The 144,179-nt window shown below is 37.1% G+C and overlaps 10 protein-coding genes across 17 annotated transcripts; 6 read left to right on the plus strand and 4 right to left on the minus strand.

Annotated features, from left to right (window-relative positions):
- The first annotated feature begins 17,074 nt into the window (after window positions 1–17,074).
- Window positions 17,075–18,590, plus strand: LOC149954538 (uncharacterized). The gene is made up of 3 exons (XM_090169949.1): window positions 17,075–17,471; window positions 17,544–17,717; window positions 17,776–18,590. The coding sequence occupies exons 1-3, from the start codon at window positions 17,075–17,077 to the stop codon at window positions 18,588–18,590; spliced, it is 1,386 nt and encodes a 461-aa protein (XP_090026075.1).
- A 102-nt stretch (window positions 18,591–18,692) lies between these two features.
- LOC149954539 (uncharacterized) lies at window positions 18,693–19,472 on the plus strand. The gene has a single exon (XM_090169951.1). The coding sequence runs from the start codon at window positions 18,693–18,695 to the stop codon at window positions 19,470–19,472; it is 780 nt and encodes a 259-aa protein (XP_090026077.1).
- Window positions 19,473–22,035: 2,563 nt separating this feature from the next.
- Window positions 22,036–25,610, minus strand: LOC149954540 (uncharacterized). Of its 2 annotated transcripts, XM_090169124.1 has the most exons (4): window positions 23,670–25,610; window positions 23,497–23,603; window positions 23,224–23,431; window positions 22,036–22,193 (listed from the first exon to the last, which is right to left on the minus strand). In XM_090169124.1, the coding sequence occupies exons 1-3, from the start codon at window positions 23,866–23,868 to the stop codon at window positions 23,375–23,377; spliced, it is 363 nt and encodes a 120-aa protein (XP_090025250.1). In that variant the 5' UTR covers window positions 23,869–25,610; the 3' UTR covers window positions 22,036–22,193; window positions 23,224–23,374. The 2 variants fall into 2 exon arrangements, with proteins under 2 accessions (XP_090025250.1, XP_090025249.1); XM_090169123.1 differs by having other exon boundaries at window positions 23,224–23,603.
- On the plus strand, window positions 24,340–25,245 carry LOC149954541 (uncharacterized). The gene has a single exon (XM_090169952.1). The coding sequence runs from the start codon at window positions 24,340–24,342 to the stop codon at window positions 25,243–25,245; it is 906 nt and encodes a 301-aa protein (XP_090026078.1).
- A 4-nt stretch (window positions 25,611–25,614) lies between the features above and the next one.
- LOC149954542 (uncharacterized) lies at window positions 25,615–29,398 on the minus strand. The gene is made up of 3 exons (XM_090169953.1): window positions 29,316–29,398; window positions 28,593–28,685; window positions 25,615–26,566 (listed from the first exon to the last, which is right to left on the minus strand). The coding sequence occupies exons 1-3, from the start codon at window positions 29,396–29,398 to the stop codon at window positions 25,999–26,001; spliced, it is 744 nt and encodes a 247-aa protein (XP_090026079.1). The 3' UTR covers window positions 25,615–25,998.
- Window positions 28,680–42,306, minus strand: LOC149954543 (steryl-sulfatase-like). Of its 3 annotated transcripts, none has more exons than XR_016479912.1 (3): window positions 42,236–42,306; window positions 28,842–31,654; window positions 28,680–28,743 (listed from the first exon to the last, which is right to left on the minus strand). XR_016479912.1 is itself a non-coding variant. In XM_090169122.1 (2 exons), exon 2 carries the CDS (start codon window positions 31,558–31,560, stop codon window positions 29,824–29,826), a length of 1,737 nt encoding a protein of 578 aa, XP_090025248.1. In that variant the 5' UTR covers window positions 31,561–31,654; window positions 42,236–42,306; the 3' UTR covers window positions 28,823–29,823. The 3 variants fall into 3 exon arrangements, 1 of the variants encoding a protein (XP_090025248.1); XR_016479913.1 differs by lacking the exon at window positions 42,236–42,306 and adding an exon at window positions 35,275–35,360; XM_090169122.1 differs by lacking the exon at window positions 28,680–28,743 and having other exon boundaries at window positions 28,823–31,654.
- Window positions 42,307–42,616: 310 nt separating this feature from the next.
- Window positions 42,617–55,295, plus strand: Cul4 (cullin 4). The gene is made up of 14 exons (XM_090169126.1): window positions 42,617–43,086; window positions 44,672–44,891; window positions 46,348–46,417; window positions 46,974–47,047; window positions 47,119–47,454; window positions 48,083–48,269; window positions 48,416–48,608; window positions 49,429–49,533; window positions 52,222–52,418; window positions 52,777–52,998; window positions 53,491–53,596; window positions 53,856–54,028; window positions 54,090–54,242; window positions 54,640–55,295. Exons 1-14 carry the CDS (start codon window positions 42,765–42,767, stop codon window positions 54,733–54,735), a joined length of 2,454 nt encoding a protein of 817 aa, XP_090025252.1. The 5' UTR covers window positions 42,617–42,764; the 3' UTR covers window positions 54,736–55,295.
- Window positions 55,296–57,159: 1,864 nt separating this feature from the next.
- On the minus strand, window positions 57,160–83,725 carry mus201 (rad2 superfamily protein mus201). The gene is made up of 11 exons (XM_090169127.1): window positions 83,690–83,725; window positions 80,019–80,257; window positions 78,883–79,093; window positions 76,173–76,382; window positions 66,376–67,437; window positions 66,147–66,272; window positions 65,554–65,767; window positions 64,598–64,742; window positions 63,555–63,745; window positions 58,003–58,085; window positions 57,160–57,608 (listed from the first exon to the last, which is right to left on the minus strand). The coding sequence occupies exons 2-11, from the start codon at window positions 80,228–80,230 to the stop codon at window positions 57,270–57,272; spliced, it is 2,793 nt and encodes a 930-aa protein (XP_090025253.1). The 5' UTR covers window positions 80,231–80,257; window positions 83,690–83,725; the 3' UTR covers window positions 57,160–57,269.
- A 5,209-nt stretch (window positions 83,726–88,934) lies between these two features.
- Window positions 88,935–100,235, plus strand: LOC149954546 (uncharacterized). Of its 5 annotated transcripts, XM_090167627.1 has the most exons (5): window positions 89,082–89,100; window positions 89,159–89,233; window positions 89,684–89,848; window positions 97,726–97,898; window positions 99,451–100,235. In XM_090167627.1, exons 3-5 carry the CDS (start codon window positions 89,715–89,717, stop codon window positions 99,696–99,698), a joined length of 555 nt encoding a protein of 184 aa, XP_090023753.1. In that variant the 5' UTR covers window positions 89,082–89,100; window positions 89,159–89,233; window positions 89,684–89,714; the 3' UTR covers window positions 99,699–100,235. The 5 variants fall into 5 exon arrangements, with proteins under 5 accessions (XP_090023754.1, XP_090023755.1, XP_090023752.1 ...); XM_090167628.1 differs by lacking the exons at window positions 89,082–89,100; window positions 89,159–89,233 and adding an exon at window positions 88,935–89,022; XM_090167629.1 differs by lacking the exon at window positions 89,159–89,233 and having other exon boundaries at window positions 89,006–89,100.
- A 39,886-nt stretch (window positions 100,236–140,121) lies between these two features.
- On the plus strand, window positions 140,122–142,224 carry LOC149954547 (uncharacterized). Its single transcript, XM_090167631.1, has 3 exons — window positions 140,122–140,137; window positions 141,043–141,329; window positions 141,953–142,224. The coding sequence occupies exons 2-3, from the start codon at window positions 141,214–141,216 to the stop codon at window positions 142,209–142,211; spliced, it is 375 nt and encodes a 124-aa protein (XP_090023757.1). The 5' UTR covers window positions 140,122–140,137; window positions 141,043–141,213; the 3' UTR covers window positions 142,212–142,224.
- Window positions 142,225–144,179: the final 1,955 nt, after the last annotated feature.

A 144,179-nucleotide genomic window follows, 5' to 3' on the forward strand; every position in this document is an offset into this window, starting at 1 on the left:
CCTTTCAATATCATCAAGCTTGTTTACTTTAACCAAAATGGTACTTATCTGCTTTGCAATTAGGCTTAATGTTGGCTCTTCTTCGGTTGCTGTGCTGTCTAACTGGTGTCCTTCTTCCGTGGTTTGTTTCTTACAGTTTTTACATCTCCAAGTGTTTTTCTTAGCACCCAGTTTCCTTAAATTTTCTTCCGAGTTCAACGCAGTGCATCTCGCATGGAAGTATGACGAGCATTCTCCTTTACAGTGTACAATCTCCTTAGGATTCGTTAATGATTGGCGGCATTCAGCGCACTTATCACCCATTTTTTAGTTTTCCCGTTTAAAGTTTAAATTTAATTTTTAGATGAGAGACCACACGGAGCTAATTTTCTTGCGACCGTTCACCTAGGACTCGCGCCGCTACTGTGATTTCCAAGCAGGCGCTTATAATTCGTTGATGAAGTTCTTCTTGCGTTTCAACGGCAATGGCGTAGACCTTATCCTTAATGTAGCCCCAAAAAAAGAAATCCAACGGCGTAAGGTCTGGTTACCTTGGTGGCCAAAGAATCGGTCCGTTTCTCCCTATCCACCGTTACTGAAATTCGCTGTCGAGAAACATGCTCACGTCTCTGTGGTAATGAGGCGGGGCTCCGTCTTGTTGAAACCACAACCTGGCTCGTTGGGCTAGTGTTAGTTCGTCGAGCTGCTCTGCTAGTTCGTTTTGTAGGAAATGTAAATAATTCTGCCCATTTAGATTTTGTGGCAGAAATAAGACGGTTTCCTACTAAACCAAACCAAACGTTCAAGCATCGAAACTGAAATTGTTGACGGTGTTCAAACCCCCAGTGTCAATTTTCGTCTTGCCAAAAGTGATGATACTGGTGATTGTAAGGCCCATCACTCGAAAATGAAGCTTCATCAGAGAACAAAATGTTGCGGATAAATTGAGGGCCGTTATCCACAGAATTCAGCAGCCAGTTGCAGAAGTCCAGCCGTACTAAACCTTGGTTGAGCGTAACTCTGTAAGGATGGTACTTATGTGCACGTAATATTTTCCATACACGTGTTTTACTACACCGCAAATCAGCACTTGCACACCCAATTCAACTTTTCCCGAGCAAGCTTTAATACTATCAATAAAATTTTGATGGTTTATTGGTGCTCAGCCAGATAGAATATTTGCACAGTATCAATCGAACATCTCATCTACTGAAGAGACGGTCAAAAATAACATGGGATACCGAAGTGATAGCGCAGTGTCCACGAAGTTTTTTTTTCTTTTTTTTTAGAAGCTCGTTATGAGCGATTGTAACGGGTGGGACAATTCAGTCCGCTCGTCCATTTGATTAATCAAGGGCGAGATATGTGTTACGGCCACTGGCCAACGGGGGGATACTTGGGGATAGGGTTGGGACACCCGTGGCGGAAGTATGACAACCACCCGTTGGGGGATTAGTGGTCGTCCTCACACGGCCATCCACAAACTCTGCCTCCCGGACGCCTGGGATTACAGGAGTGAGCCACTACTCCCGGCCCACGAAGTTTTCCCCAGAGAGTTGATTATTTCTTCATAAAAAAAAGTTAAAAAAAATACAGTTTTATTGGATTATCTGAAAGGGAATATTGCAAACATCGCCATGTCAAAGAATTGTAAAAAATCAACATTGGTCGACCTCCGTAGCGCGGCTCTCTCGATTCCATTTGATCAAAAACGAAATTTGAGACTAGTTATTCAAAACGTTATTTTTGTCAGTGTTTTTAATATAAGAGCTCACCTCAGCGGTTGAATTAATAAAAATTATCAAAGGCGAAAATTTTAGTTTGTTTACAATATCAATGACTACGTTTTCATGGAGGTAGTAAATTCGTGTGTGGTGTAAAACGAATTTTGAAATTCGTACTACATTGCATGTAAACGCTTGTGTTAGAGTTAACACGTGTTTTCTCGGAAGATCCGACTTTTCTATAAGCTTGAAAACGCACGGATACGGGTTTCATATGCATCGGTTTTTTTAGTTGGAAATGTGGGGCTGTTTATTGAACGGGGCGAAATGTAAACGTCTCTTTATGATTCATTCCTTCACGGAATACTCTAGAAAGGGTTTTGCAGCTACATTATTCATTTAGACCTTTCGACTAAATTGCACTAGAAATAGAGCCCGGGCTGTTTTAAACAGGTACTTGTATTCATTTTCGGTCTTTCTGCACAAGCAGACCCGAACGTCAGAGCCCAATAGATTTTTCAGAGATCGAAGCTAGTATTAAAATTCTTAAAAGTAGTTTTTGGTAGGGCTAAGCCCGTGTCAAGGTTGCACAAACGTGTCCCCGCAAAGGCTCCCCATGGAGAGCGAAAACGGGATTTTCCAAATTCCGTGCTTTCTACCTCTATTAAAACGTACTGCAGGAAATTTATAATTTTTATAATTAATAATAGATTCTTAAATACGAATAAACTGTATGTATAAATTGACTTTAATTAAAGTATACTATAAACAAATTAGAAAGTTTAATAGTGGAATAAAAATTCAACTTTTTTACTTATTCTTTGGTATTAATCGACGGCCTCAGGCTTCGAATATAAGACTGTTTGTTAACACGCTACGAAAAGCGCTCATTTTCAATTTAAATCTAATTTTGTTCTAAGTAGAATTTGGGGTTAACAAACCAGAATGCACGTATTCGTTGCTTTTCCCCGCTATGACCTTTATTAATAGGACGCGCTAGTACGAAAAAGAAATTAACCTACTTCAATGAACTACTCGATAGCTGGTTCTAGACCATAGGGCATGTGATAAAATATATCAGGCTTAAATGACATTCTTTAACGTAATGCTGCATAAATAGTATCCCACTTTTCAAACTTAACTTTGAAGGCGATGTTCATATTAGTGGGTAATCGAATAGTGGGGTAGGGTTTTTGAATCTCCGTGGTGAGTTTTATTTTTCGATATATTAAAACTGAATCCATAATAACATGGTATAGATTTTAGTATTTGTAAACTTATAAATAATTATTGTTTCAATAGTAGGGAGGAAACGGATAACCGGAACCGGAACAAGAACCGAGAAGAACCGAGTAAATTCTAGGAACCGGAACCGATAATATAAAAATTTGATAACCGTATCCGGAACCGGAACGGAAAATTGTTAAAAAATGATAACCGAAACCCGAACCGGAACCGAGTTTTTCATTGTTTTAAACGTTTTTTAAACGGTTCTATAACTTTATTAACCTATCGCGCATGTTGAAATTTAGTAATGAAACTTCCTAATTTACTATTAGTTTTTCATATAAACTCATCTTTATCCTATCTCAGATAACTCTATGTGGGATTCTACGTAACTGTCAACTGACACACCCTTACGTATCCTCAATTGAAAATGGGCTCGTCCTCCAAATGTTTGCGTTAAAAACGGGCATAATCCGGAAATCCGCGATAGTTTAAGTTTTATTTTCTTCAGTCGGAAAACTCGACACAATTTCACAAATGTAGCAAAGGCCACAAAAATATTTGTCGTCTACTGCTACTAGTGTGCCTTCCGAGCAATTATTTAGTGGGGCAATGGGCAAGGATAATTTTTGATCCCGTTCGCAACCGACTTATAGGAGAAAGAGCAGAAAAACCAGTGGCGTAAATAACGCCCCGGCAGACTCCGCAATGCGGGGGGGGGGGGATTCCATTGAGGGGCCCCCAAATTGCCTATGGGACTGTGTACAGTCCAACCGCACGAGGCCTCGTCTAGTTTTTCTCTTGTCAGCTCAAGTTAATGTTTTACTTGCTTTAAATATTTCCTTATGTTTCAACAGGCGCGCCCAAATCTTTATAAGATACAACGACAATAATCATCGCATAAATATCCAATGAAAGTAACATACTGAAGTTTGAAGTTAAACCTGGTAAATTAATAACTAAGTTGTGTTTCTGAATTTAAAGTTTTTAAGGTAAGGCTAATTCGTTTGCATAATATAATTGCTGGCCTGGGTAGTTTTTGTCTAGAAAATCTAAAATTTCAACTTATGCATTTGCTTACATTTCACAAATGACAATGCTTATTTAGAACGATATACTCAACTGAAATCAAAACGAGTCATAGAAATCCCGTCTTTATATTATTCAATGAAATGAGGCAGGGGCGTAGGAACCGGGGGGGGGCAATGCCCCTCCCTAAAATTTTGCTGGGAGGGGCAACTAATGTTGTTGCCACGGGTCATTCATATTCCTAGGTTGCCCCTTCAACTTTTTGGTCAGTAAAAATCTTCAAAAGCTCAAATTCTCAATTTAAAAGCATATAAAGCTTATAGAAACTCAACTTGGTCTTTTCCCGCCAAGTTACATAGGAGTCAAACAGTAACACATGCATTCGGTGAAGCTACACTCCTTTAAAAATTCAAAACCATTCTCATTTTATTATTGTGGATTTGTGTATCTTAAATTCATAAACGACTCTAAAGACTAAAATACATTTCGTATGATAACTGTTGACATTCGCGACCGATTACTCACTCTACACCGGGGGCTAAGCTAATAGACCCCCGTTTCGGAGCTCTTTGCCCCCTCCAACTTCTAAAACGTCCCTACGCCCCTGAAATGAGGAGCGGAAGGGAAGGCAATGCATCGACAAATAACATTGGGACTCATCAGGTAAGCCAAAATCCCGGCAGGGAAATTTCCCAAGAACGGTCACGCTAAACGACTGGATCGCCACCTCGCGAATTTTTAAGGAAACAAAAATATAGGACAATATGGCTGCCTCCTAGCTCTCTGTTTATTTACGAAAAATTTAATTTTTTTACGTATAATGACGGTAAAAAAGTGTTTTTATGGCCACTGCAAGAATGATTCCAGGCGCGAAGTTGAGGGAATTAAATACTATAAGTTTCCATACACTAAAAAACTATTTATAAAATTTGAAACGTGGTCATTGAACAGCGGTTGGGACTTGGCCTATATTGATAAATAAATTCGACTACAAGGAGAGTGCCAAATATGTTTGCTAACTACATTTCATAGGACAATCTGGACCAACTATTTTAAATCCACATCCAGTTCCACTAATTGGAAAGGTAATTAATCAGTCTGTTGATATTTACATGCTTATTTAAGCTTGGTTTTTCAAGGTTATAATTTGGAATGAACGGCGAAATTTAAACCCGTAGAACTTCCACAATAGTGTCTCGCAATATATCTTTTAAATTATTATATTCTTTAGTAAATCCAATAGAAGTAATTAAATTTATGACTTCACAAGTTTCTTCATTCGAAGGGCTACTTAAAACATCACTAATTTTTTTAATAGTATCACATATTAGGTTTTCAAAATCGTTAAGAATATCTGAAAACAAAAACCTATTAGCCAAGGCCTAGAAGTCATAAGCAATTATCAAAAACAAATATTCTAAACACAAGGCTAGAAAGATTCATTTCATTTTCTAACTATTCCAAATTTATTATTACTAACACAAAATTAATTAATCCTGTATCAAAAACTATGAGTCCCTATGTTATTTGTTATGGGCAATGTCTCCCCAAAACTTGAAAGTATATAATCCCCCCCTCCATCTTGAAACGATGAAACCGTGGGAATTTTAAAACAGAAGATTTCATTTTTACCCTACTTTATTGAATAAACAAATATCGCGCTTACATGAGTTCCCTACGAGAGAATAGTAGCAATAATTTTTTTAAATTATTTTACATTAAGTCATCTAGATCGTGATTCTTGTCGGACTTGGGAGTCTGAACTCCAGATATCCACGTTCTGCCAGAACCTTTGTTTTTAATGCTCCAGACGCTGATTGCCGTGATTTATCTTAATCGTTACACTGGGCTTAAAGCCATTTTTAAGCGTTTGCTATATTTAACATCTAATTGTAGAAGGCGATACATGTTAGCCCTAACTCTAGATGGCGAAAATCGCGACTCGGCCTTAATGATTATAAGGAACCCAAAAACAGTTTCGCGGGAGGACCCCGAACCCATATAGCTACGTCACTGAGAAAGCTACTATTTTTAAAATATAATTTATCAAAAACAAATTTTATATTCTAAATAAATAAATGTGGTGGATTTTATTTCTCTTTAACTTCATTTTAATTGCTTGTGTATTTAACTTTAATTAATACTGAAGATTCTAAATAATTCAAATAAATTTTGATAAATTGCAACCCAAGTTTTACTAGGTTTATATTAATCTGCTAAACAACCAAATTTAAAATATCTGTAGATTTTTTCGTCAAAAGAGTTAGAACAGCCTTAACACAAGAATTTTTGTTTCAAAATTTAAAAAAAAATTATAATACACAATGCCGGTTTTTGGTTGGTTGAAATTATTCCTAACTTCCCGTTTCGATTAGGGTTAAATTTAAAATAAGTTAAACCAAATGGATCAACAGCCAAATCAAAATTTCTTCATTAGATCTATTTCGAAAGTCAGTTGCTTAAAATAACGTTCCCCTTTTCATGTGAAGACTCATTTCCGCTTTACGGTATTACATGGTCTTCTCATTTATTATTTGACAGTCTTCGTCTTCTACCACTTGCCTCCAGGCTGCGCTTGCTTTGAAGGCCATCTACATTTCTCGGCTTCACGAAAGCCTCATCTAAAAGGATATCGAGACCTACATCACAGGTCTCGGTATCACGCCCTATGGACTGCGGCTCTTAGCTCTTCGCAAGCAAGGCTTCATAACGGGCTTTTTTGACGTCATAGCACTGGACGTCCAAGCTGCACTTGATCCTCTTAACTGGCTCGAGGGTATAGTCATCTCCCGGAGTGAACGTTCACCGACTAAGCGGGAGCCAGCTCTCGGGTGACAAAAATCCGACCCCTCTCACGCCCACCTTGTCTCCAAAGTAGAAAGGAGTCTCCTTGTGTCTCACGCACACCTGCATCAACTCGATCTTCACCAACTCGCCGTTAAGTTGGTGCCGGGCTCTGGGCGGCCTAGTCACGCATCCTTCAATATAACCCTTCCTGCCCAGGAAGTGAAACTAGCCTACAGACCAGAAAATTGGGCCAAGGGCATCACGATAGGCCCATTTCGTCCTTCTATAACCCTACAGCACGCCGACAATCCTCCTGAGGCGCCAACGCCCAGTTGTTGACGCGACATGAGGAACCAATCAATCCACTATACTAACTTAAATTCCATATGTAAAAAGTTCTACGGTCCAAGAGCCTATATTGACGCCCACCAACCCTTCGTCGTTGCAGCTACTGAGACCAAAGCGGATGACTTCGTCTCATCCCTTGAAATGTTTGGTCCTTCCTTTACGGTTTACCGGAAGGACAGGAACAGACATGGTGGTGGTGTCTGCTTAGCCATCGGCACAGCCTACAAATCCTATCCCCTTGATCTCAAGACTACAGTAGAAGCTGTGGCCGCGAGAATTAACATTGGCCCGTCGTGTCTCTGCATTTGCTGCGTTTATCATCCACCATCTGCTAAACCTACATACACAAAGCGCCTCAACGACCTGTTAACTCGGTTGGCTACCATCTCCTCAGACCTCCTTGTTATCGGCGATTATTAACTTCCCATCAATCAACTTGAGCACCCTCTGGAGCTCTTCCTCTGAAGCTACTAGCTTCATTCACACCACCCTCGCAGCTTATCTTTCGCAGAGTGTTAAGGAGCCCACCAGAGACAATGATTCGGGGGGTAACCTTCTAGACCTGGTACTGGTATCGGATCCCGATCTCATCGACCAGGTCGACCATCTCCCCGGTATCGCAGATCACGACTTCCTTTCGTTTAATGTCCGGAAATTGAGCCCACCTCCCCGCAAGCCACCACGTAGCGTTCCCAACTTCAACAAGGCCGACTACCCTGCCATTTCGGCCACCTTATCACAAGTGACTTTAGCTCAAGCCACCTCGGTTCATAACGCTTCGGCCACTATCAAGGCGGCCCTTCACTCTGCTGTACTCCCTCACGTCCCTTTGAAGAAACTATCCTCACGGCATAACCTGCCGTGGGTAGGTCAGTCTCTCCACCGACTCATTCGCATTACAAAGCGTCGCTATAATAGGGCTCAAAAATACCCTTCCGCTTGTAACCAGCAGAAATTATCCCATCACTGCTCCATTTTCAAATTCGCTCTTCGTGCTGCACGTACCCATCACATGGACCGAGTGGCATCAGATCTCACTAACAACAGGCGACAATTTTTAGCAGCTTGTTTCCCAAAAAGCCAAGCACTCAGGTATCCCTGATCTTAATGGCCCGGAGGGTGCTATCACCTGCGCAGAGTCTAAAGCGAACCTGCTGGCCGAAACCTTTCAACGCACTTTCCCTGTTCACACATTTGAAAGGTCTCCCTTCTGCCGCCGTGATGTCCTGTAATGCCTCCGATTATCTTCACGGAGCAAGGCGTACAACGTCTGCTGTAGAGAGGCAGGTCTTTTAAGGCTGCGGGCCCTGACGGAATTCCCGCTGCTGTCTTGAAGAACTGTGCCGTGGCCCTGGCTGCTCCCCTAACGCAGCTTTTCCAACTCTCGTACGATTCTGGGAGTATTCCGGCTGATTGGAGTACAGCTAATGTGACTCCCGTTTCAAAGGGCGGTGACAAATCAAATCCGTCTGAATATCACCCGATTGCACTACTTTCCCTGGTGCTCAAGGCTGATGAACATATAGTGGCTTCGGATATAACCTTCAAGCCCATGATGTTCTGCAGCCTTACCAACATGGTTTTCGCAGCGGCTTTAGTACGGAAACCCAACTACTTTGCCGCGTTGAAGATTGGTTCGACGGGCTGGAACGCACTGGCCGTGTTGACATTATCTTCCTCGATTTCCGTAAAGCAATTGACTCTGTCTCTCACGAACTCTTAAAAGCCAAGCTCCACTCCTATGGCATTAGGGGCCAGACCTTGCTTAGGCTGGCTGCCTACCTTCAAAACCGACGTTTCCGTGTTGTAATTCCAGGGGCTGCGTCCAACTGGCTTCCTGCGACCTCAGTCCTTGGCCCCCTTTTATTCGTCATTTTCATAAACGACATTGGGGACCATGTTATCTACCGACTGCATATCTTCGCCCACGATGTTGCGCTCTCAAGAACCATTTTCGCCCCCTCCGATGTTTTTACCTTGCAAGAGGATCTCAATCGTAATCTGTCTTGGAGTGACTCTAATAGGCTACCTCTAAATGCCTCCAAATGTTCAGTCCTCTCCCTTCACCGCTCAGGGCAGCCAGCTCACTCTCCCCACTACACCTTGGGGGATGTCGAACTTAAGTCCGTCACCTCCCAAAAATACCTCGAGGTAACGCTATCCTGTACCCTTGATTGGAATCCCCATATCTCGACCGTCACTTCCAAAGCCGCACATGGCCTAGGTTTTGTGCGCCGACACCTCTCACATTGCTCCTTCCAGATAAAAACCCTTGCTATTAAAAAATATGTTCTCCCCATTCTGGAGTATGTTTATAAAAAAGGTGATTTTGGTCGTGTAATATTCAAATTTAGGGATTTCTTTTACATAAATAACAAAGCACATTTGATATGAGAGTGTTGATTCGCTGGTGGGGTATAAAATTAAAATTTTATAATTATCCTCTTCGTAGCAGTTACAAATCATGTTGCTGCTTTGGCAGTACTTGTTCGTAGGGCTTCGATAGTTTAGTAGACCCAAAGAAGGAGATTAATTGTTGACTCGTTTTGAGAAAACATTTCGAGAAAATCTCTAGGTCTGGAGAGTCGTCAATGTTTCTGATATGCTCAATTATTTAATATCACATATCTATCATTACATAATTGTGAACTCAGGAAATTTTTGAAGATATCTTTTGAATAAACCAGACATTGAATGTGTCAATTAAAGGTAATTTATGTCATTTTAAAACCTTCTTGAATGTTTTATGTTTTGAGATATTCATTTTCCTTCAGTTTCATTTATTAGTTAGAAATTCCTTTAAAGATAACAATATTTAGTTTTTTAAACTTAATATGACTAAGTTGAAACGATTTTGTGCCTTAATTGCTACGAATAATTTTGGCCTCGAATAATAACTTCCATCTCCTAAATAACATAATATCAGTTTCTTTCAACTGACGCCATCCGACGTGATTGTAACACACGCTTTTGAATAATTTCCTTCACGCCTTTCATATCATGATAATTTCTCAGAATAAATATAAACATTTTATATTCAAAGAATAAATTTATTATATTATAAGAAACTGTGGTGAACCTGACAATGAACAAAACTTTAAGAAGGTTCCCACAGTGCAATTTTCTTAGGATTGACTGCGAATTCCAAACATAAGTGTGACGAACTTTATAGTTAACGCCATTAGTTGTTTACATGGATAAAATTAATTTTTTAAGAATCTAGAAGTTGATCATCTTTTCTTTAAAAAAAAATCATACGGGTCGTCTTCATCTTCATTACGGCTCGCGGCAAATTCAGTTTTCCCTGACGCCGAAGGGTCTAAACTTTCATCTAGACTAACGGTTTCCAAATTTGTAAAAACATTAAACATTTGATCTATTGAAATGGGAAAAGTTTAATTTAATAAAGTTTGGGATTTTCATTCCTACTCTAGATTTTACGTAGTTCTTCTATATCAAGTTGAAGCTATTTTTCACTTAAGTTTGAAACAGAATTTGAAGTACGTTGTGTCGTTTGAAACAGAAGATTTTTTGGATTTTTAAATTGATTTAACACTTCATCAATCTTTGATGAAGCGATTAATAGAATACCTACAAAGGCAACTTCAGAAAAATTACCTTTACTTAATATTTTTCGCGAAAGTTTCTATTGAAAAAAGAGAAGACTACATCAAGCATATTCTGAAATACTTTTTACCATTAAAGGTTTATGAACAGGTACGTGTTGCGATAGCCACGGAATCAAGAAATAGTTAAGGAATCAGTTAAAAATTGATGAAAAGGTTTTAAAAATTTCTTAAATGTATAAAAGTTCGCGTGAAAAGTTTCCAAAATCCATCTTACGAAGAATTTTTTAAGCAAATAGTTAAGACGATATTCCTCATAGCAAGGTCCAGGAAGGTGGCTAGCTTTCCGTGACTGAGATAGTATTAACCGGAAGCAACTAAGGGACGATTTCACCCCATTGTAATTCCTTAATCACTCATATTAGCGAGATGATTTAGGTGAAATTGGAAAGGCCACATTTATTTATTAAAATTATAACTCTGGAATCGTTATGCCAAAATGGGAAGTAGTCAAAGATAGCCAAAATATCAAAAATCACTTTAGTCTTCATGATCTTCTTCTTTTTCTTGCAGACCGCTCTAGAGCACAAACTACTTATCCAATGTGAATGGAAAATGGTGCCGGCCTTAATCTTGGTTTCCCATTGTGGCAACCCAAACGATAAGCCTAAGTATCTAGCCGTCCTTGAGAACATGAAGAAATTCATTAGCCCCACCACGAAAGTTTATCAAAACTTTGAAACATAATATTAAAAAAGCAAATAGTTTAAATAACTGAAAAAGGCACAGATCTACCTAAATTAATTTATTTATATAATTATTATTATACTTGTTTATATCATTATTATTATACTTATTTATATCATTATTATTATACTTATTTATATCATTATTATTATACTTATTTATATCATTATTATTATACTTATTTATATCATTATTATTATACTTAAATTACTTATTTATATCATTATTATTATACTTAAATTACTTATTTATATCATTATTAGTATATTAATATATATATATACTTGTGTCTGACTAACTGCTACAATGTTGTTATAAACCCTCACACTCCAGTCGAATTTTACACGAAAAATATTATAGATTCTATGGACCAAGTTATACCAAAGAGGTCGTCGGTTATTAATAAAACCGCGTATAAGAAAAGAAAACGTACCTTTCCGGACTGGTTCTCGTCCGAGCTCATTAAAGCGAGGAATCGTAAAAAGAACCTTCATAGGAAGTATAAAAGACTTCCTTCTGACACTAATTATGACAACTATAATTTCCAGCGCGCATTGGCTAAGAATCTTCTTAAACGTGAAAAATCTGATTATACACAATCCATAGCCTCGTCAATTCGTACCAACAACAAAAAGGTTTGGTCATTCATGAACAAAAATAAAATTGATAAACCTAGCCCAATCACGATTGTAGAAAATAACAAATTCATCACACTTAATTACGAATTAGCTACGGTGTTCTCCACTTACTTTGCCAATGTCGCTAATGGCACTTCCGATCCGAATGTTGACTTAAAAGGAGATCTTGGCGAAGCTGACAATTTTTCTAAATTATTTATAACAGAAGGTGACATTGATCAAGCTATAAGGAAACTAAAACCTACTACTGCCTCTGGAACTGACGGTATTCCTAATTTGATACTTAAAGGTTGTAAAGAACTGCTCAGGAAACCACTCACCTACATTTGTAACTTGTCATTATCATAAGGAGTATTTCCTAACGCTTGTAAATCGGCGGTCATCTCGCCAATATTTAAAAAAGGGTTTAGAGGCGATCTTGCTAATTATAGACCCATATCCGTCCTAAATGGTTCTGGCATGGTCTTTGACTTCGTAATTCAAAAATATTCTTATAATTGGTTCAAAAAGCCAATCCCAGAAACACAGCACGGCTTCGTGAAAGGTCGCGCAGTTGATACCAACCTTGTTTCCTTCGTTAACTTTATTGACCCTATAGTTAACAATCGTGGTCAAGTGGACACAGTTTATGTTGACCTTTCAAAATCATTCGATAGGGTTTCTCACCCTCGTTTGATACAAAAATTACCTCATTATGGTCTTTCGGGTTTGCTACTTGACTGGTTTTATGATTACTTAAGTAACAGGGTTAAACATATCAAGTTAAACGGAGAGACCACGAGTGTTACCTATACAGTTAAATGCGGAGTGCCTCAAGGCTCTTCCTTGGGTCCACTCTTGTTCAACATATATATATTCGACATCCCATCCTTTATACAAGATTCAAAGATCTATCAACTGGCAGACGATCACAAATTGGCTTTAGAAATTAAATATTCCTCTGATTGTGTTGCGCTACAAAATGACATTCTAAACTTAAATAATTGGTGTTGTGAAAACGAGGATAAAACCATTGTGGTATCATACACACGGAAATCGAACTCAGTATTTTATCCCTATACACTATATGGTTTTACCTTAATTATATCCCATAACGTTAAAGATCTCGGAATGAATTTTGATAGCAAATTACATTTTACTAATCACATACAACAGTCTAAAATCAAAGCCAATAAAATGCTGGGCGCTGCCTATAGAATTTCGCGACAACATAGTTCTCCCTTGTGTCTTTTAACTTCATATAAAGCGTTAGTCATCCCAACCATTTTATATGGTTCCCTTTTGTATTGTAGTAGTAGTCTATCAAACTTATTAACTTAAATAATTTGTTTTTTTGCGTGGATTCTTATCTCTTTAGGGTTTAAGCGTTAGTTTTCAGTATTTAAACTACGTAAAAATTAAAAATTAAACTTAGATAATATCTTATCATATTTAATAAAAAATGACAACATTTCTTCACCGCGTCATTAACAAATATATAGATTCCTCCGAGCTGTTAAAAAACATAAATTTCCATTGTAACCCCAAAGCAACTAGAACCCACAACATGTTTTATTTTGTCAATTACAGTAGTTTAAATTTTACCGATTGATTTGGCAAAGTTTTCTGGCTAAATATATCGTTATCCGAACCATATTTGTCAAAATTGGACATCATTCTTTCCATTGACAATGGGGTATTAGGACAAAGATAGAATAGCTTCCGATTTACGGACGCTACAGTTAAAAGTTACAAAATTTAAAATCTCCGTATAGTCGACTTTTTTTTAATTATTCTGTGTAATAATTTAACATCTGATTTGATTAAACTTGTCTTAACAGGATGTTTTTTTTTGCTCGAAAAAGTAATTTTTTTTTAAAAACTATGTTTTCTAGAAAGTTTAAATTTGTACTGTACATTCTACGTGCCGGGTGACACTTTCTACCAAAATTGCATCTAAATCGAAAGATATTTTAACGTTTTTTGAAAATTTAAATTTTAACCGCTAGGTGCTATACGAAAATGCTCAATGAGAAAATTGTAGAGCGTCACCGAAAACGTACAAATAGCGTTGACGCGAAAAAAATAGACGTTTTTTTCATTGACAAAATACGACTCGAAAAAGTGACAAGTTGGGCAAGCTAAAATAACTTTTTTGAATTGCATTGGGAGAGTAGTGTAACTTTATGAAAGTCAGAAATGTGTTAATCTGGTTTTTAATGCAATAAACACCGCTGAAAAATCGAGGAGACAATGGCGAAGAATTTATTAAACGATTTAATTTCGTAGGATGAAAAATGCGAATTTTTTGAAAAAACAAAGAGACATTTTATTTATCTACTTACAAACAAAATTTATAAGTACGTTTCGAAAATACCACCTTCGGCTGCGATGCGGGCTTGGGCGCGAACAATCATATTTTCGAAGGCGGATTGAATCTTTTCCGGGGTTACTTCCCGGCAAGCGCTTAAAATTCGTTGACGCAGCTCTTCAAGGGTCTCAACCGGAGTGGAGTACACCTTGTCCTTGACGAAGCCCCAAAGAAAGAAATCCAACGGAGTCAGATAGGGCGACGTTGCTGGCCAGTGTACGGGACCGTTTCTCCCTATCCATCGTCGTGGAAATTCGTCTTGCAGAAACCACAGTCTTGCTCGTTGCGGCAACGGCAGTTCGTCCAGTTGTTGTTCTAACTCATTTCTCAAGAAATGTAAATTACTCTGGCCATTTAGAATACTGGACCAATTAATCGGTTTCCAACAAGACCAATCCAAACATTCAAGCGCCCAAATTGAAATTGGGACGGTGTTCATATCCCCAGTGTTAATTTGTGTCTGTTGCGAAAAGTTGGGAAACCAACGTATTTTGGGGGATTTTAAAAAGACTGTCAATCAGGGCACGGTTAAGAAGAGAAAACAAGGTTTGGGGAAAAACCCGGGATGGACATGGAAAATTTTTAAAGTGTGTGAAGACTCTGGGATTTCCATCCCCCCCAACTTGTTTGACCAAAGAAAAAGACGGACAAAATTCAGTTGTTGGTGTGTAGTCGAAAGGATAGTGAGCTCATACGGAAAGAGCGGACGGGTCCCACAGTAATTTTTTTAACCTAACTCGTAATACATTTGTAACTTTGGTTTTTTCATGTAAATATTAAACTTAGTTTTTTCATAATTATACCAATTTGTTTCCTCAACATAAATGGTGCCGAAACCCGGGAACACAGGACTTTAGATACCTTTAAAGAAAATTAGACGTGTTGAGAGCATTTAGATAGTTAGTTGAGTGAACGAGGAGAAGCTAAAAAATGACGTCACTGGAACGAGCAATGGTGGAACGCAAAGCGAATCAACTGCAAGCGGAAAAATATATAGTTGATATTGAAAGGGAACTCAAAGAAGAAGATGATCGTAAACCGGACACGGCCGTACTTTCTCAACTTTACGATCCATTAGTACGGCTGGAATCAAACCTCGTTAAGGTCAACGACGTGATCGAGATGGAAATGCCGTTGGATCAGTTACAGGGAGACTTAACGAACTCTCTAAAACTGGCCGAGGAAATTGTCAAGGCGAAGGTGAGCGTAACCAATTATTTGAAGAAGAAAAACAACGCGACGGAACGGCGTACAAGATCGGAACGAGACATCACGCCGAGAGTAATCACGATGAAATTACCGGAACTCGGCCTGAAAATATTCGACGGATCAATCGAAAAATGGCAAGATTTTTGGTGCAACTACGAAAACAGCATACATCGCAAGGATATGCCACCGTCAGATAAGTTTAATTATTTATATTCGCTGATGGAGGGTCAAGCGCTCGCGTGTATATCGAACTTAGCGCGTACAGACAACAATTACGATCACGCCGTCAAAATGCTGAAAGACAGATTCAGAAGAAAAGAGCTTTTGGTTAATCAGCATTATACCAGTAAGGAGAGCCTCAGATATAGTTGGGCTTAGATGTCTGTATGACACGATTGAAATTCAGATGAGGGGATTAGAATCATTGGGGGTGGTAGCGGATAGCTACGGAGATTTATTAGTTAGTATAGTTACGCGGCAAACACCGAAAGAGATAGCCCTAGACGTTAGTCGTAGAAAAAGGGATGGAATAGAACCCTGGAAAATTAGAGATTTGGTTGACGCGCTCGGGGAGGAAATAATAAGTAGAGAAACGGTTCACGCTCTTTGTCTGGACGACAAGGAAGACGGGAAGCCTAGGGAAAGGCACAGGGAAAGAGAGCAGACTTGGGGTAGCGATCACCAGCCCTACATTCCTTCTTCAGTGGCGTTAGCGATAGTGGAGGGGCGGAAATTCTGCGTATTTTGCGGGAGGTCAAATCATAATTCCGAGAATTGTAAAAGGGTCGGCGAGGTAAAGGATAGGAGCGTACTCCTAAGAAAAAAAGGTCGCTGTTTTATTTGCTTAGGACAGTATCACCTAGCTAGGGAATGTAAAAATAAGGATGGGGTTAAAGTTTGCAAAGATTGCGGAGCCCCACATCATATCGCCGTTTGCGAGAAACCCGCTTCTGGAAACGACTCACGGGGAAAAGAATCGGATGCCCCACAGTGGGAAGGGAAGGACGATAAAACGCAGAACGAGTCAAACAATGGAGGCACAGTCGCATGCACGGTAGCCACGGGGGGAGCGAGGGACCAGCAACGAGTTATATTCCTACAAACAGCTGACATTCACGTGTCAAGAACGGAAGACAGCGCGGTAACTGTCAGGGTAAGGTGCCTATTGGATAATGCTAGTCATAGATCCTACATAAGAGATGATATAGCGAAACGATTAAAATTAACTGTAGTGGGAAAGGATCAACTTACACTTTTCAAATATAATGAACCTGGGAAGGTCATCGGAGTGGATAAGGTTAGGCTAACCGTTAAGAATTTGAGAGATCCTAAGAAATTCGCCATAATCGAAGCGTTGGTAACGCCAGAAATATGTGGGACAACCATTTCCGTACCATAGAAAGGGGCGGAATTTGAACTGAAAAAACGCGGATTGGAACTAGCTCTATCATTGGGTCGGGTAACGATCAGATGGGAATTTTAATAGGCAGCGACTACTATTGGGATGTAGTTAGTATGAGGAAGGTTGAACAGCTAGGGCCAACCCTAGCGGCGGTTAAAACCTTATTTGGATGGACAGTCCAGGGGAGGGCGTTAGTAGACAAACAGACTAAAAACAAACCTATAGTTTCGATGGCAATATTAGCCGAATCCACCGAAGATAGTCTAGATAAGGATATCAGATCATACTTCGAGTTAGAATCACTTGGGATTAAGGAACAAGAAACAAAGGTAGACTCGGGGGACTCTGAAACCCTCGAAGAGTTTAATAGGTCAGTTAAGTTTGTTAAAGGGAGGTATCAGGTGGCTCTTCCCTGGAAGGCAAATACAGAAAAGCTGGGAAACAGTTTGAAGGCTGCCACAAAACGTACGGAACAATAATTTCTTCGCCTAAATAAAAACCGTGATTTTTACGAGAACTATAAAACGGTCATTCAAGAGCAAATTGATTTAGGGATTGTGGAAAAGATTCCTAATGAAGAACTAGAAAAGGGAAATCCTATTTACCATCTCCCGCATCGGGAAGTTATACGGAAAAATGTTGAAACCACGAAGACCAGAGTGGTCTACGATGCATCCTCCCACGAATATGGAATGCAATCACTTAACGACTGTTCGAAAACGGGACCGAATTTGAACCCGGAGATACTGGATTTGATTATAAAATTCAGATGTTTACAAAGAAAAAGCTTTTTTACAAATGGCGCTTGACCCAAAGGATCGCGACGCGGTTAGGTTTTTATTTAACGCGACTACGATTAACGGAAAACTTGAACATTTTCGAATAACGCGGGTGACCTTCGGACTGGGACCAAGCCCATTTTTGTTGAACGTAACTGTCAAATACCACGTGGAGTCGCTCGCGGAACAATATCCGGAAGCCTGTAAAATGATATTGGATAGAAAATACGTGGATGACGTGTTAAGAAACGAGAAGGACGTTAACGAAGCTACGAAACTATCGCAAGATTCGAGGGAAATATTTTCTAAAGCCAACATGAACCTACGAAAGTTTAGAACTAATTCCAAGGAATTAAGGAAGGTTTGGGCAGAAGATAATTTCAATCTTGGAGAAAACAAAACCACGGTAAAGGTATTAGGACTAGCCTGGGGCACTGAAAACGATTTTCTTTTTATTGACACGGAGTCAATAATAGACGAACCGACGGATAAACCAATCACAAAAAGGATCGTACTACACACGGTAGCGAAGATTTTCGACCCCCCGGGTTTTCTCACGCCATTCACCGTTCGAGGAAAACTTCTCATGCAAGAGCTCTGGGAAAAGGGACTTAACTGGGATGATCATCTGCCGGAAGAATTAGCTTCAAAATACAGAAAATGGCGAGATGATATTAAAAATGCAACCGAAATCAAAATGCCGAGGTATTATCTGCACGAGATGGGTGTAGATGACACGATGGTCGCCGCAGAATTGGTCTTCTTTACAGACGCCAGCGAAAAGGCATTCGCCACCGTGGTGTAGCTGCGTTACACCTGCAAGAGTGGAAACATTGGAACCACGATTGTCACTTCGAAGTCGAGAGTCGCACCAGTGAAAAGGCTCAGTTTACCTCGATTAGAGCTCATGGGAGCGTTGATTGGTGCCAGATTGGCTAACCACATTTGGAAGAAGGTTTTAGCAGGAGAAAACTATTCAGTGCGCCTCTTCTCGGATTCGGCGATTGCCCTTGGATGGATTCAACAATCGGCTAAGAACTTCAAACCTTTCGTGAGCAATCGAGTCGCGGAGATACACTCATTAACAGAACCAAGAAGTTGGAGTCACGTGTCTGGAGATGGAAACCCCGCAGATTTCGCTACAAGGGGAAAAACGATTCAAGACCTCTTAAAATTGAGGATGTGGCGGGAGGAACCACACTGGCTACGTCAACCAGAACAGGAGTGGGCTAAACCGAAGGTAACATACCAAAAATCCGTAGCAGGCGACCCAGAGCTAAGGCCGGAGAAGAAACAAGTCAATGACCCGCAGTCAAGTCGCGGAACGAAACATACGGCCGGAATTTTGGATTGGGCCAGATATGGAAACTTTAAAAGGTTACTGAGAATAATGGCTTGGATATCAAGGTTAGCCGTCAATAAAAGGGGCAGCGAAGTCCAAAAAGGAATCATTCTGACAACGGAAGATTTGAACAAGGCGGAAATACTTCTGATTCACCTGGTTCAAACTGAACAGTTTCCGGAGGAACTAGCCAAGCTACAGAAAAAAGAAGCAATTAGTAAGGAATCCAAGCTACACAACCTCGATCCGGTTCTTGATAGCTACGGGCTGATAAGAGTAGGCGGGCGCCTACAACAAGCAAGTTTTTCTTACTCGGATCCTACCGGCCAAGCACCATCTGACTAACCTCATCGTGGACCATTACCACGATAAAATCCTGGACGCCGGGGTTAATGGAACTCTAACCGAACTTAAGGCGCGTTTATAAGCGAGCGAGAAATCGCACGACGGCTCGGGTATGAAGCCGAAAGCTGATCTTCACGATAGGAAAAAGCTTCCGACGTCAGCATCTACTCGGTACGTTCGTGTTTACAAACGCGTAGGCGGTGGCTAAGCCGATCTCTAAAATTTCTGTCACGTGATCATAATTTCACTTGTAAAATGGCGCCGACGAAAGGGAAACGTACAATGCTACTGAATACAATTACCATTTTATTATTGCGTAAAAAAAAATTGCTACTCAAAAAGAAAAAGAAAATTTTAGAGAAGAAAAAGGGAAGAGCCCAACGAAGATGGGGAACGCATCCAATCTGGGAAAACCGTGAAAGTGAAGGCTACTTTCATACCTTGGTAAGCTTCCTGTTCATAAGCCTTGGATTTTATTTTAAAAATTGTGTACTAAATGTTTATTTTGCCTTAAGTTATCCAAGATGAGAGAAATTGATCATGATTATTTCAGCAGTTTTACTAGGATGTCACCGGAAAATTTTGATGAATTAGTTAGTTTAATTTATGATGACTTGAAAAAATATCCTCCATCAAGAGAACCCCTTTCTCCAGCTCATCGCTTAGCAATAACATTGAGGTAAATTTCTTCTGTAAGTTTTATATTTTCTTCATCCTGATTTTTTTCGCAGATTTATGGCCAGTGGTGACTCTGTAACAAGTACGGCTTTCGGGTTCAGGGTTCACAAATCAACAGTTCATGTTGTCCTGAAAGAAACTTGCGATGCTTTGTGGAAACGCCTTCAGCCACTCTATTTAAAGGTAAAAATTTTCTAATTATTTCAATCGCTCCTTAGTAATTTATTTGTACATAAGGCACCATCAAAAAATATGTGGAAAACTGCAGCTTATGAATTTGGCCGTCAATGGCTGTATCGAAACTGTTGTGGTGCAGTTGATGGAAAACACGTAGTCATCCAGCAACCAGCGAAGAGTGGTTCCATGTATTACAATTATAAAGTGAGTACTTATGGACAAAGTATCGAAATTCAGACTTAAATGTTTTTATCTAAATCATAATAGGGCACAAACTCGGTAGTTTTAATGGCTGTCGTAGATGCTGAGTACAAATTCTTGGCAGTTGATATTGGAGGATATGGATCCAATTCCGATGGCGGGATTTTTAAAGCTTCACCCATTGGCCAGGCGTTGGTAAATGAAAAACTAGGCTTGCCACCACCGTGTAATCTACCAAGAACTAGGAAAACTATGCCTCATGTTTTACTTGGAGATGAGGCTTTTCAGCTCCGCCCAGATTTTATGCGTCCATACTCCTCGAAAGATTTAAATTAAAAAACCAGAGTTTTTAATTACCGTCTAAGTAGAGCAAGGTACTATTTATATATTGTTTAAAAAATTGGTTTAATTAATGTGTACGCGGAGGGGGGGGGACTGATGTGTAGTAGGCCTTTTCCTTACAATTTGCCAAGGGTTTTCAGTCGTGTAGTCAAAAGGGTTTCTGGGTTCCAACCTCATTGAAAAGTTTCTAGCTACACCATAGGCAGTGGTTGGGGGGAGCAGTATTGAATATATACCCTGAAATAACATTTAATGGGGCAGGGCTGTGCACAGTGAATCTGGACCTGTGTCTAGCTGACCCTGCAATGTGCACCCTCCCCCTCAAGCCCAGAAAATGTTCCACTAGTTATCTTGAGTTGCACCCTCCCCCTTGAGTTTCACAACTTTTTCACTGTCTTCGATATGCCCCCCCTCCTCTCCTCATGCTTTCTCTATGGGCCCCTTTCAGCCCCCTCATTGGCCCTTTTCAATGGGGGTTAAGGGGATTTTTCCCATCACACAGTTCTGACTGGGAGCCCTTACTTGCATACTAGAAGGTATGAACTGTTGCTACGCTAATATACTATTTTGTTTAATAGACGGTGCAGTGAGAATGCCTTCGGTATTCTCGGAGCTAGATGGAGGATATTTCAAAAGCCAATTCCTTTGGCTCCTGAAAATATTGACAGAATTATAAAAACAGCAGTTGTTTTACACAACTTCTTATTATCTAAAGAGAAAAAGCAACGGAAGAAGATTTATTGCCCTCCAGGTTACGCAGATTTTACAGACAGCTTGGGAAATTATTACTATGGAGCATGCCATGAAGATGAAAATGCTTTTCGTCCCTTAAATTTATCAGCGTCAAGAAATTTTACAGAAGAAGCCAAATGTATTAGAAACAAATTTGCTGATTACTTTTGGAGTGATGAAGGAGAAGTTCCATGGCAGTGGGAAATGCCAGGTGTTGAACGTTAACAGACTTGCTTTTTTTTAAATTCAAATTAATTTAAATTTTTAATTTTTTCCTAATTGACTATTATTCATTCAATATTGAAAAAATGACGATTTAAAACCAACAATATGGCGTTAAACATTTTTATTTCAAGGTACAAACGTAAAAGGTAAAATAATTAAGAAACGTAATGAAATCATTCAAAAATTTCTGAATCGTCAATATAGCGGTTTACAACTTGTAAAAGTTCCATTTCACAAGTTCTCTTTCTTTTTGGAGCCACCTCTCTCAAAAGTTCAGCTAAATATTTGGAAAACTTTTCTTCTTTACCATCTTCTTTTGCTTCTTTAGACGATTTCATCAAAGCCGTAGCCACTAATCCCAGAGTCCTTTAGAAATTTATTAGATCAGTTTATAAATTTTAGGGTGGGCGAATAGCACTTTTCGCCTATTGAGACGAGTATCAAATACCCAAAAAACTTTTAATCAAATACCTAGACGAATAGTTTTTGAACCCAATACCGCATAGTTGAGCTTATATCAAATATTTGCTTATCGAATAATAGCCTCAAATATTAGTTAACCCTCCCTGACCCCATAGAAAGCTATGGGGTGGCACAGGCAGGAATAACCGACTATTTACTGAATATTTGCCAAATACACACCAAATATTTCCTGAATACTCGCCAAATATTTCCTGAATACTCGCCAAATATTTCCTGAATTATCGCCAAATATTTCCAGAATTCTCGCCAAATATTTACAATAATAGAGGGTGTGCAAAATATTTTGTACTAATAAATTATTTGGATCAAATCAAATAACCGTTTTGCCAAATCAAATAGTGCTTAAACTCTATTTGTCAAATATTTGATTCCTTGAACAAATAATTTGATTTTTGAAAATAGTTATAAAAAGTATTTGATAATACCAAATAATTTGGTATATGGTCAAATAGTTCCAAAATCTATATAATGTGGTGTCGTCAAATATTTGATTAATTGGTCAAATAATCAATTAACCCCTAGAAGTTGTCTGGGTTTTACCACTAAAAATTTTAAAGCTGGCGCTCTTTTGCCATATTCGAGAACCAAATAGTCAAATTAGTTTACGCTATTTATATTTGATATTTTAATACTATTTGTATTTGATAAAATATTTTTAATCAAATAATATTTGACCAAATTATTTGACTTTTCAAATATTTGATGATATTTGTTTATTTGGCATTTGATTTGATCCCCAAAAACATGGTATTTGCATATCTCTACCGAATAATATAATTGTTATTCGATATTCGCTAAAATACCAAAAGAGGCGTGAAGTGAATTTCGTCTCGATATTCGACCAAATTAATTCGGTTATTCGACTAGCCTTAAATTAGCTTTCCGGTCTTTAATTGATTCAAAGGTAAATTACTCATCAACATTCTCCAGCTCTTCATCAATCGACTCCTTTTCCTTTTGAACTTTTTGTTTTTTTGAAATTGACGTTTTTTTTGAGATAATTGAAGGACATGAATTTGTGTTTTCAGGTGGTATGCAGGAAGTAGATTTTGAAGTTGATGGTATTACTTCAATAGGTCCACTTCCATATAGATCATCCTCTTCATTTTCGAAATGACTCCCTTCTTGCAATAACGTCTTTTAGAAACATTAAATGTTTGAAAAAGGGCCATTTTAGTAAAAGTACGTCTTCTTCGGCCACATACTCTTGGCTAGATTTTTTTTGGCTCACAGCATGGAAATTTGTGGCAAACTGGTCCCTCAAATACTTCCACATCTTTTTGGATTGTGGTTCTATTTATTACGATATTAATTTAAATGTACTGAAATCATTCTAAATAAACATATGATTAAACTTACTTGGAAGTGAAGCCATAGAAGCCACCTTTTCCCAGGCGGCATCTGTTGCTTCCCGGTCTCTATGATTTGGGTCATTTTTACCACATATTTGTGGAAAATCACGAATAATGTTTATTAAATTCTCTTTAATTTCATAATCCCTTTTTCTTTCGTTTTCTTTAAGGGCTTTTTGTTGCTGTTTTAATTGTTTGAGAGACATGTTTTAAACACTATTACAAATTTAGCAGACTAAATATATTGCGTCACAATTTAATAATACATTTATTGGCTGAATGTAAACACGTGACTTATGGGGAGCGCGCAATCCTGCCAGATACGAGCGAGAATATCAATCGAACTTAGAAGCGGCAAGTTTCGGCTTTCAGCTACATCGGTCTGTCTCCGCATGTAGGAATTCGGCTCTCGCTCATTTATAAACTGTCGCGCGAGAGCCGACGCCGGCCAAAAATATTCAGTTTCAGCAATCATCTTCAGATTCTCGCTCGCTTTTAAACGCGCCTTAAGAGAACGCTATTGGATTCTCAACGCGCGACAGAACGTAAAATCCAGATTAAAGGATTGCATAATTTGCAAAAGGTTCCGAAGTCAACCAGGAAAAGCCATCACTGCTCCATTGCCTGCTGACCGCATCCAGCAAACTCCACCATTCCAGACAACGGGAATAGACTTTATGGGACCACTTTACGTCCAGGATGGAAAAAACGTAAATAAGGTTTATGTCGCACTCTTCACGTGCGCGGTCACGCGCGCTCTTCATCTAGAACTGGTTACAGACTTGTCAGCGGAGACTTTCTTACTCGCTTTCAAGAAATTCGTGGCCAGACGAGGGATACCTCGGATAATCTACTGCGACAACGCCCGCACATTTAAAAGGGTAGATCAAGATTTGGCTGAAACCTACGCAGCCATTAGGAGCCCAGAAGTGAAGAATTATCTCGATAACTGTAGAATAACCTGGAAATATATAGCGGAGAGAGCTGCCTGGTGGGGCGGATTTTGGGAGAAAATGGTCCGTACGACCAAAATGGCTTTAAAGAAGACCTTAGGCAAGGCTTCGTTGACCAAGGAACAAATGGATACGCTTATCACAGAAGTCGAGGCTACAATCAACACCAGGCCTTTGACATATGTCTACGGTGAAACCAATGAACCGTCACCGCTGACTCCTGGACACTTTTTGACTGGAAGCAGGCTTACGACCCTGCCATCGACAATCTTCCACGAGCTAAAAAAACACAGAAGTGACAGAGACGAGTTGACGAAAAGGTACAAGCACCATCAAATATTACTGGATAGATTTTGGAACCGAAGGCGCAAGGATTACATATTGGAGCTACGTTCAGCGCATGAGAGAAAGGGAGTCACTGGAGGACCAAAGTTCAAGGTCGGCGATATAGCCCAAATAAATGACAAGGTTCCGCGTATTTTGTGGAAAACGGGAATTATTGAAGAATTGTTTAACGGCCGGGATGGTGTCGTGCGGTCTTGCAACCTTAGATTACCGAATCTAAATGTAATCAAAAGACCGATTCAGTTGGTGTACCCGCTGGAAGTCATCAACGAAGAAGAACATTAATGAACTTTCAGTACATTGGGGGGAGTGTTGCGAAAAGTTGGGAAACCAACGTATTTTGGGGGATTTTAAAAAGACTGTCAATCAGGGCACGGTTAAGAAGAGAAAACAAGGTTCGGGGAAAAACGCGGGATGGACATGGAAAATTTCTAAACTGTGTGAAGACTCTGGGATTTCCATCCCCCCAACTTGTTTGACCAAAGAAAAAGACGGACAAAATTCAGTTGTTGGTGTGTAGTCGAAAGGATAGTGAGCTCATACGGAAAGAGCGGACGGGTCCCACAGTAATTTTTTTAACCTAACTCGAAATACATTTGTAACTTTGGTTTTTTCATGTAAATATTAAACTTAGTTTTTTCATAATTATACCAATTTGTTTCCTCAACATAAATGGTGCCGAAACCCGGGAACACAGGACTTTAGATACCTTTAAAGAAAATTAGACGTGTTGAGAGCATTTAGATAGTTAGTTCAGTGAACGAGGAGAAGCTAAAAAATGACGTCACTGGAACGAGCAATGGTGGGACACAAAGCGAATCAACTGCAAGCGGAAAAATATATAGTTGATTTTGAAAGGGAACTCAAAGAAGAAGATGATCGTAAACCGGACACGGCCGTACTTTCTCAACTTTACGATCCATTAGTACGGCTGGAATCAAACCTCGTTAAGGTCAACGACGTGATCGAGATGGAAATGCCGTTGGATCAGTTACAGGGAGACTTAACGAACTCTCTAAAACTGGCCGATGAAATTGTTTAATTGTAAATATTAAACTTAGTTTTTTCATAATTATACCAATTTGTTTCCTCAACAGTGTCTTCCCAAACATGATTATTTCTGTGATCGTAAGGGCCGTCTATTGCAAACGTGGATTCATCCGAGAAAAGCATGTTGCGGAGGAATGGTGAGTCGACGTGCATGGAATTTACCAGCCAGTTGCAAAAATCCAGCCGTTGTTGAGCGTCTCCATCTCGTAAACCGTGGTGAAGCGTTGCTCTGTAAGGATGGTCCATATGCCTATGTAAAATTTCCCAAATGCGAGTTTCACTACAAGCCAAATCCTTACTCGCCGCGGCACAACTACTACGTGGGTATGCGGCAAAATAGGCTAAAACGGTGTTTTCAAAGTCCAAATCCCGCTGACCAGGCCCACGAAATCGAGGTTGTACGTTACCATACTGGTGAAAGTCATTTACAGCTCTCCTTACAGTAGTTATGGATGGTCTTCTATCTGGATGTCGTTGCTCAAAGATCTCACTCACTCGTCGTAGATTTCTTCCATCTTCCGCGTAGTAAATAGCCACTAGTTCCGTACGATCAGCTCTGGAATATTGAGGCATTATTGTTAAGATTGATTACGACAATAATGTTACACAGTATGTATTACAGTTATTTAAATACTAAATAAATTTAAGGTTTTTACTGACCTTTAAACCTGTGGTCTATTTATCTTCTCGCCTATAAGGGTTAAAATAGGTTTCGAATACGACTAGATGCAAAGACAGGCCTATTAGATTAAAAAACTTATAGGAAAATTCAATAGCTAAATGAGCCAGATTGTGGTTTCAACAATAGTGCCACGCCTCATGACCCCCGAAATGTTAAATATTGTATTTCAAAACGATGAATAGGGTGAAACGGTTCGGCACATTGGCCAGCAAGGTCGCCAGATCTTACGTAATTTAAATCGCCAATAATAATTTAATTAATTTAATTTAATTTCTTCGCCATTGTCTCCTCGATTTTTCAGCGGTGTTTATTACATTAAACACCACATTAACAATTTTCTGACTTTCATAAAGTTACACTACTCTCCCAATGGAATTCAAAAAAAGTTATTTTAGCTTTCCCAACTTGTCACTTTTTCAAGTCGTATTTTGTCAATGAAAAAGACGTCTATTTTTCGCGCCAATGCTATTTGTACGTTTTCGGTGAAGCTCTACAATTTTCTCATTGAAAATTTTCATTATTATCACTGACGTAATCACTCGAGGAATGGAGAATTTGTTCCAAAACAAATTCCTGGACGGAACGTGACCTTCAAGAAAAATAAAGATCGTTTTCCCGATTGGTTTTCGCACGATTCAATTAAGGCTCTAAAGAAGAAGAAGTATCTTCATAAGAAATTTAAGAGAATACCTTCGGACAAAAATCGGAGGAGGTATAGTGAGCTGCGCTCCGTAACAAAATCACTAATCGTTACTAATCATGGTCAGGTAGACGTGATTTATATAGATCTGTCCAAAGGTTTTGACCGGGTATCGCACCCTGGACTAATTCAAAAACTGTCGGCTTACGGACTTTCTGGAAATTTACTGAACTGGTTCAGCGACTACCTAAATAATCGACTTTTTTTTTAGATACACAGACATCGTTGTCGACCCTAGGCCTTAGACACCAGCACACAGTGACACACACAATAACTGATTAATCAGGGTGAGATATGTGTAACGGCCACGCCAACGGGGGGATCGGTGGGGACAGGGGTGGGGACACCCGTGGCGGAAGTATCCCGACCACCCGTTAGGGGATTGGTGGTCGTCCTCACACGGCCTTCCACAAACTCTGCCTCCCAGACGCTTGGGATTACAGGAGTGAGCCACTACTCCCGGCCTAAATAATCGTCTTAATTTCATTAAATGTAACGGTGAAATCTCGGAAAATTCCTACCCAGTTGTTTGTGGCGTCCCCCAGGGGTCGTCCCTTGGACCCTTGCTGTTTAACATCTACACCTCGGACCTGTCATCTTCAATTGAACATAGTTAAATCTTGAATCTGGCTGACGATAACCAACTAATTAAAAATATACAAACTATTTCCGATTGTGCGAAACTCCAGTATGACCTTAAAAATATTAACTCCTGGTTTCTCAATAATAACTGGCCAATTAATGAAAATAAAACGGTCGTTATAACCTATACTAGGAAAATAAATAAAGTTTGGTATAACTACGAAGTTAATTCTGAAGTTTTACAACGTGATGACGTCACCCGAGATTTGCGTTGCTATTTTGATAGTTAACTAAAGTACAAAAACTACCCTGTTTGAACAAAATCATATAATTTATTTTCTCGCGCTCATCCGCTCCTCTCACTTATCAATTCTGACTAAACAGCGGTGACGGTTGTTACTTTAATATCAGGCCTATTTTGTTGGTGTTTATTTGATATTTTATTGATAAAAAATATGAAGTGAGACACTAAATGACCGAGTAAAGGTCATGATTGTAGCGTAGCTCTTACTGCAGTGTCTTGATAGCAAATTTGGCTGTTCGTGAGGGGGTGGGTTACGTGGGTGTTTGTGTCTGTCGGTCGGGGTGAGTGAGGGTTTGATTGAAACTTTTCCTTACTTGTATTTTCTGGTTTCATGGGCGCTATAATTGAACAATACGAAGCAAAGGAAAGCGAACCTAACAAGAACAGTGCAGACCTGAAACAATTTTCTAATTCAGAATCTTTCTTTTGTAAAGCCAGGCGTTCTTGAAGACTGAAGTTTTCCCTCTGCAGAAAAAAAGTACTTCTCTGAATATAAACCGTGACTCTTTTTCCAACATTATCACGTAAAACAGTCTGGGCCTAGATAAATTTGGTTTTATTACCTTTCATTTTTTAAGCATTGTCTTACAACACGATAACCACGTCAGCGTGGCCTAAGGGATAAGGCGTTTGACTTCGGATTAGAAAATTGCAGGTTCGAGTACTGCCCCGGACGAGCTTTGTTTCGCGTACCGAAGATTCATTTGCTTCCATTTTTTTACTATTGTTTTAAAAAACGATAACGCCGTTCAAGTGGCCTAAAGTATAACGCATCTGACTTCCAATCAAGAAGATAGGTGAGCCGTGATTCTAGCTACATTAATGATCCAAACAAGTTAATATTTTTTATAAATGTTTTGTTATTATTGTTCTTTTATTGCTGTAATACGAATCTTTGAAAGTTATGTTATATAAATAACAAGGAATCTGTCATCAATATTTTTGATTCAGGGACTCGAAAGTATCATCAAATAATGTTTATAAAAAATTATTCAAGTTTTCTGAGATAATTGGTATATTAAAAGCAGAAGCTTTACTTTAAAATAAATTTGGATTTGGTGTTGACTGTCAAAAGAATAGCTTGAAACTCGATCGGTATCTTTGCCGCTTTATCAGTCATAATGTCAATTAGGGGAGTTATCACTAATTAGTGGTTGAAAACATACTGATAATATTTATCTTATTCTCGACGGTAACTAGTAACTGAAAGGAAATATAACCGTTTCGTTGAAATGGAAATTAACGCCGCCGTTAACCACGATTTAAGAGCACTTTTTAGATAATATTAAAATAAAAATTACAAGTTTAAAGTTTATCCTTAGAATGGATTTAAACTACAGTATACTTTAAATTTCGCAATTTGTGGTTTATTACGCTGTTAAGCAATTAAATAAAAATGAATGTTTAATTTATTTGAACAGGCCGATCTTAAAAGGGTGGTCGAAAATTCGAATTCACGGCGATTCTATTTTCTCCGGTCTTGTAAATCTCCACCAACCTTTTGAGATCGCCATACATAGGTAGAAAAATAATCAGTCACAATTATTATTTCTTAGCTTCCTCGCGGCAATTGCAATAGGGAAAATTGCAGCAAGGCTGTAGCCATGGTCGCCACAATGCGGTCCAAAAATCGAACTGCGACGGCACGTTGGGAATAGACTGTTGGTGGTCCTCCAACAATTCGGAAATACGATTCACGACCTTGGAATATTTTTCGTCCTCGTAGCTCAAAAGGTTATCTTCGTAGGGGTCTTCACTCAAGTTGTACAGGAGAGGCGGACTGAACCGTTGTTCGTGGTCTCCGTAACACTGGCAAACGTAGTTGCAATGGTACGTTCCCGGGACATACTTTGGCGACGCGAAGTGAGCTTTCCAAACAGTTCCTATATCGTCGATGTATCTAACTGCGTGAATATTTGTACCGCAATAATGGACTAATAATTTGTGCGGCGATGTTTGGACCTTGCCACTTAACAATGGTAAAATACTTTTACCATCGATGCTATTTTTCGTATTGGCAGATAGACCAACGGCGTCCATAAGAGTCGGGTAAATGTCCATATGACTAGTGGGAACGGAGACATCGCCTCCTTTGGGAATGTTACCGGGCCAGGATATAACGGTAGGAACTCGAATTCCGCCTTCCATACCGCCGCTAGTTTTCCCTCCTTTAAATTTCCCATTATAACCTCCCTCGACGCGTCCATTAAGTCCTCTTTCGTTACTGTGTCCCCCGTTGTCCGAGGTGAAATACACCAAAGTATTCTCCTCTAAATTATTTTCTTTCAGAGTACGAAGAGTTTCGCCAACGGCCCAGTCCAATTCTTCGACATTGTCGCCGTACGCGCCGTGTTTGCTCTTGCCGGCGAACGACGGGTGACAGAAGAGAGCAGTGTGCACGTGGATGAAAGACAACATCAGGAGGAATGGCTTGCCTTCCCGCGTTTGTTCGTGGATAAAATTGTTCGATTCGCGGACAAGACGTTGTGTTAATCCCTCTAGCACAACAGGCTGTTCTACCACCTCACTATTTTTCATAAGTACCCCGTTAATTACGTTTATATTGGTAATGAAAACGTAAACCAAATACGGTACGATAGCCAATAACGTGAAAAACAAAAAACCTAATTTAACATATTTCATTTTTATCATCAAACCCGATAAGGAAATACCGATCACAATTACCGACATGATAATTTTAATAATCGGAGGATAGTACGTAGTAACCACGCTATTACCGTCCACCCCGAAGTCCTTAAGGTTCGTTAAGGGTATACCGTAATAGTAATCAAACCCGTGCTGTAAGGGATAGTGACAATGGTCGCCGTATTTTGCGCAGTTCATGCCAAGATGCCATTTACCAATGAGGGCCGTTGAATATCCTAACTTGGACGATTTCAGAGCTTTGGCGAAGGTGACCTCTCTGGGCGGAAGGCCTCCGGTGCTGGCCAAGAAGACGAGGACTTTGTTTTTGCCAGACGCCTCCATTCCTTGCTTGATGGGGTATCTGCCGGTCAGAAGAGCGGCCCTGCTCGGCGTGCACACGGCGGCTGCGGCCAAGTGATGACTCAGTTTGACGCCGTTTCGGGCAATGGCGTCAATGTTGGGTGTATTGATGGTGTCATTTCCGAAGCAGCCCACATCACCTATGCCCAGGTCATCGGCTACGAATATGACGATATTTGGCGGCTTTGGGATCACTTTTGCGCAGGTTGTACAGCCAAAATATAAATACAAAGTGATCAGAATGAAGCCCAGTGATTTTGAGTTTGATGAAAACATTTTAATATTTAATGGTATGAAATTGTATATTTTCAAGAAAAAATCTGTGCATTTGAGAGCATTTGTTTCAGCTGCATTAAAACATCTTCAAGACCTGCAAAAAATATTATTATTATTTATTTTTTTAACAAACAACTTGTAGTCAAAAACACAGCTACAATTGCGTTTTTACCATGCTTCATGCCCAAATTTCAGGGGACCCAAATCACATTTAATGAAACAAACGCTTTAAAAAATAAACCTTGTTCCCTCACCACATTCAACATTCTGCGAAATTAAAACTTATCTAAAATTTAAATTATTTTACGGCTGATTTCTTACAATTTCCACCATTGATATGAGCATGGGTTAACCGATTTGTTTCTTAAAATTTTGCACACCACTAGATATGTAACAATTGGGACATAAAAAGGATGATAAAATTAGCGAATAAGTAGATTAGTCCATTACGAAATGGGATATTAAAGCTAAACCCTAAACAAATTTGAAGAAATTTAAAAACTTACTAATAGATCTATTTTGTCCGAGTTTCGCGTCTTTTTGTTTGCTCGAAGACCTATCGGTACGAGCTATTAGTAAGTTTTTAAATTTCTTCAAATTTGTTTAGGGTTTAGCTTTATTATCCCTTTTCTTAATGGACTAATCTACTTATTCGCTAATTTTATCATCCTTTACAATGCAGTCCATAGCTGGTTCCTTTTAACTTAACAATTGGGACATATGACAACTTTCTGCGAGAAATTTCTAAGGGCATTATTTTCAAACGAGCGATTTAAAAAAAGCACTTACCAAAACCCGAAAATAATAAGCCTTATGATACTTCAAAGATTAGTCTTACACAATCACCAAGAGATCGCTATTCTAAAGGAATAGCAAGAGCTCTTGCTATTGTACTCTTATCGAAGAATGTTTCGCTTGGGTAGAATCTTATTCTAGATAGTTAATCGAGAATCGACCGTGATACAAAGTAAGATACTTTCATATCACTACTTTCGTTCGTTAAAGGTTAACCGTTATAAAGATAAACAAATATATTTCAAAATAATAGATTATTAAATATTTATTAATAATTTTTTATTAACTAATAAATCATAGGTCAAAAATTAGCGGGCAAAAATGTCCTTCCTCGCTTCATAACGTCCCACTGTCCTAGACATACAGGATGACCACAGATTAGACGACATTCTAACTATTCGAAATCAAGGGCGGAGGAAGTAATTTTCACCTGTCTTTCGAAATCAATGGCGGCGGAAGTAATTTTCACCTACTTCCTTTCAAAATCAATGGCGGCGGAAGTAATTTTCAACTACTGCCTTTCGAAATCATTGGCGGCGGAAGTAATTTTTTCACCTACTGCCTTTCGAAATCAATTTTTTGGTGGTACATACGCACGGCGAACTTTTTTAACATAGCGCAATCAAAGTTAGCAGTCGGTGAAACAGGATATTAATAAGAATAATCAGCTAGGCCAATACACAAGACACCACCAAAGGCCCACGCCATCTGGCGACTTTTAATGCCTTTTAAAACAGATGGCCGGGTTACAATGCGTAGAAGGGTGGTGGAAAGCCCTTCATGCCACGTGAGTCCACTATTACTGTTAACCTCAACACAAACCGAAGAACTCGGGGGAAAACCTCTTTAAACAGTGGCGAGATAACTTGTAACCTCTACCCAAAAGGAGTTGTCTCCAATATTCACCCAGTGCCACAAACAAGGATCGAACCCGGCTCCTCTTGCTGCGAGGCGAAAGGGCTAACCACTCTACTTGGTGATCCCTGTTTTTCAGAAACGTTTATTGGCCAAATAGCTAAAACTATATGTAGAGTTGGAAGTCGGAAAATTTTCCGTGGAGCATTTGCCGCTCAAAAAAAAATCCGAAAAAAGAAAAAAAAAAGGTTTTCATTCCATGATAAGCCTAATATTGTTCACAAATCTAAATTTCGCGTAATTTTCGCCTCATTTATTCGAATCCAAAAATAACACTTAGCAATTTTCCAGAAATTTATCCGCATTTAATTTTTTTGGATAATATGTTTACGAATATTCTTAACATAAAGCCAATAGGTACGTGTTTCTATAAAATACGCGAGGTCATGTGACAATGTTTTGTCTAAGTCACTTGGCTGTAGCTCTTCAAGGCAGAGCACGCGCTGCATTCACGAGACCCTTCGTGCAAAAGTGGCGTACAAGTAAGGCATTAAATTGCGCTGGTGACGCAGATAAAAACATTTTATACTTATAATTTTCATTTTATTATTTCCATTTGACCATTCTAGAACGGGTCTTTCCGTTTTAATATTTTGTAATCAGACACTCCCACTTTGTCCCACGCACTATGAACCACGCATGTCGACGACAATACATCTTTGAATAGGTTTCAATTATCGTCTGGTTTTATAATTTCAAGATAATAGCGACAAAGTTTATAGAAACACTTTTTAAACACTTGGTGTTCAGGGTAAAACGAACTATAAGCAATTAGAGGCCTTAGAGGAATTACATTTACCAATTTCAAAGGCTGTTTAAAGTTGTAAACGAAAGAATAGCCCGTTCGCGTCTGAACAAAATGATTTTGTAGTGAGCGCGTGAATATTTTATACATTCATCAGAAGTTACGTTCGCCGAGATTTTTATATAATATTCTGAATTTTTTATTCCAAAACGAAAATAAAACTTGACCTTCATATTTTGTTGTCTCACGAAGTAATGAGGACTAGATATAAGCAATTGGGGATCTTAAAATTCATTTTGCACGTGAAAATACGCCGCCGTGTTAGGGTATAAAAGCAGTTAAATAAGCCTGCTATACCTAACAATGTTAAGGTACTGTCACGCGCAAAAACGAAATTTTGAAATCGGTCAATTTTGGGCATTTTCGAAGAAATGAGGGCTAGATATAAGCAATTTGAACATTTTCTATTAGTGGTTTTAATCGGTTTATTCCATACTGGATTTTTTAATTAAAAAAAATCAGTTTTTTTTTGCCAACCCTGACATATGATGGTATTCTTGCGACTCTCTCCCATATTTTTATTGTGGATTTCAAATGTTTTAAGTACGCATCACGATAATCAACGCGTAATTCCGGTGAGTTGCCTACTGATTCATCACGAAATACGTCAGAGAATGATAATTTTCCAATAATTTTAAATGGACCATTTTTAGTAGTTAGCTTCAATAAAATTACAATGAACGTTAAAGCAAAATGATACTGAAGGCCTTAGAGATCTAGAAGAACCCTGTTCTTCCGATTTACAAGAATTGCATAGATTTCCGGAAGTCAAAATGGTGTTTCTGAAATATGCCTGTTTTCCAAAGCTTCACTCGTTCATACTCCAAGAACAAATATACTGACAGATAATCATTTCGAGCAATTATTGTTACTTAAAGCAAATGTTCCTAAATAGAGTATTTTGTATTTTAAAATACTAAAATAAAGTATTTTACTTCAAATACTTTTTCAATAGAGTATTTAGCATTTTATTTAATATACCTCTTCCAGCTAGTTTTTAGTATTTTATTTTAAATACCGAGAATGGAATATTTTACCCAACACTTGATTGAAACGTTTAAGCAGGTATAATCAAACATAGTCTGTGACTACAATCTTAAAAGAACCACACCTTAAACCACTCTAAAGTCTTGACTCTTCCACTTGTTTTTTACCACCCGTTCGTAATCGATCTATTATTAGAAATAAAATGTTATCACCAATTTTAAGCACGGCTGTAAGGTTTTCCTATTAGGCTTGTTGAGCGATCTCCGATTATATTCTGATTCAAAGTTATTAGGTTATTTCCAAAATATTATTCCGACCATCTTGTGAAAACATATAGAACTCGAGCTTAGGAAATATAGCGCCATCTGCCTTGATATCTGTCAACTAAATATGTTAAGAAATAGCAGATAAATTTGAATTTCAATTTAAAACTCGGTCGGTAGGCGGCGCTACTTATGACCAAAATTTGAACTACGAGCGAAACCTATTGCCTCTAAGACATTCCGTTGTCTACTCAAGGATTCTATATTTCTACTTAACGGAACGCTAGTTCTGGAAAATTGCTTTAATCGGAGTGTGCATAAACCAATGAACGATATCCACCCAGGAAAAGACTTATAGCGTAGCGGCAGCCAACGGCAATAACTAAAAAAAAAAAAAACTTGGGCAGATCGCTAACAGGGTTGCCACAATATTTTAAGATTTACATTTTATGTCCCAGGACAAAAAGTGTAAACTTTTTAGCTTAAAACGTTTTATTCGCCTGTTCTCGGGGTAAGATTTACCCTGTCCCGAATTTTGTTCGCTTGTTCCAGAGCTCAAACGTTACACTTTTTACTCCTCCTCGAAAGGAGGTGTGAAGGGAGTAATCTAGCTTATATAGTAAATTCGTCTGCTTAAATTTAATTTCACGAAAACATAACGGGTTTTGAACATCTTCACATGTGGCAAGCTTTTAATAACGAATATCCAATTGTTAAATGCTATTTAATGACTTTAAAAGTTGCTTGATGACTTAGACCTAAGGTGGTGTCTTCAGTATTAGCCTAGCTGATTATTATTATTATTAAATAAATAAGAAAAATGAGTCCTATATTGATGATCTCACCACCGGTGGCCATCTTAAAAACAAAATAAATATGTAACCTTTAACTACTCCCTTCTTACTCCAACTCATTTTTTTCGTCAAGATAGAATTGGACATGCGTCAGATTTATAGCCCGGTGTACCGGTAAGATTCAAACCACACCACCGGAAGTCTATCATCATAATGCCCTACGCCAGCGTCCACAACCCCGGACAGGTGACAAAACCAGCATGGGTAGCAGAACCCCACTACTAATGGCCGCACCCTTGACGCAAGCCGCTCAACCCAGCAGAAGGTGCAGCAATGGGCCGACCAGCGCACCACTTCGCACACAGCAGCTAGTGGGCATGAGAGCGGATGCTCTGGCAACTCCGGCCGACACCCTACCTACGAAGGTATAGAGCCAAACCCATTGGAAAGAGCTCCTAAAGGGGAACGGCGAGCACACAGCAGTCCAAGTAACCCGGCAGAGCTGGCACCGGATATCCCGGTGGGAGCCCAAAAGGCCGAGAAACAGGACCGCCGTGCCCTCATACGGAGACTCGCAACCCCACAGCAGGCTACCCAATCCGCCGAGGAGGCCAGGTTGCCTGGACCCTCTCCGTTAGCCTGGGCCGAAGCCCAGTTACCAGCCCACACCGGACCGAAGTCGGAGGTGGAGATAGGACCATTTCGACGGAAGACAGAATTGGACATTTATCAGATTTATAGCCCGGTGTACCGGTAAGATTGAAACCACACCACCGGAGGTCCATCATAAAATGCCCTACGCCAGCGTCCACACGCCCGGACAGGTGACAAAACCAGCATGCGTAGCAGAACCCTACTACTGATGGCCGCACCCTCGACGCAAGCCGCTCAACCCAGCAGAAGGTGCAGCAATGGGCCGACCAACGCACACAGCAGTGGGAATGAGAGCGAATGCTCTGGCAACGCCAGCCGACACCAGTGCCCCCGCCAGCAGTAGGCACAAGTAGGCACGTGCCTATGTTAAAAAAGTTTAGGCCTATTTTAGGGGCCTCTAAAAGTTTAATAAATTGCCTCTGGGGCCTCCAAATGTGATTTTTAAATTTTATTTATTTTTAAAAATTGGTCATCTAGCCCCCTAAAAAAAGAACTGTCATTGAATTCCAATTTCCAAGAGTCCTAAATGGCCCTAACAAAACGTTCTCTTTTGAACCACCTATACTCGAAATCAATATGAGTTGAGTACACAACCAAAGGCAGCGAACTCTGTGGTTTCTGCTTTTGGTAGTGTACTCTGTTAACATTGATATAGAGTAATGACAAAAGACTGGCCCGGGATGGGGAAGTCCGTCGTGCAAGGAAAGCAGCAAAAAAAAACCACCTGTTCGCCTCAGTGATAACTTAGCTCCAACCAACACAATAAACATAAGCTTAGTTTCTAGGAAATCTACAAAAGGGGCCATAAAGTGAGAAACTGGATTTCTTTAATACGACTTAAACCGTTGCAACGCTTAAACGAACGGAAATCCCCGCGGAGCTGAAGTCGAAGCGTAAAGCATCGTACCAGTCACTACTTTGAATAGAGAGCGTCCTGGGGATTAGGGTTTTTTCTTTTTTACACTTTGTCCCTTTTGCGAAATCACGTGATATCAGTGACGACTGATCGTAGAGAAAGGACCTAGACCTTCAGTGGTTGGACTTGTCCCAGATAACGCGCGTTTCTTGAACTTTCTTCATTTCGTTTTCTGCTCCTGAACAAACAGGTAGTTCTCAATTTCGATTCTCTCCCAGTCAAATTTTTTCAAAGTCTCTTCCGAAACTAACTTTCCCAAACAGCCTTTTTAAAGGCTATTTAGCTGTTTTAAGATAATTTTTAAACAGCCTTTTTCAAGGCTAATTAGCTATTCTAGCTAAATTATTCAAAAAGCCTTTTTCAAGGCTAATTAGCTATTCTAGCTAAATTATTCAAAAAGCCTTTTTCAAGGCTAATTAGCTATTCTAGAAAAATATTCAAACAGCTTTTTTCAGGGCTATGATATAGCTGGTATTATTAAAAAATCTGATTTAAGACTACATAGCTTTAACTAAGCTTTATTTTCTTAAACCTTTTTAAGGTTATTTCGCTATTAGTATATAATAGTAGCATTTTGAAATATGAGTACCAGAAAATTTTTATCTGGGTCCCAAAAACGAGAAAAACGGAAAAGGGAAGATAGTTTCGTTAGTAGTCAGAAAGGTGCAATGGCACGTTTTTTGAAATCATCGGCGCAAAGCCATAACTATAGTTCTGAGAAAAACCTAGTCAAAGAATTGGGAAAGGGTTGAGAATCCTTGGGGACTGATAACAGTCACTGTTTTAGTAATGCTGCAGAAGTTCTTCCAAACGTCAGTACTGATATGGAAATAGAACTAACTCATGAAGGAGAAATTGCAGAAGTAATTGCAACCCCCAACTCTAACCATGCACAAAATACATCTAACAACGTGTCCAATTCAAAAGAAATGGGCTTACACGCGTTGAATAACTTGGATATTAGTCTAGATAAAGATTGCCTTCCAGTTCAGCCTAAACTAAATCCTTTTCCTAAAAGATTAATTGGCGGTAAAAATCGAGGTTTCAATTCTTCTTGCTATGACAAATATCAAATGATTGAATATTCAGTTGCAAAGGATGCAGTGTATTGTTTTTGTTGCCGTCATTTTTTAGGCAGTAGAAACACTGCATTTCTAAAGGGATTTTCGGATTGGAAAAACATGGGGAGACAATTCGAAGAACTCTTCACTTCCAACAAATCTTCTCACCAACTACATGCAGCCTACAAAATCTACTTAGACTACATGGAATCCAAATCCCGTGGATCAATAGTTTGCCAGGTTGACGACCACCATAGACTAGACATTATTAGAAATAGAGAGGTCCTATCTACACACGTGGAAGTTATTATATTATGTGCCCAACAAGATTTAGCACTTCAGTGGAACACTTACACATCCGCCGACAATATTGGGAAAAGGGGAAACTTTATTGCAATATTAGATCTTTTAAAAAGAAAATGTCCTGATTTAAAAGCCAAGTGCGATAATATGCCGAATAATGCCAAATATATGCACAGCTACAAAAATAAATAATTGGCATTTGTGCAAGTTTAGTGAGGAACATTATTGTTCAAGAGGTCAACGAATCCGGTGGATTCTACTCTGTAATAGCTGACGAAACTCGAGACAATTCGGGAGTAGGTCAGTTGATTCTGAGAGTATCAGCTTGGCAATTATAAATCTTTTAAAAGTGGGTGGTTTCAAACTGGAGAATTGTGTTGCACAGACTTATGATGGGGCTAGTGTAATGAGTGGACATGTAAAAGGAGTAAGGGTGAAATTAGAAGAAGCAGTAGGTGGCCATTGTTCATTGCTACGCCCACCGCTTAAATTTAGTTTTGGTTGACTATTGCTCCAAAATATCGACAGTTAGGGAACTACTTGGTTTGGTTCAAGCCATTTACAACTTTCAAAGCAACTCGGTCATTAGAAGTGAATATTTTGAAAACTCCCAAAAAGATCTAGAGTACGACATACTGAAAATGCCACAAAGCTGCGACACTCGATGGTGGAGCAAAAAAAAAAGGGATTCACTATTTTAGAAATAGACTCGATTCCGTAGTTTTCACTTTAGAGAATCTGATTGAAAACGCAAAACCCGACGAGGCTGCGGAGTGTCGTGGGTATATATCCCAATTACATAACTTTAACTTAATATTAGTCGTTGCATTAGACGAAGTATTAGGCGTAACAAATTCCCTGTCGGAATATTTACAAAGTTCCAAAGTTATTTTTACGGAAGCCGTTGCCATTTGCCAAGCTACTGTCAAGACCTTAGAAGATTGTAGAAACTCTGAACCTCGACCTTGATTCCTTAAAAAGTCAAATTAAAATTGCGAGAAATCTAATTATCCCCAAAAAAATTAACAGCGTAAGCGACTGCTTCCACTATTTAATGCCCATAGAAGATGGCTTCCCTGACCTTGTTAAGTACTACAAGGTTGTTCAATGCATTCCTGTCGCAAACACCATCTCAGAAAGAAGTTTCAGTTCCCTGAAAAGAATAGAAACACGTCTTCGAACAACTATGGGATAATTTAGACTTTCAAATCTGGCTACGTTGTCCATTAATCGGGATTTGTCGAATTGTTTAAAAGAAAATCCTAATTTAGTGGTTGACGAATTTGGTAAAAGCTCTAATCGAAGAGTATCATTCTTTGATTAAATTGCGAGGGCAGAAAATTTTATCTTTCCTAAGAAAACGTTTAAATTAACATATTAGTGTCATAATTTTAAAATTTTAACTATAGTCAAGAAAATTCTTTAAAATCGGACATTTCAAAATTAAAATATATAGATAGGGGGGGGGTCTTTAAATCAGACCGGGCCTGTGTGTTAAAAATTCCTGGCGGGGGTACTGGCCTAGAAAGGTAGAGAGCCAAGCCCTTTGGAGAGAGCGCCTTAAGGGGAACGGCAGGCACACAGCATCCTGCATAACCCGGCACAGCTGGCACCGGACATCCCGGTGGAACCTCAAAAGGCCGGGAGATGGATACGCCGCGCCCTCATACGGAGGCCCGCAGCCCCACAGCAGGCAACTCAATCCGCCGAGACGGCCAGTTTGCCCGGCCCCTCTCCGTTAGCCTGGGCCGAAGCCCAGTTACCAGCCCACACCGGACCGAAGTCGGAGGTGGAGAGAGGACCATTTGGACGGAGCTAACATCTCCCAGTGCGCCACCGCCCGTGCTGGGTTACAAGAGCCGGACCCCGACTCCCCGGTAAAGCCACCAGTTATTGCACACTCCGACCCCTCGTGGGCCAGATAGAATTGGAGTAAAATGACGTCATAGGGCTACACTTTTGAACCTTCTCAAAAAACCCAGAACAGGCGAAAAAAAAAACACCTAATATTGGATTTAGCCAAACATAGAACACTTTGGAAAAGATCGCCGGGTGGGCTTGGCTGACGGAGCAACGCCACCAATCGGTCACGGAGGTAACTAAATAACGCGTCTGCGGAGACTTGGACGATCTTGAACTCGCTCTTTTAAGTGAATTAAAAAAACCCTTAAATTGCGTAAAGACCTTTTTGTTAAGTTAAGTTATTGGTAGTTCTGTAATATATTTTTGGCGGGTTATTGTCCGTTAAAAACTTATAAAATTAGAATGTTAACTGAGAAATATGTAAATCTGGGGAAAGAGAAATATTTACATACTTCATATTTCCTCCCAGCATTCCAAATTAAAAATATTTGCGTTACAAAAAAGTAAAAATATTACTGAAAACAAGGAGCAACAAACACAGCACCCAACACAAGGAGAACGCAACCCGTCAAAAGTCGTGCATTTTATTGTGTACATTTTCCATTGGTTAGACGCTTTAGCGCCTGCTGCCGTCGGAAGGGGAAAATTCGGAAATTGTTTGACGATTTTGCCTAGGGACCGGAAATCTGCTAACACGGCCCTGCTTAACAACGCCTGTTTTTAAAATAAAAAGAGGCGTCGTCTACTTAGAGGGTCGCTGGCTCGGTCACGCCACTAGCGGCTAAAGTTTTTTCTTAGATCTTAATTTATTATTTGTTTTTCAAATTTATATTGCTATGATACAAATGTATGCGATCGCATCGGTAATCAATTCATACCAAGCTTAAAGCCCTGCAAGTTTTTTTGAATTTTTCCGCTTAGTAACAGATAATGAAGTGCGTAATAGGTAATCGGTAATCAGCTTTTCACAGTTCAACCGACCCCCTCTTCTGCTAAAACCCCCTCCTACCACCACCCCCCTTCTGCTAAAATTCCCTCCGTGATTGAAAGGCACCATTTTCGAAAAGTTGAGGACTCTTACTTGATGTTTTTCAATTATAACCACTTCTTAATTTAATCGAAAATACCTTTGAAATGGATTATCCTACCGTTAGCGAAGTTAAGCCGGGAGTTTTGAAAATGTGCACGTAAATAGTGTGGCACTTAGTTCTATCTATTTTTCGACTATCGGGATAAGCATTACCCTAAAACCACTAGATTTTAACAAGTGACTATAATAAAAAAAATTACCTAATGAAAACCTGCAATTCAATATCTACCTTTTATAGGAAGTTTTACACTTCAGTCCGACATTCACTCCTGGTACCGCCGCAAAACGGTAACGTTTCAACTATGAAGATAACAGAAGAAGTAGCAGACTAAGAAAAATCAGACAGGGCTGCAAAATGAAATATTTTTAGCCTGATACAAATAACGTTAAAAACTGTATGTGCTGTTTATAACTTTATACTTGTTTTTTTTGTATTCTCATTTGATAAAATGAATTTCGAATAGAAATGACTAGATTATCTAGAGTTACATTTCCAATAAATATTATTATTTTCGTACATCGTTTGTGGTTTTTGTTCAATTTGGCTCTTGTTTCAAAACCATTCCGCTTGGAGTCAGCTCGATAGTTTTGTTTTTCGCTATTTGCTCTCATCTCTTCATTGTATTGAAGTAAGAACTTAGGCTTATAACTCAACCGATTATTCATTCTTTTGTGGCATGAATACGGTTTCACCTAAATCTTAATAATTATTAAGAACTTTTTTGTAGCGGCTCAGAAAGCCGCGATTATGTGCCCGTATGTCAAACGTAATCGGTATTGTGTTTTGTGACGAACAAACCGAAGAAGAAAATAACAGTGAATCGAACGCTTTAGGCCTAGGATCTCCTACTGTAGGAAGCAAACGAAGGACATTAGCAGAAACAAGTAACCATCAACACTCTAAAAAAGCAAAGTGTGACCAAACTGAGATTGTCAAGATGACAGACAGCACACATCAGCAAAAGAAAACCCCATTTTCACCTAATGTGATATCGGGCCCTAATGGGGTTAGCAAAAACACTTCACCACTATCAAATAGCAAACCAAGCTCTGCAAAGAAACTTATCATTAAGAATTTTGGTAAGAGCAATCAAAAATTAATTTTCCCTTAAAACTGAACATCTGTTTTGGTTTCCACTACATTACGTGTATTTGTTATTCCATCAAGTGACGAAAACTTTCCTTATGGTCAATAGATTTATCAATTTTAACCTCAATTCATTTGTCGTGCTTAGTTGCTACTGCAAATTTTTTGGGTTTTTAATTATTAATATTACATCTGAAGATGGTTTTAAGTTAGCTTTAAAAAATTAATTTGAATCAGGCTAGAGAAATGTAAAACTTCGCACTGTACCATACCATTAATTAGATGAGAATTTGGCTCCTTAGTAGTAAAAATAAATTTATTTAAGACCTGGGTTGTCTCTGAAATCATTGAGTCTAGTCAAATGATCTAAACTAATGGAAATCAACTTAAGCAACTACATAAATAGTGAGAAATAACAAAGTAAAATTGATTTAATAAATGATAAATTCTTTTTAATAACACTCAACATGGTTGGATTCTTAAATCTTGTACCTGCTTTGAAAGTTTGAAGGCACATATTAAACGAGTCAATCATAAGCATAAAGAATTACATTAAATTAGTTAATTAGAAACGGTCGCTGCTGTGTACGAAGGAAAACAACCATAGAAGATAGCAAGTTTCTCATGAGAGGAAAGGAAAAGGATAATGTAAAACAGATCCTCCCAGCTTGGGAAATTCAAAATGTCGTTTAAAATTAGAACCGATACAATAACTTTGGTTAACTATAATTTTAGTTTATATTGGCATATTGATTATTTTCAATAATAGAGTATTTCGAACCTATTGATCGTTTTATTGGTTTGTTTGTCTGACAAGGTTAGGAGACAGAACCTCTGACTTCTATTTACTTTTTAAAAAGCTTTGACACTTGTTTCCTTAAAATACTCCGTAATTGTCTTGTGGAAAGAATCATTAGATAAATTTTGTTGTGAAGAGTTGAAAAACGTTTAAAGTAACACAACTTAGGTTTAAAAGTAATTAAATTTTATACTAGCAATTTTTCATTGGAAGTCTAGCTATAGCGTTTTTATAAATAATAAAGTTTTTAAGTTAAGCTGACCTATATCTATACTAAGTTATTAATCACACAACTTAAGGATAATTACTTTAAGCATGAATTAATCCGAGCGGTCACACATAATTTTTGAATGGCATTGTGGATTTGTCATAAAAAGTATGGGATTTTTCCAAATGTCCGACCCCTTGAATTTATTCATATACACCCTTGAACCCCTTACTATGATGTGGCGGCTCTAAAGGCAGGAATTCAATTTATAAATAAAAATTGCCCTAAAGGCTGCTCTACAATTAACCTGAGAATTTTTTTAAATTCCAAAATCTCATTTAAAAAAGAGACAAGTGTCAGATGTTTCATGGTTGTATATGAATAAACTCATGCTTAGTTTTAATAGACTCTATAAGAAAAACTGTTTCCGACAACTTCTAAATATATTTTTAAATACAAATTTATGAAAAGTATGATTTTCAATAATAGTGCTATTTAAATATTATTATTAAGTTTACCTTCTTGGTATGTCACAAGATGTTTTCTGAGTTATATGTATTTTTCTTAATAGATAAACCAAAGCTACCAGATAATTACCAGCAACATACGTGGGATAAATTAAAAGAAGCAGTGATTGCCATCCAAACATCTCGTCCTATTAAAGCATCTCAGGAAGAGCTTTATCAAGCTGTAGAAAATCTTTGTTTTCACAAAATGGCTTCACAATTGTATGAAAACCTGGGAATACTTTGTGAAAAACATGTTAAATCAAATGTGGAGCAGTTCCTCAAATATCCTTTTGATATATTATTTTGTTAACAACTATGAAATCCTCCTGTTAAACTTAGTTTTTGCAAGCCATATGCTTCTGATAACTATTTTTTGAAACTATGCCCGAGTTAAAAAACCCTGTGGTCCTATAATTACTACAATTCACTATATTTAAAGAGAAATACTGTGATACTCGGTAATTTCTTGAAATGTCCTAGAAATTTGAGTTTGTATATCAGGGTTAAATTGCGATTTAAATTTAGTGATTTTTAAAATATATCATGGATTTAAATCGCCCATTATAATTGAATGTATTTATAAAAAGGTACAAAGTTGACTCATGAGCAGTATCAATTCTGAGAAAATTAAGTTATTTAGTTAGTAATTAGTAATTAAATTTAATGAAGATTAATTTTAACTTATTTTACATTCCCAGTACTATAAAATTATTAAACAATGTCCCAAGAAAAACAGGCATTAAACCTTCAAATCAATAAAAATACAATTTTGTTTTAAAAATCAAATGATTGACAGGCCCTGTAGTATGTTTTCAAAATACCGAGCTGCAAATTTTGCAACTGAAAACTATTGCTATGACCTTTCAGTTAGCGACTGCGATTAAGAATTGTATGTTTGTGCCTCAAGTGAGAAATAACAAATGAACAAAAATTTACTGTTAAATAATTTAACTTAAAAATAAAATGTTCATTTCTTAAATATTTGAAGGGTTATTGCATATATTAAGCTGAAATTTTCCCGTAAAATTTGTATTTGAAAAATGCTAGTCCTATATATTAAAATTTTGTGTCCCGTATAATCCTATATATTGACAAGAATAATCCTATTGTCCCTATAAGGAATTAAAATTTTTGCTGAGTTCCCTGCAAGTAAGAACATCTATAATACTTGAGAGGAAAGGCAACATATCTTTTCTCAATCGTGCGTTGTTGATAATATTTCCTGGTATCATGTGTTTACTGAGATTCTCACCTTTCTAATAATACATAATAGCAGATGTATTAATTTATCTCTTATCTTACTTTACAGGCTCGAGGCACTTTTCTAAAGGCATTATTTTCCCATACAGCACATCATAGCTCAAATTATATCGCCAGTATTTGACTAATAATGTAAAAATTACATTGCCTAGCATTTTATTTATCAGCAGTGTTTTTTAGGAAGTCATTATAACAACAAATGTTATTTCTTCTCCCAAAATGTATATGAAAAATCAGCGGGAGCCTACCAAAGTTTAATATTAGCAGTATAAAAATATGAACACCTCTTTAAAGGATATATACATACAGAAGTTTTAGCAGATATTTTTTTAGTAGATAAAAAAATCTTGTGGTTTTTACTACCTTCAAATTTTTATTTGATAATATCTTTTATATTGTTCATCTTTCTAATGAAATAAATATATTAGTTTTCATAGTTATTAATTAGTTCCAAAAAATATCCTTAACCAATAAACACAGAATCAATGGACGGCGTATATTTCTTAAAGCTCATGAATGAATGTTGGCAGTTCCATTGTAGACAAATGGTAAGATTGATGTTTTTCTTGTTCTTACAAATGATAATAATATTGTCGAGAATTTATTTTTTCTTACTGAAAATGAGCAACTGTAGCTTTGAGTTCTGATGAATTTGCTTGAAGCTTTCTACAAACAGCTCAGTTAAACTAGGCAACGAAATTTCCTTTTTGCTTTGCGTTAATCTGGGCTGCATATTTTCCCTCTATGCAGACACTTGTGTTTTTATAATAGGAAATCATCTGCTTAGTTTATAATTTCCTGTGTTGGCCTTTTGTGACTTTGTCATTTAAAATGGCTTTGAAATCAAATCAAGCATATACTATAAATCAAAATCATGCTTGTTCAGTAGATCAAAATCATTCATGCACCATAAATCAAAATAATTATAAAGTTGTAAAATATCCATTATTCTAATTAACAATTAAAAAGACTTGCTATTTAATTTTTAGGTTAATATGATTATATAATTTTCTATTAATGTCATTTTTCTTAATCTTTTGGTTTAAGTAATAGTTTTTTGTACCAGTATTATCATTTAATTTTTTTTAATATTCATTTTATTAGATTATGGTGAGAAGCATATTCCTTTTTCTAGACCGAACGTACGTCCTTCAAAATCCAAGTATATCATCTATCTGGTAATGTTATAATAATACTTCTCTAACAATGATTTTTATTTCGCATTATCTAATTTTTACATAACTTTTAGGGATATGGGTTTGGATATGTTTCGCATACATATTATTAGTAATAGTCTTGTTCAGACTAGAACAGTGGAGGGTCTTTTATTGTTGATTGAGAAAGAGAGAAATGGAGAAGCTGTGGATCGTGGGCTTCTGAAGAACTTACTTCGATTGCTTTCGGATTTGCAAATTTATCAGGAAGCCTTCGAGGTTAGGTTCTTACAGGCAACTGAACAACTTTACCAGGCAGAAGGACAAAGGTTGATGCAAGAGCAAGAGGTTTCTGCTTATTTAACACACACTGAAAAGAGGCTCACCGAAGAATGGGAACGACTTCTTCACTACCTAGATCATTCTACTAAGTAAATTTATTTGTTTTTGTCATCAATAAATCACGCTTGTGCTAGTGAAATTTCATAACCCTAGATAAAAAATTTTAATGTGTGGTTGTTATCATTGCATTGACAAGTTAAGATACAGTGCGTTCATTTGAAATATCGACACTTGTATATTCTCATACCATGTATGCCAATTCTCTAACAATTTGTCAAGTGGGCTTATGTAAAATTCTAGATTGGTGATAAATTTAGTACAGTCAAAACTATGCCCATGTGGATTAACCGGGACCCTCCCCCATACACAGTTGGGCTATGACACTGAATAGAGCATTGGGCCAATTTCAGCTTAGGAGAGTAATAGACCTTTACAATAAAAGCTGTTGAAATTTAGAGCACTTTATCCCTTTTTTGAGTCTGGCAATATGTTTTATAATGCTGCAGTTTATTGCATCTTCTTTCTATTGAGGTACTTATTATGTCAGTTTCTCATTTCATTAAATATTCTGTTTTTGGCTTAACTTGATCAAATGTTTAAAAATTCCAATGTGTTTTTAATGAACATTTTCCAAAGGGAAAGTTGGCTAAATTATTAAATAAAATTGTGTGCAAGTCCTTTTGTGTAAATATTAAAAATATATATATATTTTTGTAGGAAACCTTTAATTCATTGTGTAGAGAAGCAACTTCTAGGAGAACATCTGAAAAGTATATTGCAGAAAGGCCTAGATCAGTTGCTGGATGAAAATAGAATACAAGATTTAACTCTTCTGTATAGTTTATTCTCCAGAGTTAAAGATGGATTAATTGAACTCTGCATACATTTCAATCAGTATATTAAGGTAAGAATATCGTACTAATGTACTTTAGCCCCCATTACATCCCTTTTAAAACTACTTCACATAACTTCCTTTATCAATACTTAGCCATAACTCTAATAAGCTTATAATAAATTTAATTTTCTTAATTTTTTGGGTTTTTAATTTAGAAACGTGGCCGTGTTATTGTAACAAATCCCGAAAAAGACAAAACAATGGTGCAAGAACTTTTAGATTTTAAAGATCAGATGGATAAAGTCGTTTTTCTTTGTTTTCAAAGAAATAAAAAGTTTATCAACACCTTGAAAGAAGCATCAGAATATTTTATAAATCAAAGGCCTAATAAACCAGCTGAGCTAATAGGTAATTCTTTGTTTTTGTTCTTTATGCCTTAGAAAACTAAATAACTTGACATCCAGTGCAACATTATTTACCTTATTTATTTTTTATCAATATCTGGCTATTTTTTTATTTATTTTGTTAATCTGAGTTCTAAATTTGATTCTAAAAAAAGCAAAAGTAGTTTTCGAAAATATTTTATGAACCATTATTTATTATAATTCATTAACAATTTGGTTGTTAGTGCAGTAAATGAATGAGCCATTTCAGGCTAAAACTTATATTATTACATATTATTATTATTAATGAATATTGGGCTACACCCACTTTCATTAAATTTGCAAAGAATATTTTTAATTTCCTTGTCTAAAAATATATTGTAGCCACAGAGTTGCACCCTTTAAATGGTATAATTTCTAACACAGCTAGATGTAAGAATGTATTTGTTTAATAGAGATGATTGGCGGTCATCATGGTAATATTTTCCCCTGGCAGGAGAAGAGTGTATTTAAAACATCACCAACCTACGCTTCAATCGCAATTGTAAGCTTTTGGGAACCAATGAGATACTGGGCTGATTTGGTTTATTTGTGGGGGAAGGAGTTTTTGTCAAGCATGAGGGAGGATAGATAGCAACACTAAAAATTGATCCAACATAATCATTCTCTCTAAATTTTTATAAATACATTTTTGAGAATTACTGAGTTTCTCCCATTACATTACATATATAACATTTCTTGCTAGAAAAGTACTTCTAGGCCATAAAAAGTAAAATTTAGTTTTGATGAATGCTGTTATTTGTAGACTTACATAAGTAAATTAATCTTGTTTTTGTCTTTTTCAGCAAAATTTGTTGATTCAAAGCTGAGAGCTGGAAATAAGGAAGCTACTGAGGAGGAACTTGAACGACTTTTAGATAAAATAATGGTTCTATTTAGGTTTATTCATGGTAATTTATCATATTTTAAATTTTCCTTTGTTTTAATAGTTAACTTATTTTGAAACCCCTAATTAACTTGGATGAATAACATTTACCAATTTCTTTTGAAATTTAACTGTGAATTTTTTTCTAGTAGATCAAAGAAGTTTAGATTTTTTTAGTGAAAGTTACTAAGATAAAGTATTTTTAAACTATTGAATCTAGTTTATTGAACACGCTGGTAAACTATCTGCATACTCTTACTTGTTATGAAGAAAGTAAACCTATTTTAAAACTTTCGTTGAAAGGTGGCTATTTAATTTGGTACTGATCCCTGTAAAATCAATTTTTTCCAAAAATGGTTGTAGACTTTCTTGGTGATAAATGAATACCAGGTAAAATTAGTTCATAATGTAATTATTTTAAGAGTTAGATTTCTAACGAATAAGCTAAAACAGGTCTGTTGTAGGGCTTCAAAATTATTGTTAAGCCTTCAAAAATTCATAGTTCTCAAGGCTTAAGGTCACCGATAGTATTAAGGCACCAATATATCTCCAGAGTTATATCCATTCAGAGGAAAATAATTTTAGTTATCAGGGGATTGTTGTTTTTTAAATATTGTTTGTCATTTCTGCAGTCCATGCAGAAATTTAATCTTATATCGCATAATTGAAAACAATTTTACTATTAACATTAATATTATTGTTATGATTAACATAATTCATTTTATGACAGTTATGGGCCCACTCTGCTCATTTTAGAGAGGTTTGGAGCTATTTAAATCAAAATGAATGGTTACTTTAAAATAATTAAGAGTGGAGCTGTCTCTATATTTAGTTATTAATGAGCAAGAGTGATCAAGAACAAATTTTAGATTGATTAAATGAGCAGAGAGGAGTGTCTATTTTGGGGGACTTTAAAGATGAGCTAGCGCTCCACTTAGTGTTAGATTGAGCGAGAGTAGAGCTGAGCTGTCTATTTCAATCTTAAAATCTTGACAAACTGACGAGTGAATGAGAGTTGACGTTAAAAGCGTGTATTCTGGGCTAGTAAATCTACGCCCCAGTATTTATTTTGTTGATTATATAGGTAATGTGATGGAATTAGTTAAGGTTTTCAGTTTTTAAAGATTAACTCAGTATTCTACCTTTGTTGACCTGTTTGATGAGACAAGCAAAATTTATTTTTTCTTTGAGCTGAGTATTAATTTCACAAATGAGCAAGCTGCCTCACAGGTTTAAAAAATTAAAAGAAGAAACGAGATGAGCTCTCTGTTAATGTGTGTTGGTCATTCCACAAGAGATTTCTTTTAAAATTAGTTTTTGAGATGTTAGACATTGTAAAATGGCAAAAAATGACCTTGCCCCCTGAAATAGGCAAGTAAATATCTTAATGAAAATTATACGATTTTAATGAAACCAACCTAGATTGAAAGACATTTTCCAGCGCGTTCCATAAATAAAAGTTGAAAAAAATTACATTAGATCCTTAACCTCTTTAATGTAGGTTTTTGATCTTTGTTCTTAACCTTGGTTCTTTTTGTCTTATTTTAATTATTTCAAATTTCCTGGATGTTTTTCAGTAGATAATGCTAAAATCCCAGTAAAATATTTTTAGTTCTTGAGAAATATAATAATTTATATAACCCCATACCAATAACACACGTTTTTTTAAATCCTATTAAGTGTTAAGGAAAATTATTTTTTTTTAAATTTAATCTGAAAACACAAATAGATTTAAAATGAGCAATGTCTCAATAAAATCAATGTTAAGTTAAAAGGAACTACCTATGGACTGCATTGTAAAGGATGATAAAATAAGCGAATAAGTAGATTAGTCCATTGTGAAAAGGGATAATAAAGCTAAACCCTAAACAAATTTGAAGAAATTTAAAAACTTACTAATAGCTCGTACCGATAGGTTTTAGAGTGAAAAATTAATTTAAATTAAATAAAATAGCCAGAAATTCCAATGGTAGACCGGTTTTGTCCTATTTGGGACTCGTCAGTACCGTGCGGGAAATCTAGCTTGCGACTATAACACCAAATAGAGAAAGTAAGCTTAAATATTAAAAATTTCAATACAAATTGCATAGCAATGGAAAGCCGAATAGGGGGAGAGTGGTGGAGATTAGTATATACGCAATGTTAAGTTAAAGGATGATAAAATTAGCGATTAAGTAGATTAGTCCATTATGAAAAGGGATAATAAAGCTAAACCCTAAACAAATTTGATGAAATTTAAAAACTTACTAATAGCTCAATAAAATTAGACAATTTTGATCTTACATTTTTGGGGTCAAGTTCATTTTTGAAAAATAACGGAAAATGAAATATTGGAAGTTACCACACTTTTTAAAGAAACCAAAAATGTGGTTGACCACTTAAATATTAATAATAAAACTGGTTTGTAATAAAATTTAAAATAATCAATTCAAATTAATAGGTGTCTCTATAAATGAAAAAATTTCAAAGTATAAAATGTTTTTCTATGTATCACGACCATAAATAATTTATTGGCACACGAGTTTCGCACATGGACTTGAATTCCAGTCTCATTCGACTTTAGTGTGTACTCTATCTTCATTAACTATAACTAGAAGTGTGAAAAAACATTTAATGTGACCTCATTTATTGTATTATCTATAGGATAACATACTTTTTGTTATTGGTATTCCAACAAGGAAATTTTAAATTTGTGTTAAATATATTTTTTAAGGCAAAGATGTGTTTGAAGCTTTCTATAAAAAAGATTTGGCAAAAAGACTGTTAGTTGGTAAAAGTGCTTCTGTGGATGCAGAGAAATCAATGCTTTCAAAACTAAAACAAGAGTGTGGGGCAGCTTTTACGTCTAAACTTGAAGGAATGTTCAAAGACATGGAACTATCCAAAGAGCTTATGTTAGCCTTTAAACAGGTTTGTCCATTTTATGTTATATATATATGTTCTATAAATTTTAAAATTAATATAATTATCACAAGTTTTTCAATTAAAAGCTTAAAAACCCACTGATTTGCGCAATTATAACTAAAGTTGGTATAAAAAAACTGCTACTTAATTTTTTTAAGCCATGAAGTAACAGCTTTTTTAATAAAAGTAAATACAATTTTTAGATTGCATAATTTACCCTTTTGATTAATTTCAGTTATCAGTATCATGTAAAAATTAGCATAATGAAAATTTGAAATGTGGTTTAAAGGAAAATAAGCTTTAAACAAGACCAACAAAGGTTTAAGTATAATTAATTATACAAATATTTTTGTCTTTTTTACAGCATCTTCAAAATGTTCAAGTACCTGGCAGCATTGATATGAGTGTAAATATACTAACAATGGGATATTGGCCCACTTATCAGCCCATGGAAGTTCACCTACCTAGTGAGATGGTTCAGTACCAAGAAATATTTAAAAAATTTTATTTGGGAAAACATAGTGGAAGAAAATTACAATGGCAACCAAATCTTGGACATTGTGTTCTGAAAGCCGACTTTCCAGGCGTAAGTAAAATTACTTTTGTGATTATTTATTGTATCCTTAATAGCTTTCTTACGTGGTAAACCAGGGATGGATATCAGATAAAAAATGGTTAGGAACAGGGTAGGGGCCTCTTGAAGCAACAAATAAGGTAGAGTAAATTACTTCTACCAGATATAGACTAGCTTGATGACCATTTGATCTAATATATTGCTGTGACTGGCTCGTAATAAAACTGCGGGTGTAAAAATATTACAACCCTTGGCTATCTTACAATAAAATTTATTTAAATCTGCAAAATTTAAATGTAAGTTCATCTATGAGTTATTCAATATCAATATAGGTGGACTTATTTATTTAATGGTACTTTCAATTAAATGAAAATTGTAAAAACCTTGTCTATAACTGTCTAATTTTAGATCTACTAGTCAAAACAAACATCCTGCATATTCCTTTATTTAGATAATTATTTAAGAAATCATGTCAAGTGGATAACATTATTTCATTTTTTTTAGGGCCTCAAAGAACTTCAGGTGTCACTTTTCCAAGTTTTAGTTCTTTTATTATTTAACGATGCAGAGAACTGTCTATTTGAAGAAATTAAACAAGCAACAGCAATTGGTACGTTTAGTACCGTTTATTTTTCCCCTGACATGTTCAATTTAAATGGATTGAAATTAAATCCGTATAATTAGCTTTTAAATTTTTTTGCCTTGAAAACCAAGGTTAAGAATTAAATTTTCTCATAAAAGCCCAGTAAACTAATGACGTAGTTGATTATAAATAATAATGTAAAATATATATTAGATAAAATTATCAGCTAGATATACTCAAACTTTCATTAAATTTGACCAATATATTTTTCTATGTTAATTTTCAGAGGATGGAGAGCTAAGAAGAACATTACAGTCATTGGCTTGTGGAAAAGCAAGAGTTTTACATAAAACTCCCAAAGGTCGCGATGTTGAAGACGGTGACAAATTTAGTTATAATTCTGAATTTAAGAATAAGCTTTTTAGGATAAAAATTAATCAAATTCAAATGAAAGAAACAGTAAGAATATTTTTTTTGTGTAGATTCTTATCAGTTAGTACCATAGTATTTTTTATTACAGCAAGAAGAACAGAGCAGTACTCAAGAAAGAGTATTCCAGGACCGTCAGTATCAAATTGATGCTGCGATAGTTCGTATAATGAAAATGAGGAAAACTCTTACTCACAACCTTCTCATTACGGAACTCTATGATCAACTCAAATTCCCAGTGAAGGTACTTTTTTGTTAAATTTTTTTGATTCTGGTGGGTTGTAAATTAATTTTGCACCCTTTTAGCACTCTATATAGAGGGTTTCTGTGATAACCCCAATGAGTTGTAGAGTTAATTTCACCCTGTCTCCTTTTAATCCATTTTAGTAATAAAGTGAAAGTACTAATTTTTTTAATTTTTTTTGGAAAACACTTATGATTGAGGAGATCCACTTAATTAATTTCATGGCTTTTCTTTTAAGAATAATTATTGCTCGCAACACCCTTCTCATTCATTTATTTTTATTATGAAACAAACCCGCACTATTATAAATAGAAAATTAGTATACTTGCAAAAATATTTCAACTGGGAAATTTTTGTACTAATTATTAAGTTAATATTTAATCTTCTCTATTTTCAGCCTGCTGATTTGAAAAAGCGCATTGAAAGTTTAATTGACAGGGATTACCTGGAACGTGATAAGGACAATCCAAATCAATACCACTACGTGGCATAACAATTTTTAGGAATTCAAAAATTTTAGGATGAAAAACTTTTTTTTTTGAAACTTTAGTGCATTTGCTAAAAAAGTGCTCGAAGAAACTGAATACAGTTGATTAAAACGTATGTGCGGTGGAATATTTTATGGGAAATTGAAAAACCAAATCTCTACTTGTGTAAATAGCATAGCTTCAAAATCTTTATACTGTCTGTTAAATTAGACAAGCCCCGACTAAAGGCTTTGCTAAACTGACAATATGGATTCTTTTCACTATTTCAAAGCATATGTATTTATCTGTGTAAATACTTTTCTTTCAATTATGCCTCTCAAAAATTTCGAAATGAGTTGTAGTTGCATCCGAAAGATTTGTAGTTTCGTCTTTCATTACCCTTTCACTGAGAATATTTTAACCAGGGCCCTCCATCTAAAACATTTAACAGAATAAAATCTGTTAGTTTGAATTTTACTATTAAAATTCTTTAACATATTCTTTAGTTGAATTTTCTAATATAGTATTGTTGCTAATTTACACAAAACATTGGAAGTATCCTAAAATAAACTTAAGTATTCTACTACTACTAGTTAAATTTTTGTAGTATCCATTATCAGAACACATATCTAATTCTGGGGATGCAAAGAATCTAAGTAATGCATACAGTACACACTAAAATCAGGTAAGTTTTCGGACTCTCTATATAGATCACAAGCTATATTCATTTGGTAGTTGTATGCATCAAACATTTATCTTTGGGTTTGTTCTTTTCTCAATGTCAATCCTCTAAAATTGGTTCCACATGAAATTTTACAATAAAAACAAATCTTGAAATAGTTTGGACGTTGACTGTTTTTTGGCCAGTTAAATTATTAAATACAGATTTTTTTATGTTGAATAATTTAATTAATTTGAAATCAAGATGCTCGTTAAATCTTTTGACAACTGACCTACTGTCTCACCAGAAATTCATTATATTATGTGTTACAAACTCTTTTGAAGGTTAAATCTTTTTCACCCAGGACCCCAGAAACAGATTCATGGGGTCATTCGATCGATCCATGACCAACACTCACAACATGTCCTTAGATTTTATTGAAATTTCATCCAACACGTTATTTTAAGCAAATACGTCATTTCTGGGTTTATTTTTTGTCTAATGCACGGTTTCAGAGATTTTAAACGTTGAAATTTTTAAGTAATACTTCTATGATAGAATTACTAAATTACTTTTAAAACATTCCATCTGCTTCCAAAACTCAATTTGGGTCTTAAACCTCTAATTCCAGTTTAAAACATTTGATCTTGGCATGTAACAGCACTTAAAATTTAAATTTAATATTTTTGGATTTCCCCAGATATGTTTTACGAAATCCCTAAGCATATTCATTTCTTGAAAAAAAATTTTTTAAACCATTTACCACTAAAAACCGGCAATATTTTTAAAACGGCAGAAAGTGTTTTGGTGAATACTAATAATACTATGAAGATTTTAGTATCTCCTAGTAAAACAAATCAGGGAAATTAAAATGTATCAAAAAGTCAAGTGTTTTAAATTTACTTAAAGGCTTAAGAAAAAAAATTTCTAGGAAACCCAAGACAGCTAGTCTCTTCAAAATCAAAGCATTATTAAAAAGCTATGTCTGATCCCCCTTGTTACAGGGGTCGAGATGATTTTCATGAAATGACAAGGGGTTTATAATTAATTTTTTGATTGCTATGTTTTTGAAAAATATGAAATTTAAATGAAAAATCCCTGTTACACACCAAAGTTAAAATATTTTAAACTACATTCAGAGGGTCAAGCAAGGGCTATGTTTTGAAAAGTACACACAATATACTTTAAAACCAGCTATGATATTTGACAATTTGGTAATAGTTAGTGTAGGGAGCTGTTGGCTCGCGTGGCATGAAGGGCTTGCCACCACCCTCCTATGCATTGTAACCCGGCCACCTGTTTAAAGGCATTATAAGTCGCTAAATGACTTGGGCCTAAGGTGGTGAGGTGGTGCCTTGGGTGTTAGCCTAGCTTATTATTATTTATTTATTTAAAAAGATATCACCTTGACTAGTTTACAGGCAAGTGCATTTTTAATGTTTTCTTTCTTCTAATATCTAAAAATTAAGCAATTGGCTTTTTCGCATAAAATAACTGATTAGACAAAATGGTAAAATCTAAGGAAGTAAGGTTGACATGGTATATCCATCTGAATGACCTGCATGTCATTAACTGAAAAGGCTTATTTGTTACATAATATTAGCCTATAAAGGGTGGATTATCAAAATTAAAGCAGTGGCAGTGAATATACGTAATGTTCTATAAACTTAATGATTAGACAAATGTACACTTCAATAAATCGTTGTATTTCAACCAACCTGGCTGCACGAATATAGTGTTGTTAGCTTCAATAGGGCCTATATTTTTTAGTATGTAAAAAAATTTCCAATTGTATAAATGAATTTAATTTTCAAATAAATAACATACTGGTTATAAAAAATGTATAAGTCTTATAATTAAAACACCAAAAACAGTTTCAAATTTGTGATAAGAAAAACTTCATTTTCTTTTTGTTATATCTTCCTTATTTTTTGGTTTTACACTATAGTTCTTTGGGGTGAAATCATCACTTGAATCTGAACTATTTTCAGATAAATTTACTTCAATATTTATGGTTTTCACAGAGCGTGACGTACTGGGCTGATTTCTGGAATCAGCTTTCCTTCGCTTTATGTTAGATTTTCCTGTCAATGGTTTTTTTGTTCTGTGATTAGCCTGATTTGTAGTTTGGGATCCAGGCTTTATCTTAGTCAGAGCTTTTTGAATTCGTTTGCTTGGGAAAAGGTTTTTATCCTTTTTCAAAGTAATATTGAAAAAACTGTCTATCCTTGTTTGGCTCTAAAAAAATGGTATTTATATCATAAAATTATTAAGACCAAAATACAAGAATGACAGTACAGTACTAAAGAAATAAATTGCAAATATGCCACAAAAATAGGAAAAACTAGCCGATGGAATTAAAAGTTCTACCAAGAATATATTTCTTTATACTTAGGGAGAATAACAATAACCCAGAGTCAATTGAAGTGCGTTTCATTTGCATCGGAAAAATATAAGTTTTAGCGAACAAATGAGATGCCAGGCTAGTTTTATTTCTATAGGGGTAGAAACTTTTCCTGATTGGAAGCAACGCTAAAATGATTAGGAACAATACAAGAAATTGTCTCTTTAAATAGAAATAAATACGTGCTGGGTTCTACCATAATCTATTAGCCGGCTAATTTATACATACTTCTCTCTCATTCACTTTCTTTATAATAGGTAGAAGCATTTCATCAACCTTAGTTTTTGTCCATCCAAATTTTTCTTTTGCCAATGTGAAAATACAAGTTAAAGAAGATTAATTTGTCATTGAACTAGCCTGTTAACTTATACCAAAATGCAACTTACAAGGAGACGACCCGAGTAGGTTCTCACCGATTTGGTTCAAAGTTGGGGGATTGTTAGACCTAGATGTAACATGAAACCCGTTAAAGGGAAAAGTTACGCTGGGCTTCCGTTTTGCCATGGCAACCAAAAATGTTTTTGACAACATAAAATGAGAAAAAGTATGTAAAATAACATGCGAAAATTACAAATTCTAAGGGTCCCCCCTTTGTAAAACTCCAATAATTCAAAAAAAAATATTTTTAAAAAAATTGTAAATTTTACATTTTTGGATTACTTTGGACAAATAGGGTGGAATAAAAACCATTTAGGGTGAGCTCGAGCTAATTTGAATAAATAGGTCGAAATTTTAGGTATAATACAAAATACTTGTAAAACTTATGCCGTGATAACTGCCATATATTCTCGCCGATAAATCTTAAAATTGCTACATTACATTATCTGAACGATGTATACAGATTTTTAGATTTCGATAGAAAAACGACGCCATTTTATAAAATGGCGGATACAAATATAAATCATGGTGCAATAAGTTAGGTAATTTGTATCCGATTAACCTAAGATTTTCTACATTACATTATCTACCCGAATGAATTCTTACTATAGATTTTTATAGAAATCCGACACCATTTTGGAAAATGGCGGATATCAATAAAACTCATCGTGCGATAAGTTCCGTAATGTTGTTGGCTAACTTTGCCATAGCCAATATGTAGTGCATGTTGTGTGTAATACTTGGTAGTGGAAACTATGTGCATTTTTGTCATGGTTTTTATCAGGTCTGGCAAACCTGCATACATTCAGTTTTTCAGTCAGTCTAAAGCCAGCCACCATAGGTGTAACATGTTCACTCATTAATTACTAATAAATTAATTCAGTTTACTTTATTTGGTTTGTTGTCATTCCATATTACCACAGAACATGGTAGCAGAGCGTGGTTGTGGAATGATTTAATAATATTGCGAGTTTTTGGAAAGAAGGCAAGACCTACGAAAATACAAGAAATACGAAAAAATCGGCACAAGAGCCGTCTGCTTGAAAACCAATATGGCGGAAGGTGGTATGATCTTTCCCGGACAAGTTCGTAAGCTCGATTCTTTAAATTATAAGGCTTGGAAATATGAGATGGAACAACTGTTAAAACACCATGGATATTGGGGAATAATAAATGGTACAGAAAGGGCCCCGGTTGCATCTAGTACTCAGGTTGAAAGAGATAAGTTCAGTGCAAGGGATGCCAAGGCCTATGCTGTTATTGCATTGAGTATCAATGAGAATTTAAGAAGTCTTGTTGAAGGGACTGACACTTCTGTTGAAATATGGTCGGCGTTAGCAAACGTATTTGAACCTAAGACACGAGCTAGAATAGCTGTATTGAGAAAAGAATTTTATTCAACAGCATATCAACCCGGGGAAAGTATGGCAGAATTTATTGGCAGGCTTTATAATATAAAGACTCAGCTGGCCAATGCAGGGAAGATTGTAGACGACGATGAACTATCGTATCAGCTGATAGGGTCACTACCAGATGATTATAATTCCTTGGCATTACAAATATATCAATTTCCCAATTCCAATTTTAAACCCGAGGTAATAAAGAAAATGTTGCTTGCAGAATATGGGCGCCAGGTGGCCAAGGAACAGAGCTTGGTAGATGGTTCTGATGCGTTATTCGTAAATACGAAAAGCACGAAAAGTAAAGAACCTAAGAGGAATGACAATCGAAGGTTGTTTAAAGGGAAATGTTACAATTGTGATAAGTATGGCCACTGTTTTGCCGATTGTAAAGGTCAAGGCAAAGGGAAGAGTTACTTAAAGGGAAAGGAGAAAAAGAAAGATCATACGAATAGAGCTGGTTTATTTGCTACAGCGTTTTGTACTGCTGACGCAACACAAGAATGGATAGTTGATACGGGTGCTACACACCATTTCTGCAATAACAAACACTGGTTCTATACCTATGAATCTTGTGATGTAACTGAGGTCTCTGTAGGAGAGGGGAAAACTAAAGCCGAAGGGCGAGGATCTGTATGGTTAGAGGTCCATTATGAAGATAAGATTAATTATATGCATTTGAGAAATGTAATACATACACCCTCTATGAGAAAAAACTTATTGTCCGGACGATGTATGGATAACGCCGGTTGGAAGGGTATATTTGAACAATCAAAGTTAGTGGGTTATTTTCCCCAAGGTCATGTGGCATTTGAGGCCAAGTTGAAAGATAATTTTTATGTCATTGACACAAAAGTGTTGGTCGAAGGCCCACCAGATGAAGAAACAGAGGCTTATAACTCATCATATAACGTTAGAGACACTCTTCGGCCTATTGAGCTCTGGCACGCCCGTTTAGGACACGTGAATGAGTATGATCTAAAATATATGGCAAACAACAGCATGCTACAAGGACTTGATCCTATTAAGGGAGAACTCCAGACCTGTATTCCCTGTAAGATTGCCAAAAGTACTAAAACACCGCATAAAAGTTTGGATAATATACGAAGTCAGACGTTATTGGAATTAGTTCATGCTGATGTCTGGGGTCCGTCTCCCGTTACATCCCTAGGAGGAGCTCGCTATTATCTATATACATATTGGCCAAGAAAAGTGACGTTTTTGCTTGTTTCGAGAATTATAAAGCCGAGGTGGAAAAACAAACAGGGACCACAATAAAAGCCCTCCGTACAGATAATGGTTTGGAGTTTTGCGCCGAGTACCTAGAGAAGTATTGCCGTAGAGAGGGTATTAGGCATGAAAAAACTAATGTATATTCACCCGCCATGAATGGTCTTGCGGAACGAATAAATCGTACGTTGATGGATATGGTCAGGGCTATCCTGGAGGATTCTAAGTTACCTACTAAGTTATGGGCTGAGCTAGTCACAACATCAGCTTACATTAAAAACCATCTGAAGCATTCTAAACTCGGTAATTCCACCCCATTAGAACTCTGGTGTGGTAACAAACCTAGTGCCCGACACCTTAAAAGGATTGGTTGTCTGACGTTCATGCACATCCCCAAACAAAAGCGTAAAAGCAAATTGCAACAGAGAGCGAAACAAGGTGTATTGGTGGGATATGCACTACATACTAAAGGATATAGAATATGGTTTCCTAATGACAATCACGTACTAGAGAATAAACATGTCTCATTTGACGAAAATATATTGGGTGTAGAGAAATGTAACATAAAGAGAGGAGAGGAAATTTTCCAGTGGCCCTGTATCACCGATCCAGAAATAGTTCGTACTGATGAGGAACAAACGACTTCTACCAACCCAGAAGAACAAACAGGTGATGAACCATTAGTCCCAGAGGCGACCATCAAAGAAATCAAAGAACAATTGCCAAAAAATAAGACACTGCCTGCAGATTGGAGCTATGAGGTCGTCACACGACAAAAGGGCGCTACTGTGGGTGCGATTGATATTTATTACAGGAATCCAGAAGGCAAACGGCTTCGTTCCAAAAATGAGGTGATGGCGTACTTACAGAGCAAGGGACTAACACATGACATCACATTGTTTGACTTCTCGAAGAAGAACTACGAATCTCCATCATCCAGTACATCAAATTTAGCTTCATTACCGGAAATAATGGATTCACCAGCAGCACTATTTGCCGATGTGATTATCCCACAAACTTATGATGAAGCTATGTCCTCACCGGAGAAGGTGAAATGGGAAGAGGCCATGGCGGATGAGTATCAAACTCTCAATAGTCGACAAGTTATGGAGACTGTATCACTACCCCAGAACAAGAAGATTGTCGGATGCCGTTGGATATTTGCGGTGAAGAAGAATAGTGAAGGGACCATTATCCGTTACCGATCTCGTCTGGTAGCGCAAGGTTATAATCAAGTGGAAGGTCTGGACTACGATGATTCTTTCTCACCCGTAGTCAACTTTAGTTTGATTCGATTTTTTGTAGCCTTGTTTGTCGTGCAACTTGGTTGGGTGCACTCATTGCTAGATGTTAAGAATGCTTATCTCTATGGCGAATTGGACCGCGATATTTACATGAGACAAATTCCTGGTTTCGTAACTCATGATCCGACTATTTATTGCTTGAAGATCAAGAAAGCTCTGTATGGCCTGCCTCAAAGCGGAAGGCAGTGGTTTATTGAATTGGATCGTACTTTTAAGCAACTTGGATTCGAGAAGGTACTTGGTACCAATTGCGTGTATTGCATTCCAGGACGAGCGATAATCCTCGTTTATGTTGACGATATACCGATTATAGCAAAGAATACCGAAATCCTGGAAGTTATAAAAGACAAAATCGCCAAGGTGTATGAAGTTAAATGTATGGGTCCAATTAAAACGCTTCTAGGCGTGGATTTCGCCACCCAGAGTGATGATAATAGTTTAAAACTGAACCAAACAAGGTATATCAAGCAGGTTGCTGTACGATTCAATATCTGCCATTTTGTAAAATGGCGTCATATTTCTATCACAATGTAAGGGGCTTATTTATTCGGTCAGATAATGTAATGTAGAAAATTTCACGTAAATCGACAAATAATTTCGGCAGTTATCGCATCATAAGGTATATTTATATCCACCATATTTCAAAATGGCGTCGGATTATTATTGGAAAACCCATAGGTCTAATTAACTCGGGCAAATAATGAAACGTAGAAAATTTCTGATTAATCGACGAATATTTACGGAACTTATGGCACGATGAGTTTTATTGATATCCGCCATTTTCCAAAATGGTGTCGGATTTCTATAAAAAATCTATAGTACGAATTCATTCGGGTAGATAATGTAACGTAGAAAATCTTAGGTTAATCGGATACAAATTACCTAACTTATTGCACCATGATTTATATTTGTATCCGCCATTTTATAAAATGGCGTCGTTTTTCTATCGAAATCTAAAAATCTGTATACATCGTTCAGATAATGTAGCAATTTTAAGATTTATCGGCGAAAATATATGGCAGTTATCACGGCATAAGTTTTACAAGTATTTTGTATTATACCTAAAATTTCGACCTATTTATTCAAATTAGCTCGAGCTCACCCTAAATGGTTTTTATTCCCCCCTATTTGTCCAAAGTAATCCAAAAATGTAAAATTTACAATTTTTTTAAAAATATTTTTTTTTTGAATTATTGGAGTTTTGCAAAGGGGGGATCCTTAGAATTTGTAATTTTCGCATGTTATTTTACATACTTTTTCTCATTTTATGTTGTCAAAAACATTTTTGGTTGCCATGGCAAAACGGAAGCCCAGCGTAACTTTTCCCTTTAACGGATTTCATGTTACATCTAGGTCTAACAATCCTCCCACTTTGAACCAAATCGGTGAGAACCACCTCGGGTCGTCTCCTCGTTAGTTTTCCTATAATTTCCAAGTATTTGGTTCCAAAATATAAAAATAAAAGGATATTCTCTAAGTTCATCCAAATTTGGAAGACCCCAAATGAACTTCTCATTTGATTCATCCACTTGAGGTTTCAAATATGCTTGGTAAACTTGAAATTGAGGAAAATTGTCAGGCAACTCCAATTTCAGAAGTTTAGATCTCACGTTGTTTCCAGGAGCTTTCGGTGTTTTTTTACTCTCATCCCACCATTTCCTAAATTATACATCAAAGTACTAGTATCAATGTACAGGTTTTATAATTACTATCAACAGATCGGCTAACTTAGTCATAATTAAATAATAATAATAAAATGCTTTTTTATTGGATCACCTTTTAAGAAAAATTTATTTACAAAAGGGTCCTAGTCATAATTAAAAAAGGGGGACCTAGACTTTTAATTATCAATTACGTTGGGGGACAGATTACACTGTAAACCAATAGTATGTAGAACTGTTAATGCATCACAAACTTTAATACAGTACTAGTATCTTTTATATAAAGTGTTAAAAGAACTTTTATGTTAAAATGGTCTTTTGGCTGATGCCTCAAAATATTTTTTTTTAAACTTGGGAATTGTTTTTCAAATGTGACTTAGGTCCATTAATTCTGCCTTTCTACTTAAAACTAATGTTTAGATTTTCACATTACCATTAATAACGTATTTTAATCACAAAAATTACATTTAGACTAAATCAGTCTTGGGCTATGGACTGCCTATTTTATGTTAAGGATTTTTTAGAACTACCCAAAATTAGCCAGTTAGAATTTAAGATTGGTAATCATGACATTTTGCAACAATTTAGTTGTAAAAACTAATTTTACCACTACCTAAAATGACTTTCTGACTTTTCGGTAGTACTCAATTTTATAACTACCCAAATACAGACCATTAAAATAATCTGGTGGGGGTTGACATTTTAAAAAAAATCTAGAGCAGACTGACTTTCAAACAACACCTTTGTTGATCCACTATCAAAATGCCCACTTTAACCTCAATAATTTAGGATGTACCCAAACATTGGTATGGTAGTATCATTTCGTTCTTTTAAATAAAAAAAGTCTTACTTAAAAGTTATCAGAGTTTCAAAACCATCCTTTTTGAACTCAGAAATAATTTCCATAGCTCTTACGGGTCCAACACCTTCTATTCCTTGAGTATAATCACTTCCAGTAAGAAGAGCAAAGCATACCAAAAGGGCGCGGTTTAATCCTATAAATGGTGCCAAATGTTACAAAGATCAACAAAATAAGGAATAGGCTATAGTCTTTGTGACCCTTAAGAATTCTTATCATCTTTTTACTTTTAAAACCAATTTTTGAACCAAGGTGTTTTCACTAACAATGAGGTTTTATTTTTATAATTAATTTTATTTGAGTACCCAGAGTTCCAGTTAATTGTCGACATAATTTTATCAGCTGTTGATTATTTTGGAGCTTTGATTAGTAAACTCTAAACAGAATTTTTGCAATTAAAATAGCAACCAACTTTAAAATTTTAAACAAATGTGTTGTTTTAACTAATTTGAAAACCTAATATTTCTGTTCAAAAATAGACATTCTAGAGTTTTGACTCATAAAGCTAGTGATTCAATCGTTACGTCCAGGAATCCATACCTATACTTGGAATGCTTATCACGGCAGATTTTCGTTTTGATGTGGCTGACAGGTTTTTTTACATCATTATGTTAACTTAACAAACAACTACGTGAGAGGGGAGCTTGCGCAGAGTGGATTTTTTTCTCTTGTAGGCACGGCCAAAGCCAACAGTGTGATCTTAAACCATACGCGATACAGCAGAATAAGCATTCCAAGTAGAGGTATGGATTCCTGTTAAATCTAAATAAATTTGTATGGTTTCCTTAGTATCCCTAAATTAAGAAAGCTATAATGTTAAGTGAGTTACGTTCATGATAAGAAACTATCTAGCTCTCTAACAAACTTCTTTAAGGCGTTTGATCAAAAAGGAAAGTTAAATAATTAAGTTTAATTTAAAAACTAAAATCATAAGTTAAATGACTTACCAAACTGATTTTCAATGTCCTTATTAGTATAACACTCCAAGTACTTTCCTTGAGTAAAGAAATTTTTATAAACTTTAGAACCACCAAATAACCAAATATCACTGTCATCAGTGATGGTTCCATGAGTCAACCCAAGAAGTTCAAGTTTAGCACATTGAGCTTCTGCTTCAGTGGGGCTGACCACATACGGAATACCAAATAGTTTCAGCAAATCCTAATAATGAAAATGATAAGGTTGAAAATATCCTTTTTTATATTTTTCTACTCGTTTTAAAACTTAGCTAAGTTTGAAACTATGTGCATCGAACTAGTTGGTTAATGATGAATTAAATTAAATTATAGTTTAAAGTTTACTAAAAAAAGGATTAACTTAGTGGTGATTAAGTAAGTGGTCCTGGGCTATGGGTAAAAATTTCTGAGGGATTGGTCTGGTAAACTGACGTATCCTTTTGTCTGGTTTCTCGTTGAAAAATAGTCATGTTTGATAAAAACGTTTCTCATGGGATCCAGTGTTATTGTTTTGACAGGGCACTGGTTATTGGTTCAGATAGGAAGGAAACAACGCAAATTTATATTTTATTTTTTTCACTAACCTGACTTTCTTGACAAACTTGATCAGATACTGTTTGCGCCTGTCTTTCTTTTTTGTTTCGTTCACGGATATACTCTAATCTTTCTAAATCCAATGCGTCACTTAAATCATCTAGTTTCTCTTCACTCTGAAATGAATTTTTTTTAATGTGTTATCAATTTTAATCCAAAAATAAACCATGAAAACAAGAAAACCAAAATTTCACATGTTTCTGTAATTTTTAAACTCACCAAACTAAGAAGCGTTCGCACTGGACTATCATGACCTTTTTCTGAAGAAATCTCATGAGCAACTGGGGCTTTTTGGTTTTTCTTCTGTAATGCTAGTTTTCCTAAAATATCTTCAGTAATTTGGTTCTTTGGTTGAGGTAGTCTTTTTGGATATTCTTCATTAAAAGAACTATTACAATATTTTGAATCCACAATTTCTTCAGTTTTCTCTGGCTGAATATTTCCTGGCTTTTCTTTACTGGTTTCAAATAGTTCATCTTTTCTGATAGCACTGGAAAGTTTACTTCTTTGAAATATTTCAATGGGAATCAGGTCATCTTTTTCGGTAGCATTAGATGGTTTACTTGCTTGAAATACTTCTATTGGGAAAAGTTCATCTGCAGTAGCATTGGTAGTTTTAAAGATTGCCTTATCTAAATGTATAGGAATATAACATTCTTTGTTTAAACCAAAATCTTCTATGACACCTATTTCATTGATGACTTGAGTGTTATTGTCACTGTCATTTTGTTCACCCAAATATTGATCAACTTTATTTTTATTAGTTTCACTTATAACACAACTCATTTTGGTAGGAGAGCTAAGGCACTCAATATCACTATTGGACGACTCTTCAATGAAAAATTCAGTCTCATCAGAAGAATTAGATTTCACAGTTGGGCCAGAACTTATGGGTGGAGAGTCAATTTCTTCAATGTCATCTTCGAATTTAAAATTTTTACTTTTAGTTTCTACCGTTTCAACTTTATTATCAACCACACAAATACCAACTGAGTCACTTGTTTGGGTAAAATAATTTTTTGGTATTTCATTTATTTTCTCAGCATTGGTATTATCAATTTTAGACGGTAATTTGGTTATTTTATTTGCATGTGTAGAATTTTGTACGGTAATATCATGCGACATGCAAACATCAACATCACTCTGCCCATAATCAGGATCATCAAGAAATTCTTCCCAAAAGTATATCTCATTATATTCTTCAGAATTAGTTTCCTTTAAAATATTTTCTGTTGATGGCGGTGCTATTACACATTCAGGATCTGCAATTTTATCTTGTTCCTAAATAAATGAAATTAATTTTAATTTATAACAGCTGAAATAACACTGTAGGGTATAAACTATGTAGCAGGCTAGTAGAAATATGTTTTCCAGATGGCCCCCTTACAATCTACCAGTTCATATTTAAAATTAAAAATATATTTATATTTGTCATCAAATACAATGATTGAAAATACTTATGATCCAATACTATAAGACATTCCAAGTATTGAAGACATTCCACGTATTTTATTTGAAAATAGCACAATTTTTGTTCTAAGGTTTCTTTTAATTTCAAATAAAAGTTAATTGCTTAAATCCAAAGCAAAAGTGTGCCAGATTGTTATATTTCAGAGTTTGACACAAAGCAAAAAAGAGTGTAGGAGAGGGGCAAAGAGAGCGTTGAAACCATAGACTAAGAAAGGTATGCACAAGGACATCCCGCTGCATTACGAGAGCGTGAGAGATAATTTAGGGGCAAAACGGTGGCAGACTCTCGCAGATTTTTACGGAACTTAGATTTGGCGCATGCGCATTTAAACAAGATTATTTTTCACTTCCCTTTCGTCAAGTTAGTCTGCTAAATGTTTTAGGAATGTCGTGCAACTTTTAGGCTCAGTTTATATACGGTTTTATTACAATTGTGCCCAAAAAAAAACCTTGTGTGCATTTACGATGTAGAAGCGATAGCACATGACGGATGTATACTTTATTCCTTTCCCAAAATTAAAGAAAAATCCTGAGAAGTGTTTAGGTTGGATTAAATGGCTAAATCGTCCTGATCTTGGGGCAAGTAACATAACTTACAACACATTTGTGTGCTCAAAGCATTTTCATGGAAGAAAAGGACCAACCAAAGATTTCCCTGATCCCATGGATATCGGATTAGACCTTTATTCAAGAAGGGAACGCTTTGGTACCATAACATTTGATAATCCTTTAAAGAACCAACAGGAAAACCACATTAAATGATTTAACATCCCTATTACTGAAGGCAAGAAATTGTATGATCTTTAACCTTAATAATATTGAAGAAAGTGGTGTTAATAGAAATTACCACAGTTATGCTTTAAATTCAGCAAATTGCAGAAAAGCACCATTACAGCTATTTAGTTTTAAGCTGCTAGTTGATTAGTGCTTAATGTTCCAACCAGAAGAAACTCGGTTCATTAAATTGTACAATAAGAATCTCATAACAAAAAGTACTATCCTAACTGTCAAGGTTGACCAAACATACCATATTGACGTACTAGGAAAGTTACAAGATAGTAATCCTCTTTTAATACATTTCCCAAGACATGTAGAGTCAAGCAGCGCCATGTTGAAATAAGTGACAGTGTGCCTCCATTTAAAAAACAGAGCATTGGAAATATGAACAAAGAGGAATAGACGCTTCAATAAAACATCTTCACGGAACTTGTCAAAAAGTAATATTTCCGAGAACCAGGACCTCTAAGTCATTGTTTATATAATGCTTGTTAAAATAATGGAAACTTTGAACCTATACATTATGCAAAAAGTGTTCCCTTTAAACCTAGTAGCTTTTTTGACATAAGGCTTAGCAAAAACACGACGTTCTGTTTACAGGTGAAAAGTTTCCACTATTTCAATAAGCACTATATAAACAGTCCGTGCAGGTCCTGGCTCTCTGAAATATTACTTCTTGGAAATTTCCTCGAAGTATGTTTTATTTAAGCGCCTATTGTTTGAAAACTTAAAGATAACCATGGAAGAAAACACTAAGTTAGAGAAACAACTATTATCACTACAAGGAAAAATTAAATCTAGAATTGAGTTGAATGGGAAGTCTATAGAAGAGTCCAATCACACAGCTTTAATAAAGAGGTAGAAAAGCACGTAGAAAAAGGTCAACCTCATAAGAAATTTGAGGATCTTTTTTTAGAAACACAATTAAACACATCCGAGTTAACCCCAGTACACTGCTTAGGCATAATGCAGAATTTAAAATAACTTTAGGATTTCAGGACAAAATATTCAAACATCTTGCGACTTAAATAAATCCTAAATCATTGCCTCAATCCCACAAAAAAATTTTTTGTTTGTTGATGGATGAGGTAAAAATAAAACAAGACCTGGTATACAAACAAGGAAATGGAGACATAGTTGGATATACAAAACTTAATGATACGTATGAAAACATTGCTGAAATGGAAAACTTAACAATTAATGACAGAAAAAGCTATGGCAATGCATGCTTTAATGCTAATGATTAGCGGGGCTACGTCAATTATTAAGTACCCAGTGGTACATTTTGCCACCAATGGTTTAACGTCACAAATGCTTGATAACATTGTTTGGGTGGCGGTTAAAAGACTTGAAATGATAGGCTTCTAGATCATTTGCACTGTAGGCGATGGAGCGGCTATCAATAGAGAGTTCTTCAATATGAATGCTTCTACAGAATTAAATTACAAATGTGAAAATCCATACGCTCTGGAAGAAAGGGCCCTATTCTTTATTTTTGATGTACCACATCTACTTAAAACTGTAAGAAACTGTGTTTTGGGTAGTACGGATTATTGCAAAGTGCATAAACTACATATTAACGACCAATATATTCTGTGGCAGACTTTTGTGGATATTTTTAAAAAAGAGCAAGGCCGACCGGGAAATCTAAGAAAACTCCAAAAGGTAACCTACGCGCACGTATGCCTCACACCATTCAGTAAGATGCGTGTAAAGTATGCAGCATAGATCCTATCAAAATCCATGGCAAATGCCTTGCAAAATGAGTAAAAAATGACACAGAGAAAATGAAGAAACTGCAAGAAACCATTAAATTTATTAACATCTTCAACTCCTGGTTTGACATAATGAATACAAGAAACAGTCTGGAAGGCTACCACAACAGGAATTATAATTTGAACCCGTTCAGATCACCTAATGATCAGCGATTTAAGGTAATAGTAATGTTATGCAGAGAAAGGATGGATGTTAACGTAATGACCAAAATGGGTTCAACAAATTAAACCTCTATTTATATGTGAAACTTTTAATTTTTTTGCCAATCTGGTCATTTGTCTTATCCACATTTAATAGTTCAACTTATTTTCAGTGGCTGAAAACTGTTTTTATGAATCGTGTACTATATATAATATACGAGTCATTATAGGCTGGTGTCGTCCATGTGTGTGTGTGTGTGATCGGGTATGATTGGGAATGCGAAAAAACGTAGCCGAGTGGGGGGAAATTCCTCTTAGTCTGCGTTGTGCAGATCATCAAGAGCCCTATACAACGGCAAATTGACGTGGCAACACAGGTTGAAGTATATTCGTTTCATGTGTTTTTCGGCTTCCCGGCTAGAAATGAAATATAAAAAGATGGCCAAACATCGTCGAGAAAATACGAGCATTCTGGCAAAACGGATTTAGTTTCTAGTCAAAATTAAAGATAATTCATAAATAATACAAAATCTAGTTGCAAATTGAGTTTGTGCAATAAAATAATTAGCGATTTCACCTGTATGTAATTGTAATTCGGTTATTTCTGGCTATTTCGTGGTCAATTCATCGCTAAGACTTGGATGCTTTTACATTTATACATATTTTTCTTTTTGGCCAATTCACTCAGCGAAGAGGCCGGTGTAATGGTTAAAGACGCGCTCTGTCAATCTACCGGGCGTGAGTTCAACTCTCGCTTCCCCATATATTTTATCTGCTTTTTATATCAAATAATTTATATTACTTAAATTCCTCGAATTAATTATCTTGTCATTTTAATTCCTTTTGGGCTCCCAACGCCATCTCGTTACAAAAAAATAACTAAGAATTTTGGAATTGCTGTATTTTTCAATTATAATTATTTATAATAGTATTTAATTTCAGTAGTATTTCCAAAAATATTAAAAATATTAAATTACACTCTTGAAACTAAAATAACTACTAACAATAAACAATCTGAGCAAACACACGGGTACACGATTCATATTACCAAAATTTATTTTTGTTTCCTTGTTATACCTTATCTTGAAACCTGGGAGAAGCACGTGAAAGATTTGCCTGATAACTTCAGTTCAGAAGAAAAAGGTTTCTAACCAATGAAACGTACACTGGCTTAATTCAAACAAGTATATATTCCTTTACTTAAAATTGATATTGATTCGTTCTATCCTTACGCTAATAGTTAAAAGAGTTATAAAAACATTTACGAATTATTGCGTAAGTTAAAATATTTCCTTTATTACATATTTAAAAACATTTAATGGAGGTCGACTAGTTTCGGCGGTATTAATGCCATTGTCATTCCTTTACTTGCATAATTAGGTGTCGTACTAACTGTTTTCATTTTTACACAGCGAAAACCATAATGGAGATAGTTCCATTTCTTCTGGAAAATGGAACTAAAATTGTCTACACCCGTCACTTTAATCAGGATGGGCTAGAGCATGAGTTTTGTACACACCAACAATCTAATGGTACAGTGAGTGATCCAAATTTGGATCAATTAATTTTCTAATTCAGTTGGAAACCTGAATCAAATACGAAATGCCAAATCGAAAATTAAGTGATTTGGACAAGTTGCTGGAGAGAATACCGAACAACTAGAAATCAATGAAAATTCAAGTAATTCTGAAGATATCAGTGAAAATTTAAATGATTCCGAACATCTGGAAATTAGTGAAAATATCAACATTTTGCAAGAAATAAGCAATTATGAAAATACGAACGACTTTTAACAATTTGAAGATGATCCATACATGTTTTTTTTTAAATGACTTACCTATAAACCATTTTTAATCTTTATAAATTCATTTATTAAAACCTTAGGAACTTATTTAAAAATTTTGGTTTTGACTAACTCAATGCTGTATTATCACGCAATAGCTTATTCTTAAATTATCACAAATTAACGAATTTAAGAGTGTAAGAGAGGGCGCCAGCTATATTAGATAAGGAACCCTATAGCATAATATAAAATAATAATCAGCTAGGCTAATACCCAAGGCACCACCTTAGGCCTAAGTCATCAAGCGACTTTTGAAGCCTTTTTAATTCAGGTGGCCGGGTTACAATGCGTAGGAGGGTGGTGGCAAGCCCTGCATGCCACGAGATCGAGCCAACAGCTCCCTACACTAACTATTACCGTTAACCTCAACAAGTTTTTATGGAAGGGGAAACCGAAGAACTCGGGGGAAAACCCCTTAAACCAGTGGGGAGAGAACTTGCAAACTCAACGCAGAAGGAGTTGTTCCGAGTTTTCACCCAGTGCCACAAGCTGGGATCGAACCCGGCTCCTCTTGCTGCGAGGCGAAAGTGCTAACCACTCCGCAAGCACACCTCTCAGACAGAGAGTCAAGAGAGAGTCGTCAGTCAGCTAGTGGTCAAAGACAGAGGCACTCAGAGAGATAGAAAGTGAGATACCACCGACCAAGCGTACATAGGAGTGTTAAGGATTGCTCGTGAGTCAAGTTGAAGTAAATAAAGTGTTTTATTGAATAACGAAATAAGGCATCTTCCCTTAACTTATAGTTAAGCTGGTTTATTACAAGAGCTTGAAGATCTAAAGAAAAATTTTCAGCACAGCAAGGGCTTTCCTTAGACGAGTGTTTTTAGCACTTGCTCTTTAACTATTAATTTTCTTTGAAATGGTTCATCAGTTTTTTTCTTTCACCATTCCCTTCAGTATTGCACAGTGTTGTCACAAGCAATTTCAGAATAGTAGATGCTTTTTTCACCAGTTGTTTTGCCTAATTTTCTTTCACTGTTGTTCTTTGAAATGGTTCATCAGTTTTTTCTTTCACCATTCCCTTCAGTATTGCACAGTGTTGTCACAAGCAATTTCAGAATAGTAGATGCTTTTTTCACCAGTAGACAACTTTCATTCACGAAATATTATCATTGACCCATTAACCTTCCATCTTTAAGTACACTTTGCATTGCTCCACTTTCATCATAAGGGTAAATTTTATCCATGACAGGGCAAAATTGCACTACAGCGGCCTCATGTAATTTCGTTTTTTTTTGGTGGAGAATGTAGCACTTGACGCGTAGATTACGAAACTATTTTTTTGGGCCGCAAATGATAATTAAATTAATTAATTTAATTTTAAAAATTTATTAAATTTAGGTAATTACAGTGTTTTTGTATTTTTTGTGGCGGAGAATGTAGCACTTGACGCGTAGATTACGAAACTAATTTTTTTGGGCCACAAATGATAATTTAATTAACTTAATTTTAAATATTTTGTAATTTTAGGGAATTACCGTGTTTTTGTATTTTTTGTGGGGGAGAATGTAGCACTTGACGCGTAGATTACTAAACCAATTTTTTTGAAGCCGCAAATGATAACTTTTTAAATCAACTTAACTTTTAAAAAAGGCGTCATTTTAGGAGTTTACCAACGTTTTTCTAAAAAATATTTTCGTCGTGTATCCGTCGACACCACTTTTTTGACACGCCCCAGACCCATTCCGACGAAGATAATTACTTCCAAAACACGTAAAAGACGTTACTAAACTCCCCGTATTGGCGCCTGACGCACTTTGAGATTCCCCGTATTGGCGCCTGAGATTCCCCGTATTGGCGACTGACGGCGCACTCACTTCGCTCAAGCGCTGGGGGCACGCAGCGCCTCCCCAACCCCATACTAAAAAAAGCGATGGGCCATCTATAACGCGACCTAGAGGACAGTACCAAGCCTTACGTATCAAGTATATACTTTTAATCTCAACCAGAAAAAAAGTGGCCCAAAAATAGAAAACACCTAGAAAATGAACAAAAACTGTAATTGATGTTATAAAAAAAGGTAATATCATGTGGAACTCATTAGGACACCGAAACTTTAGTGTCGGCGAAAACACGACGGAAATAAGTACAACGAAACACGTGAAAATCCCCAAAAATTAGAAATTTAAAATTAAATAATCATTTGCGGTCAAAATAAAAAATACACTCGGCATCTACGTGACAAGGTCTATCAGGCGCAACCAAAATTAATATAAAATTCAATGAAAATGAGAAATTTTTAAAATTAAAAAAATTAAATTAAACAATTAAATACTCATTTGCGGCCAAAATAAAAAATACCCTCGGCATCTACGTGACAAGGTCTATCAGGTGCAACCAAAATTAATATAAAATTCGATGAGGCCGCTGTAGTGCACTTCACCCCATGACAGCGTTAAAAGAATTTCTTCTTACAGAGCAGTATAATAATTAATCCTCCTCCGTCTTGTATCCAAGTCTATTGGTCGTCTATTATAGATTCCTTACAATTAGGCTCGGAATGACTGATTGACACATTTTAAAAATTTGAGGCAGATTATTTAATGATCTGACAAACAAACCAATAAAAATTATTAATGTTAATTATAACATTAATATTATTATTGATAATATAATTATATACTGTTTAAGTTAAATTATAGTTCACCATTTAAATCGTCTTAAATTTCTTCATTTGCAGCAGCTTCATATGTTAAATCCATTATACTTTCTAAAGAAATCTTTAAAGTAGTTTGTCCACTCTACTCATGCGCGGCAGTTCTTGGTTTTTCGTCTTTGCTTCGCAGCCAACTTACAGACGCCCGGTGGCATCTAGTGGCGAGTTTATTTTGGGTTTAAAACTACTACGCAGGATGTACTTGTGTATACCTTTCTTAGTCTATGTTGTAACTGATTTCAGAGCCTAGGGGAAACTGAATCCGTTCGCATAGAAATAAAATAACCTTATTGCAATAAATAAAGTCTATATTTGGGGAGAGTAAACGTAATTCCAATATTTATGAGCTTTGTCTTTAAATATCAACGGATGTATCAATAATAAATTGCAGTAAAATAAACAATTAACATTACCAGAGAGGAGAGAGCCATGTTATTTTGCTATAATGAGATCAGGCCTCTTTAACTTGTTGAAGGAGAGGACCTACCACTGCAAACCCATTTTAACGGAGACAGTGCTCCTAGGAAGAGTCAGGCAAGCTACTCTGGTTGTACTGCAGTGTCGTAGTCCGATGTCAAGAATTCCCAGGTACGGCGTTACTTCGCCTCGAATTTTAGAAACTACCCTTACCAAAAAATAAGTTGGTTTTTAGTTGGTATTCACATTTAAGTTGATATTAAGTGGTCAGCATATCCAAATACCAACTTAAAGTATTTCCTAGACCACTTATTTTTTGGTAAGGGAGGTCAAATTCAAACGCCGGTGTGGCCCTTTAATTGAAATAGACCATAAGTTTTTAGAAAGATGGCTGGAAGCTACCACTCTCAGCATCACCATGACATTAAACAACTTGTGAAGAGTCTAGACAGTTTGTACCAGTGGAATTCGTACTATCTTTAACATTGACAATACACAGTACAGCATTTAATGTGTTTTTAAATTGAATATTTATAGTACCATAGAATGAAATAAAATAGCAACAAAATAGTACATAACTCTTAGTAAACTGCTAGTAGAAAACCTGAAATAACTTGCTTCAGGAAAGTATATATTATAAAACATTTGGAATGTGTAAGGATCCATTGCCACCATGCTACGAAAGCAGCTCGAGAAATTGGCAGGGCTTATACTACATCAAATGTAACAGGTTTTTTGAAATTCAATGGCTGGCTACTGTAGCTAAAAAGCTACAGCGCAGAAAGAAAACGAAGGTCACTCATTCGGAAAATTAACTTACCAGATTATGAATTTTAGAAACCCTTATTATTTCTCACACTGAAGATTGTAAAGCAGTGAAAAGTGAATTGATATTTCCCTTTTGAAAATAAAACAATTAAATGCTTATTATTATTACTTTAGATTTTTTCTTGGGAATAAGAATTGTGTGAACATAATCTTCTGAAGCAACTTTCAGCATTTCTACTTCCTCTTCTCCTTCAAGGCGGGACATAAGCTTGCCAGAAGCATGAGCATTTAGTTCCTTTGCCACATCCTCAAGTTTCTTTGTCAAATGTCTTCGTTTCAATAAACGGTTAATTTGATATTTAGAGAAGCTGTCACTTTCCTAAAAAAAATTAATAGGGTTAATTTTTAAAATATAGAATATACGGATACATATTCACAAATTATAGCTCAATTGAAAGAAAATATGAATCAGAAATGAAACCATTTATCCCTAAATACGGGTACATACATAAGGTTCCCAGTGAGTGCAGCAAGATTTTTGTTTCTTATGACTACCATTGCACTCATAACTAACATTAGTGTGGTCAAAAACGTTTAACTAATTACAAATATCAATCAAATTAAACTAATTTTATTATTACTTTGAAGAAAAAAAAATTAAATTGTATCAGTAGTGTAACTAAAATTTAAATTAAACTTAAAGGAAAAGTCCAGGTTTGGTAAAACTTGGGTCTATTTGAAAGATCATGTTTAAATAAACTCAAAAATATCAGTCGTAAAATTGTATCTTTTTTGATGACGAGAAATTAATTTTTAAACGAGCGGAATTTACCGCCAAGCGATCTGACATTTTTTGTTTCGGGGTGACGTTTTAGGACTTTAATCACGCGCTGTTCGCGCTATAACAGGCTTTAACAGCGCTGTTCCCCGCGCGCTTGCTCCGCGGGCGGTCTGCGGAGGGAAGGCGAAAGAAAATGGCAGCTCGCTTGGTGGTAAATTTCGCTCGTTTAAAAATTAATTTCTCATCATAAAAAATAAACAATTTTGCGACTGATATTTTTTAGTATATTTAAACATGATCTTTCAAATAGACCCAAGTTTTACCCAACCTGGACTTTTCCTTTAATATATTCCCTTACCAAAAAATAAGTGGTCTAGGAAATACTTTAAGTTGGTATTTGTAACAATTACCAATTAGTTGGTTTAAATAACAACTTAAAAACAAATTAAAACTTGAAATTGAGACAAATACCAACTTAAAACCAACTAAATACCAACTTAAAACCTACTTATTTTTAACAAATACCAACTTAAAGTATTTCCTAGACCACTTATTTTTTGGTAAGGGAATTCATTTAATTATTTTAATATATTTATCATTTTAAAATAAGAGATTTTAGCTATTTTATACATTAAGATAAAAACTCAACAGAATTATACCGAAATTAAAAAATTAAATGATTTATATCACAAATTAATTAATGACAGTTTTAAATTAAATCAAACAGTTTAGTTGCTATTTCATTTAAATTAATGCAATGTTTTAAATTATAAATTTAAAAAATTCTGGCAAAATTTATCTCGTGGTAGTTTCCTATTCTGGAAACTAGCGCATGAAACAGGTCAAATTCAAAAGCAGGTGTGACCCTTTAAACAATAATTATTGGAATTGATCTTGAAAAATGAAGGTAGTAAAATCATAATTTAAAAAATGTGTATTTTAATACTTAAAACATAATTAAAAAGTTATGCAAATTCAATAGTTTTTTAAATAAAGCTGAATTTAATAAAATATTTTAAATAAAGCTATTTAAATTTGGAATATTTTAAAGTGGTTATTTAAATCACACTAGTTCGAACATCAAAGTAAAAATAATGAACTAAATTATAATTTAAATGAAACAAATCTAACGTTATTGGTGGTAAAATGTGTTTGAATTAATTTAGCATTAAATTAATCAACTAGTTTCATTCATAAATTTATTAATTTAACCATAAACCAACTATATTAATTAAAAAATTAATTTAAAAATAAACTTTTGTATTTTTGAACATGTTTAAAAATAAACTTTTGTATTTTTGAACATGTTTAAAAATAAACTTGTATTTTTGAACATGTTTAAAAATAAACTTGTATTTTTGAACATGTTTAAAAATAAACTTGTATTTTTGAACATGTTTAAAAATAAACTTGTATTTTTGAACATGTTTAAAAATAAACTTGTATTTTTGAACATGTTTAAAAATAAACTTGTATTTTTGAACATGTTTAAAAATAAACTTGTATTTTTGAACATGTTTAAAAATAAACTTGTATTTTTGAACATGTTTAAAAATAAACTTGCATTTTTGAACATGAGAATAAGCACAATTTGTCATCTAGCTAGCTCAAGCAATTAACAAGATAGAATCCCTTACCAAAAAATAAGTTGGATTTCAGTTTGTATTTAGTTTGTATACACATTATTAGTTGATATTGAGTTGGTATTAAGTAGGCTCAAGTTGTCAGCATATTTCAAGTTACTATTAAAGGGGTAATAAGTTGTTATTCAGTTGGTAGGAAAATACTGCTTTTGCTAAGTTTATAATTAGTTGGTTTTTAGTAGTCAGGAAATTACATAATATTTTTAAGTTGGTTTTTATATGTTTCCCTAGTAGGATTTAAGTTGCTTTTGAGTAGTTAAATGTAAATGTTGATTCTGGTTTAGTTGGAAATAAGTTGATTAATAAAGAGGATTTAAGTTATTTTTAAGTAGGCATTTGTCCCAAATACAAACTGAAAACCAAGTTGAAATACAAGTTGTCCTAAGTGGTTTTTAGCCAACTTATTTTTTGGTAAGGGAAGTGCTCGACACTCGTATTGAAGTATTTTTAACTACCTCGGGCATATCATTCTGCTGGTAAAGCTGTCTTCTTTTCCTTTCTTTCATTTCACAAAGAATTTCATGCCTGATATCTGGAGGTAAAGCATTGAAACTATCTGATTCAACATCAATTTCATTGATATTTTGAAATTCCCTTTCCATAACAGAATCATAAAAACTTGGATTTATATCCATGTCATCATCACTTGAACTGCTTATCACATTACTAAAAATAAATAAAAAAATAATATAAAACAACCTGATGTTCAGTAGAATAATTATTTTTTGGAGATAAAATGATTATATGTATCCTCAAATTTGTTTTAGTTTATTATTTTAATAAATCTTAAGCTTGACCCAACTGAAAACTATAATTTTGACTTTTGTTTTGGTTTTATTTTGTTAAATTGGATTTAAAATTTGTTCAGAGCATATTTGCAATTTAGACCCCTAATTCTTTCGTAAAAACTAATTACATAGACATTTAAGTCACACTTTAACCATCATTATTGATACTTTTAGTGCCTAATAGGTGGTTTCCTATACCAAAAATAAGTTGGCTTTTAGTTTGTATTTAGTTGGTATACACATTTTAGTTGGTATTAGGTTGGTTTTAAGTTGTCCGCATTTTTCAATAAACTAGTTAAAGGGGTAATAAGTGGATATTAAGTTGGCAGTATGGTTTTAGTTGGTAATAAGTTTTTTTTATGCATGGTTTTAGTTGGTATTTGTCCCAAATAAAAACTTAAAACCAAGTTCCTAGACCACTTAATTTTTGGTAAGGGTTTCTATTATTTATTACAGTTTCAAAACTTCTAAACATGTAAGAACTGTTATTACTTTAATTGGCATATTTTGCAGCCAAGGTATGAATTAAAAGAAACATGCAGGTTTTACACGCATGTGCGCCCGCAGGGCGGGGGAATGGTGCAAAGGCGCCCCTTTTAAGAGCTATAAATGCACTAATAAAGGTATGAAGTTCCTTCCCCCTTTGGAATAGGTATGAAGATTGCTCCTCCCTTTGAAAACTTTCTGTGGGCACCCCTGCTTACACGCCTCTTTTCAGTGACAATTTATTAGAGTGTTACGCTAACCCATCTGGTGGCAAAAAAACAGTACTTAACATTCACAGGGATACTCTTTAAAATTACTTTTTATCATCGTTAAAGCTGGATGACTCTGGCAAAGGTGGAAGCCAAAAAATGTCATCTGTTGACTGAACTTTATTTGATGCATTCCTACGTGATGGTTTAACAGGACTGGATGTATTAGACTTTCTAGTAGATGAACTTGCTTGGACCACTTCCTTAGCTAACATGTTTGTTAAAATTTTCTGAGCAGTTTTCTCAACTGTATCTATCATTGCTTGTCGATTTCGTTTTCGTAACTCCTAAAATAGTAGTTCAAATTGTCAGTAATAAAAGGGATTCAAAAAGTGGCTATTTTACAAAATGATCTAAACTGATTGTTAAAAACAATAGTGTTTCAGAAAGTCATAAACTGGAAGAGGGCTTAGAGTATTATTGGATAGCAGAAAAGAATGCAATTGTTTATGGGGAAAAAATGAAGTCCTTCAATTTAAACCCCATGTAATAATAGCCTGGGAAGTAATAAAGCTCCCTCTTGTTTAGAATCTGCCATAAAGTAATATTAAGTGTTAGTTCTTCCAGGACATGTTTTATATGGATGTATGTGATCTACATCAGTGGCGCCTCGTGGTACTGTCTTTTAAATTTTTACTTGAAATTGAGAAACATTTACAGTGCTAGCTGAGAATACAGTAATTGTCCATTTGAGCTGTTGGGAGTTTGAAAAGCCAGTTCAAATACTTTAAAGTATAAATAAATACATTCTTGAAGGCAGTGGCTAATTGGCAAGGCTTGCTTCATTTTGAAATTGCCTGCAAAGTTCACAGCAGTTATTGCTTGGTGAAATCTTCAAAATTGATTCAATTTAAACACTAACTATGAATATCAAGATCAGGGTAGATTACGTTTAAAAGTATAAATTTAAAGATATCTGTTCAGTAGTTTAAACTTATCTATTCACAAATTAACTAACACACAAAAACATAAGTGAGTTTCAATCAGTCAGGTGTGCCTAGATGAAACATACCATCTAGTATTTATTTTCCTGCTAGTAAATGGTGAAGTCTTGGAAGAAACCAAACTTAATACTGCATCAATTGTGAATTCCAACTCAGAATGTGCTTAAGCTTCCAAACACAACAAATGATTTTTCTTTTAGTTCATTACCTTGGTAAATCCCCAAAAGCAAGACCACTAACCAGTTTATAACTTTGTTCTTCATATTAATTAAATATACTTAAAATTGTTTGTTTCTTAAGATGAGGTACACTTCCATCAAAAACAAAAATTGGTTTTATTTTGTAAAACAAAAGTTTACAAATTCGATGAAATAATCCCAAAAGATGAGCATTGGCCTGAGCTTGACCTTGGGCATCTCTAAATCCTTTCACAGCTTGATTAAGCCAAATACTAATATTTAAAAATTATGTTAAGGTATTTATTTAAAATTGATAAAACCTTAAAAATGTAAGAGTTTCCTTGGGTGATACCTGGAAATAGGGCTGGTAAATTACAAGAGTAAGATTGTTTGAATCTGCTATTACAAGGACGATCTACTCAATTTTCAGTCACACTTTTCAAATACCAACTAGAAATCCAACTATTAGACATTGGAAATGGTAACATGACTCAAGACTTATCTTTTAACAGATGGCGGCACATTTCTTATATTTATGTTGTACAGTACCGCCTAGAACAACGTTCACTAAGCGAGCGCTCGCTTAAAGCGAAGCGGGGGTCTGGCAGCAGCCCTAGCTCATGTTTCCTCCCCATAAGCGAGCGTTCGCTTAGTGAACGTTGTTCTAGGCGGTACTGTAATATTATTTGAAGTTGCAAAGTGAATTGTACAACTAAAGTTATGTGACAAAATTTGTCCTATGAGTTGTGATACAAAAATTGCATTATGTGAACAAACCTTTAAATACGACAGTTTTTAAATTAAAAATTTTACAGAAGCATTTTTTTTATAAATTTCTTTTGATTTTTATTTAACTGTGCTATGTGTAAATTAGAAGGAGCTGTACAAGAATAATGATTATCTTTTGCTGGGTCGAGTTGGTGAGAACATTTTTCTCCATTAGTGTACTCATGCATGCTATACTCATTAATTATGTAGGTTTTGAAGAAACTCTTCTTTAAATAGACTATTCAAAGGATATCAATTGCCAGTATTTGGTTTTCCAAAGTTTCAAGTGGTATTGGCCGACCAACAGGTGATACAAGCTGCCACAAACCAGTTACACCCATTATATTAACACTTGTATGTTATTTTACCTAAAAAAATAAAATTGTCCAGGATTATTGATTATCATCATAGTTATCACAGCTGTGATAAGAAATATCAACACAAAGCAAACGTCACAATAATAATAAAAAAAGGGTTTTGTTACTGTTAAGTATTTTAAAGATGTGTGAAAATTCAATGGTGTCCATAAACAATCGCTTTTATATCTATTGTTTAAGTCTTTAAGACATTCTGTGAATTGCTTAAATCTTGTTCATCAGAGTATTTTACTTTCAAAATGTACAATTTTGACAGAAACAAGTTTAATTATTTTCGATTAAAGCCATGTAAAGGGGGAATACTGTAGTTGTAACCAGGAATGAAAACCTTGACCTAAGAGTACTTATATGGCCATATTCCCTATGGTAAGATCTTGGGGAGCATTTTGGTTTCTCATCTCAACCACTTCACCCCCTATTGATGTTTTCACTCTTGCAAAAAACTCGTTTCATTACACTTAAATTGTTAATCAAAACCAATTTTCTGTCACACGTGTTATGTTGATGGGAAAAAATTATCAAACGCGGTTGACAAGACCACTACAAATAAATTCAAATTAAACCATACAGGCTGTCCCCATGCCAGCGACTAACCCTAGCATTTTTTCTGTGTAATGTCATTGATATGTTACGACTTGGCAGTTAAAAGGGCTAAATAACAAAATGCACTATTTCATTGAACACTGATGTTTTATTAGATTATTTAAATACTTGAATATCAATTTCAAGTTTGAATCAATATTTCCAATAAAATAAGATTTCAAGGTTTGTAATCCACTTTCGCCAATGTTTATTAGATATTTTAAATTATTCTATGAAGACTGACTGTGGGTCTAAGTTTTGGCATCTCACTAGACCTAGCCCTACATTTTTTTAGAGTTTCTCAGACTAAAAATTTTTTAGCCAATCAAATTCGTAAGAAACTAAACTAATGCTAACACTTCAGAAAGACGGGGGAAAATGGTCCACAAGCAAAAGATGGAAATCCTCCATGACAATCATTTGTAGGTCTCATTGTGTATTATTGGTGGAAGCAAATCACTAACTTGAGCTGGGTTGATTTCTATATCAACATTATGAAATTAAGTATGCATTTTCACAAATTTCTATATCACCTTCAGTTATTATAAAAATTTTGTATAGATTCCAGAATTGACGTAGGAGGAAAAATAAGAGTGATAGTGAGAAAGTGAGAACATTTTGAGTAATGTGATTTGTTGAAAACTGAAAGTATGGATAAAAACTAGAAGCAAGGTATTATTATGACCCTGAAAAAGCCAGTGACCAAACGTAGGAACAATCTAAACAAGACCGCCTTACCACGAAGTAAATAATTTTCTTCGCTTCATAGTAGTTAAACTGAACAGGGGAAACGCGAACAGAATATATTTTTGGCGAATAAGTGTCAGTGACCAAAAGAAAGACCCAAAACTTTAACAAAAATGCATTACATAAATAACTTTTTCCTATTCGAAACTCTAAATATCAAAATGATTTCTTAAGTTACCTCAGTAGCAGAAGAAATAGCAGTAACCATTTTCTTCGTCAGCTATAAATCAGAAGGGCTGATTAAAAGTTCTTAAAATAGTGCATAATATGTCATGTTAGAAGAAACCACCTATGGACTGTGCGAAGGATGATAAAATCATAGAAATCTTATACTCCTACCTAGAATGCTCCAGTCTACGGGAGAACCTGACGCCAAGACATTTTGTAGCAACGACTAATGATTATATAGTCTTTGCTTAAGCTTCAGCCAATCAGCGGCCATTCATTGACTACGGCAAGCGGCTAGCGCCATAACATGGCGGTTAAAAATAGTAAAAGCTCAGACGATTTTTACAGGATCCATCCGATCCAAGCTCGCAGAATTCCCATAGGTTTTTGCTGGAATTTTTCAAATGAACCACTTCAACGTTTTTGGATTTTTATTTAATAATAGAGTTAAGATTTTTTGAACTTTCTGTTAGTGTTTTCATATTTACTTATTATAAGGAATATTTAAATACCATTGTGAGGAAGATAAATAAGATTTCGTTTAGGTTAGCTTTGAAAATATTTAAGCCTAGGCCTGACATAGGCCAAACTTTTAAAATAGCAGGCAATGTCAACTTGGATTAATTAAACTCGATCACGGCCCCCTGCACTCGATTGACGTGGGCCAATCAAATGCGGGTTCTTAAGGTGACGTAATCTAAAATCAAATTATTATTTTCAGTAACTCAAACTAGATGGCAACGAGTCGTTGCCGTAGTCACTCTTTGAATCGTGATTGGCTGATAATGACGAAACCTCCGAAAATATAATTGGCCCATTTTGTATTTATATGGAATCATTCTATGTTATAAGATTTCTATGGATAAAATACGCGAAAAAGTAGATTAGTCCATAATTAAAACCCTAAACAAATTTGAAGAAATTAAAAAACTTACAAATAACTCGTACCATAAGCCTATAAGCATATGTAACATAATTACTCATAAGTATGCCACTGTACCTTTATTCCATTCAAAAATCTTCACTAACGACAGAGAGATTACCCTCTCTGCTAACGGTTTGTTTCACCACGAACCAGTAAAAGTTGGACTACGTCAGATTTTAACTTTTTTATTCATCCTAGTAATTTTGGGAGTCACACTATTGGCTACTAACATATTTATTTAAGCCAATGGAAAACCTCTAAATTGAGAAGGAATTTTTTGCGTCGGAATTTTAGTCAGCCCAATGTAGCTGGTTTGTGCGGATGAAGTTAAATTATGAGTAATTTAGAAAAATAAAAGGTTGGGGAAAATGACCAATAAGTGACCGCTTTCCGAAATTGGAACAAGTCGTCGAAGTGGGATATTCCACCAGCGTTATTAAAACCCATATCAAGCCTAGAAGAGTTAGGCCTAGGCTCAAAAGAATCTGCAAAGACTCCAAATTTGTAGATGCGCCACAAAAGCTCAACCTGAATTTCAACTATTTTTCCCAATAAACCTGCATCTTTTATTTGACAATGCAAATTAATTTTAGATCGTGAGTCTCCGAGAACTTCATTAATTTGCAAATTAATTACAATAACAGAACTTGACACTATATTGTAGTTCAGTTTAGCTCCTAAGCGTTGGTTGTTCAAACCGGTTTCTTTACTACAATAATGGCCGTCGGTTTATCAGACGTAGAGCTAATTATACGACGCCATAATCGGCATTTGAGATTCGATAACGTCAAATATGAGTATATGACATCAAATATTACGTAGGGTACGGATGACGCAATATCTGTGAAACAAACCGTTAGTGAAGAAATAGAGCTAGTGGCATACTTATGAGTAATTATGTTACATATGCTATAACCTCTAAGTTTGAAACGCGCATAGCGCCCTTTGTACCACCACTGGACGGGCAAAAAGAAGAAATCAGGTGATAGTATCGGCACCTAGTAGAGATAAATTGAAGCTTCTTCCTTCCCCCTTTCTCTCTCTCTACGCACCTCTCTCTTACCAAGGCAGCTGGCATCATGCATTGCGGGACGCGTTACGTTTCTCTTTTCCGCCACCGGGTGGATTTAGCGCTGAACATTCGCCAGTCGTTTGCTTGAACCAACACTGCCTTTCGATTCAAACTTAGGGTTGATAGGCTTATGCTCGTACCAATAGGTCTTGGAGCAGAGAAAAAGACGCGAATCTCGGATCAAATAGATCTTCGAGTAATAAAGTACATAAAAACTAAATAAAATAGCCAGAAATTCCAACGGTAGACCGGTTTCGTTCTATTTGGAACTCATCAGTACCGTGCGGGAAATCTGGCTGGCGACTGTTATATCTAAAAGAGAAACTAAGCCTAAACATTAAAAATTCCAAAACGCGTTGCATAGCAACGGAAAGCCGGGACTTGTAGTAGCTCAGTCCTGGGGGCCTATTCTGTAAATATTCGAAATCCAATTTTCGATCGAAAACTAGATTTCGAACTTCGAGACCTCGACGAATGGTATTCGGTAAAGATTTCGAATAAGCAAAAATCAATGCAAATTGTCGAAGTCGATCTTGACATAGGGTATCGAGATCGAATCCCCATTCGATTTTTTACAGAATCGCCCCCCAGTAATCGCAAGCGCCCAGGAGGCAGAAAATGTGGACCACTAATCCTCCAACGTGTGGTTGTCACAATTCCGCCACGGGTGTCCTGTTCCTATCCCCAAGTATGGCCATTACACATATCTCACCCCTGATTAATCACATCAAAAGGGACGGTATAGAGTAGAGCACCTACCCGAGCACTTGCTATATTATTACGAGTCAGAATGAAGCCGATTTTACCCCCTCGTATCTCAAAAACTATAGGTCGTATCAAAACAAGTGATGTATCGTTTGAAAGGTTACAGGAACGTGACAAACATATACGAATTCCATCGAACAGGGTTGAGGCGAAGTTTCGTAGTAATGGGTCAAAGTAAGGCTTAATTTTTCTTCTTCTTCTTCTTCCATCTTCTCCTCGCAGACCGCTCTACAGCAAAAACTACAGAACCGATGCGTTTATGGGAATATAATTACAGATCTTGCCCGTTATTTGATTTCACTACTTTTATGGCCTGGAGGAGACTTGTACATAGTGTATATTTTTAAGAGAGTCCACTGGACCCGGACCCCTCCGCCGATCTATTTTTTCGATGAGTCCAGGACTCTTCCCTCTTTCTTCGCCCCCCCCGTGTTTAAATTTATATGTTCTTTAATCTCTCTTTATTCCTCCATATTATACTCGAAAATAAATGGCACCTAACCAGGCAAAGCCTATAAAATTTTTATTGTAATTATAAAAGAGACAGTCAGTAATCGAACTACAGCATCAAAGTTTACATAATTTCATATATAATCGTGATCGGGTAAATTAAAATGCTCGTAAATATTATCACAATTAATTTAACCATTAAAGTCTTCTTTCCAAACCTTAAATTTTTGTATTAGTGGCGGTCAGTATACACTATACAGATGCCTCAAAGAGAAAAACAATTCAACTTTTTATTTAATTCTCGAAATTTTCCCTCTTTTTACCAAGGATCCTATATGTTAGAAGGATATGAGGCGAGGGACGAAAAATGGCAGCGCCGTCGGTGGGTCATGCACGATAGAGAATCCGTCTTTAGATTCCGTCAAGGACAAAACATAGAGGAAGCACCGCCCAAATTTGCCCTTGAGGGAATCGAAACAAGACGTCCCATGTTTAGAGGCTCTCTTAATATCGACGGCGCTGCCGGCGTTTTGAAAACACGGGCTGGCCGGAGAGCTACCTATCCTTCTAACATATAGGATCCTTGCTTTTACACAGCTAACGATATAATTTGAGGGAGTCCCGTGGACTCTATACCCCCTTCTAAAGACATGTTTTTTAGGAGTCCCGTGATTTTTTTCAGGGGTTTTTGCAGTGGCGGCTTAAGAAGGCTGGGTCCCCAGGGCGGCGGCAGTGTTTTGTGACACCCCCCAGGACCGTGCAGAAGTTTTCACGAGTCCGTCTTCTTCAAGTTTAATCGTTCTGATTTGCACCCCCCTCGAGCTTCTCCGATGGCACCCCCTGCTACCCTGGTACCCGGGGCGGACCACCCCCCGCCCCCCCCCCTTAGGCCACCACTGGGTTTTTGACGCGTGGACATCCGCTATTTACAAGTCTGGCCTGGAGTAATATAGGACGTGACGTTTTTGTTTAAAGGACCTTGCAATTTTTAACCGAATGGTTTTTGAGTGGATAGTGGTTAGTAGACTGAATTGTCCCATTATCCCATCTACTCTAAAAAAGGAGAGAGAGAGAGAATCAGAGAGGGCGTGGATTGTAATTTAAACGTCATCACTCCATTTTATGTGCTAAAAAAACCAAATGTAACAACAGTTTCCTATTTCATGGGCTGTGTGCTACGCCACAATTTGTGTCTTTTCCTGGTCTATGAAAATTACGAATTATTATTGGCTAAGGCACGGCCAACTTTGACTCTCGGCTAAGGACAGAGGCTAGTAACATAGAAATCTTATACTCCTACCTAGAATGCTCCGGTCTACGGGAGAACCTGACGCCAAGACATTTTGTAGCAACGACTAATGATTATATAGTCTTTGCTTAAGCTTCAGCCAATCAGCAGCCATTCAATAATTACGGCAAGCCGCTAGCGCCATAACATGGCGGTTAAAAATAGTAGAAGCTCAGACGTTTTTTACAGGATCCATCCGATCCAAGCTCGCAGAATTCCCATAGGTTTTTGCTGGAATTTTTTCACATGAATCACTTCATCTCTGCTTCAACGTTTTTGGATTTTTATTTAATAATAGTGGAAAAATTTGTTTAACTTTTTGTTTTGTGTCATATTTACTTATTATAAGGAATATTTAAATGCCATTGTGATGAAGATAATGACGAAACCTCCGAAAATGTAATTGGCCCATTTTGTATTTATACGGAATCATTCTATGTTATAAGATTTCTATGGCTAGTAACTTATACGTTTATTTTGCTTAATTTAGGTTAGGTTAAATTAGGTTACTTATTTACTATATGAATAGTAAGGACTTTTGATTGCTAGAGGATTTTTGTCAAATGAAATTTGGGAACCGTTGCTTCTACGTCACATAAAAAACCGGTGTCGATCCCCTTTTTTGTTTTCCCCCATTATTTAACTTACGCCACAGTTAACGTAAATAGACTACAATACCATGGTATTCCTCCATGACAATACGGTTCCTTACCTTATCTCCAAGATTCGTACCATTAAGAAAAGTAGCAGACTTCTTTAAGAATATTATTTTAAGCCTCGCTTCAGGGTATGTTTATTTATGATCAAAATTGTGAGTCTGTGGCCTAAATAGGATCCTGGCTAGGCTTAGACGCTTCCTTTTTAGGTATTAGGGATGATTCGTTTCTATTTTAAGGCATCACGTTTTCATTCGTAATTTGAAGTTCTAGTAAAACTATGAAATCTACAACAAAAGCTCATTTCGACTTCAAGATAGAAGAGTTTTAATTTTTTTATTGGTATGTTGATAATGAATTCGTATGTTTAAACCCAATAATTTTAATGGCTTGGTTGATTTTGGAAAACATGTATCAAATCGGTAAAGTTATTTTCATTCACCCCTTACCGTATCCCATGGATTAAACATGCCGTATCTATGTAGCATAAGAAGAGGAGGTTCCCATTATGGCTATGTAAAGTAAATCTGAAATTAAGTAGTGTTAAGTTTATTTGTATTGATGTCCGACACCATAGGTACAATTTAACCTAGTTACGATGTCAGTAGGTGGGATTTTATATATACACCCACCGTGATTTTAGAGAATGGGCCTGTCCACTTTCCCACGAAAGTGAACTCATATTTGTGGTAAAATTGTTAAAAACGAAATAGCTAATGGTTACATATGTGCACAGCCTGTCTAGTTGAAGAAATAAAAAATTGCAAATTATTTTAATATGTTATTTTACAGAATATAGAACATTGACTACAACTCCAGAAGAATGGAAAATGGAGGTGCAAAAGTGGAGACATGCAAAACATGTCCTTGCATGCCAGAATCAATTCCTAAAGAAGAGCTTAGACAAAGATTGACACCCATTCAATACCAAGTCACGCAAGAAAAAGGCACAGAAAGGTACTAAACTATTTTACAACATAATCCATGACATATAGTGTAGTGGTTTCCTTGATTATAGGGTAAATCCATGTCAAATTACCCGATTCCAAGAAAAGTTCCCACAGCACCATTTTCGATTTCGTTTAAACTTTAAACCACTTATATTATAGACCTTTTGAGCAGGAAAGCCAAATTTTTAGCTCTGAAATCTAAGTATTTTTGAAGATACGATTTTTTTAAATAACCTTGTAAGTAGTAGAGTATTTTGACAAGTACAATTCTGTCATTTTTGAGCATTGATATCTAAAGATCGGTTAATATCAAGTAGATGTAATTTTTTATAACGATTTTACTGGTGGTAAAGATAAATAAGTAATCATTATGAGGTTCGAAAATAGCGTCGTTAATTTTATAAAAATTGGCGAATGTGCCATAAAAAATCGCATTACAGGTAAACAGACCAAATTCGTCGGTCTTTAAGACATCGAAAGAAATTTTTTTAAATTCATTAATCGACCTATATAGGATGAAATTAAGCCGGAGAATACTAAAACCAAACCAGAATTACTCGCGGAACTATACTTTTGGAGTTATAGGGGTTCAAATGTAACGTTTTTCTCAAAATCTGGGAAAACCTGGTAGTGAATAGTCGCATTTTTGGCAATGTCGGACACTGAAACACAAAATAATGTTGATACCATCTGAAAGTACAGAATTCCTTATATAACATATGAAATTTTCATCTTGTGTTTCCAAGTCGTTCAAGGTCAAAACGAACCCGATTTTTAAAGCTTAAAACTGAGCACTCCACGTCAAATCAACCAGGCCCATACCACTCAAGTCACCGAATTTGATTAACTTTTCTGGGCTGGTGTAGTTATGGCAGCGTTGCCAGGTCAAAAACTGAAAATTATTGCACCCCTGATCGAGAATTATTGAATTCTTGGAAAAATTATTGCATTTCCTCTTATTCAGAGAACTTGTAGTTATTTAAAATTTTAATATTATTTTCTTTATGAAATATGAGTCAAAACTACGTAATTTAGAGATATTAAGGAAAAATAAGAGATGGAGCTATCGTGCTGGAGCTGAGTAGAACAGAACTGTCAAACTGCCGCAAACTGAGTTTAGTAACTTCAGTTGTGAGTTACAGCGCCAGACAATTTTGTTTGTATGGGGTTGAACATGAATAAAAATCATAATATTCGATTTATGTAAAAATTATTGAAAATATGGTACATCTTAAGGAAATTATTGCAAAAAAGCGTACCATGTGGTACACGGCTAAAATTATGGTACGACCAAGATTTCAAAGTAAAATTATTGAAGTGCACCATAATTATGGTACGACTGGCAACGCTGGTTATGGGTAAAACTAACCCCTGTACAGCAAAAGTGCTGAAAAAAGTTTATTTGGAAGTTATAGGTTAAAATAATTGTTTTGCAATTTTCCGAAAATCCGTTGCGCCCAAAGAAGAAAATAACTATAACTTCGGCAGTGGCGTAGCGAGGGTTTGTGGTGCCTTGGGAAAATCTCTTGAATGGCGCCCTTTTTGCTTTAAAAATTCCTAAAATGTAACTTTGTTCCTTGATCAAAAGGTCGCCAAAGTTTCTGGCGCCCCTTAATGAGTGTCTCCCTGCCCTCCCCTGAACTTTGGTTCTTCAAGAGATAAAAACGTGACCAATGACTTATTTTAAAGGTAATGAAACCCTTAACACATTATATTATTATTTTAAAAATTTTTTAAAACCTTTAAAAAAATTTCAATTTGAAACTTAGATCTACCAAATAGCTATATTTAGAAGAAAAAAAATTTGGCCTCTCTCGACTTACTTCGTCATATTACATTATCTGTTAAAACATTTTCATGGAGGGAGTAACAAAGTTACAACCACATTCTGGTACGCAGGAAGAGTACATTTTGGAGGTTTAAATGCCAATTTTACGAAATATTTCGTTAAAACTCGGAAACGATTCATCCTAAGGACCTGCGGCTGGTCCCATTCGATTCGGCACTAAACAATATGTTGACCCTGGCCAAAATCTTGATATAACCTTTCAACTGTTATTGAAATTTCCATAAAAACACATTTTGGATGTCCTTTTTGTCTAAAACTATTAGTCCTAAAACAAACTACTGAAACGATACCAAACTCGACCCAATTCCTAAATTTGTGTTTTTTTTTAGAACAAAAAAACCGAAGTAATTCAGTGCAAATTCGGTATAAACTCAGAAATGGTTGGTAGCACTCGACTCAGCGTGAAAACTAAAATTCAGTACGACACCAAACACGGTCCAATTCGTTGGTCGCAAATTTTGTGGGAAACTGCCCCACTTGCCACCTTTGTCCCCTCAAAAATTATGTTGTCTATACCGCATCACTGCGGACTTATCAGATCCTAAAATGGGCGCTTATAAATAAACCCCTCTCTGACTGTCTTGAGTAAACTCTTCGGCCTGCCTTTGACCCTCAATCTCAGACCATTGTGTGAGTTGACGATCTGACATAAACTTTTAGATCAAGCCGCGCACAAGTCCCCGGGAGAGCCCTCGCACCCTCCTTGGCCAAGGCGTCGGCCCTTTCGTTCCCAAGATGCCCAGGCACCCAACAAAGTTGAACTTTATTGTGCAACCCAAGAGCACAGAGGAAATCTAAGCAGCTAAGAACCAGTTTAGAAAGAATACTATACTGGCTGAGAGCTCTAAGAGCGGCCTGGCTATCCGAATAAATCTGGATAACCTTCCCATGATACCCCTGATGTAAACAGTAAGCAACACAGGAGCAAATGGCCAAAATTTCCGCCTGGAATACACTAGCGTGTATCCCCAGGCTTTCATAAAAGCCAAAATTATTAGTAAGGCAATACATCCCCGCACCAGTGCCATAGTGGGCCTTAGACCCATCAGCAGACCAGACGATCTGTCCTCTGGTACCGAGTGTCCAGTTACTCCACTCCGCACGGCTAGGGAAGTTAACCTCAAAAGGTTTACTAAATTGAAATTTAGTAACCATCATATCAGAACCCATTGTCATAATCGACAGCCTGATTGGAAATATCCCGATAAAGCTTGGTGTGGCTATGCTCCCAATTATTAGCCTTCCACCAGCCATTTTGGTTAAGCCTATAGGCACCTAAAAAGGCAGCTTCCTCAATAAAAAGATGGAGAGGAAGCATATTCAGGAGAATTTCCAGAGAAGCGCTTGGGGCTGTTCTCATGGCTCTTGTAATGCCGACACAAGCCAGCCTTTGCAGAGTGTGCAGATTAAACTGCACAGTCCTTAAAGTAACTCTTGGTCACCAGACCACAGCTGCATAAGACAGGATAGGTGATGATCATGGTGTACAGCCAGTACACAGCTCTGGGGCTTAGGCCACAGGTCTTGCTAACTGTACTTCTAGTTCTCCAAAATAACATTTTGCCCTTCTTGACTATATTTTCAAGGTGTGGCTTCCATGTTAGCTTGCTATCCAGGATGACCCCGAGGTACTTAACCTCGGTGCTCTTCACTAGGTCCTTTCCAAATAAGGAAATACCCTCAAACATGCCTTTTAGGAACCATGACCGTTTTATTAGGATTAACCATGAGGTTGACCTCCCTGCACCAGCTCTCAACTGATGCTAGAGCCCTCCTCATTACGTCCTTCACTGTTACCGAAACAGCGGCATCCTCCCCTGTTCAACCTCCGAACAAGCTCATCCACCACCAGGCACCAAAGAAGTGGAGAGAGAACCCCCCCCCTGTGGGCAACCACGACTGGTGGAGACCATAAGGGAGTCACCCAGCAAGGAGGATGTCGCTTTCCGGTCGGTTAACATAGATTTGATCCAAAGGCATAATGTGTCATCGATACCAAATATTTTCGCAGTCTTAAGTATAACTGCGCTTGAGACCTTATCAAAGGCTCCCTCAATATCCAGAAAAACTGCTAGCGCAATTTCCTTGTATTCAATTGCCTTTTCCAGGCAGCTGCTGATACCATGCAGGGCAGTTTCAGTAGACCTGCCTTTCTGATAGCCGACAGAGGAGAGTTACAAAGAACCTCCTCTCTAATAGCGTTTTCCATTGGGAACCTCCGAGTGTGATCCGGATTTGTTGAATGACGTCACTGCTCTCTGTAGGAGGCGCTCGGAGGATTCGCCCTGATAGCTCCCAATGAAATACGAAACGTTTTTGGAGCACTCTTTTGTTTCCCTCCGACTCTTGAGTTGGGGCAGCTGGGAGCACTCCGGGAGGGAGTACCTTGGTCAATGGAAGACGATCCTCCCTCTCGGAGTTGCCCCTTTTTTCCTAATGGAATATGATTTTGATTTTGGAGCACTCCGGGAGTGCTCGGAGGTTCCCAAAGGAAAACGCTATAATATAGTTGTCCACCTTTTTCTCCAGAATTTTTAGGAGAAAAGAGGTAAGACTAATTGGCCTAAAAGCCTTAGCATCCAGGTAATCAGATTTACCAGGCTTGGGTATGAAGATTGCTTCCAGGTGCTAGGTAAATGCCCTAGAGCAATACAAGCCCTGTAGATTCTCAGCAGCAGAGGGCAAAGAATATCACTGCCCTCCTGTAAAAGGATAGGAAATATCCCATCCGGTCCTGGGGACTTATAGGGTTTAAATGACTTAATAGCCCACATAAGTCGAGAATGCGTGACGACCTTATTCGTCACTGCCCAATCTTCACTTGTGGTTTGATTGATCCTCAAAGGGAGATTGCCAGTGCCACCATTGCTGGTGACCTTAGAGTCCTTAAAATGTACATCTAACATATGTGTCAGAGTGTCCTTACCGGATGTGGAAAAACTACCATCTTTCAACTTAATGGTGTCAAGATGCTTAGTATTATCGTGTGCCAAAATTTTCATTAATTTGGCCGTACTGGGAACATCCACTATGTTCTCGCAGAATTCCCTCCACGAAGCCTTCTTGGCATCGCGGATAGATTTGTGGTAGGTGGTGAGGGTGCGTTTATAGGCATCCCAATCACCCCCCTTCTTTGCCCTATTGAAGAGCCTACAAGTTTCTTTGCACAACCTGCCAATCTCGTTGTTCCACCAAGCAAAGCCTGACAATTGTGGTGATAGGAGTCGATAATGCACTGTTGAATGCGATCAACAGCCAAATCGAAATCCAACACTGATAACAGCTGTGGCTTATCACCCTTAAGGAAGAAGCTTAGGTCTTCCGTGTAACCAGACGAATCTGTGCCCCTAGGGGTTACGAATAGTGGTGTAAGCCCATACAGGTTTGACCAGAATACTAAAGCAAATGTGTCTGTGATCCGACAAAGACGGTTCGTTAGACACATGCCAGTTCTTGATTTTATCTGCGACATTTGCTGTACACAGTGTGAGATCAATGACCTCACCTCTGTTAGAGGTAACAAAAGTTGGTACATTGTTCCTATTTAGAATGTGAAGTCTGGTACTAACCAGATATTCCATTAAGTCGTTACCACGCTGGTTGCAGTCTGAGCTGCCCCAGATTTCGTGGTGAGCATTAGCATCGCAACCGATGACCAGTTTCCTCTGCGTACTCTCACAGTAGTTGACCAATCTGGCCATCCCCTGCGAGGGGGGGGGAAACATCGTCGTACAGTAGGTATGCCGATGCCATAGTAACCTACCCACCACCATCCGTGATGAGTTTTACCGTGGCAATATCCTTGGAGGTGTACATTGAGAGCGGAAGGGCTTGAATGCCCTTGCGTATCAGTACACAAGCCCTGGGTGTAGCAGAGTTATAATCATAGAATATATTACCTGCATTTTGGAGACCAAGTATCTTCCCATTGGCAGTCCATGGCTCCTGTATGAGAGCGACATTGAAGCTCTCCTTTGCGAACCTCCTACAGAGAACTGCAGTGGCTGCCTTGCAGTGGTGCAAATTAATTTGCAGCTCCTTTATACTCATCTTGGTTAAGGTGAGCTTGGTTGCTGGCCTTAGATGTCTATTCAGACACAGTGGTGGTTGTGGAGACCCCCACACCCACAGGTCCGATTTGCATCCCTGACGGTGGGTGTGGCTTAAAAATCTAACAAGAGATCAATAACAAATCAGTGAATGACTCAAATTAATAAAACAAACAGAATCGTATAGAATGGAATAACTTAAGTAAAAATAAGAATTTATTTATACATAGTGAGAATGACTGTTGAGATGATCTGCATGGATTTTGATTAAATATTTCTGCAGCACGAGAGGGTGAAGGAAAAATATTATGGTATTGTGCACAAATGTATCACCCTATTTCGTTTTTTCCCATTTCGGCTATTTTGAAGAATAGTTCCCTCTCCTATACATTTATTTTGATTGTGCTATAATATTGTATTTTTCACAAGGAATCTATTGCTGTTAAAATTATTTGTCGGAAATGAATACTTAAGGAGATATAGTTAATTCAAAATTATATATAATCGGTCGCGTGCGCATGCGCCCGTGTGATCGGCAGAGATAAAACATTCATTCGCTAGTGCCTTCCCAACCAACCTGCTAGCTTAGTTGGAAGAGCGCTGGATTGTGAGTTCAAAATTATTTATATTTAACTAATAAATTTTTCCCCTTATATTACCCAATTGCTTGGAAATTTGCGTTGATTTTGGCGAAATTAATGCTGCAATCACCAAAACATTTCTTATAAATGTTTTGTTAACGCGGGTTTTATTTTAGGAGGTTTAGAGCGAAATTGTTAGGGTTTTGGTTGGGTTAATATCGGGTTGGACAATTCTTGATGCGTAAGGCTTGGTACTGTCCTTTAGGTTGCGCTATAGAAGGCCCATCCTGATAGCAAGAATGGGGTTGGGGTGGCGCCGCGCGCCCCCAGCCAATACGGGGAACACTTGAATACTTGGTGCAATGCTCAACAACATAGGGAACAAAGGCTTAACTTTGAATTTCCATAACTCCATGAATAATTGTTGCCGACAAAAAATTTTTGCACCATTGAATCCCTAGCATCTTAACCTTTTTTTTAAATGAAAAAAATAAAAATTGGGCTCAGGGACCTATAATTTAAAAATCCCCCAATGGCATCCAAAATCACTGATCAAAGAAATTCTATATTTTTAAAAAGACTGTTAGATATTAAATGAAAGCACTTTCGTGGACTGCACTTAAAAAAGTTTGAAAAGTGTATATTAACTCATTGATTGTTCAATCAAACCTATCTAATTGGCGCTGGATGTTTGCTTCGCTCTTTTAGCGCCCTCAACCATAATCATTGTGGTTGTATATGTAAATCACAGCTACTGACATCGTAACAAGTGAAATTATACCTACTGACATTGAAAATTTAATTTAATTATTTTTACGCTTGGGTGGATACATATTTACATTATACCAAATGTCACTAGCGTGTGCTTCAGCCTTCAACCGCAGTGGAAAACTTAAGGGAACTAATGAGATACTGTGCTGATTTGATTTTTTTAGCTTAGGTTTCAAGTACAATGGGTTATTTAGAGCAATTTTAAAATTGTCTTAACATAGTAATTCTACCTAAGAAATAAATTAATTAATGGTAGAAATGACAGAAGAATGAAATGGATGCTGAAAAAAGTTTAATTTTCACTGTAATTGGGAAAAGTGGCATACCTAGTCTTGCAAACTCTTAAAATTATTGAAAAACCATCTAATTTTGTTGAAAAATAGATGAGAACTAAGTTATTAAATGTAAATTTTAGGTTACTAAAAGTGTATTATTCTAAAGCCAGGTCGAGGTTTGTAGCTTAATTCATATTTCTAAGATGTTACTGAATATTTGGAACTAGATGGTCGACTATCTTAGGTGTTAGTTGTATTAAGTTGTGGTTGGTTTAAAAAAAATTCCTGATTTATCTTGACTATGGTGATCAAAATTGTATGGAAATAGTAATAATTAATTGACAAAAATATTTTTATAGAGCTTTTACTGGGAAATTATATAAAATGAAAGAAGAAGGAATTTACAAATGTGTTGTCTGTGGCCAAGACTTATTTTCTTCAGAAACTAAATATGATTCCGGGTGTGGCTGGCCCGCTTTTTCGGATGTTCTGGATAAAAAGAGAGTAAAGTTCACCACAGATCTTTCTCATGGTAAGTTAAATTCAAGATAAATTATACATGTGAATAGGTATAATTGGGATCAGTTATAATATATGAGGCTGAAAATATACATTTTGAAAGATTTTTATTTGTCACGTTGCCCAGGGGCTACAAGCTTTCCAGATTTTGGCGTAGCTAGTTTCTATAAAGGTACAGTTTCAGATAAAATGGTTAATGGTGAGCCAAAAGTGATTCCTCGTATTCAAATTGTTAATCTAATTTAACGTTTTGGTCAATTTTAAAAGTAAATTTAACTATTTGATCTGTCCATCTTGCAGTCATTTTAGGACTTTTTATCTTCCCATGGTGGTCATGCTAATCCTTCCCACTTACAATTAGTGATTTCTAATAGTCTAATGAATTCTATTATTTATGTCTAAAATTTAAATGGGTTTTTAATACCGAATATACGCAGCAGCTCATAAATATAACATTAATTTATTAATTATACCCTTGAACATAGAATGAGGGTCTTGAAATGCTTGTAATGCATTTTAGTTCGTTACATGTGTTTTGATAAAACTGGGTGCTGCACAACATTAGGACACTTAATCATTCTTTGGTTTTATATGCCACTAGCACATGAGACAGCGCGTGTAATAAATAAATAAATCAGTGTGCGATGTCTTGTGTGGCTTATACAAACGCGAAGGCAGAATCAGTCCCCTAATGTTGTGCAGCGCCCCCTTTCATCTAAAACTATTCAAGAACTTAATTATCCCTTAAAGGGAATATAACCTCTGGTATTTCTGTCGCCCTTCAAGGGTTCCAATATTTTCCGCTGCCTCCCACGGCTTTTCACACTTGCAGCGCTGATAATCGTTGATTGTGAAGGGAATAAAGGAAATTGATGGGGTCTTCCTTAAAGAACGCGTTGGAGGTTCTATTCCCTTTAATGTATGATTTGCTCTGTTGGAAAGAGGTTGGACTTTAATGCTCATACCATTTAGGTTCAGAAGTAAAGATTATTTTTGCAGTTATTCTAGTGACTATACTAACCCTTAGCTCATCAAATTATCACTTACCCTAGAAATTGTTTCTGGTGGTCCCATGCTTATTTCTTGTTTTACGGCTAGATTAATGATTGATAAGTTGGTTTTGACTACTTGACCACCCATATTTTTGAGCCTGATACCATTTAGAGTTGTCTGCAGGATTTGATATTTTTAAACAGAACTACTTTTTTTTCCAAATCGGCCACCTTTAGCCTGTGTAATGGAGTTATAGTTGAAATAGCCATATCTCAAAGTAACTAAACTTCATTTTGGAGTGGGGTACTTCTGTCACAATTGAATTTTTATATTAGATTAGCTCCTAATTTTTAAAACACCATTCATCTAAATTTAATAATGCTTCAGAAAGAATGCCTGGGTACCTTGTAGGAAAACTAACTATCGGATAAATCTATTAATTACTAATAGCACTGACTAATTTCTTAGTATTATATGGTTAATTTACTAGTACTGGATTTAGGGAATCTTTTTAACAAAATATTAAACCTATTTTTCTTTCTATTCTCTTCTCCCACAATTAACGTGCTTAGTTGGTGCGAACCTCTTACTTCTGGCTCTCAACCCAGGAATGGCAAGGACGGAAGTTTCTTGTAGTCAGTGCAACGCTCACTTGGGTCACGTTTTCGATGATGGTCCTAAACCCACTGGGAAACGTTATTGTGTCAATTCTGCTTCGATGAATTTCATCAGTGCCATCCACCCAGCAGATGCTAGCCAAAAAAGTCATGCGAAAGAGACAGACAGTAAAACAAGTACTCAAACTGCCAAAATAAGCTAACTTATTGATAATTAGATTTTCTATTTATATTTTGGATGGGCTTTGTAACTAAAATTATATTTCTATTTACAATTTAATATATAAGTTGAAGTAGTATCTCTACAAATTACATGTATATCTTCACTGGTAAAACTAGTGAATAATGTGGGAATGGAAGGAAATCTAGGTCTAGGTTTTGGAAATTGCCATTTTTCACACCGGGTGAGTGCACAAGCTTTGGAAAGCTTTGTTCATTTTATATGAACAATTGAAGCTTAAACTTAAATAGTATTTTAATCTATTCTGGTATAGTTATATTTTAATTCGTTAGTTTTGTTTTAATGTTGGTTTTTACAAAAAAAAGTTTGAGACTGTGTAAACTATTTTAAAGATGTTTTATTGTGTAACTTTTTTTACGAGTGTTATAACATGATAGTTTATAAATAGTAAAAACTTTTGAATATTGTTAATTTTCAATGCATTTAACAAAATTGGTACGTAGTTTAAATTTTCATGTGATTTTAGGTCTAATAAAGTTACTAAAGTCATTCATTCTTAGTTTATTTTGAATTACTGGTAGGCATGTGCGAGTCCGGATTTTTGGTTTTCGAGTCGAGTTCGAGTTTCAATTTTTATTCGAGTTTTCGAGTATTTAGGCTTAGCTTAAAAGGGGGTTTCGAGTACTCAAAAATTTGTCTTACTTTCAAGCCCTTACCAAAAAATAAGTGGTCTTGTAACTTTTTAAGTTGGTTTTAAGTTGGTATTTGGAACAAATGCCAACTAAATACCAACTAAAAACCTACTTAAAAACAACTTTACACCAACTTAAAACCAACTAAAAGCTTTCTTAATAAAGACCACTTAAAACCAACTTAAAACTTATAAAAAGACCACTTAAAGCCAACTTATAACCTACTTAAAAATTATAAGTAATTAGGGATTTTTTAACAATAGGTACTTTTGTTTTTTTGTGTGTTTTATTGGTTTTTTAGGTTTGTTATTTGTCAAGGATTACAATAATGCAAAAAGTTTTAACCGCAAGTTATTATTTAAAAAGATATGATCAATGTAAAATTGCTACTTTCTAGCAATTTTTACAACGGAAAATACGACATATTTCGAGATTTCTGTACGTGTTGGATGAGGTAGGACTGATGACGAGGACGATTCTTTAAATTCCTAGATTTAAACTTTTTTGGAGAAAGTAGGACTGATGACGAAAAAGAAAAAGGCTGAAATGCAAAACAGTACTAACTTTAAAGGGTTGGGAATTTTCCCGTATTTCAACGCATTTTAGCCTTTTTTTAACCATACTATGTCATATTATATGTCTTCTGTGTGATGTTGACTTATACAACGTCGAATATATTCTAAGTATTGGCGCCTCCTCAACCCCATACTAAAAAAAGCTATGGGCCATCTATAACGCAACCTAGAGGACAGCACCAAGCCTGACGCATCAAGTATCGTCAACCCGATATTAATCTAACTAACCTAATAATATAAATACCCTAACCTAACCTATTTTCCCCGCCAAAACCCCTAAAATGCGTTGAAATACGGTGAAAATACCCAAAATAAAAAAATAAGTTAGTAATGTTTTGCATTTCCACATTTTTCATTTAAGTCATCAGTCCCACATTATCCACAACGCATTAAAATCTAGGAATTTAAAGAATCGTCCTAGGGAAAATTCACTGCAAAAGGCCAATGTTAAAAAATTCATATCTTGGTTAATATTCATTTCCGCTAAAAAAATTAAAATAATCCCCATCTTGCCCTCTATACAAAAAAATATATAAAAAATCGGGTGGGGGGCAGCTATTCTACACTTTACCCAAAATTGCTGGCAAGTAACAATTTTATATTTATCATATCTTTCTAAATAATAAATTGCGGTTAAAACTTTTCGCATTACTGTAATCCTTAACAAATAATAAACCAAAAACAATAAACAAAACCAAAAAAGCCGTAGTAGAAAAGACATTTTCGGTTTGCACACGTTTTAAAAATTTTTTAATATCTTGTCGTTAAATCTAGTTCGTCATCAGTCCTACCTCATCGAACCACGGCCAACTTTGATCACGCGCTGTTCGCGCTACTACGGCCAACACATTCGTCGAAATTCCGCGAGCAAGGATTTTCCCCCTATAAACTGTACTATAATGTGTAGGAGTTCAGCGCCACGCTCGGTGGTTATATTGTCCCCAATGTAAAAACTATACTAAAAATAATAATCCGCTAGGGGCGCTGACGTCATACACATCTTTTGCTCATAGGTTAACACAGGAATGTCAACGAATGGGATGGCCGCTGTAGCGCGAGAGATGCGCGAGAAATCAAAGTTGGCCGTGATCGAACACTCGAAATCTCGAAATATGTCGTATATTCCGAGGTAAAAATTGCTGGCAAGTAACAATTTTAAATTTATCATATCTTTCTAAATAATAAATTGCGGTTAAAACTTTTTGCATTATTGTAATCCTTGACAAATAAAAGTACCTATTGTTAAAAATAGCCAGTAAGGATCATCTGACCACTAAAAACCAACTTAAAACCAACTTGAAAAATGAGTATTTTCCAGCCAACTTATTACCTCTTTAAATAGTTTATTAAAATATGCTGGCAACTTGAACCTACTTAAAACCAACTTAAATGTGAAAACCAACTAAAAACCAACTTATTTTTTGGTAAGGGAGTACTCGATTCTCTACACTATCAAAATTCTTTTATTGAGACTTCTTTACTCAAAGTAAACAAAATAAAATAATTTTCCGATATCACTGGGCCCCGAAATTTCCTCATGAAAAGAATCATGGCGGTTACGTTTCTTTGAAGTCATTTTGCAATAATTGAAAACCGAAAACAAAGGCCTAAATCTTTTACTGAACTAAACCGACTGAAGAAGTTAATCACATCTAAAAGTACAGGGCAGTCTACATTGTGGTTTTAGCTTCGTTTTGTATATCTACACACTTTGAAATTCTATCCTATCAGGAAGAATCTACATTTTATCTTCAACCAATAGAATAGCTTAGGCGTTGCAAAGTTTTATATTGGTAGTTTTATACCTTTTTCAAAATAAACTAATATAAGTTTATTCTGAAAACTCGCGAGTTTTTATAGCTTATTTTTAAAACACGAGATTATCGAGTTCATTTGGAAAACTCGCGAGTTGGGACTTGTTTAAAATAAGCTTCTCGAGTACTCGAAAAAATAAGCCTTGGCTTCAATTTCAAACTCGGAAATTGTTTCGAGTTTCTCTTCTAATGGTTTTCGAGTTTCGAGTCGGAGTACTCGACTCGAAACTCGAACGAGTACTCGACCGAAATCGAGTGCTCTATTACCAGTAATTTACTGGTAATAGAGCAGGATTGAATGACATTCCTCGAAGTATTAGAAAATCTGCTTATGTGGTGTACTGTCTAATAGATTCTTAATCAAAGGCATACATGTAGCTGTAGAGTAATTGTTAGAAGAACACCACTAAGCAACAGTGGAATGAAAGAACCAGAGCATAGTTTAACGAAACATGTTTATTAATGATTAGGCGAGGAATGACAAATTATAATTAGAATATTGACATATATATACATAGTATAAAAAACATTAATCCCGATAAGGTTAAAAAGGTTATTGCGTAGAGGCGGCGTCGCTTATCTCTAACACCCCTTCTCGATGGCGCCTCGTGAGTCATGCTTTATTCATCAAGTGGTTAAGTCTGATCCCGGTCATTGGTTTGGTAAGCATATCGGCTGTCATCTCCTCGGTTTGGCAATACTGGACGTCAACCGTACGTTGTTCTTGTAAGTCGCGAAGGAGGTGATGTCTGACGTCGATATGTTTGGTGCGAGCGTTGGTTCTCTCAGTCAAGGATAGTTTTATGCACCCTTGGTTGTCTTGGAGAAGAGACTCCTTGGCCCATGTCTTTTAGTAGTTGACGTAACCATATGGTCTCTTGGGCTGCGTTAGCGGCTGCAACGTATTCTGCTTCGGCTGTGGACAAAGCAACTGTCGTCTGTTTACGACTTGACCACCATGATATCATGCTGTTGCCGAGTTGAAATAAATAGCCGCTTGTAGACTTTCGATCCTGTTGATCCCCGGCCCAATCTGCGTCGACGTAACCTCTTAGATCCAACGTGGATGTCGATGAGAGCTGCAGTACGATGACCTTTGAGATACCGCATCACCCGTTTAGCAGCTGTCCAATCTCGTTCTCGAGGGTTGGAAACCCTACGGCAAAGAATCCCGACTGCGCTAGCGATATCAGGTCGCGATACAGTGGCGATATGTAGCAATACTCCAATGGCTTGACGATAAAGAGTATTATTGGGTAAGGCATCATCTTCACCATCCAATTTTTGGTAGGCAAGATCCATAGGTGTCTTCAAAGGCTTTACATCTTGCAACTTGAAGTTTTCTAACATATTTTTGATCTTCGTGGATTGGTGGAGCTGATTACTACCATTGTCCGTTTTGAGAATTTGAATGCCAAGGTAGTAGGAGACCTCGCCGAGATCCTTCAACTTGAAGTGAACGTTCAGGTGCTTTGCGATGGAGTTAATGACGTCGTCTCTCTTGTTGGCTACAAGCATATCGTCGACGTAGAGGAGTACATAGCTCCAAGTCTTGTCCTTCTCTTGTCTGGTGTATAAGCATGGATCGGCTTTGCTTCTAGAAAATCCTTCGCCGAGCAAAACTTCATTAGCTCGCTTATTCCAGGCTCTTGCTGATTGTTTAAGGCCGTATATGCTGTGCTTGAGCTTGCATACTTCATCCTCATGACCAACTTGAACAAAGCCTGGGGGTTGCTCCATGTACAAATCTTCTATATTGTCCCCATGAAGAAAAGCGGTTTTAACGTCAAAATGCCGGACCGGAATTTTCGTGGCTGTTGCGATACTCAAAAGAATTCGAACCGTCTCATATTTCACAACAGGGCCAAAAGTTTCGTCGTAGTCTTCACTAAATCGTTGTGTGAAACCTTTAGCCACGAGTCTTGCTCTGTACTTCTGCACTTGTCCATTCTGGTCGTATTTCGTCTTGAACACCCATTTGCATCCGATCGCTTTTCGGTTTCCATCAGCAGCTTCAACCCATTTGGTCTTCTCACGCTTCGACATGCCGATCACTTCGTCCCAACTGGCAGGTGGTCGTTCGTGCTCAGTGGTTGCCTTGTAAGTAAGACGTTTTGGTGGGATACCTTTGGTTGACCTCGTCGACCGTTTTGGCGTAGGTTTATTATCATCGTCGTCTTCACTACTAAGGTCAGTTACATCGGACTCTGAAGTGGCTGAGGAGATAATGACGCAGTCTGTCGTGTGTTTCTCTGTGATATCCGCTTCTGGCTCATGAGAGATCTTGGAGACGGAATCACCTTCATCGAATCGCACAGTTCGGCTCAGACTGATCCTTGAGGTTGTAGGATTTAGTATGCGATAGCCCTTGGTAGATGATCCATATCCCACAAAGATGCCTTCTGTCGCTTTATCGTCCCACTTGGAGCGTCTTTCCTTGGGTACTTGAGCAAACGCCTTACAGCCAAAGACCCGAATGTGCTGAATTCGAGGTTTCGACCCATACCATAGTTCGTACGGCGTTTTCTCCAATGGACTACTCGGTAATCGGTTCTGCAGGTAAGATGCGGTGTTTATGGCTTCTCCCCAGTAGACGTCCTTCAGGTTAGCATCTAGAAGCATGCACTTCGCCATTTCAGTCAGTGATCGATTTTTACGCTCCGCAACTCCGTTTTGTTGTGGGCTATAAGGAACGGTCATCTGGTGTTCAATTCCTTCCCTTTTCAGGTAGTCTTGTATTTCTTTCCCGATGTACTCGCCTCCATTGTCGGAACGAATCTTGATCGGTTTTCTCCGGAAATTATTGGATACCAGGGCAATGTACTCCTTCAGTTTTCCCAGGACTTCAGTTTTGTTCTTTATAAGATACGTGTGCGTAAATCTCGAGTAATCATCGATGCAGGTAAGCAGGTACTTGTTTCCGCTGAACGTGGCTGTTCTCATGGGACCACAGATATCGGTATGGATTAGATCTAGTGGTTGACGACTGGAAGTATCGCTTTCTTTCGGAAAAGGTTTCGAGGCCATTTTGCCTTTCACGCAACATTCGCAGAGAACCTTGGATTTGCAATTCTTTAATTCAATCCCAATTGCCAGTCCGTGGTCATACAGCTTCTTGACGGCTTTTGAATCTCTATGGCCAAAACGTCTATGCCATAGGTGAAGACAGCGGCTATCCGTTGTAACGGCATGGACACTCCTTGCATTTCAGTCTGTAGAGCCATCCGTCCATAACCGCCGTTGCAACCAGTCTTTGACCTTCCAATATGCTACAGGTGTTGCCTTCGAAGATCATCTTGTGGCCGGTTCGAGCCTATCTGTGGACTGATAGAAGACTTCCTCCTAGTTTTGGAACGTAGAGGACTTCTTTAACTCGGATGTCTCGGAGGTCTCCGTTCGGACCAATACATCGTATGACGCCTTCACCAACGCCTTCACCAACGCCTTCACCAACGCCTTCACCAACGCCTTCACCAACGCCTTCACCAACGCCTTCACCAACGCCTTCACCAACGCCTTCACCAACGCCTTCACCAACGCCTTCACCAACGCCTTCACCAACGCCTTCACCAACGCCTTCACCAACGCCTTCACCAACGCCTTCACCAACGCCTTCACCAACGCCTTCACCAACGCCTTCACCAACGCCTTCACCAACGCCTTCACCAACGCCTTCACCAACGCCTTCACCAACGCCTTCACCAACGCCTTCACCAACGCCTTCACCAACGCCTTCACCAACGCCTTCACCAACGCCTTCACCAACGCCTTCACCAACGCCTTCACCAACGCCTTCACCAACGCCTTCACCAACGCCTTCACCAACGCCTTCACCAACGCCTTCACCAACGCCTTCACCAACGCCTTCACCAACGCCTTCACCAACGCCTTCACCAACGCCTTCACCAACGCCTTCACCAACGCCTTCACCAACGCCTTCACCAACGCCTTCACCAACGCCTTCACCAACGCCTTCACCAACGCCTTCACCAACGCCTTCACCAACGCCTTCACCAACGCCTTCACCAACGCCTTCACCAACGCCTTCACCAACGCCTTCACCAACGCCTTCACCAACGCCTTCACCAACGCCTTCACCAACGCCTTCACCAACGCCTTCACCAACGCCTTCACCAACGCCTTCACCAACGCCTTCACCAACGCCTTCACCAACGCCTTCACCAACGCCTTCACCAACGCCTTCACCAACGCCTTCACCAACGCCTTCACCAACGCCTTCACCAACGCCTTCACCAACGCCTTCACCAACGCCTTCACCAACGCCTTCACCAACGCCTTCACCAACGCCTTCACCAACGCCTTCACCAACGCCTTCACCAACGCCTTCACCAACGCCTTCACCAACGCCTTCACCAACGCCTTCACCAACGCCTTCACCAACGCCTTCACCAACGCCTTCACCAACGCCTTCACCAACGCCTTCACCAACGCCTTCACCAACGCCTTCACCAACGCCTTCACCAACGCCTTCACCAACGCCTTCACCAACGCCTTCACCAACGCCTTCACCAACGCCTTCACCAACGCCTTCACCAACGCCTTCACCAACGCCTTCACCAACGCCTTCACCAACGCCTTCACCAACGCCTTCACCAACGCCTTCACCAACGCCTTCACCAACGCCTTCACCAACGCCTTCACCAACGCCTTCACCAACGCCTTCACCAACGCCTTCACCAACGCCTTCACCAACGCCTTCACCAACGCCTTCACCAACGCCTTCACCAACGCCTTCACCAACGCCTTCACCAACGCCTTCACCAACGCCTTCACCAACGCCTTCACCAACGCCTTCACCAACGCCTTCACCAACGCCTTCACCAACGCCTTCACCAACGCCTTCACCAACGCCTTCACCAACGCCTTCACCAACGCCTTCACCAACGCCTTCACCAACGCCTTCACCAACGCCTTCACCAACGCCTTCACCAACGCCTTCACCAACGCCTTCACCAACGCCTTCACCAACGCCTTCACCAACGCCTTCACCAACGCCTTCACCAACGCCTTCACCAACGCCTTCACCAACGCCTTCACCAACGCCTTCACCAACGCCTTCACCAACGCCTTCACCAACGCCTTCACCAACGCCTTCACCAACGCCTTCACCAACGCCTTCACCAACGCCTTCACCAACGCCTTCACCAACGCCTTCACCAACGCCTTCACCAACGCCTTCACCAACGCCTTCACCAACGCCTTCACCAACGCCTTCACCAACGCCTTCACCAACGCCTTCACCAACGCCTTCACCAACGCCTTCACCAACGCCTTCACCAACGCCTTCACCAACGCCTTCACCAACGCCTTCACCAACGCCTTCACCAACGCCTTCACCAACGCCTTCACCAACGCCTTCACCAACGCCTTCACCAACGCCTTCACCAACGCCTTCACCAACGCCTTCACCAACGCCTTCACCAACGCCTTCACCAACGCCTTCACCAACGCCTTCACCAACGCCTTCACCAACGCCTTCACCAACGCCTTCACCAACGCCTTCACCAACGCCTTCACCAACGCCTTCACCAACGCCTTCACCAACGCCTTCACCAACGCCTTCACCAACGCCTTCACCAACGCCTTCACCAACGCCTTCACCAACGCCTTCAGCTCTGCTAGATACACCTTCTCGGACTTGGGTTCGAGAGATTTGAAGAAAGAGTGGTCACCACTCATATGACTGGTGGCACCGGAATCGACGTACCACGTTGCTGGTGAGTTGCCTATGGATGCTTTGAAAGTGGCGTAATCACATCGTTGCCCAGGCGACTTTTCAGAAATGGCACTCTTACTCTTCTGTTTATGTTGTTTGGCTTTTTTGCGTTTTTGCTTGGCTTTCAGGCTTCGACAATCCTTCTGGTAATGTCCGGTCTTGCCGCAGTGGAAACATTCGATGACATTATCTGGATTACTGGATGACCCTTTACTGTTCCAGGCATTCAGTGCTGTCTGGTCGGATGTACACTGCTCGGAACCTTCCTTCCGCCGGTTGAATTCCTCGATTAGTTTCGCTCGAAAATATTCCAGTGTCAGGTCTGCTTCGGGTCGTACCTCTAAGGTGTCATAAGACTCCGGAAGGCTACACAATAGCATGCAAGCGATATAGCTGTCTTTGATGACTTCTCAGATTCCTCTAAGACCTTCCACGAGTTCCATCATAGCGGTGATGTGCTGCTGCATAGTTTGACCTTCCTTGAGCATTTTGTATATCCTTCTGAGAAGGAATAGCTTGCTTGTGATGGAGGACTGTTCGTGGAGTTTCTGGAGTGTAAGCCACATCATCCGGGCCGAGGTGTCGTTGACTAAGTGAATCAGTTAAGGCGACGGCGGCTTGTGCCTGACGATCTCTCTTGTTCCAGTCGGTAGGTACCTCCTGTGTCGGCCTAGGTTGATCGACGACCTCCCACAGATTATCTCTGATCAGCAACATTTTCAACTTGATTTTTCACATCTGGTAATTTGAGTCGTTTAGCTTCGTGATGGACAACTTGGGATCTGAATACGAAGCCATACTCTCTTTGAAGACGGTTGCCTGAGGCTGAGCAAGAACAAGTTGAGAGAGACAGTAGAAACTTGACATCAAACGGCTGAAGAGATAACTGGTACTGGGCCCATAACCTGTTAGAAAAACACCACTAAGCAACAGTGGAATGAAAGAACCAGAGCATAGTTTAACGAATCATGTTTATTAATGATTAGGCGAGGAATGACAAATTATAAGTAGAATATTGACATATATATACATAGTATAAAAACATTAATCCCGATAAGGTTAAAAAGGTTATTGCGTAGAGACGGCGTCGCTTATCTCTAACAGTAATTTAGACAATTAACATAACAAAATGAAACTAGTTTATTAAGATATCAAAAGAACGAATGAAAATTTCCACAGAATGCTTTGCTTTATATAGCGGTATTAAGTTATATAAAAAACAATATATCAAGGTTAACTACGTTATGCAGAGTAGGTGTATTACGAGAAGATATACGTTGTTCTATTCCAACACCCCTTCTCGACAGATATTGAATATTCCTGCTTTGGTCATCAGGTAGTTGAGTTTTTCTCTTGTTAGTGGTTTGGTAAGTATGTCAGCGGTCATTCTCCCTCATGGCTCGCAGCAAATGATATTGTAAATCGATGGGTTTCGTCCTGGCGCTGGGTTTTTCGGTAAGACTCATTTTGGAAGTCTAACATCTTTAAGAAGTGTTCATAGCCGAATAGCTTCCTGCGTTGCATAGGCCGCTGCGATGTACTCAGCTTCTGTAGATGAAAGTGTGACAATTGACTGCTTTTTGCTCGACCAGGAAATAGTAGTTCCCTGTCCAAGTTGAAATAGGTACCCACTGGTAGATTTGCGCAGTGGGGTTTAAGATGGCTGGATACCTGGGGCGGAAATGTTTCGTCGGCGGGGCGGCCTCCTCACCCACCCCTGCCTAGCTATAGCCCGCCACCCTACCAACCTTTGGGACAGGCAAATGGCACCTCCAGCTAACCTGGCACCCGTGGCAGACCGCCCCCCTCCTTGGTGGAAACCACTCTACGGGTTACGGCCTCTCATTGGCTGAAGGTTCAAAACGAACCGGTGACAAGCTCGGCCGTAGGCGGCAGCATTCTAGTTACCTATGAGATTTCTATGTTAGCTCCATAGCAGACAATTATCCTTTTCAGATTACATAGAGCCACGTAGTGGCAAATGCGAGAAGCGCGTGAACTGCTGGATTTTCGTCTGCTAAGCAGACGATTTTTCAATAAAGCGTCTGCTTAGCAGACGAAAATCCAGCAGTTTATGAGCTTCTTGCATTTGCCACTACGTGGCTCAATGTAAACTGAAAAGGCTAATTGGAGTCTAAAGTTTTTAGTTCCCTTGAGGTAATGCATTATGCGCTTAACGGTTGTCCAATCTCTTTCTCTTGGCGCTGAAACTCTTTGGCACAGGAATCCGGCGCGGGCGGCAATATCTGGCGATATGAAGAAGTATTCCGATAGCTTTGCGGTACTGGTGGTTGTTCGGTAAAGAATTTTCTTCCCCAGATAATTTAGGATAAGCACGATCTATCGAACTTTTAGCCGTTTTCGATTCTTGCATGCCGAAGTCTTCTAGCATGAATTTTATTTTAGTGCCTTGATGAATACTGAAGTTTCCGTCAGTTGTCCGCTCGATTTGGATGCCAAGGAAATAAGATACGTTACCAGATCTTTCAACTCGAAATGCTTGTTGAGTTTCTTGTTAAGTCGTAGCGCCGCCAGCGGTAGGCACAAGTAGGCACGTGCCTACGTTGAAAAACTTTGGGCCTACTTAGGGGGCCTCCATTTTAAGAACTATAGGCCTACTTGGGGCCTTCAATTTAGAGGTCGGGGATGGTTAACTTTTATTCAATAGATAAAGCTCACAAAATTATTCGTAAAACGTTTTGATCAAGTAATTTATGTTTCTGTATTATACGATTAATCTTTTGATAAATCTGTAAAATTAATCGGAAAATCTTTTTTAATAATTTTCCGAAATATTAACCGGTAAATTTCTTTGTTTACATTTTTTTCCGGAAAAAATCAATTTAAACATGGATAATGATTAACCGTTACCGACCTTATAACCCTTACTTTTGGTTCGAGTCAGAAGATGATTAATTATTAATTAATCTATCGTTGTTGTTATATGGGCTGTTCCACTCCGACCAAAGCAAGATTACATAAAGGGAAAGGGAAAGGGAAGGTTCGGGTATTCAGACGGAAAAACCCATGATCTCAGTTAATATTCCTTTAATTACGCCATAAACACAAAAGTACATAATACAATAAACCGTTACAAATAACCTAAAACACCTCTGTGGAAAATACCGAACACTTACTCTTAGCTTTCTAATTTCGCTCGGCCTTGTTGGCGCTTGGGGGACTCAGGTACGAAATGAAATTACTTTTCTCGCGATTGGGGCACACGGGCTTTCTTTGGTAGGTCAAATAGTAAGAAACTCTATAGCTAGGATTTATTTTACTTTACGCGGGCCGGGGGGGGGGGGGGGGGCTTTTTAAAGGATTTAGGCCATGACCCAGTGACATGCGTTAGGGGGAGCGATCGGAGAAATCTACTACTTATCTTCCTTCTTCTGTCCGTCGTTTTCTCTTCTTCGGAGCTCGGGAGAATACCTTCTCTTCACATAACCCGGGGGCATTTATTCATTTGCCCGAAACGTAGGGTGAGACGTTAGTCTACGCGAAACCCGCACTCTGCTCGACACACGCGGTTATGGAGTTGCACGTCCCTGACGGCGAACTCCAATGACTTGACCAGTCGACGATGACAGTTCCCTGAACTTCACGTCCCAGTCTATTGTCGAACCAAAGCTGCGGCGAAGGGGCCTTCCTGGGGTACTCTCTGGATTATCTCGGAATATCTCGAGTTCCCTGAACTCGATTATCTCGGACTACTGCACGGATTCTCCCGGATTTTGATTCTGGATTGGGTTATCTCTTGCTCTCGATTCTGATTACGCTTAAGGCACCGGACTCCTCAGTTGATTTCAGCTGGGGATTTACTCTCGTTTTTTATATTATCTCATGTGATTTTGGGGACCTTTTAGCGCCTTCCTCTCAACTTGGATCGATTTCTAGCTTCGTCTAAGTTTCAAAATATTTCTCTATCGGGGGCTTCATCGCGGAGAGGACCTTCCGCCTGCTATCACTTTTTTTCGGTTCTCTCCCTTTCCTCCGGGTCCTGAGCCTTTTTATCCCCTTGGTATTGTCTATCATTTCTTAATGATCGCGTTTGACTTGGTCATTGGGTCCCTGGGTCATATGGGGGTGGCTTCTGTCTTCTACAGTGGTTTCTGGGTTATCGGAATGACTTGACAAATTTGAAGTCGGTGGAGAGCTGGGGGTCCTTTTCGCCTATCTCGTCTTTGGTGACCTTGGCCTTATTGCCGAGGACCCAATGCACTATTTATGCTACGGCTATTTTTAGAAACTTTATGACACTTTCAAGGTTTTTTCGTTGGGAATTGACAAACCCTTGGGTTTGAATTTACTGGTGAGGTAATAAATGGGGCCTAGGCTTAACTTTTACGATTTACATTAATTGGCATTTTAACTTCAAACATATTACTTACACTAAATATTAACTGATCTAAACTATTAGGGGGCTTCCTCTAAATGACTCTACGTGAACTTTTCATAACGATACTTGTTTAATTGTGGATTCTGACCAACCTTCGTTGGTTTAAAGTGGTATTTATTATATTTACCATTTCTTAAGTGAAGTTAGGGGAACATTAAATCATGTTACCATGGGACTTGCGTTATTATACATTGCATTTGATAGTTTTTTAATGACGGGACTAGTTTATAATGTGAGATTATGTAGACATAGTCAGCTTAACCTGCGACACACTTTTTGGAGCAATCAAGGGGACGTTACCTACAGACTTACTTCTTCCACCAGAGGCGCAATAGATAAAGATATATAGAGAGAGCGGGATACTTCAAATAGGGGTTTGACATAAAGGTTGGAAACAAATGAGCCAGCAAAAAAAACAACCCGGGACATATATGGCGGTTACAACCTCTACTCCAATTTAAGAAAAGATGCCTACTTTAGGCCTCCAATTTACGAAAAAGGTGCCTTCTTGGGGCCTAAAATTCATTGAAAAGATGACTAGTTGACTACCAGTTTTTTTTATTCCTGAACGACCGGTAATCTTTGCTTTCCACTTCAGAAAACAAGCCCCCTCAGGCGCCCCCTGCAGCCTAAAAAGGGTAGGTTAAGCGGTGTTAACATTCCGAGTTTATTTGTAAAGGGGGATCATTGTAATTCGGGGGAAAAACAGCTGCTTCTATAAGCCGCACACGTTATCGTAAAACGTAAAAATGACCTCAGACCTTAGCTCCTCTCCACCTCGTGGCAAGTTCAAAGAGCGAAATGGCTCCCCCCCCCCCCGACCCCACAAGATGCAAATCGAGAAAGGGGGCCCCCGCCCCTGACAACTGATCGTCCGAGAGCTACCGTGTTGTCAAGAATGTCGTTTGTTGATAAGTGCAATATCGTCCTAGAAGGGGTGGGCCTCCACCATGGGGGTAAAACTGGAAAGCAGAAAGCTCCAGCTTATTTGGGGGTTTGTGATTCGCCCACTGGGTCACGTGTTCGAAAGACATTATTTTAACCAGAGTAACAGAGTTTCATTTCATTTTTTGCGCTTCTTCAAAGCAGTTCTCTAGACTCTACCTTTCGAGTCTTTCTCAGTCAGTTAATTTAGTGTCCTTTTTGAAGTTTTTGTTTTAATATTTTTGGCAAGAGCCGACTTCTACCTCCTAGAGGTTTAAAGAAGCCGTACTGCGCTTGTTTTAAATAAAAACGTTTCGGGTTAGTATGGCTTTTTTTCAAGCTTTTAGTAGCTAGATATTTTGAACCAAACTATTGGTGGTGCCGAGGGTGGTACCATTCTTAAAACTAGTTTTTTTAAGATAATAGTGGAACCATTTTTAAAAGGCGTAATAGCTGGAGTTTTAACTTTAAAAACTAAAACCAGAATGAGTTCCCGAAAGTTTATGTCGGGGGCCCAAAAACGCCAAAAATGTAAGAGAGAAGCGAGCATAGTTAGTAGACAGAAAGACGCAATGGAACGATTTCTTCAACCGTCAGCTAAAATAAATAAACTGAATTCAGGGGAGACTCTAGGTTTTACAGAGACTAAAAACAGTAAAAAAATGTTGTTGACGTTTTACCCAATGTCGATGTAAGTCCGGCTAAGGAGGTAGTTCTAGTTCTAAATTCCGAGTTATCGGAAATTTGGGGGCAAAGATAGACAATTCAAACGTAAGACGATTAATTGCTTTAGATATTAGTTTAGATAAGGATTGTCTGCCCGTTCAAGTTCAACCTAACCTCGCGTCTTTTTCCAAAACCTTAATGGGTGGTAAAAACCGAGGCTTCAATTCTTCTTGGTACACCAAATACCGAATGCTCGAATATTCTGTAGAAAATGATAGTGTATTGTTTTTGTTGGCGGTATTTTTTAGGTGGCAGAAATACGGGATTTATTGAGGGGTTTTCGGACTGGAAAAATATGGCCAAAAAGTTCGAAGAACACTTTACTTAGACTAAATCTTTACACCAACAGTCTTATAAAAAATATTCAGACTATTTGGAATCGAAATCTCGAGGCTCAATAGTATGTCAGGTTGATCAGCATCATAAAACAGACGTTGCTAGAAATAGAGATGTCTTAGCTGCTCCCCTGCAGATAATAGTACTGTGCGCTAAACAAGATCTCGCTCGCTCTTCGGGGGCATAGGTCTAACGATGAAAATGGGAACACGGGCAATTTCGTAGAAATTTTAGATTTATTAAAGAGAAATTGTCCCGACTTAAAAGCCAAGTACGAAAGTATTCCAAATAATGCTAAATACATACATAGCACTGTCGAAAATGAGCTGATTAACCTTAGTGGAAATTTTGTTAGGCGAATGATGGTAAAGGAGGTTAATGAATCAGGTGGTTTCTTTTCCGTAATTGCCGATGAGACTATATATAGAGATAATGCGGGAGTAGAACAGCTGAGTGTTTGCATTAGGTATACTAGAAAGGAAATTGGCGTAGTAGAGCGATTTTTAGCATACACAGATTTGCCTAAGTTCGACTCTGAAAGCATCAGCCTTTTGACGGAGAATGGACTGAAAATTTAAAATTGCGTTGCTCACACTTATGATGGGCACGTAAAAGGGGTGAGGGTTCAAATAGAGAAGGCAGTAGGTGTAAATTGTCCGTACGTCCATTGCTATGCTCATCGTTTAAAATTAGTCTTGGTTGAATGCTGCTCCAATATAGTCGCGGTTAGGGAATTACTCGGACTAGTTCTAGTGATCTATAATTTCCAAAGCAATTCAGTTATTAGGAGTGAATGTTTTGATAATTCTCAAAAAGAGCTGGGCTACGAAATAGTTCTTAAAATGCCGCAAAGCTGCGACACTAGGTGGTGGAGCAAAAAAAAAGGTCTTCATTACTTCAGAAGTAGATTTGATTCTGTTCTATTAGAATTGGAGAACTTGGTAGAAAATGATAAGCCCGAAGAAGCTGCCGCGTGTCGAGGGTACATATTGCAATTACAAAACTTCAATAACTTGATTTTGATTACGGCTTTAGATGAAATATTAGGTATTACCAACTCCTTGTCGGAATATTTACAAAGTTCGAGAGTCGTTCTAACTGAAGCTATCGCTATTTGCAAAGCTACCATAACTACCTTAGAGGAAGTAAGGAACCTTGAAAAATTCGACTTAATTTGGGACGAAGCTTCTACGTTAGCAGAATCCGTTTTTATCAGTACGGTTCCCGATCGCAACACTGCACCTTTAGCTTTAAGACTAAAGCATAGTGTGGTAAAGTGTACAACAGGAAACCGAGACACGGAGTCTGAAGCAAAGACCTTAAAACAACAGTTGAGATCAACTTACTACCAAATAATTGATAAATTTATATCAGAAATGAAAAACTGATTTTTAGATAATAATAGCCTAATTAAAGGAATAACTGCGTCTGACCCCGACTCGGAAAACTTTCTCGTAGAAAATGACGTCCTAGCCCACTGCCAAATATACACTCGCTTTAATTTCGACCTAGATTCATTGAAAGGTCAAATTAAAATAACCAGAAATTTTATAAAATCGAAAAATTTGAAAAGCGTAACAGACTGTTATCACTATCTAATGACGATGGAAGGTGGCTTTCCCGACTTACAAGGAGACGACCCGAGGTGGTTCTCACCGGTTTGGTTCAAAGTTGGGGAATTGTTAGACCTAGATGTAACATGAAACCCGTTAAAGGGAAAAGTTACGCTGGGCTTCCGTTTTGCCATGGCAACCAAAAATGTTTTTGACAACATAAAATAAGAAAAAGTCTATGTAAAAAAACATGCGAAAATGACAAATTCTGAGGGTCCCCCCTGTGCAAAACTTCAATTAATCAAAAAAAATAATTAAAAAAAATAAAAAAAATAGTAAATTTAACATTTTTGGATTACTTTGGACAAATAGGGGGGAATAAAACCATTTTGGGTGAACTCGAGCGAATTTGAATAAATACGTCGAAATTTTAGGTTTAATACAAAATATTTGTGAAACGTACGCCGTCATAACTGCCATATATTTTCACCGATAAATCTTAAAATTTCTACATTACATTATCTGAACGATGTAAACAGAGTTTTAGATTTTGATAGTAAAACGACGCCATTTTATAAAATGGCGGATACAAATATAAATCATGGTGCAATAAGTTAGGTAATTTGTATCCGATTCACCTAAGATTTTCTACGTTACATTATCTGCCCGAATGAATTCGTACTATAGATTTTTATAGAAATCCGACACCATTTTGGAAAATGGCGGATATCAATAAAACTCATCGTGCGATAAGTTCCGTAAATATTCGTCGATTAATCAGAAATTTTCTACGTTTCATTATCTGCACGAGTTAATTAGACCTATGGGTTTTCCAATAATAATCCGACGCCATTTTGAAAAATGGTGGATATAAATATGATGCAATAACTGCTGAAATTATTTGTCGATTTACGTGAAATTTTCTACATTACATTATCTGATCGAATAAATAAGCCCCTTACACTGTGATAGATATATGTCATTTTCGCATGTTATTTTACATAGCCTTTTTCTTATTTTATGTTGTCAAAAACATTTTTGGTTGCCATGGCAAAACGGAAGCCCAGCGTAACTTTTCCCTTTAACGGGTTTCATGTTACATCTAGGTCTAACAATCCCCCAACTTTGAACCAAATCGGTGAGAACCACCTCGGGTCGTCTCCTCGTTAGTTAAGTACTATAAAGTTGTTCCGTGTATTCCCGTGGCCAATACTATTTCGGAAAGGAGTTTCAGTTCCTTCAATAGAATTGAAACGCGTTTACGGACAACAATGCGAGAGGATAGACTTTCCAGCCTGGCCACATTATCCATTAATCGAGATTTATCGAATCATTTAAAAGAACATCCGATGTTAGTGGTTGATGAATTTGGGAAGAGCTCTAATCACAGAGTGTCATTCATTGAGTAAAAGGACTTTAATATTTAAAATAAGGGATTATTGTAAATTCCTCGGTGCCTACTTGGGAAAAAATCCTGCTTTCCGATCTATAATCGTCAACAAAGATATCTACAATCTGGCAGCGAGCTGGCGATAAAAACTAAAATGATACATCGATCGTTATATGATAGCTGTTTTTTTGGGAATTGCCTGCCCCTTGCCCCATTTAAGATTGAAAGGAAAGTGATACATCAATTAAATAGTGAAATCGTGTAAATTATTTTTCCCTTAGTGTCGCCGTCAAAATTTCAATCGCTTAATTTTTGGTTTTTTAAACTCGAAAACTTTGAGGGTGTTTTAGACAGCTTACCATTGTGACCATTCTGATCACCATGTGCCGAGACGATATAGTTGATTTTCTAATTTAATATGTATTAAATATGTGTAAAATGGGGAAAGGTGGCGGTAGCTTCACAGCCAGAAATTCCAGTCTGCCGATTTGTATATAGAGTTGCGTATCCTTTGGCTGGTTTGACTCTCAGACATATTCTTCTTGCAGTATTCTGTATGTACATGTATGTCCAAAGTTGATCAATGTTTATTTATAAAATCGGTAAACGGTGTCTCGAATCTGCACTCAGATTCTCCATTAAACCATTTCGGTACTTTGGAGCAAAAAGCGTTTACATATTTGATCTTGCAAAACAAACAAAGTTCAAGGAGTAGCCCAACTTAATGGATTATTCGTGCGAGTGAATGTTTTTATGTGTGATAAATCTATTATATCTGCAAATAGTCGATCGCGTAAGTCATACTACCATACAGGGCTTAGCAATTACGAATATTCAGAATTGGGTAAGTTTCATATGTGTCATTGTAACATTTCTGAAGCCCTATCTTTATACAGGTTCTGGTAAATATAATGGGCGCTTATATAATGAATTAGCCAAGAAGTAATACAGGGTGTCTTAATTTGATCGGCCCAGGCGTTTTTCTCAAAAACTATAGTTGCTAGAAATGTGAAATTATCAGGATATACTCTCTCGGGGAGGACCCTTTTTTTGGAATTTTCAGAAAAATCGTGCAATTTTTTACCGTTTTGAAATTTTTATTTTTTGAACGATAAGTGGTAGACGAAAATTTTCACTCAACAAGTTGTAGAGCGTACTCGAAAACCTTTAATGAAATTGGTTTGGTCAAAAACGGACAATTTTTCATTGAAATAATACGTCATGAAAAAAAACAAGTTGGTACTACCCAAAAAGGTTTACGTCTCATGAAAAAGAAAGATAAACCTATCTAATTTGAAATGATCGCATGTTTGTAAAGATAAAAAAGGGGCTGTTTTTTAAGCCAAATAATTTTAAATAATTTTGTAGAGAAAATACAATCTACATAGTAAAATTCCAGAACTCACGCGTCTTATTTGGGGCAAGAATGTTACAAGAAGTCCACGAAACCGTCTAATTTATGCCAACTGAATATCCCACGTGTTTTTTATTTTGAACTACTCTGTCGCTTAAAGTGTGGCTCCGTTTTAGTATTTAAGACACCCTGTATATCATAGAGCCAGGATCTGCAAGATATTGTTTATATAGTGCTTGTTGAAAAAATGAAAACTTTTCACCGGTAAACAGAACGTCGTGTTTTTGCTAAGCTTTAATATGTTAAAAAAAGCTACCTAATTAAAAGGAAACACTTTATACATGCCCTACAGGTGAAAAGTTTCCATTATTTCAACAAGCACTATATTAATAGTAACTTGCAGGTCCTGGCTCTCGGAAATAATTAATTTTGGCAATTCCCTTGAAGATGTTTTATCGTCGAATACAGAGACATTTTCAAAAGTCACTTAAGTCAATGAGGCTCGTCCCCTTTATCGTAAATTTAGACTTTTTCGTCTCTTGAACGGGCCCTTAGCAGTGGCGTAGTTAGGGAGGGGGCGGACAGCACCGGGTACCACCCGTTTGGGGCCGTTTTGGAGGTGATACCCGACCGTGAAAAAAATAAAAACTCACACAGTAGAGAAATTCGAAAAAACTTTTTTACAGGTTTTGACTAGTAAGTAGCACACCATATCCGCACTGGTCCTTAGTCGGTTATTAGTTTTGCTGATATCGGCAGCGTTTCGGGGATATAGCCAGCACTGATATGTTCGAAAAAGGTGAAAGCGGTCTATTGTGGGAAAAATTGCCATAGGTGGGTTCTGGAAAAAAACTGCGCAGAATGTTCGACATGACCCATGCTTTTTTCTTAGAAAGAAAAATTATCGTCCATTATCGCGGCAATTGTCAAAGCTACGTAGTGATACCATGATACAATATTTTATGTTTCGCTTTAGTTTTCCGTGTATATCCGCTGTGGCTTTACCACGGAAACTTACTACGCCACATCCAAGAGCATATTTTGTAAGGAAGATCCTGGGACTGCAGCTTATAGCTCTAGTGTTATGCTGTTATAGCCATAGTATTTGTTAAAGTTGCCTTTATTAATACTTTCAATTTAGCTCAAGAAGTCTCTGGGTCTTAAAAAATACAAAACAAATTCATGGAATCGAAAACAGGGCCTTACCTAAATCGGTCCTTGTGACATATACAAAAAATATAGTTCTACAAAGTTCTAACCCGTCACTGTTGTGGCTCTGATTTCTAATAATTTATCATCAACGAAATAAACTGGTCTCGTAATGTAACCGTTTGGAAACGCGCCTTACTCTACTCTACGGCCCAAACCCCCGCTTCTTTTTCTCAACGTAGATTGCTCTTCCTTCCATTTGAGTCTAAAGGTTTCTCCTAGATGTTTAATACTTTCTCCTAGATTTTAAATGGTCTGTCCTAGATTTTAAATGGCTTCTCCTAGATTTTAAAAGGTTTCTCCTAGATTTTAAATGGCTTCTCCTAGATTTTAAATGGCTTCTCCTAGATTTTAAAAGGTTTTTACTAGATTTTGAATGGTTTACCCCGATTTTCAATGGTTTTTCCTAGACTTTAAATGCTTTGTCCTAGATTTTTTAAAATGGTTTTGTTTAGACTTGAAATGGTTTTTCCTAATTTTAAATAGTTTTGCCTAGACTTTAAATAGTTTTACCTAGACTTTAAATGGCTTTTCCTAAATTTTAAATAGTTTTGCCTAGACTTTAAATGGCTTTTCCTAAATTTTAAATAGTTTTGCCTAGACTTTAAATGGCTTTTCCTAAATTTTAAATAGTTTTGCCTAGACTTTAAATGGCTTCTCCTAGATTTTAAAAGGTTTTTACTAGATTTTGAATGGTTTACCCCGATTTTCAATGGTTTTTCCTAGACTTTAAATGCTTTGTCCTAGATTTTTTAAAATGGTTTTGTTTAGACTTGAAATGGTTTTTCCTAATTTTAAATAGTTTTGCCTAGACTTTAAATAGTTTTACCTAGACTTTAAATGGCTTTTCCTAAATTTTAAATAGTTTTGCCTAGACTTTAAATGGCTTTTCCTAAATTTTAAATAGTTTTGCCTAGACTTTAAATGGCTTTTCCTAAATTTTAAATAGTTTTGCCTAGACTTTAAATGGCTTTTCCTAAATTTTAAATAGTTTTGCCTAGACTTTAAATGGCTTTTCCTAGATTTTAAATGGTTTTTCCTAGATTTTAAATATTTAGATGCGGGTGCGAAACCGTACTCATTAATTTATCATTTAACATTTCGAAAACAAAGAATTTGCATGCAGTGCAATAATGATATCTCAATGTTGTGTTATTATTACATTTTAAAATTTCCTATATTTTGAAAAAAATATTATATTTTCGTAGGCCATCTCGAGGGGCTAACCACTCTTAGAAAGTCTGTACACCGGATTACGCTTAGATTAGCACTGCCAAAGGCAGAGACTTCAAAGAATACGCGTAATCCCATTAGTACAGTCAAAGGTACGGCTTTGTACACCGATTACGCGGAGTGATCAGCCCCTCGGGCCATATTAACTAAGTTCACAACTTTAACCATTTGATTGGTAAATGCCAACTAATGAGCCACATTGTTTCTGGTCGTGGTTAGTCGAAATGTCAGCGCCCTTATTTTAGCGTGAAACAAATTCTATAGTTCAGTCAGATCTTTTTTTGAGCATAGTGACGGACGGACGTTGCCGCATGTTTAGTTGGTGCCAATATCTACGGAACTATCACTCTACGTTGAACCTATCCTCCTTGGTTGAACATTTTGTTTAAGGACTTTTTGGGGTAAGTAAGTATATTCCCTTACGAAAATGACTTGATCCAATTTTAGACATTGGATCCAATTTGTATCAAGCTATATCCTGAAGGGATCAAATAAGGATCAACTATTTCTTGATCAAACAATCTTTATCAAATTTGTATCCAAAAAAATCTTTTAACTAATAACTGGATTCAAGTTTGATCGAAATTGGTTTGATCCAATAGCATTGGATCCAAATTTGGATCCAAATTAATTTGATCACATAAAATTGTATAAATTTTAGATTAAAAAAAATATCAACTAAGAATTGGATCCAAGTAGGATCCCAATTAATTTGATCAAATAAAATTGTATCAAATTTGGATCCAAAAAAATATTTTAACTAAGAATTGAATCCAAGTTTTATCCAAATAGGTTTGATCAAATAAATTTGTATCAAATTTAGGTCCAAAAAAATCTTTTAACTAAGAATTGGATCCAAGTTTCATCATCCAAATTAATTTGATCAAATAAAACTATATCAAATTTGGATCCAAAAAAATCTTTTAACTAAGAATTGGATCCAAGTTTCATCCAAATTAATTTGATCAAAGAAAACTATATCAAATTTGGATCCAAAAAAATCTTAACTAAGAATTGGATCCAAGTTTCATCCAAATTAATTTCATCAAAGAAAACTATATCAAATTTGGATCCAAAAATCTTTTAACTAAATATTGGATCCAAGTTTGATCTAAATTGTTTTGATCAAATAGCATTGGATAAAATTTGGATCCAAATTAATTTGATCAAATTAATTTGTTCAAATAAAATTGTAAAAAAATATTAACTAAGAATTTGATCCAAGTAGGATCCAAGTTAATTTGATCAAATAAAATTGTATCAAATTTGGATCCAAAAATCTTTTAACTAAGAATTGGATCCAAGTTTTATACAAATAGGTTTGATCAAATAAAATTGTATCAAATTTAAATCCAAAAAAATCTTTATCTAAGAATTGGATCCAAGTTTCATACAAATTAATTTGATGAAATAAAATTGTATCAAATTTGGAACCAATTAGCCTTTTCAGCTTACATAGAGCTACGTAGTGGCAAATGCAAGAAGCTCATAAACTGCCGGATTTTCGTCTGCTAAGCAGACGCTTAATTGAAAAATTGTCTTCTTAGCAGACTAAAATCCAGCAGTTCTTGAGCTTCTCGCATTTGCCACTACGTGGCTCTATGTAAACGGAAAAGGCTAATTGATATTTCGCCGGGACACTTTCTTGGAATCGTATAAGGAATCTTGTACGGTGTCGTCATCTACCGCCAGCGGTTAGAAACACCGAGAATAACTTAAGCCGGTGGCTTAAATATATTATTTCTAAAATATAATGATAAATGACAGCCGCCGCAAGTGTTTCTAGAAAGTGGTCCCAACCGAGACACCATAGCAGATATCAATTGAGTGTTCAAGAATCTAGAGTATATATACCTAAGGCGATAGGAGATTAGATGACTACTTTTTATGTCTGGCGAGACCGCCAGAACAATATCGATCTCAGTAAATATATTTTTATTTCAATGGTTAAATTTATCGAACTGGCAACATTTTGATAAAACTCTACAGCATAGAAATCAAAATCTAACTAGAACTATTTTTGCAATGGACCACCCGCCGATTTGAAACTGATTAGTCAGTAACGCCCAAGGTTAGTAAAAATGCTATAAAAGGTAGCCTCGTTTGGCTGGTTTTGGTTTACGCGTCGTCTTATTTTAAGTCTGTTCCCTGCCTTCTACACTCTAGTCGGTTCTCTAATAGTTAGCCTTCTCAACGTTACATTGACGTCACTCGGTTCTGGCCGAGGGGCTAACCACTCCCCGTAATCGGTGTACAAGCCTGTACCTTTGACTGCACTAAAATGATTACGTAAATGAGTACAGATTTAGCACTACCAAAGGCTGTACTCATTGGTAATCGGTGTACAGATTTTCCGAGAGTGGTTAGCCCCTCGGTTCTGGCCAATTACATTTGTTTGTTTTATTTAATCTACCATCTAAGCGGAACCAGGGGTAAAAACAAGGTATTTGGGTGGGGATATAATTCATCGTTTTTGTGAATTTTTGTTATATTTACCACAAATATTTTCGTTTACCGCGTTTTGAGCACTTAGAGCACGTGCCGTTTTTTGATCAGTGTCTTTATTTTAGGCCAAAGTAGACTACTTTTCGCAGATATCGTAGCTTTCCTAGGTTTTTGGCATAAAAATTAGCTTTTCATTATCTTATCGTTTCTTGGCATGATTTGTTATGTATGTAAAAAATTTTTCCACAAACTTTGGCGATGTTCATGTCCTTTTGGATATAATTAATTGTCAAATGTGCTTAACTGTGAGTTACTCTCACGGTTAATTGAAAAGTGTAGTATCTGCTGTTAATGTAATTTAAATATAATTCATGCCACCAAAATTAACTTGTTTTCAAAGTATTGTTTACCGTTCAGATTCCGTAAATTTAATGCTGGTCCCAGTCGGTATCCAAATCTCTTTGGGTTCCAACTGGATACAATTCTCATTGGATTAAGAGCTGATCCAAATCTAATTGGGGATCCAATATTTGGATCCCGACCGGATAAAAGTATCTTTGGATCAAAACCTGTTCCAAAACTAATTGTATCCAGACCGGATCCAAATCTCTTTGAATGCTAACTGGATCCAAATCTCATTGGATCAAGACCGGATCCAAATCTCATTGGGTCAAAACCGGATCCAAATCTCATTGGATCCCAACTGGATCCAAATCTCATTGGATCCCAACTGGATCCAATTCTCATTGGATCCCAACTGGATCCAGTTCTCATTGGATTAAGAGCGGATCCAAATATCCTTAGATCCAGTCGTGATCCAAATCTCATTGGATGGCGACTGGCTCCAATTGTCATTGGATCCCGAATTGATCCAAATCTCATTGGATCCCGAATGGATCTAAATCTAATTGGATCAAGAACGGATCCAATTCTCATTGGATCAAGACCCTTGGATCCCAAATAGATAATAGTTGGATCCAAAATTTAATCCAGAGAAGTCTGTAATTGGATCCCCGTTTGATCTGTCCAATTTTTGATGAAATTTGGTTCAAATTTGGATCCACCATTTTCGTAAGGGTTGGTATGCACCCGGGGAACAAATACCCAGTGGCGTAGCTAAGACACACTAGGCCTCCCCGCGAAACTCTTTTCGGGGTTTTAGCCGGTATCTAACATATTATTTGATAGGAATTTACGCGCCCTCCTGCATTGTGGGGTCTCCGGGGCCTTATTTACGCCACTGCAAATACAATAATTTTCTTGTCTACTATACGCTAACTAGTTTATCGTTTTACATCAAAGGGTATAAATGTTTGTTGCTTGCATTTTTTCAAAATCAATTACGTCGCTTGGATCTCTATAACTAATATGAAACTAAAATACGGCATATACGAGGTAAGTAATTTCAATATAAACCGCCCACCCCCTTAAAAGTAGTATAATCCCAGCAAGAAAATCGAAGTGGTCAGATTCCCATGTTAGTTTCAATGGGAAAATATACATACTGTGTTGTCAAAAACATTTTCGGTTGCCATGGCAAAACTAATGCCATTGCAACTTTTCCCTTGGTGAAATTTGATATTACCATAAGTTCTACACACCCACTTAGTTTCAACAAAATCGGTGATTATCACCTCGGGTAGTCTCCTCGTTAGTACCATGAATTTATTCATTTTACCCATGAATAAAATAGTGGTCGGGTGTTAGCGCTGTTGGACGGGTTTTTCGCATAGGGTCATGTCCTGGATTTATCATTATTTGGCCCATGGTCCCCATAAGCAAAGGTCTAGACCAAATTTTTGACGATCACATACCCGTTATTAAGAGCCCCTGTAGCAATTTTGGGTCGGCCCGACGTCTAAAAAACTCAAAAAATGCCAGGTCGATCGACGGTCGACTGACCGTCCGATTGTTAGTCGAAATGTCCTAGCCGAAATAACGTGTTTTAGTGTAATAAAAATATGTCTAAGACAGAATACCATTTAAAATATAGTTTATTGACAAAATTTAATAAAATCTTTAAAAATTTCATTTTTTTTTCAGGCTGTGCTTCAATCTTTTAACATAAAAGTTGCTTAGTTGATAACTTTCAACTTATTAATAATAAATAATAATAATCACTTAAATGCCACCAAAAAGATATAACCTTGAAAAATATTTTTGAAAATAAAATTATTTAAATTATTATACTTTCATCTTTTACCATTTAGAAGTTTGGTTGAGAACTTTCAACTTTAATTAATTTTTAATAGAGAAAAAACAGCTGAAACTGATCTTTAAAATCAATAGTTCCTTTAGTATCTGCAAATCTGTTGGGGTAAACAATAACCCACAAAGGCTTAACAGCTATAACAAAAGCCTGTAGTTGAAATAGTTATTTCACAAAAATAATTTTTTTTATTGAATTTCTTACCTTGGAAACTTAATATTTCTTTAATTGAAACAGTCTTTAGAGTTTGGCACTTCAAAATATTCAGTAAATAGTAAAATTCTATTTACAATTCGCCTAAGAGAGCCGACAAATTCTAGTATTAATAAATCATATCGTGACTAATAGATGACGTTTTGTAGGTGAAGGCGCTATTTTATTTTAGGCCTACAGCAGACGCATTGGCGATACGTTTATTTTTCCTGCAGTAGTAAATAATATATTAGCAAAATGTAGTTGGAAACCTCGCTAATTACGATTTTTTTATCAGATACGTCTATGTTCAAATCGACTTAAAGACTATGAGCCAACTCTAAGTCAACCTATTCGAAGTCGGCCAACGGATAAGGCGCCGACTTTATATCGACTTCAAACTACATAAAATATTTTTGTACTAGTTGGAACGTTTTGAAGTCGGTGTGGGGTCGATTACTCTTAACCGAATGTGCGACCAACACCGACTCTTAACCGACCCCTTAATGATACACGGGTATGAGCCGACTCTAAGTCGACCTTATCAAAGTCGGCCAACGGATTAGGCGCCGACTTTAAATCGACTCCAAACTACAGAAAATGATTTTGTACGTACGCGTTTTAAAGTCGGTGTGAGGTCGATTATTCTTAACCGACTGTGCGACCAAACACCGACTCTTAACCGACCACTTAATGCTACACGGGTATGAGCCGACTCTAAAGCCGCATTCACACTATCCAACTTTAGTCACCTGACTATGTCTGTCTGACTAGTCAGCCCGACTAGTCAGGTCAGCTTTCGCGTTCATACTGCTTTAGTCCCATTCGACCGAAATCCCATTCGACCGAAGGCGGTTTTTGAGGTGTCCCATTCGACCGAATTCCGCCGAAACGTGCGGTTTTTATGTGTCCCATTCGACCGAACGCTTTTATGTGTCCCATTCGACCGAACGCTGCTATATAAATTGGCTTTTGCTATGTTTTCAATTTAGTTACTGAAGTCGTTTGCAATGGAGCGGATAGCTAATAAAGGAGGGTATTTATACACCAATAATAATTATCTTCACCCAGTCAAGAAAAGTAACTGAACCAAAACTGAAATAGTAAACTTAACCAACTCTAACCTAACCTAACCTAACCTAAACATGGATCTTCGATAGTACATACCTTATAAATAAAATACCAAATCACCCCGCCAATTGGGCTACATTTTAAAATTCTTTCGGTCGAATGGGATTTCGGTCGAATGGGAATAAACGTTCATACTATCCAACTCGTCCGCTTGGTGTTGGATGCGTTTTGTCGGGTAGTTTAGTTCGAACGTTAGATGCATGAGGTCGTTTATATATCACTAACCAATCAGAGAATGGAAATTTAGGTAGGTGAAAAACTGAAAATTTCTTTATTAAGTATTGTTTTGATCGTAAAGAAACATAGGGTGAAAAAAGAAAGAACAATTAGATTAATTCTGTTATAATTAAAAAGAGAAAGAAATAGTTATAAAACTTACGTTTTCTTTTACTTTCAAACTTTCTCCACACAAGGATCCATACGTCGAAAAGCTTATAAACAAAAACCTAAATTTAATGTCGTCCGATTTCACACGTGATCGCATTGAAGTCACTTTTTCTCGGTTTCTATTGGCTGCTGCCACCTGACTAGGTAGTCTACCTGATTTGAATCGCCTCTCTTCCCCATTCAAAGTCGGAAGCTTCCCCGACAAAAATCTTATCAGGTGAAGCATTCACATTACCGGACTTGTCGGTCAGACAAAAATCGGGCAGCTTGTCAGCTGACTAAAGTTGGATAGTGTGAATGAGCCCTAAGTCGACCTTATCGAAGTCGGCCAACGGATTAGGTGCCGACTTTAAATCGACTCCTAACTACAGAAACGTTTCTTGTACGTACGCTTAGTAGGAACGTTTTACAGTCGGTGTGGGGTCAATTACTCTTAACCGAATGTGCGACCAAACACCGACTCTTAACCGACACCTTAATGCTACACGGGTATGAGCCGACTCTAAGTCGACCTTATCGAAGTCGGCCAACGGATTAGGCGCCGACTTTAAATCGACTCCAAACTACAGAAAATGATTTTGTACGTACGCCTTTTAAAGTCGGTGTGAGGTCGATTACTCTTAACCGACTGTGCGACCAAACACCGACTCTTAACCGACCCCTTAATGCTACAGGGGAGGTAGGTATTCAAAATCTGCACCTCCTAGTGGCTACGTCCTCAACTATGCATTTCTGAAATAAATTTCGCGAAATGCATTATGAATGCGCACAAGCCGTGCGCGAACATTTTTAAACTTAGAACAACGCGGGAGATATTTCCGCCGCGAGCCCTTAGCACCGTAGCCAAGGTTATTCATAGTTTTTTCGCTTTAAAACTTAAGATTAACACTTATCTTTGCAAAATCATTCATCAGAACCTAAAATTGCCTATTAAAAATTAAAGTTGTATTTCTGAAGGTATTTATTTTTTTAAATGTGTGGCATTTATCAACCCGAGCGTGGCCGCTTTACCAAGTAAGAAAATATTTTAGATTTAGAAATTTTGAAAACGAAGATGTAGCTACTGCCCTATCGTCGTACGTTTATTTTCTTCTCTTCAGGACAACGCCGTTACCATGGGCCCCTATGGTAGACCTTTACTTATGGGGATCTTATGATAGGCTTATGATAAAAGAACAATGATTTTAGAAATATGGAAATCAACTTGAAAATCCCGAAAATCGGTTCCAAAATGCTCTCTGAAATCTGAAAATCCGTTTCTGATTTCTGAAATCACTTTGAAAATTTAGCGTCGGACCCCTCGATTCCCTTCAAGATCGGTCCTGCTTTAACCAACATGTTCTCCATTTAGGGCTCGCAGGAAATGCCTTTCGGGAGGCTTTGCATTGAACTAGCAAGGTACTTTTGGGAGAGATTCAACATTTCGTAAGTACCTTTAAGAAGGACTTTTTTACTTCATCCTTTGTTGCTAAAGCTTTTTCCCCAATTAGTGTGGAAATGACGAGTTTTTCGCTACGTTCGCAACATTGGTTTATAGATTTACGCACGTAACCAAAAGCGCGCTGTTTTACGAGCTAGTTAAAACTAAGCTGAGGCCGTAGCTATACTCGAAATCCATGTTACCTGAGACAACTAAAACAGTGGGAATTTAACATTAATAAACATCCGAGTAACTTCATTATCTGATCAATAGATGGCCTTAATCCTCTTCCGTTTTTTTAAAAGACGCAATTTTCAAAAAAGAGCACCCACAGATAAAAAATTATCACACTTATTTATAACATCTGGCCGTACACGGCTAAGATAAGTAAGTACCACACTTATTTATACCTTCTGGCCATACACGGCATTGGAACCGGAATGTGTTTCAAATGCAACTGGTCCTTCTGAACTAAATGCAACTGGCCCCGAATTAGATTCTTCTGATTGAGCATTAAATGCAACTGGCAGCGAAGTAGATTCTTCTGACTGAGCATTAAATGCAACTGGCCGCGAAGTAGATTCTTCTGACTGAGCATTAAATGCAACTGGCCGCGAAGTAGATTCTTCTGATAGACCATTAAATGCAACTGGACACGAATTAGATTCTTCTGACTGAGCATTAAATGCAACTGGCCGCGAAGTAGATTCTTCTGACTGAGCATTAAATGCAACTGGCTGTGAAGTAGATTCTTCTGACTGAGCATTAAATGCATCTGGCCCCGAAGAAAAATCTAGACGCATCCGCCTTTTCACTGCGTAAGCCTGGCGTTGCCTAAGGTTTTATCTTTTCCGGAATTCAGGATCGAGTTTTTTGGCAGCGTATCTTTCTTTGGCTTTAATCTTCTTTCTTCCTCTAACATCAATGTTATCTAAATCTCTCAAACCCGACATTTTAAATAATTACAAATAAGCATTTCAATAATAGCAGATTAACCCCAAAATATTTTACGCCTGACACATTTTAATATTTAACGGAAATCCCCAAAAACATGCAATCAAAAGCTTGAACCAAAGGATTTTTAATAATAACAAATATTCGCTTACCCAAAAATTATTTAGTCCTGACGCATTTAATCTTTAAGGGAAATCCCCAAAAACAGGCAATCAAAAGCTTAAAAAAAATCCAAAGGAATAAAACTGATCAGCCTCTTTAATTAGAACTTATCAAAGGGAAACGATTTCGAATATTAACAAACTGGCGAGGCAAACTTATTCTAAATTGTAACAAACGCTTCAAAAATGAAATTATATTATAGTACTCTGTTAAATTAGTCTTCGGAAGTTGGGATTTTGGCACTTATTTGCGATTATCTCAAAAACTATGAATGATAGCAAGTTGAAACCAATTTTATTTTTAATATTTTACTAAGATCTTTCCTACCTATGTCTTGATTCACGTGTAGCATTTCCATATCCGCCGGAAACGGCAAATATAGTTTTGACAACTTTTTTAATAATGATGTTACGCCCCTGCAACCTGCATTTTTGGATTCACAAGGGTCGATTCATATTTTGAAAGTGCCATTTTCATCCGACTACGTTGAACGGCTGCTAAGATATGGCCTATCGAAAATTCGGGTCTCATTCGGAAAATTCTAAAATGCTCGAGGCGACCGAGAAATAATATTATATTGTTGAGGAAAAAACAATTTTCGTCGTTTCATTGCGGGTAACACAATAAGCATACATATATATCGATTTAACGAGTTGTTGGAACGCTGTGGTTATATGCCGGATTAATAATATTGATTAACTACGAATTTTAGAAGTTTCCGAATGAGACCCTAGAGGATAACGAAGGTTTTTTTCTCAAATCGTGCACTTTTTGATTAAAGCATGAAAGTTCGTGGAAAAATACTTTGAAGCATGTAAAACCAAAAAAAGATTAGAGGCATTCTCTATCTCTGCTGTGGCAGGTGTGACAAGCTGTCAAAGTTGATGAAAAAGTGTAAACTTACCTTTTTGAACAACCCCCTCGAAAGGCAGCTCGGTGCGCGCGCCGCTTTGCGCTATAGAGAACAGACGGGGGTCGGTCTATAACGGTGAACACAAACCGAATACGCGTAGATTCGCAGTGTGTTGATACAATATTTATAGATATAGATATTTAAGAACAACCGTCGACTTTATATTTATTAAATATTTGTATCCTCTAAATATACATATAATATTGTTTAAGGAACTTAATAAGATATAGCAGCCTTATTCTTCTTATATAAATTATAATATTATAAAAATTTTAATTAAAATAATAAAAAGAGCTTATTCTTAATCTCTTAAAGGGATAATGAAATGGTAAAATAACCTACTTTCAGTTTATTCCGCTCCAAAATTAAGTATAATCCCGATTTTCTTTAACAAAAACCACCTATTAAATAAAGCAGTTGAAAAAGAATTCGAATGGTGCAAACACGTTGCCAAAACAATTGACGATGAAGCATACCATGATGCTAATATCCAACTAAAGATGACAGATCAGTCTAAATTCCTTTTAGCTACGTCTGCGATAATGCCATTATTCCCAGATGACTCAAAATCCGTTGCAATGATACGCAATTTTAAACCCTGGTGAAGTACCGATCATCGCCTGTGATCAGCCGCTTTTCAAATTAGCAAAAGAAATCCAATGGCGATGGCCTGAAATGTACGGAGAAGATTCTTTTGTGGTTATGCTTGGCGGACTGCACATAAAAATGACGCTACTTAAATGCCTTGGTGATCTTTTGGACGGAAGTGGATGGACAACGGCCCTAGATCAAGCTAAAATAGCTTCTTCCGGCACAGCCCAACCGTGAAGAAAACCTGTCGAGTACACCAGATCACAGCTTGTGCACTTTACTCATTAAAGGGAATATAACCTCTGGTATTTCTGTCGCCCTCCGAGGGTTCCAATATTGTCCGCTGCCTCCCAAGGCTTTTCACACCTGCGGCGCTGATAATCGCTGATTGTGAAGGGAATAAAGGAAATTGATGGGGTCTTCCATAAAGAAAGCGTTGGAGGTTCTATTCCCTTTAAGAAAGCAAGCATTCGAAGACGCAAATACCGATTGCACATTTGAAGAATGGTGCGTTCAACAAGAAGATACCAGTCCCCAGTTTAACTTTTGGCAGCTTATGTTAAATACGGAACTTGGATTTCTTATATGGGATCGCGCGGTTCACACAGGTGACTTTTGCCTCTACGTTGAGGCACTGAAAAATATTCAGTGGGTTTTTCACGCGCTAGATCATTCAAATTATGCAGCATTAACACCCTGAATTATTCGAAGAGTTCTGCAAGGGAAAATTCACTTTTAACAAAACCACAACACGCCCCTAGATGAAGCACACGAACAAAACAACGCTTCTATCAAAGGCGATGGTGGAGCCATTGGTCTTACTGAAAATCCTACATCTCTATTGCGATGGATGGTAGCGGGACCTGAGATTTGTCGAGTGGTTCAACAATTTACAGATATTATTGGATTCAAAAGTTCTAAAAATCAGACATTTCATCACGATGATACGCCAACTTCTCAAAACAAATTTTTAGAAGGCGTCCAGTCACTCATATCAGTCATGAATGACATGGTAAATCCGTTTGCCGATGCAAGCGAAGATTTGCTTGATTTGGATACACGGCAAATTTTGGACAAAAGAATTGTGAATTCTCTAAAAAAATATGAAAGCCATTGGGGAACTCCAATAAAATGAGTTATTTTGCAAGCGTCTTGTCGATTGTACCGTGGAAATTACGGATGTTCTGAAGAAAAACCAATTGCAAAGAGAAATGCAAAACCCAGCTTAAAATTTCAAGTATTAAAACGACATAAATTTATATTCGAGACTTTATACAGCGTCTCAAGTACGAAGTGGAGACCTTGATGTTTTTTTTTAAGCATGAAAATCAAGCTTTTCCGCCATCGTTGACGAATCCGATTTACTTTCGGGTTTAGAAGATCTGTTAACAGACGAGGAGGATATTCTAAAATCAGGTCTCGAATCCGACATGGTCATCATCGACGGCGCTGCAATCATCAATATCATAAAGCCTGGAAACGCTAAAACATTTTTAGATTACGCTGTGACCTTTCCTAAATACATAGTTGGTCAGTTTACCGGTTGCGTTCGTTATCAAGACAATTGGGTAGAGGCAAATCCGAAGCCTTGCCGGTTTTTCAGGCGTTAACCGGATGCGACACAACTTCTTGTTTTAATGGAAAAGGTAAAAAACCGCGTGGTCAAACATGGAAGTGTTTCCAAAACGTAACTCCGGCCTTTAAACAACTATCGTTGTGTCCTACTAAATCGGACCTTAAAGAGGTTTTGCCGTTGATTGAGAGGTTCTTAGTTTTAATGTACGATCGTTGCGGTACCGATGAAGAAGTTTATAAAGCGAGACAAAGTCTTTTCACCCAGAAAAACCGCGAAATTGAACTAATTCCACCAACACAAGACGCATTATTGCAACACTTATTACGTTTAGCTTTCCAGGCGGGACACGTGTGTGGTCAAGCTCTTATACGAGAACACATTTTACCAGAACCGTCGAGTTTTGGGTAGACTAATTTAAAAAGTGAAACTGGTCATAAATGGCAACCTCTTTGGATGACTCTGCCACCAGCAGGTGATGACTGTAGAGATATGGTAAAATGTGGTTGTGTCAAAGGTTGTCAGGGTAATTATAAATGCCACAAAGCTAAATAGTTTATCAAAAAAAATTTTAAATGGATAATTGAAAAAGTTTGAAAAATGTAAGACTAATGGAAAATAAACCCGCTAATTAATATTATAAGTTATGTTAAAAAACGTTTTATCATCTAACGCAATAAGGCAGTTGAATTTAAAAATATTACATACGTATAAATATTGTATCAACACACTGCGAATCTACGCGTATTCGGCTGGTGTTTACCTTTATAGACCGATCCCCGTTTCTTATCTATAGCGCAAAGTGGCGAGCGGCGCGCACACCGGCTGCCTTTCGAAAGGGTTGTGCACGATTATTTCCTGTAGCCTCTAAAGGGGCTACAGAGAGCGAAGAGATATCTCTTTGCAAGGAACTTTTGTCGTTCCGAGCAGATCGCCCTCTTTTATCGCGCCAAGCTGTCTCCATGACCCAGTAGGCGGTCCGACTCAGAATGGTCATCTAAACAATATGTGGGTTTTGTCAAAAGGAAAAACTCCTGCTTTTGGTGCATGCTAGCCTGCACACTTATTTATAACTTCTGGCCATACACGCCTTGTGCAGTCGACATATTATTACTTCGTCACACTTATTTAGGATAGTTTGGATTATATGTAATAAAAATTGAAAAATAATCCCCCCTTCTTCCCCCATGGTTTTAGCTGGCGACTCAAAAACATCCAAAATTGGGAAACTAGCCCAAACAAATATTGTTCTCGCTTCGATATAGCCCAATATCCAAGGAAATCGCTGTTACCTGATGATTAAAGCAATGAATTACAATTCGAATAAAATAAAGAAACTTATAGTGCGGTAAGAATATTTATCGTCGTACATAATAGCGTATTATGAACCTTAAATTTTACATCGTCGTACAACAGCGTTCCCAAAGTAGCCCAATTTTGGCGGTAAACCGCCCATCTGGCAACACTTCCCGCGGCGGAGTGCGTCTATTGGATAATCCGCCACTGCAAGGGCCCCTGATGTTAATACTTTCCCTGAAACGTATTTTCACGGCCCAATGAATTTACATTTACGTTAAATCATATTGAGTCTTTGACTTGTTAAAGTTTACGTATATTATCAGAAGTGTCACGACACTTGCGCGTAACGTCTTAGGCATACACCTTAAAACAATCGCCATGACATTATTCTACGTCACTGATCACGTAACACACGATCCTGTTTACGTGACCCTTATGGGCGTCTTAATATCACGGCCCACATAAACTTGTTACCATGGATATTAAAATTGACCACACCCACGAGTAACCTTACAAGTCCTAGAGACATTTCGTTATTTATAACCCCTATTTTCCTACAAGCATTTTAGAAAGTTATTTTAACAACGTATTTATAATTAAATATTTTACCTCATCTTATTTACAAATATGGTTTATTTTAATTGTGATATTTTAGAAAGACATATTGAGGAAAACTTCCTCATAGGCTAAAATAAACTTATTTGTTCAAGGAATCTGAAAGGCTTCCCGGGTTTTCAAATTGGAATATTCTCGAATCTTAATAAGATCATAATTTACAAATAAAAACTTAGCTCGAAAATTATTTGTCCTTTGGTTAATGATGAATTTGGATCGAAATGGAAATGTACTACCAACTAAAGAATTGTAAAGAAATATATCTTATATTAAAGTGTAGGTTGCGCGAAAATCCGATAGAAATAAGAACTACATCTTGGTGTCAAGATTATACGATTAAAAACATTTAACATTTCAAGTCCCCAACATTTTATATTTTTAATGGATTCTGCTTAAAGGGCTATGGAATCATTTGAAAAATTCAACCAAAATTTCAAAAAGCTCTTATTTTTTATACCTCGTAATACCAATCGAATTCTGGAGTATTTTCAACATTGTTTCCCGAAACTAGCTTAGGAAATTAACGATTTTTGAAGGATTATTTTTCCTTTTAAGCTTTTACATTCATTCATTAAAATAGATACAATATTGTCGAGTTGAGTGCGACCGAAGTGGAAAATTTTCACACGTCTGACGACATCATGAAAGAGGTAGACCATATTTTTATTGGAAATCTATTGGGGTGAGCGAGCCTCAGCGAGATTGTTCTGGCCCCCTTGACACTTAAGCTTTGCATGGGACTTGGTTATTTGTTATTACACCCTTAACGCCCCCCCCCCCCTTGCGTTTTTTCTGTATCCGCTACTGCTCCGACTAAATATTTTTAAGATAAAATAACCTCCAAAGCATTTCGCTTTAAAATTTAAATGAACAAAATGAGATATATTTGTATTTCAAAGTTATTTTATTTTTGAAGGCTTAGAGTCAAAGGCGTAGCGACCCGGGTTCAGGGGGTATATTTTGAACGGAGTGCCAAGCTGTCTTTCATGTAGGGGGTGCCAAAAACACTTCTATCTTTAAAATATCAATTATATTTCTTTTGTATATAAGGGTGCCATTTTTAAAATTTTTAACCGGATGCCACATACCCTCGGTAGTCGGTACGCCTCTGTAAAGTTAGGTTTTTCAATTTCATCCAAAACGAAATTTTGTTTTGCTATTCCTGTATGTCGTCTAGTTTCAACCATCTCAGTTATAAATTGATGTACAATGTAGTTGTCGCTAGTAGTTTCCTAGATGGCATCGGAATTAAACCAATAATAATATATCTCACCAACTTGGCGATCAACCCACCCAGATGATTCCAGCCAAATCGGCTAAAGCTTACAATTTTAAGTTATAGATTACTTTTCCTCCATTTTCGAAGATGGCGTCAAATTCTAACCAGAAACAGAGCTCTCATTTTCTGGGTGTGGCCAATCAACGCCAAAACTTTCAGCTAAATCTCCGAAGCATTACGGCAGTTACCACCATGGAAGCTACTTATTAAATCCACGTTACCACGCCAGGAACATTTGTACAAATCGTTTTTCAAGCTAATTCGAATATTAGGCATCGCTCGCTCAATCGATTGATTTGTTTTTTTAAAGTAACGTTGCCAATTAAATGTATCGATCTTTAATCTTTTCGATTAACAGGGAGTCGAAATAGTGTGCATTCCTTATTCGACGAACGGTGGCTTCTACTACAATCACTATTCTTACTTGACGCCGACCTTGAACAGCGAAGTGGTCATTTTTTCGGGTGTTCCGATCCGAAAAATTCAAACATACTTTAAAAGCTTGTTCATATTTTCTAACACCGTAAGTGATATGCGAGTTAGAATTCTTGGAATTTCTTTTTCATTTTTCATATGGCCGGGTCTTTATTGAATACTATACAATTATAAAAAAATATAAAGGGCCAGACGGCGCCCCTCCGGAGTGCCGTGCCCTAGGGCTTATCTATACGTGTGCAGTTCAATGCAGTTTATATTGCTTTTACTGCAATGCTTTCTGAAGACGGAGGAAAGGTTCTGAAAGACATGTACATCTATTGTGCTCGGCCGCGAGTCAAAATCCAACGTTGGATCATTTAGACTGGAAACCGAACACAGATTCTGGACAGTAAAATCATTATAAACCGAATTTTACTGCTCACTTATAGATTCTTTTACGAGCGTATTCCTGAAGGAACGCCATAACCGTGATACCTCAGGTGGGACCAACCTAATTTAATGGCATTAAAATTCGCTTATTACTTGGGGCCTAAGGGATCTAGTTGGTGACTTAAGTACTAACCTAGCTGATTATCATTATTAGTAAGCGTGTTTAAAGTTTCAAACTTTTTTTGTTAGTTTCGCTTCAGAGGCGAAACCTGTCTACTTCTAGAATCTCTGGAGACTCTGAATTGGTATAACGATAGTATTTCTAATTTCAGGTTACCGTGGGTTTGATCATGTCTATCGTGCTATTTTCCGCCATAGGAACACTGATAAAGTGCAACGATTTGGAAGGCAATACCCGAGGGAAACGTTTGGCTAGCGTTATTAAATTTAAATCGACGAATTATTTCAAAGGAATGGTCTGCCATTTGTGCAGTCTTTTCTTAAGCCTTTTCCATGTTGGTAGGTTTCCATATCTGCTAGATTTATTTTCTCAGCTTGATGTCAACAATACAATACGCACCCGCGTATCCGACTGCGCGACTCTTATCACACACGCGGGTGACGTTTTTCATCCCTCCTCTTGCGTCAAAGCAAAACTATACCGCGAATACAGCTGATCATCTCCACATTATTCCTAAGTATAAATAAATACATTCTAAGTTACTCAGTTGCCGAAAATGAATGCAGAGACAGACGAATGTTGAGACCGCCACCGCTGGTTTACTGTGATCACTTGGACTAATTAATAAAAATAGGTTTCGGCTCTCCTAATACTTGGAAAGACCCTGGGCTACGATTCTAGAACTCTCCTAATGATTCGTAAAGAGCAAAAATTGTCTTTAATAATTAAAATGATCCTTATACTCGAAATTTCGTATTCTACTCTTATCCTTTAGAAAAATTGCCCTTCAGTTAAAGTGAGGGTAAAACCTCTCCTTGGAGGTGTAAGTACCATGAATTATAATTATTTGGCTCTTATTTAAAAAATGGCCGCATTGATTAATATTGAAATTTTGGTATTTGTCAGTGAAAAAGAATAGTAAGAAATTGATATCGTAATTAATTAATTAATTTTAAATGTATTTGTTTTCGTGAATAAATGTACAGTGATTTGACAATACATACATTTCTTGTAATATCTACTCTAAGATTATCGAACTTAAAGAATTTTAATACGCGCAATATTTGTTTGCATAATTGTATTTAATTTAAATCTTAAATAATGAGGCCTACTTTCAAAACGAATATCTAACTAACCCGCGAAATTTATCATTTCAATCGGTCATGGTTTTGTGGTTAAGCCTCGTCCCGCGTAATCAAGCTACGCACGTCTCCTAACAAGCATTTCGGAGAAAAGTTCGGGAAACGCCATTGGCTAAGAATAGGCCACGTGGTCAAGTTTTTGCTTTTCTCCTTTCAGATCATAAGGAAAGGATTCCCTGATAGTAGAATACGAATTTTCGCTCAAAGTGGAATTACCCTTAGCTTATCCTAAGAATTAAATAAGGATTTCTCCTTATGTAATGGAATCCTTATTTTTAAGGAGAGTTGTAGAATCGGCCTCTGTCCCAACTAAAAAATGCGTTACTCACTCTGAACATGTGCGAAGGTATCACAAGGACCATATGTCTTCCCCCTTTTGCTTGGGAAAGATAAGAGGCGTGGTTTTTCTTCGATAAATCATGAGGTGATCAAGCAAATATGAATATTAAGATAATCGTTTATACTCTTCTAATTTTTAAAGGAATTCGCCAAATCCCGAAGAAATGGTCTTACCGAATCTTGATGTACGTCTGGTTACTGGTGTCACTCGTCATCAACTGTCAACAGAGCAGTCATTTCACAACAAGCATGTCTCTTCCAGTTTATTTAGTGATCAGAGATTTCTCGGACATCATGCATTACCCGCACATGGTAGTTAGAGCGCCGAAAAATAATTTTGAAGCCAAATATCTTTCTCTCGTGGTAATTATTAATGGAATTAGTCTATGCAATGTCACTGGGTTCGGATAAGAAATAACCGTTTTATTTGTTTTTAGCCATAACCGAACATTATTTTTTGCATATTAAATCGCTTTATAATATCCATAAATAAACAGTTAACCGAAATTTTTATGAATAATCAAAATTTTGGCAGTTAATTTATCTGTTCCGCTGAGGTCTAATTCGGATTCAAATTACCTGACCATTTTAACCCCAAAAATTAGAACTATTTTAAATTTGTATTTTTCTTTTATCATAAGTTTAGGAATTTACTTATATTTTTTTAAAAAGATTACTTTTTGGGTCATGTTTTAACTAAATGAATATTGCAACGTTTACTAATTTTAGGTTTTTAGATCACCTTCATAAAATTTCGCGATAAATTCGCTGTCTTTCTAGGTCTATTTTTAAATTCCCTGACTTTTTAGGTTTATTTTTAACTTTCCTGATTTCTCAATGATTTTACAGACCGGTAAATGGGCCCTTCGATTAAGCCGAGGTTTGTGAAATGTTCCAGGGAAGTTGGGAACTGACAGCATTTAGCCAGATTTTCCTTCAAATTCGCTCGCTCGTTCCTCTAATTAGCTAACAGTATTTTTGCCAGACTCAGAATGAATCAGTGTATCAAACGCCACAATGGTAAAAAGAGTGCTAAGTTATTCAAGAAGGTCGCGGTACTTCGGAAAAATATCAAATCTTAAGACTCTTAAATCTGGTACTTGTTACAGTACTGCGTTTTTCTTGAATATACATGCAGTCTTCTTACCATTGTTTTGTTTTATTAATACATTTATGACCGTTGGTGGATTTCACTCGTTGAATTTTAGTACAACCGACTTTGAGGTGGCGAAATGGGCGATCTTCCTTAAACATACCAAAAGTATACATATAACGGGTGCCGGGGTGCCTACAGAAACCGATGAGTAACCGCTAACAGCAGGTTTTTACTGACGCTTTTTATCACTTCCGGTTTGACGTCACGATGCTCATCGGTTTCTCATCGGCCTGAGAAGTTGAGTGACGTATTATAAATGGTTTTTTGAATGAACTAGCATTATTGTCTAATATAGCGCTAATGGCGATACCGGTAGTTACATTTTTAACATAATTTCAAATTAATGCAGTTTAATTACACAAAATCATAATTATCAAGTTGAATAATTAGTAAAAATAAACATTATTTTGTAGTTTTTTCCCAGAATCTTACATTGCACGCTAAGAAACTAGACTTCCAATAAAATCGTACAGTAACTTCCTAGGTCTCGTAGCTCATTGATATTTCTTCTTAGAAATCGTGCTCTTTCAAATGTCTGTTACTGAACGCAACCATAGTTTTCTGATAGTATGCACATTTTACACACCATGAACACTAAAATATAACATCTAATATCCTCGTTCTAACAGGCTGAAAAAGACCAGTTAGCCCGTAAAGTGGAGCGAGACATCATTGAACGCGACCAATACTACACCTTCAGCGAACTGGTCTTCAACGGGGAATTTCGAGCAGCCATCAGCGAGCAAAGTTGCGCGGTGATTATCAACACATTGCTGCTTCAGATATTGGCGTCAGTGTGCATGGACACCGACGAAGGATACCGATACTACATCTCTCCAGGTCTCAGGCAAATCATTCAGAGCTTCATCATCAGCCAAAATGTCACTACCGGAACGAAGGAAATACTCAATAGCAAGTAAGTGTACGTTACTTACTGTTGTTTAAATCCCCAATTCTTACTTCGATATGAGTTTTTGCCAAGTTAACGCGTTGAGTCGCTTCTTTGAATGAATCATCAAGTAAGGTGGAAAGGCGCACGCAACCAACTTTTTGCATAAAGCGTTACGGCTCCTTCAAACTTTTCACCCTGAAAGTAGAATTTGTGAGAATTCTCATTTATTTACTGCGCAGCATCATTTTTTGGACTAGTCTAAGTGACGGCGCGGTACCTCGTTCCTGCCTAGGTGCCACTCCTCGTGTATCATCGCTAGATAATACCTTTTTAGTTTAATATTAACCATTTTCGCGCCGCTAGGCTTACTGGATGAAAATCAACTGGACTACAAATTTTTAATAGCGAAGTCTTTTTAAAAAGTCGACTAGGGGTTACAGACAGCAGTAAAACATTTTTATTTATTTTGAAGCCGTTATCTTATCATTAATCATATTTCATATTCCCTTAAACTAGGGTGCCCAAATTTACAATTTAAATTAAGGCCATTTTGAAGGACGAGATCGCCATTATGGGCATCCCTACCCTAAACTGCTACTAAAATCTGATAGCTTTAACCACACTTCAATTTTGTCATTGCTTCGTAGGATGACCTACATGTACCAGAGTAAAACATTCGAACGAATCCTCCAAATATGTGAGCATTACCTGTGGGTTCACACGTGGAAAGCTCCTATGTCGGAAGACGACCAACACATATCCATTGAAGACAGTTATTTTCCGTTGATATTCTACGCTATAGGACAAATGTTGTCTTCAGTTGTCCTTCTTTTCGAATGTTTGTCATACAACACATACGGAAGGAAACAATTTCAAAACGGTTCCATACGCATCCAGAGGAAGTAATTGTTACCCGAAATTATTTATTATCAGATTGAACGATTACCACAATTTTATTACTTGTTAACAATAATTAATAAATATTTTTAAAAGTAATATTAAATTGTTTGCCACGTATTTATCGAATTTGTACCAAATAATTATCGTTTTAGTAATCGGTTCAGCCGTGTAAGAAAGTTAGCTTTATTAAAATCATATACTCGTTTTCAGATATTTTCAAAGTGGAAATATTTTGTTAAAATTAACATTGCTTTTTCGCATTAAGTTAGTTTTAGTATTTTGTACCCCCCCTGCTCCACGGAATAAATTCCATACTACAGGGGCAAAGTTATAAAAAGGGGGAGAGAACAGTGTGAAGTTCCCTGGGGAAAGCGAGGTTCAGAAGGAGACACTTGGAACAAAATTAATTATAGGGTAGAAAAGGGGATCTAATTTCTAAAGTTAAACGGGCGGGAAAATTTGACGGTATGAGTTTCAATCAAAGAGTGCAGAAAAGTTAACCGAAAACACAGCTCACCTAGTCCAGAGTAGCGTCAACACTCTGGGACGCAATAGTTGTGCTGGAAGCATTAAAAGAATGCATGGATATAATATCCGTAAAACGGAAAGTAATTGTTTTCATTAGTTGCGCAAAGTGTTTAAAATTTGTGGGAGTAAGCACCGGTTCGCCGGTAGCATTAGTTAGGAGGCCGTGAAACCTCGCTGTAATCGGGCAAGTGGTAATAAAGTGGGTGACGGGTGCGGACAACTCACCGCACACGCATGACGGTTCTAAGCAATGGCCTAAGTGAAACAAGTATTCGGGAAATTCCCCGTGCCCACTGAGGGCCTGGGTGGAGTAAGAGCTACATTATCCTTAAAGGATTTAATAGTAGGAATAAGAGAGTAAGTGAATCGACCTTTCGTTGAGGCCATCCATTGCCGTTGCCAGGCATATAAGGACCGGTCCTTGAATACCTTTTTATGGTAAGTCTTATTAAGGGGTAAAACTACATTGGTCCCCATACCAGCAGCCGCCTGCTTAGCGAGCGTATCAGCCCTTTCGTTACCGATAGTCCCCGCATGAGCCTTTACCCAGGACAGAGTGACGGTAAGCGGGGCCAAGGAATGTAAAATAGATTTAATTTTAAAGCCAAAGTGGCTGCGGGAGTCAGAGCTTTGAATTGTTTGAAGTGACGACAAGCTGTCGCTAAAAATAGTCACAGGGGATTGTATGTGTTGGAATTGTTCCCATTGCAGGGCTCTAAGGATAGCAAGCATTTCAGCCGCATAGGTATCACTTTCTGGGTTTATGGAATATTGTTCGAAGTGATATCGTATGTGTTACAATTTGTTATAATATCGATTTCGTTTAGGAAGTTCTCAGAGTTAGGGTCAGACGCCATGATACCTTTATAAAGACCACAGCTAGCTAATAATCGTATTTTCATGACAGAAATAAATTTGTCTATTAATTCGAAATAGGTGGACCTCATGGTCTGTCAGGGTTTTTGCTTCAGTTTCTCTGGTTCCCGTTGTACTTGTTACCACAATATGTTTTAATCTCCTGTTAGGGATAAATTTATGTTTCCGTAAAGCTAATGGTTCGCTGTTACGGTCAGGTACTGCAAATAAAGACGATTCTAAGGTCTTGACAGTTAAGCTTGGCAAATGGCAACGGCTTCCGTAAAAATAACTTTGTAAATATTTCGACAGGGAATTTGTTACACCGAATACTTCGTCACATTCTCTAAAGTTAAAACTACGGAATCGAGTCTATTTCTAAAATTGTGAATCCCCTTTTTTTGCTCCACCATCGAGTGTGGCAGCTTTGTGGCATTTTTAGTATATCGTAGCCTAGATCTATTTGGGAGTTTTCAAAATATTCACTTCTAATGACCGAATTGCTTTGAAAGTTGTAAATGGCTTGAACCAAACCAAGTAATTCCCTAATTGTCGATATTTTGGAGCAACAGTCAACCAAAACTAAATTTA

The sequence above is a fragment of the Leiobunum rupestre genome, chromosome 3, assembly GCF_980474605.1.
Source record: "Leiobunum rupestre chromosome 3, qqLeiRupe1.1.hap1, whole genome shotgun sequence".
NCBI lineage: Eukaryota > Metazoa > Arthropoda > Arachnida > Opiliones > Sclerosomatidae > Leiobunum > Leiobunum rupestre.

Excerpts from the sequence above, each read along its gene's own strand:
- LOC149954538 (XM_090169949.1), top strand. The coding sequence starts at position 17,075 with ATGGGAATTTTAATAGGCAGCGACTACTATTGGGATGTAGTTAGTATG. Across the intron at positions 17,472-17,543 it reads TTTGAAGGCTGCCACAAAAC|AGCAAATTGATTTAGGGATT; the intron begins GTACGGAACAAT and ends CGGTCATTCAAG. Across the intron at positions 17,718-17,775 it reads AATGCAATCACTTAACGACT|ATGTTTACAAAGAAAAAGCT; the intron begins GTTCGAAAACGG and ends TATAAAATTCAG.
- LOC149954539 (XM_090169951.1), top strand. The coding sequence starts at position 18,693 with ATGGGAGCGTTGATTGGTGCCAGATTGGCTAACCACATTTGGAAGAAG.
- LOC149954540 (XM_090169123.1), bottom strand. The coding sequence starts at position 23,868 with ATGTCTCTCAAACAATTAAAACAGCAACAAAAAGCCCTTAAAGAAAAC. Across the intron at positions 23,604-23,669 it reads TTCTATGGCTTCACTTCCAA|AACCACAATCCAAAAAGATG; the intron begins GTAAGTTTAATC and ends CGTAATAAATAG.
- LOC149954541 (XM_090169952.1), top strand. The coding sequence starts at position 24,340 with ATGGGACCACTTTACGTCCAGGATGGAAAAAACGTAAATAAGGTTTAT.
- LOC149954542 (XM_090169953.1), bottom strand. The coding sequence starts at position 29,398 with ATGACTGATAAAGCGGCAAAGATACCGATCGAGTTTCAAGCTATTCTT. Across the intron at positions 28,686-29,315 it reads AAATCCAAATTTATTTTAAA|AAAATTGTTTCAGGTCTGCA; the intron begins GTAAAGCTTCTG and ends ATTCTGAATTAG. Across the intron at positions 26,567-28,592 it reads CATGAAACCAGAAAATACAA|AGCTGATCGTACGGAACTAG; the intron begins GTAAGGAAAAGT and ends TCAATATTCCAG.
- LOC149954543 (XM_090169122.1), bottom strand. The coding sequence starts at position 31,560 with ATGTTTTCATCAAACTCAAAATCACTGGGCTTCATTCTGATCACTTTG.
- Cul4 (XM_090169126.1), top strand. The coding sequence starts at position 42,765 with ATGTCAAACGTAATCGGTATTGTGTTTTGTGACGAACAAACCGAAGAA. Across the intron at positions 44,892-46,347 it reads AATGTGGAGCAGTTCCTCAA|AGAATCAATGGACGGCGTAT; the intron begins ATATCCTTTTGA and ends ACCAATAAACAC. Across the intron at positions 53,597-53,855 it reads TAAACAAGCAACAGCAATTG|AGGATGGAGAGCTAAGAAGA; the intron begins GTACGTTTAGTA and ends GTTAATTTTCAG.
- mus201 (XM_090169127.1), bottom strand. The coding sequence starts at position 80,230 with ATGATAGATACAGTTGAGAAAACTGCTCAGAAAATTTTAACAAACATG. Across the intron at positions 58,086-63,554 it reads TTTGGATGAACTTAGAGAAT|TGGCAAAAGAAAAATTTGGA; the intron begins ATCCTTTTATTT and ends GTATTTTCACAT. Across the intron at positions 57,609-58,002 it reads AGAAAGTGAATGAGAGAGAA|AGCCAAACAAGGATAGACAG; the intron begins GTATGTATAAAT and ends CCATTTTTTTAG.
- LOC149954546 (XM_090167628.1), top strand. The coding sequence starts at position 89,715 with ATGGAAAATGGAGGTGCAAAAGTGGAGACATGCAAAACATGTCCTTGC. Across the intron at positions 89,849-97,725 it reads CAAGAAAAAGGCACAGAAAG|AGCTTTTACTGGGAAATTAT; the intron begins GTACTAAACTAT and ends ATATTTTTATAG. Across the intron at positions 97,899-99,450 it reads CACCACAGATCTTTCTCATG|TTGGTGCGAACCTCTTACTT; the intron begins GTAAGTTAAATT and ends TAACGTGCTTAG.
- LOC149954547 (XM_090167631.1), top strand. The coding sequence starts at position 141,214 with ATGGACACCGACGAAGGATACCGATACTACATCTCTCCAGGTCTCAGG. Across the intron at positions 141,330-141,952 it reads AAGGAAATACTCAATAGCAA|GATGACCTACATGTACCAGA; the intron begins GTAAGTGTACGT and ends ATTGCTTCGTAG.